Source organism: Hydra vulgaris, chromosome 10 (genome assembly GCF_038396675.1).
Source record: "Hydra vulgaris chromosome 10, alternate assembly HydraT2T_AEP".
NCBI lineage: Eukaryota > Metazoa > Cnidaria > Hydrozoa > Anthoathecata > Hydridae > Hydra > Hydra vulgaris.
In genome coordinates, this window is record NC_088929.1 from 37,758,127 (window position 1) to 37,882,500 (window position 124,374).

At 28.7% G+C, this 124,374-nt stretch overlaps 2 protein-coding genes and 3 long non-coding RNA genes across 6 annotated transcripts; 2 read left to right on the forward strand and 3 right to left on the reverse strand.

Annotated features, from left to right (window-relative positions):
* Nucleotides 1-24,697: 24,697 nt before the first annotated feature.
* LOC136085941 (uncharacterized) lies at nucleotides 24,698-30,984 on the reverse strand. Of its 2 annotated transcripts, XR_010641278.1 has the most exons (3): nucleotides 30,887-30,984; nucleotides 25,159-28,653; nucleotides 24,698-24,880 (listed from the first exon to the last, which is right to left on the reverse strand). It is a non-coding gene; the product is annotated as an uncharacterized LOC136085941 (long non-coding RNA). The 2 variants fall into 2 exon arrangements; XR_010641277.1 differs by lacking the exon at nucleotides 30,887-30,984 and having other exon boundaries at nucleotides 25,159-29,653.
* Nucleotides 30,985-37,210: 6,226 nt separating this feature from the next.
* LOC136086586 (uncharacterized) lies at nucleotides 37,211-38,363 on the forward strand. Its single transcript, XM_065808823.1, has one exon. It carries the CDS (start codon nucleotides 37,233-37,235, stop codon nucleotides 38,334-38,336), a length of 1,104 nt encoding a protein of 367 aa, XP_065664895.1. The 5' UTR covers nucleotides 37,211-37,232; the 3' UTR covers nucleotides 38,337-38,363.
* An 8,738-nt stretch (nucleotides 38,364-47,101) lies between these two features.
* Nucleotides 47,102-95,346, reverse strand: LOC100201718 (uncharacterized). Its single transcript, XM_065807936.1, has 13 exons — nucleotides 95,097-95,346; nucleotides 86,043-86,139; nucleotides 78,313-78,825; nucleotides 76,861-78,222; nucleotides 75,404-75,784; nucleotides 73,292-75,055; nucleotides 73,008-73,175; nucleotides 72,578-72,838; nucleotides 65,249-65,482; nucleotides 63,879-64,355; nucleotides 61,743-61,931; nucleotides 61,471-61,592; nucleotides 47,102-47,624 (listed from the first exon to the last, which is right to left on the reverse strand). The coding sequence occupies exons 2-13, from the start codon at nucleotides 86,128-86,130 to the stop codon at nucleotides 47,595-47,597; spliced, it is 5,589 nt and encodes a 1,862-aa protein (XP_065664008.1). The 5' UTR covers nucleotides 86,131-86,139; nucleotides 95,097-95,346; the 3' UTR covers nucleotides 47,102-47,594.
* Nucleotides 95,347-95,368: 22 nt separating this feature from the next.
* On the forward strand, nucleotides 95,369-115,443 carry LOC124816416 (uncharacterized). Its single transcript, XR_010641280.1, has 3 exons — nucleotides 95,369-95,507; nucleotides 115,162-115,207; nucleotides 115,385-115,443. It is a non-coding gene; the product is annotated as an uncharacterized LOC124816416 (long non-coding RNA).
* Nucleotides 115,444-118,183: 2,740 nt separating this feature from the next.
* Nucleotides 118,184-118,530, reverse strand: LOC100208865 (uncharacterized). The gene is made up of 2 exons (XR_010641279.1): nucleotides 118,391-118,530; nucleotides 118,184-118,308 (listed from the first exon to the last, which is right to left on the reverse strand). It is a non-coding gene; the product is annotated as an uncharacterized LOC100208865 (long non-coding RNA).
* Nucleotides 118,531-124,374: the final 5,844 nt, after the last annotated feature.

A 124,374-nucleotide genomic window follows, 5' to 3' on the forward strand; every position in this document is an offset into this window, starting at 1 on the left:
CATCAATTGTTGCATTCATAATTTAACATCCAGCGCAGTAATATATGTGCTGAAAGAGCAGTAAAAGTGATTCGAGACTTACCTCAATGTTTTAAGTCTGAGAAACTTAATTTAGAATATATTTTGTCTAATACTAAACTGAAAAAAAAAAAAGTTTAACTGCGAATGCAAACACAACAAGGTTTTAATGATTAATAACAATTTTATTTTTTATTAGTAGGTAATCTTTTTGAAAAATTAATGTAAATTATTATGATTTTATGTTATTATTGATAATCATTCATTAGAAAACAATATAGGACATGTATGTTGTAAAAAAGCAATCAGCCTAACGAAACATAACAAGAAAAAAAATTTCTTTTTTTTAATGTTACAATGACGTTCAAGATATAAAAATAATCCTTGTGAAAGTTCGGCTTTAATGCTGTATAAAAAAAGTAAAAACTGTTTGTAAAAAAGTTTTCAATAAAAGCGTGGGAAAACAGCTCTTTTGTAAAGGGAACAAAATTAATGAGTTTTTTCCATTATGTATTGCTCTGAATGTCTCGTTTGGACGGTAAAAGTGGTAGCCCAAATATTCGCTCTGCCCAATAATTCTCACTCTCCCCTATGGTAAAAAATTAAAAAACAGTATTATTGTCGTCAAATTCTTAAAATGTAAAAGTAAATACTTTCGAGTGAGAAAGTATATTTAAAGATAAATCTCTGGACTAAATTTCTCCAGAGCTTTAGAGCCGATAACATATACAGTCTGAGACAGTATATGCATTACTGTAGATTATGGCAAAAGAACAACAAAACTAATAAAGAAGTTGTTTATGAAAAATAGTGGTTTAAAATAAGCTAAATATTTTTTAAAAGTAAGAATTTGTTTATTTTTAGTTACCTATTAAAATGGGTTCAGATCTAAATAATTTTAAATTGACATCTTATTGATAAGAGATCTGATTCAGATCAAAACTATTTTAGCAGGTGCTTTATTTAGCTATTGCTCATAATTTTATGCTAATAAAATAAAAGAATTCTGATGTGACCATTTCAGTTTTTTTTAATATTTCTTATTTCATTTCATCTTCTAAGGCAATGAAGGCCGCTTCAGTCGAAGAGGCTACTTTAGTTATGGTTACAAATCTCTTTCAACACTTTAACTCCGAAACACGAACCTTGATGAACAAGGCCGCTGCAAGGAGAAACAAGTTGAGCACGGTACTACTACAGGTTTGGTGGGGATTGAACTCAAAACTTCTTGCTTATGAGACAAACACTCTAGCACTACACTACCACCGCAGTTACTTGCACATTAATACCCGAACCTCAAAAAATAATATCTGAAAGGTTTTGTATAACTTTTTCTCTAAAAATTTTTAACTTAACTTGTGAAATAAAAATATGGTACTATTCTGATGAAGAGAATTATAATTAGATTAAGTTTATTGTATAAATAATTTAAATTTTGTTTAAAAATCTCAACAATGAAGCTAAAAACAAGAGTCACGTGGAAGTACTTTAATGAAGTTGATGCTTTCAACTTATAGGAAATTTTTAGAGTAATGTAATAGAAAATTATCTAATTATCTAACATAAAAAACTGCGCATCTTAAATTTCTTTCGTAAACAATTGGATGGTTTTATATTATATTATTCATATATGAATATCGTACATTCATAAATATTTATTCGCCTGATTTTAAAATAATATCATTTGGGCGTGAGCGAATAAGCAATATGATGGTGTATTTATTTATATATAAGTGCGAAGATTAACTTGATAAGCCGATTTTTTGGAGAAGATGAAAACGAAGCTTTGGTAAGAAAAGACAACTGCGACAAGTGTGTCGCAGTTGTGTCTGTGGAAAATATTATAAAAGTATACAAAAAAAAATATATACAAAAAAAAAAAAAAAATAAAGAAAATATTTTAGGAATTACAAATGAAATTTTTTACGAGTATTGAAATAAATATTTTTGATGACGATAAAGAGATTTTAACAACTAATATCGTAACAAAAAATTTTTTTTTAGGTCATTGCTATCGTTCAGCTACTGGCATTAGGAGTCGTCCGTAAGGTACATACTCTTTTATTTCGACCTCACCACACCCTCCGTATTTTTCTATACGTTTTTTTGAGTACCCTCCACCTTAATAAATGTACCTCCGCTTTTAACCTACCTACCCAACATATTATGATATTTTTCCTAATTTAGTGTCTCCTTACTTTTATAATTGACCTATTGCCCTCCATCTCATATATGCCATTTGCAGACCCCCTCTTCCCATCCGAGCGAACGATATGGACGATCCCTTAGTGAATGTTTTAACACGCATTTAAAACAATTTGTAAAAAACAAATAAATTTATACAATTGTGGATTTATAGAACAAAAATTTTTCTAATATTTATTCAAAAATGGAGCTTTTCTTTTAATAAAGAAGCCAATTAGAATTTGTAATATTAAAACAAACGATGGTTTAAAAAAATTTTGCATAAAAAGAAATTATTAAAAGTGGCATCTTCAATCATTTACCTACCTATTTTTTCTCAATAAATAATGAACCATAAGTAATATTAAGTGAAAAACAAACTTTTTTAAAACCCATCTGTGGCAAGGCAAAACTTTGATTGTTTCGGGAGCTTGGAAAAGGAAAGGGAATTGGAAAGATATAAACTGACTCTAACTTAGTTAACAATTTTTAGCTTTTTAACTTATAGATGCAAATTTTTTGAATGCGTCACGGCTGTTTAGTTAGTTAGCTTTATTGAATACATTATATTTGATCCTTAACTGCAAAAGAAATTTTCTCGGGAGTAAGCGTAAGTAATACTGTTTTCATTTTCAAAATTTCAAAATAATTTGTCTAACCATAGAAAAAGTATACAACGATATGCTGATGATGCTAAGATTTTATAATTATAAATGCTGAATTCCTTTTTTTATCAAGGCAGCAGGACTTGATAAAAAAATTTAAAAAATTTGTTTTTAAAAGTGATTTTTTTTTTTGCCTCTTGAATAGGAGTTGAATTCGAGGTTTGGTCTTTTTTTATTTCTATGTTAATTAATTCTTCGTCTTCAGTAATATACAAAGAATTTAATTTTTTTATTTTTTTATTCTGATTCACTTCTAACAAGGCTGCAAGTAATTAATATTAAGTTAAGAATTACTAGAAATAAAGAATAGAGTTATAGAGCAAGGAAACGCTTGACAGAAGACTTAAGAAGTTGAAGGTTGTGTAAGTCAGGAAAACATGAAGTTGGGAGAGAATTCCAAAGGGTTGAAGTGCAGGGAAAAAAGCTGGACAAATAAAAATTTTTGGAGTATGCAGAGACAGATACAGTAAAAGAATGAGACTTTGATGAATGACAAGTCAAGTGAGAATGAGGTTTGGTTGATGGAACTAGAGATAAAAGCACCTTTGAGCAGCGGCCAGGATAGTATTTGTAGAAAGGGGAAAGAGATGCAACTTTACGACAATGGGAAAGAGGCTCAAGCTAAGCAGATTGACCGGGTCCAACTACATTTACAATCCGTTTTTGGACATTGTCTACACGAGAAAGAGCATTATTAGAAGAACCAGCCTAAATATGTCAACAGTATTCCATACAGTCACGAATAAGAGATTTGTAGAGGTAGAGAATGGAATCAGAAGAGAGAAAATAGTAAGCACGATAAAGAGAAGCAACCTTAGCAGATGCTAATTTAGCAATAGATGGTGTATATGGTTTCCATGAAAGGTCAGTAGTATATGATAATCCAAAAAGACGTAACCCAGGAAAAAAAGTTCTATAGAATTTCTATAAACTTTTTGAAGATATGGTCTATAGAAATTCTATAGAATTCTATAAAATTTCTATAGAATGTCTATTAATTTCTATAGAAATTGCTATAAAATTTTATTTTCTATAAAATAAAAAGTAGAAAAAAAAAGTTCTGTTGGAATTTCAATAGAAATTAACAGAAATTTTATAGAATTCTATAGAATTTTTATAAACCATATGTTCCAAAAGTTTATAGAAATTCTATAAAACTTTTTTTCCTGGGAATGAAGAGGTCTCAGTGAGAGAGTTGCCATTCATCAATATAGGAATATCGACAGTACTGCAATAGTTGTTTGCAGTAAATAACTGAGCTTTGATGGAGTTAAAATTTATAATCCACTGTGAGCCCCAATCAAAAAGAGAAGATTTTTTGTCAGGATAAAGATGAGTCACCAACAAAAAGAGCAACTTTAGATGTAAGGTTGTTGGGAAGATCATTTATGTAAATAAGAAACAAAATAGGACCAAGGATAGAACCTTGAGGTACCCCAGAAGTTACTGGAAATAAAGAAGAGTGTTGACCTTCAAAAATGACTTTAATAAAGCGGTGAGAAAGAAACAATTTGATAATCTCAAAAACTTTCCCAGATACTCTATATGAAACAAGCTTTTGGAGAAGACCAACATATGTTGGAATATTCAAAACTTTGTCAAGAGCAATAGCCCGAACCTCTCCGCCTCCATCTAATGCACAATAAAATCTTTTAGTCACATCAGTTAGCAAGTCAGCCATAAAACGAGAGAATCTAAAACCGCATTGATTGTCTGACAGCAAGCTATTTAACTCAAGATGGGATGTGAAAAATTAGTTTATCAAAGGCTCAAAGACCTTACTAATAACAGAAAAAAGACTGATCGGACGATAACTGGAGCGGTCAGAATGTTCGCCGGAGTTTTTGAAAATTGTAACAGATGCCATTTTCCAGCAGAGATGAAAATAAGACTCATTCAAGCACTTATCAAATAGTTTAGAGAAAATTGAAGAAAGTTCTGAGAACAATTTACCCGGAAACCCGTTGAACGAACGGGCGGGTAGCCGATAGAAAAAAACATTTTTTTAAATGTTGCACATGTAAAAATTCAATAAGACCTTTCATCCAATCATTTCATTTAAGTAGAGTTGTTCTTTTTCACTTAAAACTGAATTTTATGTTACATTAAGTGTACAGATTAAAAAAGTCTTAATTACGGTTTAGAACTACTTGCATGTCCACTGTTTTTTTTAATGTATTGTACTTTATAAGTTATTACATATATAAAAATAGTTTTGTATATGAACTTTGAAATGACAAGACAAACTAAGTAATATCTAAGAACGCAATTATTAACAAGTTTTATTTAAATATAGTTTTATTGATGATTTTCTTGAGAAAGCTCTATCGATGATTTTCTTGAGAAATTTCTATCGATGTATTTTTTGAGAAAGTTCATCAATTAGAGAACCTATAGCGCAATAAGTTTAAGTAATTCCGCATTACTTAATAATTGTCAATAATAATTTTTCAAAGTTTCTTGGTTTATAGTTGACCATAGGCGAATTATTAGGAATCCATAAAGTACGTACGTGGGAAAACCACTGATTTAGGATCCTCTCCCCCTTGTACCCATCTGTATGCTTTTAACGATGTCTCATTCTTTGCTTCTGGACGCATTATTTATTACAAAATATCATTATTCCTCCCTTCCCCAACGCAGATATTTTTCAAACCATTAAAACCAAAAAAATTTTATCATTCAAATGATACTTTAATTAAAATGATTCAATGCCGTTTGAGCATTTTTGTTTGAGGATTTGTTAAAGGATTTTGAGTAAAATTTAAACTAAATGCTGTGAGTGTTAGGGTGTAGACTTTTTAGTAAGCTTTTAGTAGAGTTACTGAAAACTTTTTGTTTTTATTTACTTTTTAAAAAAAGTCAGCCACCATGACAATTGATTATACACTGGGTCCCTTATATTTGTGAACTTTTTTTTCTTCGAATGTATAAAAACCTTTAAAAAGAAGGTTTAAAAAGAAGTGAAAATCATTTCAAATTGCTCGTCAACACTCACACTATCTGCCCAAGGTTTTTAAAGTAAACATGCAAGAACTCAAAGCAAAGTTGATGCTGCGCCATCTATTGTAATAGTAACAGACAAGGACAATGACTTCCAAGATCGCTTCTGTTTGCTTTATTTGTTTTTCTGATTGAAGTATATGATGCTACTTTACAGATAGAAGAAAATATAGCTGATCTTGTATTTCTAGAGATAATAATAGATAATAATAAGATATGATAGAGATAAGATAAGAGTAAGATAGCTGATCTTGTATTTCTAGAGCACGTTAATGACACTGTCTCACCTAAGGAACTGTAGAGTTAAGTTCAATGAAGTCAGCTCATTTGTTACAGATAATGCCAGCAACATGACAGCAGATTATGTTAATCTTAAAGACTTACTCCCAAATTGTGTTCACATGACATGTAACGTGCACATCCTTGTGGTTGAATGTTTTTTTTGAAAGTCAATTTTTTATAACTATACTTCAAGAAACTTTAATAAAAAGAGTATCTGGCTGACAAACTTGATATTTCTGCCGACAGCTTTCCATTTCCTCCAGTTCCTGCAATAACGAGATGGAACAGCTGGGTTTATACTGTGGTACATCATGCTAAATATATTGCACATTATACTGGGTTCATTGACGCAGAGATTGATGGCAATAACTTTTAATTGCTTTTATGATGAATTACTGGGAATTAATAGCTGTCTCATCGCTGATGAGTTTGTTTTCTAAAAGCAGGTTTTTAAGAAGATTAATTTGCCGTGAATTTTCACTAACCTTAATAATGTGCTAATAAATATACTTCAACTATTCAAAGAAGCAAGAAAATATGGATAAAGAATTTTGCACGATTTTATGAGTCACATAAAAAACGAAGAACTGTTGCACTAGAAGAACAATCACAGGAAGATAACAGCAGGGTACCACTCAAAATTTATGTTGTTGGTCGCGATATGTTCATGGGAGAATCCATCAAAGGCAGACAAGAATGCATAAAGCAATTTGAAAAAGAAGTAACAAGTTTATGGCAGAAAAAAATTTTTTTTCATCTCTATCAATTTGTAAAAGATAAACTTGATCAAGTGCTGAAGACGTACAATAAATGTGTAAAACAAAGAAAATACGATCTATTAAATGAGGTTTTTGAAATCACAAAAAAATAATTAGTGAATGACTCTACAGTGAGGAAAAAAGATTGTGCCATCTTCAGATTGGAAGCAAAGAACAGGTGTACAACTTGGAAGGATGGTAGTTCAAAAACTATCCATACATTTAAAAGAAGAAAAACGTCTTTGAAGTCTACTTCAACAACAGTAATAGCAACAGCAACAACATCAACTTTAGAATCTAAATCTAAGGCAGAATATTAAGAGTCTGAAGATTTAGAAGAAAAGATATCAGAAAGAACTACAGCAAAATAAAGACTTCAATCAAATTAGTAACATCTTCAAAGTTATCAACCAGAAAATCAGCAACCATTTTTCGACAGTTATCTCAAGATGAGATTACATTATTATTGCATCAACTGCATTTTATTCCAAAAGTTCTGAATGAAAATCTTCTGAATCATGTAATTCAACTTTTTTGAAAGAATCTTAAGTGTCTGATCATAGATTTAGAAGTTTTCTTGTTTGATTTTTCAATGGATTTAGAACTAACAAATTGATTTTCCAATTGATTTGGAACTAACAAATTTTGAGCACCTTTTAGATCCTTTACCAGAGGCGTAAAAAGAATTTTTTGGTGATTGAGATAGGTAACTTCCAGACATGGAGCAAATTCCAAACATTTATTTGTTTATACTTATGTCAAATAATGAGGGTTTGCAAAAAATTGCAATGATTGGAGGCTAGGAACAAAAAAGCTCCAAAATTTTCGCCCCCCCCCCTGCCTCAAACGTGAGAGCAACAAGTTGATGAAGTATTTTTTGTACTATTCTTAACTAGACTTATATTCATCGATAAATTTTAAGTTTCATAGTATTATCTATTAGCGTTTAAAAATTATTACCATATAAAATTTGCAGCCCCGTCAAATTGAGGGGGGTTTAAACTTAATAAGATCATAATTTTTGAACGCTAAAATATTTTAAAATGAAATCTAAAATTTATCGATGAATACAAGTCTAGTTAAGAATAGTACAAAAAATACTTCATCAACTTGTTGCTCTCACGTTTGGGGCAGGGGGGGCTAAAATTTTAAGGCTTTTTTGTTCCCAGCCTCCAATCATCGCAATTTTTTGCAAACCCTCATTATTTGACATAAGTATAAACATATAAATGTTTGGAGCTTGCTCCATGTCTGGAATTTACTTATCTCGAACACCAAAAAATTCTTTCTACGCCTCTGTCCTTTACATATTTTATTTGTTCTTTTTTGAAGTTTGCTTCACATTTTGATCTAATTAGCTCTTTCAATCTTTGCTACGTATTAATTAATACGTATCAATGTGTCCTAATGTATTATAAAAAAAAAAAAAAAATTTGGTTAAATCACAAAATGTTTATTAAAATAAAAACTTTTAGCAAATTCAGTTTGTATTGATCACTAAATTTTTTGCAACTATATCTTCAGTTCAGTTTTTGCAACTATATCTTTAGTGTTCAGCTTGTATTGACAACTGAACCTTTTGCAACTATATCAGTTTGCATTGACCACTGAACTTTTTTCAATTATATCCACTGGTTCCTACTAATACCTACTGTTTCCTGTGTGAATTACTCATCCATTGCGTGTGTTAATTGTGTAACACCTACTATATCAATGTGCCCTTACTCCCCTTATACATAAAAGTATATGCAAACAAAGCATAAATATTTACTATTTTTTTCAAATTCAAGAAACTTGTTAGATTTTTATATATTCAAAAATACTAAAAAAAAAATTCTTCTGAAACTCAAAAGTACAATAATATAAAGTTGTAATTGTATCCCAGAAACCTTTGCGTTTTTAAATTTTCTACTGAAATATTGCACCTCACCCCATGTCCAATTTCCCCCCGCTCTCTCCTATATCAAAAAATGAATAATTTCGGGATATCGCTTCTTTTTTTATTCTACTAAGAAATAAGTTCGTTTTATAAAAAACAAAAAATTTCTTAAAAAATGTGTGTGTGTGTGTGTGTATAATTTAATCAATGTATTATACTTTTGTAAAATAATCTTATTTATACATAAGTAGAGATGTAATCAAGGTAGTAAAGGCCAAGGCCAAGACTTTGACCAAGACATATGGGCTCAATAACAAGACATCAAAAAATCAACCAAAGACAAGTCTAAGACCAAGATTTTAAAAGTATACAAAAGACCAAGATCAAGACTTAGATTCTTAGAAGCTTTAGAAAAAAAGACAAAAACGCTCACACATTTATGTGCAATATTAGACGTTTAGTATATGTACTATTTTACCGTTTATACACATTACTCTACAATAAAACGTAATTGCAACTGTTTCGTATAATTATGTTAATTTATATTGTGAAGTGCACTGTCGCAGCTTCAAAAACATATCTTTGATAATAATAGAAAACAAACATGTTTCTTGTATTGTTAAAAACAAATTTAATTTTCTACATGCAAATCATTTAATATATCTTCATCATTACTACAAAAATATGTCTTGATTCTCATTTACTCTCATATTTGCCTGTAAGTCACTAAGTACATCAAAAAGATTTTTTGATGTACTTAGTGACTTACAGGCAAATATGAGAGTTTTTTTAATGTACTTTTGATGTACTTAATGACTTACAGCCCTGACTAGAATCTGAAAGTCCTAAAATATCTTAGAAATGGAAGACCTTTTCTTTTTTTTTTAGGAGACGCAAATCTGATACAAAATACAAAAAAAAAAATCAACATCTTTCCCCACCTCCTCCACCACCAAACATTCCCAGATCTATCACTGCAAAGATCTTATTTAATTCATCTACAATTACCGAGGCTGCAATCTGTAAAGTAGTGCCCCGTAAAAGCAAGGTATCAAGGCATCCATTAACGAGTCTTTATGTCAACAATGATGGCTATATAGTCAATGGACTGGGCTGAAATAAGTTCTCCTCTGGTAATAATTGAAATGTTAGATGGCTTAGTGATGGTAGTACGCCCTTTGCTTTCCATGTTATTGATAAATTTCCGAAAATTTGAATTCTCGACAAAAGGTAGTAATAGCGAGCAACCAACAATAAAGTTTGTAACTGAGGTATCCGAACTATTAATTTATTAAGGGTGTTGCAATCTATACGAATTCTGTTTTGCGAAGAATGTATCAAAAAAAATTTTTGTTTGCAATCCGAATTAAAATGTTTTAGAGCCTCTGCGTGTTTTTCAGGATAGACGTTACTATAATGTCTAAGATAAATAAATAAAAATAAGTCAAAAGGTATAAATACGCAGAGTATAAAATAAACACATAAAATACTTTTTGTTTTCTAAAAACACCAAAATAGGTAATATCCAACCCTATTTAAAGAATTCTTTTCTTTTTTTTCTTTTATTAATTACGCCTCTAATAAAAAACAGAAGAACAAACTTTTTTTTTAAATAAAGAAAGTATGGATCTTTATCAAAAAATAGAAATAATTAGCATTTAAATGGAATTCTTTAAAAGCCAAAAACACTTCTCCTTTTTTTACATTTAAAAAAGAAAAGTTTATTGGTTAGATTAAGTATGTGATGACTTATGCACTTTTTTACGAAATATTTCATTTCGTAAAAAAGCTTGCTTATAACATTAAGGGAAAGAAAGAAAAAAATGTTCTCTTAAAATAAAAAACTTGCTCATTCAAAATTAAACAACATCCCTAACGGTTTTAGTATCGACTGGCGAGAACAACTTTTAAGATAGTTCTTGAAAATATATGATAAAAGATTACGTAATACGATAGCGATTGTTTTTATGATTTGATGGTAACTACGATAAAAGATTATGGTAATAAGATGGCGATTATTTTTATGATTTTATGGTAACTATGGCTAGCAAAAAAAAAAAAAAAAAAAACGACCTAAAAAAAGGAAGAGAGAATCTCGACACAACTCTCATGTAAAAAAAAGTCGCTATTTAGTTTTATTTAATTAGTGCCAAATTTTATTTTATATAGAAATTATTTATTTTATATAGAAATATTTTATTTTATATAGAAAATTCGTGCCGAATTTTATTTTATATAGTTGAATAAAACTAAATAGCAACTATATTTTTTAGCATGAACTGCATCGAGATTTTCTCTTACTTATTCTTGTTTTTGTTATTGATACAAATAATACACTAAGCATTACTTTTAAATTTAATTTCCGCTTTAAAAATTTTCTAGCTTTGTGGGTGTCTATAAACAACGTCACGCTAAGTTTCTTTTTAAATTAGAAGAAAGAGATTATTTTTTCTCTTGAGATTTTTGATTTAATAAAGCGTTTTATGTTTAATGAAAATCTCTGGGCAAAAAATAATGATTTTCTTTTTCTATCTAAAAGTTAAGTTTGGCGTGACGTCCCTATGGGTGGTCCTATTTCCGATAATCATATTAGTCAAATTTAATACTTCGAGAATTTTATCAGCTATATAACTTATGAATGAACGAAATATTATCAGTTTGGTAACTTATGAATGAACGAAAAATATATTTTTTAATGAAGTTCAGATGCATAAATTTTCATTCAATTGAGTTGATATGAAATTTGTTAAATAATATAAAAATTGGATGTCTTTTAATATATTTTTTTTTAAGTTATAACAATTTAATATTATAATTTGACATTACATTTATAGCAGGAGTTAAACCACAAAAAATAAATATTTTTTGATAAAATTATGCAATTTGATTGAAAATGACTGCTTTTTAAATGTAAAACGAAATGTAAAATTTAAAAACTACAAACAGAGGTATTTTCTAAATTGAAAAAAGTTGTCCTATGGTGGGTTCGGCGGCATCAAAGTCTAGATTGGTTTAAAAGAAGAAAGAAAAAAAAAAAGTCGCAATTATTCAGATTCGTACAGAATTTTACAGAAATTAATAAAAATCACACTCAAATATGCTATTATCTCCTAAAATCACTTTCAAGTATGCTATTATCTCCTAATCTGGAAAGTTATTTTTCTCTGCATTTAAGACAACAATGTAATCTTATAGAATATTTTACATTAAACTCTCAAAGCTTCATTAATATCCTCTCGGTTGATATTTAAGGAAGTTTGGCTTGAAGCTGAAAGTTTATAACTTTAAAAAAAAACTTTAAGAAATAAAGTTAAAAATCGTGAGTGAAAAATCAGTGAGTTCCAATGTTTTATTTTATGTATGGAATGATTAAAACAATTGCCTTTTCACTATAATCTTTATATAATTATAACTTTGAACAGCTGCAGAGAAGGGTCAGGTGGTTTAAAAAAAAAAAATCCTTTTAACATATTAAAATAGTCTGTTTTCAGCAGCCTTTATTGATATTAAAAAATTGATATAAAAAAAATTTATATATATAATTTTGTCAAGTTTGGAAATAATGTCACTTTTTTATTATTTTCATTCACTATGCAGTGAGTTCGTTTTATTTTGTTTATAGAATAGTTCAAATTTAGCATTAGTATATTCTAAGATTTGAAAAAATTATTTTTTTTTTCAGAGAAAATTTTTAATGCCAACTTATTTTTAAGCACACAATTGGAACTACATGGTACTTTTTGCTTCAAGTAAAGATATAAGGAATCAGTGTGGGTGTTATGCCATTCAGTGTGGGTGTTATGCCATTCAGTGTGGGTGTTATGCCATTCAGTGTGGGTGTTATGCAAGGGATCTTATTTTTGTTATTATTCAGAAATTTAACAATTGCGCCTTAGTGAAAATATATGCTGTTAATATATTTTTCTTATTGCCCCCTAACTCTAACCCTAAACACCTCTTCCGACTTTTTATTATTTTAATGATTTTCTTTTTAATTTTTTACCAGCTTAGCATTAGAACAAAACACCCTGTGTTTGCCACTTTTTTGGACCTAGTCTAATATAAATGTTCATTTCTCACTCGTTTTTTTACGATGTCTTGAAGTTTCAAAATTATACAATATTTTACTGCAAAAATATCGAAGGGTACTCGTTATCCTGACCAGTATATCGAAACTTTTATTAAAAATGTATTGTTCAAAAATAGATATGAGCATCAAATTTGACTAGAAGAGGTTTTCCTGCCTTTATTTTTTTTATTAAAAAATTAGTGTGAATGATTACCCTTTCACTCCCGCAAGCCGGTGACAGAGGCTTTTGATTTTTCTAAGTTTTGACCGCAAGTCGTCGGTAGCGGCTTTCGAGTATGCTTTACAATTTATCTTGTTTTGTATATAAATTTTCATTCTAGGCACATATAATGTGTTTGTTCTAAAGGTTTAATTAATTCTCTGCATAATCAAGAACAAACAAGAGCCATATTGTGTAATTATAAAAACCTATTGCTTGACAAAATTAAAAAATCTTGAGTAATCCTTGATACAAAAAACTTTAGTTACAAAAGTTTATTTTGTTACAAAGTAAAGCAGCGTTAACACTGTAAAATTTAACTTGTAGAAGTGTATAAGTATTTAGCTAAGTAATTACAAAAGTCATTTGAACAAAAACATTATTTTTATAGGTTGAATTAGTTTTGTTTTGGACATAATGTTTGCGTTACTATTTATAAGGCAATGGTTTTAAGCACATTGCATCTCTTTTGTTCGATGATGCGTGTTAAAAGCTCATTTAATTAGAACGTTTATTTGTTTAACTTTCTATTGATAGTTTGTTAGGCTTTTAAAGTGTTGTTCGAATTTTAATTTGTTGTCAACGATAACATCGACAACTAATTAAATTCCAAATATTATTCAATAAAATGTGCGGACAAGATTTTTGTTAAAACGGCTGGTAGGGAAAGCGTTAAATCAATTGTTTGTTAGGTTGTGTAAAATTAACTTTGAAATAATTTTAAAGGTTATGTTTATTATTTGAAATAATTTTTATATCAGTTAACAATTTATCAGTTAAAAAAACATAAGTCCCTTTAGGGAGTTTTTTTGAGAGACACGTCTAAAAAAGACTTTGCACAATGTAAATTGTGCCCAACACAAATCAGCACAAAACAGGGTAGTACAACTGGTTTGAATGTTCACATTCGAGGTTGTCATAATACAAGTTTTCATGACATCATGAAAAAATATTTAAAACAAGCACCAGAAACAACAACTGAGCAACTTGCCCAAGAACCGGTTTAAGAATCTTCAAAAAAAAAAGTAAGGATGGATATTTCATCATATTGCAAGGTTGTCACAAGATTTGGATATTATGAAATATATGTGTGCAGAAAATCTAGCTTTCCAGTATGTTTCAACCCCTGCATTAAAAGACTTGTTATTAGCACTCCGTTCAGAAATTATTATAAAAGCACCATCAACATATTCAAGAAACAAACTTCCAGTTCTTTATTCAAATATTTTCGAGGCTGTTCAAAGTGTTCTTCGAAGCGACTTAAAAGATGTTGAAGCAGTTGGTTTTGCGTCTTTGGTCAAGCAAAAACAAAGAGTGTTTTGACTCTTCATTATATTTCAAAGGCTTTTGAGTTAAAAACATTTTTGCTTGGATGTATTGCTTTTCCTGACGACACACCGCAGACAATAATGCAAACAAAACAGATGCATTAATTTCTGCCCTTCCTTTTAATATTGGATGTGAAATGACTTCAGTCACTGATAATGGAGCAAATATGCTTTCTGGAATGAAAAAATCTGTTGAAGTTGATGAAAGCTTCTCATGCATCGCTCATTTACTTCAACTTGTCATTGTGGATACTGTCAAAGAAGTTAAAGATGTTGAGAAAGTCTTTAAGGTAAAAAAATCTATTTAAAATTAAGCATATTGTCATTTTCATGCATTTTTAAAACTTTTAAATTTATATTGATTTATTAAGTTGTGTTTAAAGCTTGGCTACACACAGCAATTTTTGTTGATAAAAATTAGGTTTTGATTTAAACAAAATAAATTTCTGTTTACTAAAACAAAACTTGTCAACAAAAATCACTGTTTGTAGACAAGCCATACTTAGACGTAAAAAAGTGCAATTTTAATTTGTCCTAGATTTCGAAATACAAAATTGTCTTGTCGCGGTGGTCGAGCGGTCTAAAATGCTGATATTTGACTTATAATGTGGACCATTATCAGTGGTTCGTGGGTTCAAATCCCACTTTTGGCAAGACTAGACCCTTCAAAAAAGTTCATATGAGAACTAATGGGTCAGAACTTCCAATAAAAAATAGTACTTTTGACTGTATGAAATTGTCGATTATATGACTAATTTTATCTTGTTTTTTTGCCAATGTAAAAAATGTACACATAAAATAGTAAAATGGTTTAAAAAATCAAAAAAAGAATAATTTCAAATAAATTTTTCACTTTTAAGTGTGTAAGACACTATCAGCTCGAACTCATAAATCTACAATTAATCAACGGAGAATTGTTGAGGCCTGCAAAGATGTCCTTCCAAATAAAATAAAATTTCACAAAATTATTTCTCCTTGTAAGACACGTTGGAACAGTGGATTCATGTGCATGGATTGAATTTTACATTTGCGGTCAGCTCTAGAAATAATTGCATGTAGTAATCTCAAAACTGATGATTTTTTGAGAACTTTAATTCCATCAACAGATCAGTTTGAGGTTATTGAGAAAATTGTGCCAATCTTGCAACTTTTCAATGAGTTTAAAGAAGTTGTTTCATCAGAAAAAACCCAACATGACATATTGTAATTTCAGGGCTGTTTGATATCCAAGAGAAAATTAAAAAATTGACACGGCCAAACTTACAGCAGATTTTGTTTCTAGACTTCACTCAAACCTTAATAAACGATTTATGGACTGCGGCTCAGGAAGAAAGATCAATGCGCTAGCCCACCTACTTGATTCCAATTTTAAGGGTCCTGTTGACTAGGTTTGGCAAAGATAATGCTACATTAAGAGATTTGAAAGAATCTTCTATAGGGAAATACGTATCCAATTTAAATGAAACTAAAATGCCATCAACAAAGCTATCACACGAACAAGATTTGTCTCTAACTGAACAGCTCCTCTTTGAAATGATGATTCTAACGCAGCTACACTTTACAGATCATCAAAAGAGTCACCATTTAAAGCTGAGTTTGATGATTACAGGAGACTTGGATTTCCAGCTAAGAATTACAATATTTTGGAATGGTGAAAAATTCATTCAGCTTCCAATTTTGTCTAGCGCTGCAAAAAAAAAATACTGTGTGTACCAGCATCATCAACTTCTTCAGAACGTGTGTTTTCACAAGCTGGAAACATTGTTTCGTGTAAAAGAACTTTATTTAAGCCAGATAAAATTGAAAAACTTGTGTATGTTAAAGTAAACATTCATAAGATTACCGTAAAAAAATGGCTACTTGAGGAAAAAAATTTGTCATCATCTGATGAGATGGGTTGATTTTTGTTTTGTAATAAAAAGTTAATTGGAAAAATAAATCAAATCTTAACTGAATGATGAATTTTTTTTAAGCGTAATAAAGAAATATTGAGCAGCCGTGGCGCAGTAGTTAGCGCACTTGTTTCAGATGCGCGAGATGCGTGAGATGCGTTTTCAGATGCGTGAGATGCGTGAGATACGTGGTTCAACCGACATCTCTGGATAAGTTTTGCAACATCGTTTAGGAAGGAGGCGTGAACTTCCTGTTAAATGCTCTTCCTCGGTGCTCTGTGATAAGACCGTTAGGACTTCTTAGAGCGCCTAAAATAAAGAAAAAATAATAATAATGTTTTTTGATTAAATCTTGTTGAATATCGTACAATATCAAATAATATCGTACAATATCGAAGTTAATATCGAGTTTATTGAAACTTTTGAGAAAAATGTATAATTTCAATATCGAAATTTGATACTAGGTTGCTTTAATATCGTAATATCGACAATATCAACTTTTCTAAATATCGCTTTTTAGTTTGGACTACTGTTTTCCGCCTGCACGGATACAACTTGATCCGACGTCACAACAGATGCCGAGTGAAGCTCTTACGTAACAGTGCAAACTTTAGCTAAGAAAAGTATAAAATATTACAACAATTACTGTTGTGATACGTAGAATTTTATTATAATATTTTAATTTAAAAAAGATATTTTAATATTAAGTTCAACATAATATAGAATTCATAGTGAAATATAATTAAAAAATGCCCATGACCAACCTACAACTTTTTTGGGCAAAGGAAATCACTGATGTTTGATCATGGTAGGACTAAAAGTGGACTTTTTGTTTAAAAGCTATTGCAACCAAATGAGACATCATGTTTATTGTTAAATTATAAGAAGCAGAATAACGGCAATCAGGAACAATCCAAGTTCTCTTAAGAGTCAGGGTTGGCCCTTGGGAGAACTTGGATTTGTGGATGTGGTATTTGTGTCTCCAATCGCCTCTTTTGGTTCAAACACAAAATCAAACCAGCTACTTTGATTACATTTTTTAAGCTGAATCTCAAAAAATCCGGCGCAAAGCCGTTGCAGGTTTTTAACATTTTGTATAAATATTTTAAATACTACGTTTAGCAGAGGCTATAAATGCCCCGAAAATAAATTGCAGAACATATACCAGTATAATGTTTAAGACTTAACTACGTATTTAATGTGTCCCGATCCTATATTATGTTTACAAAATGTATTTATTATTTACAGGTTTATGAATGGCCCAGTTTACTGTGCTTCAGGGAAGCCTACTTGTAGAGATACTCTAGTAACTCTACAAGTACTCAGACTAAGCCAAGTGAGTAGTTTCTCACTTGGCTTAGTCTGAGTACTTGTATTCACATATTATAACTGTTTACTTGTGTTCAAAGTTCAATCAAGCGATTGATTGACTCCCTCAAAAAAACGCTCATTCCTATTTGTTTTTTAAGGTTAACTTTGTGCAATTTATAGCCTAAGGGTTGTATAACCTGCATTTCTTGAAGACACTTTTAATTTTCACCTCTGTCATTGTTTTTAAAAACATCTGAAATGTTTTCAAAAATAATGAACGTTTGCGAATGTTTTTTTTGTAACATAGAAGTTGTGCTTTGTTTTGTAATCTTCTGCCACCTTTAGTTATACAGTCTTTATACAGCCTTTAAAGGTTTTAGAGGGGATCAGCTTCATCATGGTGTTGAGATCGGATTTTTGACAAAGTAAATTGAATGCTAAATTCTTGTTTATATGACCACGCAATTATTGGATTTTTAACTATTTGGTGTCAATCACTGGTGGAAAGGTGTCAACCACTGGTCGAAAGCGTAACAAAGGTGCTTATGCTTCACTAGGTAGTTAATAAAACCGCTTTTAAATTTTTGTAATGGCTGCCAGCGTAGAAATTAAAGATGCATAAAAATTTATTGGAAAACAGTCATTAGGATGTTTTATAAGCAGTAGTAGCAATGATTCATCTGCATTCACATTTGCTGTAAAGAAAAGTGCAAAGATAAATGTGAAGGAAAGTTATCTAGTTAAGTCTTGTGAAGTTTATTTGTTATAAAAGCGTTACAGAAACACCAATTATTCATTAGCAAAAATTTGAATGCTGTATAAGATTTGCAGAATTACCCTTCTAGATTTTTACGGGTAATTCTGTTATTTAGAATACATAAAATATTTAAATTGCGATTTAAATAAAGTGTACTTGAAATATCGTAATTGAAAGTTGATTAAGATAGGAGTAGAATACTTTAATTGAATTTTTAGTTATGTAAGCATGAACTACTATAATTGGGTGTTTGAAAGAGTGAATAAGAAATAATTTAAAGAGTGAATATGAAAATAATTTAATAAAAATGGTATTGCGGTATTTCAATTTTCATTTAACGAATTATAAGTATGTGAAAAAGTCAGTAAATTTACGAACCTTTATTACAACCTTCAAAAGTTATCATTAAGAACGCATAAACAAAAATTATTGGTTAACTACAAACTTACCAATTAAACCCTAAACTACTTGACTTCATGCAATATTCTTGTATTTTCCTAAAGAAATTTACAGTATATGAAAAACAGGAAGTAAATAAAAAAATTTCTTTGTTGAAAAACATAATAACTGTTTCTATAAGCTGAAAACTTAAAACATATTTAATGATGTAATTTAAACAAATTATAGTTATTTTCTGATATACTTTAGGAATTATTGTGAAAAAGACAAAAAGGTATAGTATAATAACTTATAAACAATTAAAATATCAGTTATCTAAAGTGGCAACTACTAGAAAGTGAGCGTGGCGGAAAAAATAGAAACGTGTCTGAACGTGAAAAAATTTAACTGAATGTTGCATGGCTATTTTTAGTTAAAACTAGGCAGTACCCATACTTATGTATGTGTTAGAGCCGTACCCATACTGACGCGTGTCTGAGTTCATATTTAAGGAGAAAATAAATAAGTATATACTTTTAATTTTTTGGTGGTCATTACTTGAAAGGGATTTAATTGCTTTAAGTGTTCGTGACCATAACCCTTCCCCCCCCCCTCATCCTCGCCTGTATATCTTTGGTTATCTTATATATATGTAAATGTATTTTTTTATATTGTGGATAAGTTCAGTGTTTTCTTTTTAAAGAGTAAATCAATTTTTTCATTCTTACATAACCAATAAATTGATTTTAGTATGGCAATTTCGGATTGTTTATACTTGGATTTTATTCCATAGTTTTCTTAACCATCTTAAGTGCAACAAATCCCAGCGAATTTCCTACAACCCAGTTTAAGTCTTTCAGGCCAACTGTATTAAATTAAGTATAGATTTGGAATTATGACTGAGTTATGCAAGCTGGTAGACTTTTTTATCTTATATATCATTATAAAAATTTACGGGTTTAGTAATAACACTTTATATAGTAGAAATGTGGCAAAAAAAAAATCAAAATTGTGTTTTTCACAGAAAGTGAGTTTTTTAAAGCACAAAATTTTTAATAAAGAAAGTTGAATGTTGATATCGCAATTTGTAATTATCAATTTAAATTAATCATAACTTCCGTGAAAATGATCAAATTTACCAAAAATTGGTATCAATTGAAAGCTGAAAAAAGTAAGAAACGTTTCTTAAGTAGCAGGGGTAATTACAAAATACCCAGGGTGGGTGGCGGTGCCTCTGCCACTGTCACCCACCCAGAGTGGATGAGTTTTTTTGTAATTATCAACATAAATTAATGAGATTTAAAATTTGTTAGTTGATAAATTAGTGATCAATAGAATGATAAAAAAAGCGTAATTGCTTCTGGGTAACAAGGATAAATGGGCATATTTAGGTGTTTTATATAGGGTAGGGTAGGGGAAAGAGGAGGGGGGGAAGGTTGGTGGTGTAAGTGAATAATTTTCAAAATTTATGTTTTTAGGTTAAATAAAATACACATGCAGTAAAAGAAAAAGAAAAGTTTCAACACAAAAGTTTCAAACTACTTGTCATATTCAATCATTTCTTAAAAGTTAAAACTTCAAAGCCGCATAATGTTTTTAAAAAGATATGTGACTATAAAAATAGCCTTTTTTTAAATATTAACCAACAATTAGTTTTCAGGATAACATAAGGTTTCCATAGGCTATATCTGCAACAAGCTCTTATTTTGAAATATCTTAATCCACTGCATCATTTTCATAAGACATTATCTTTCAGTATGCTACAACATAAACTTGCTTACTATTTTTTACCTTCATTTTTTCATATTTACAAAAATAAAGAACTTCTTCTTGCATTTTTTAAAATTAAACCATAAATGAAAAATACGTTTCTACCAATTACTGTATTTGATAGCAATGGTTTAAGTCAAACAAACTGTCTTTAAACATCAATAAAACTAAATACACTTTGTTCCATCGTCTTCATAAAAAAGCATATATTCCTGTAAAACTACCGGATCTGTTTATTGATAATAAACTAATAAAAAGAGGACAATCAATAAAGTTTTTAGGCGTGTTATTAGATGAAAATGTAATCTGGAAAGACCACATAGGACTAATTGAAAATAAAATATCAAAAAATTTGAGTATTTTGTACAGACCCAAACAGTTTTTAAATCTATCTTGTTTGAAAAACCTATACTTTTCTTTAATTCACTGCTACTTAAATTACGCAAACATTGCATGGTGCAGCACTAACTCAACGAAAGTAAAAAAATTGCTGAGTAAACAAAAACATGCTATAAGGATAATCTCAAACGTAGATCGTTTCACTCACGCTCGAACAATATTTAATGAACTCAATATTCTAAATGCATATAAATTAAACCTCTATCATGTTCTTATCTTCGTGTTTAAACTTGATAAAAAAATATCCCCAATTTTATTTGATTCAATTTTTAAAAAAATAAGACACATATACCCTACCAGATTTTCAAAAAACAATTATATTCAATCCAAAATATATTATTCAGTTACTAAATTCTCAATTGCAAACCGAGGTCCTAAACTGTGGGATACTCACTGATCTCAAAATACAACTGGATAGCTGGTTCTATTGTTTTTTCCGAAAAAAGTTGAAGCTAAAATTGGCCTCCCAAGATGGCGGCGATTTTAGTTCCTAGCGGTGAAACCGATATACAGTTTAAATGGCTATATCAAATTACAAAAACAAATAATTAAATAAGCTTATAAATTTGTTAAAAATAAAAGAAAACAAATAAATTTTATAAATATTAGAGAAAAAAAGAAATTTTTTTTTTGTATAATTGAATTTATTATTAAATGGCATTTACAAATTTAGTTAAGTCTTATGTATAAGTATTGGGAACTAAAAACTATAAGTCTTATAGTTTTTAGTTCCCAACGCTGTATGCTAAAAGGTTAATAACATAACAGTATGATAAACGGCAATCATTTCTACCCTCTATATTCTCTACTACTATATTCTCTATTTTTTGTAGCAAGATGCCATTTTGTACAAATTCTACATGAATTGTTAACTGAGTGCTGTGAGTATACAAAAACTTAGGGGTTCCTTCTAGAATAATATTATACTTGAATTCTATTATTGCATAAACTATTTGAATAAAATATTATTAAGTGTCACTTATACTGGTAAAAAAAAAACCAGGTCTGAATTATAGTTATTTATAACAACTTTAAAAACAAATAAAAAGTAAATAATAGTTTCTTATAGTTTAAAGGATAATCACTCAATACAATTGAAGAAACAAATGTATATAAAAATACATTTGTTTGAAAAAAATTTATTTATATCTTTATATAGAAATGTTCAAAACATTTCCTTCTCTTTGAAATATCTCCTTAACTTTAATTAAATATCCTGCTTACCTGCTTTTAAGTATTATGGTTATATATTACAGCTTGCTGACTTTTTTATATTAATGAACTGTAAATAGCTGTTAAATAATTTTATAAATATGTTGTTGAGTTTATTTGCATAATAGATTGATTATATGACATTAAATTCAAGAAAATGATTTGCTAAAGAATATCATTAGTCATAAAGAGATTACTGCTACACAAATGATCTTGTATAATCGAAAAACTGATTTCATTGGATATTTGGCAGCAATTAAATCTGCTCAAGGTATTTCTTGACTGGGTTGAAAAAGAAGGTTCACCATTAAATTATTTATTATCATATAAGCTCAGTCAAAACCATCTAGAGCTCTTTTTTGGTGCTGTGAGATCTGCAGAAATGTTTAACAGCAATATCAATTGCCAACAATTCACATATAAATAACTTTTTATGCAAAGTACCGTTCAATTTTCAAATGAAAACTGCAGCATCAGAGATAAAACTCATATATATGTTTTAGACGATTCTTTTGGTGATTTTAGTACTAAAATATCTTTTACTGAAATTGAATTAATAAGAAAATATGATTTGTTGGAGAGAGAACCAACAGTTAGTGATCACGATAATGCAGATATTCCAAACTGCAACAATCTATTTGAATACAAAAAAACTTTGATCCCATATATTGCTGGATACGTAGATAAAATGACTTCAAAAAAAAATATCCTCATTAAATGTCAGAATGCACTAGTACTCCCTTTTCATTTAAAACAAAATAGCTTTTTAAAATTCAAAGACATAGGAGGTTTGATTAAACCAACCACAAGTGTTATATGCAAAGAAACAGAAAGGTGTTTCCAAATTAATTGGTTGTTTTAATAGATTGCCTCTTTCCAAATGAAATTGGATTTCAAAATGCATTAGCAAGTGCTGCTTTGAGATCAGTCGATTTCTTGAAAATAATAATTGATCTAGCTCCTCATGTTTGACTCAACTATAAGTGATAACAATATATTTTCTATGTTTTAGCTCATTTGGCAGTTTGGCTGCCAAATTAACTAGAAAAATAAATATATATATGAATATATAAAAAATTTTCATCTTATTTAATAACATTTATTTATGTTTAAAAAAGCAAGATATTATACAAACTTATTGTTTAGAATATATTTTGTTAAACAATAGAGAAATTTACGTAAATATGTAATAATGCCTTTTTTTTTTAAATTATTGTTAAGTAAAACCAAAAATTATATTTGAGGCATGTACATTTCATAATATTTATATATGTAAATGACATATGAGTTCGTAACAAAAATTTCTTCATTTGTAATCAAACGAAACCGTCGCCATCTTGAGAGGCCAAAACTGGCTTCAAAAAATTTGCCGCATACGCTATCCAGTTATATTTTGAGATCAGTGGGAATACTATATTAAATAACAAGGTGAAAATAAATTAATCTCTAAGCCAATTCAAAACAAAACTTAAGCAATTGCTGGTGCCAATTGAAAATGAATTAAATTTCTTCTAAAATTTTCAATTTTTCACTATATTTTACTATATTTATATATATTTTTTACTATATTATTTACGAACAATACTAACAATTAATTAACTTGTAATTAAATGTTATTGCAGTTTTTCAAACTTTAGATTGTATTTGTTATTATTGTAATTTTTTTATCTTTTGTTGTGTTTATTAATCTTATAGTTCCACGTATAACTGCTTTTTAACTCTTATTAAAACAACATCAACATAAAGAACTGAGATTAACTCAAATATAATTATTTGTAAATTGACCCAGCTAAAATTATATTTTTTAGTTTTATAATTTCTTACTTTACTAACCAGTTCTTAAATTTAACTCTTTAAATTACTAAATATTTTGAAAGTTTAAAAGCTAAATATTGTAAAACATTTTATATTTTATTTATTTTTTGCATTTTCTTTGAAAATGTTATTTTATAATTATGTATTTTTCGGGGCTTAATGATAAGACTAATTTTTTCTTCTACTACCCAGTGAAAAAGCGCACATGGGATACGCGTGGATTTTTTCCATATGTAACCCATGTGGGGATTATTATTTTGTCCCATGTGGGTTTCATATGGTAAATCCCACATGGATTCCATATGGTAAATCCCATATGGGATACGCGTGGGTTTTTACCATATGGGGATTATTATTTTGTCCCATGTGGGTTTCATATGGTAAATCCCACATGGGTTTTATGTGGTAAATCCTACATGGGATATAGGTGGAAAATACTACATGTTATAGATCTTAAATGCCACATATTTTAATCCAAATGGTATAAAAGTAGTCAATACTAGACAAATGAAAGTCAGAATGCTTCAATGATAATTTTTAAAATTCTTTTAATTTAAAAATTACTTAAATAGTAATTTAAAATTAATCATCGAAGCTTTCAGAGAGGCTTAACTTAATCTGGTATTTGGTACTTTATCCCATTTGGTATTCAAAATGTGAAGCATTTTTGATCTTTTACATGTGATGTTTTCCACCTATAACCCATGTGGGATTTACCTTAAACTATTATGACGAAATTTTATAAAATTAAAAAACGTGTTGCAAAATGAATTTATTTTAAAATAAATGCTATTAATCAATACATCCAAAATGAATATTAAAAATATTTTTTTTTTTTTTGCGATTTACACGCCGTTTTTTGTCGATTGAATTAATTAAATCACTTCGGCTTGCATAATACCAAGGTTTTTAGTATCTTCTAACTTTCTTCAAACATTTTCTAAAAAAAAAAATATAAATACAAATATATATAAATATAAATATATATATATACATTTTTATATAAATATATATATATATATATATATATATATAAAGAGAGAGAGAGAGAGAGAGAGAGAGAGAGAGAGAGAGAGAGAGAGAGAGAGAGAGAGAGAGAGAGAGAGAGCAATTTTAATAAGAAACCTTATTAGTCGAGCAATTTTAATTATTAGCCAGGTTGAAGTCATTAATGACTACAATATTTCACAAATAATTATTTCCTAATTTATTACTTACAATGACTAACGTATTATGGGTAATTGAATACATATTATGCGTAATGACCTTGAACCCATGAGGAGAATCCTGAAAAAAAGTGATCAATTAGGATAAGTAGTTAAACAAAAAAACAAAAACAAAAATGTAAAAACCTACTTTTTCAATGATGTAGACGTTGGGTGCAATAGCCACTGGATGCAAAAGTATCTTTACTTTTTCGTCACACACACGGCCTTCTATAATAACAGGCCTTGACATCGCGCATAATGCCGTAAAAACTAAAGGCCGATTAAACTTTCACTTTTACTTATATTGATATATTTTTATATTAGGTAGGGTGTAATGGCAGTCTATGTTTTCTAATAATAATCTCTAGTAAAGACGGAAATATAAAAAGAAAACCAAAAAATTGTTAAAAGATAATCATATTTTTCGTATTTCAAATTTCATTAAGAATATTTATGTAATATTAAATAGTATCAATAACAAGCAGAACCATATCAAAGTATATATCTATATATTAGAAAGATAACTGTATTTTTAATTTTTTTTTCTAAAAATGGTAACAATAAAAATCACCAACAATAAAAAACACCAACAAAAGTTGATTCAAGCGAAAAAAAAGTTTTATCAATATATCTCAACAGGGTAAATATTTACAAATCCAAACATATTGAGAGACATATAGGCTAATGAGAAAATAAAAAACATTACAAGTAAATAGCATAATAAATTACAAAACTAATTTTCACATAAATTATGATAGCTTTAGTATTTTGGGAGTGGTAATTAGTGAGTAAATCTTTAGCAGATATTAGAATATACTCTGCATTGATTTTTTGTGATTTTAAATTTATTTAGCAGCAATGAACTGAAACTGAGTAACACAAAATGTTCTGCATAAAGGGTCAGTAGCACCTTGAAAAAAAGCAAAATATTGACCATTAGAAAAGAGTATCAGAAGGAATTTCAAGTCCGCCTCTGTTTAGGCTATACAGATAACTTCCATATTTATAATAATAATTGGTAGAATTATCATAAATTTTTATTTCGCTTTTTTGCACATAGCCAGCTATGTAAACTATAGCCACTAATGTAGATTTATTAACTGAGCTTTCAAGATCATGTATATTATCCAGAAGTTCTTTTTCATCAGTAGAAATATCTCTAAAACATATGTCACAAGTATGACCATCGATACCATCAACAGGAATGTCAAGTTGTAATATCAATTTAGTATGTTGAATATTAATTTTTTCAATTACAGATTTAGCGTTTATAAAGTAAGTACCTCCAGATCCCTGCTGAAGCTTAGAAAAACCTTTTTTCAAGTGGATCTGTTGAAAACCAACCTAATAAGACATACTTTGCTCCTTTTCTCAACAAAGTTTCTACGAGATCAATAAAGCCATAACATGAATGCGCTATTGCCTGTAGGTTTTATAAAACTTGACAGTTCAGCAATATCTCGTAGCAGTTGTAACCGTTGATCACCAACTGAGTCGATTTCTCCGCATAATTCATTTCTAAACCGAATGCCAGCACCAGGTGCTTTGACATTAACAACATTCGAAAAAAAATTATTTTTTCAATAAATACAGCAGTACCTTCAAATGCTTTATTTTCAATCTCTGGATGCGTTCTTAATGCAGCTACTGTTTCTTTGCAAAAAACAGACAAACAAAACTTTACAGATTGTCTCTCTATTGGTTTTGGATAAACTGATTTAGCTGTAAATTTAGAGAGTTTAAAAAGACTATTGCACTCAGTTTTATATAAAGTTTCTAAATCACTCCACTTAGCCAAAGCCAGTTCTTTATTGTTCAAAAATTGAAGTTCCCCAGTCTTTTTTGTCAACCAATTGTTTCGTATAGATTTTAAGAGATGCACATAATCATACAATAAATATATACCTGATGTTGATAACCATGGTTTACTATCAACTGTTTTAAAAGTTCCAAAAAATCTTTGATTTACACGGTTACCATCAGTAATTATTACCAGTGTCTTACTACTTTCAATATTATTTATCGTATCAACAATTTGTTGACATTGAGCAAACTGAAATTCAGAGGAAAGACTTGAAACAGGTTGAGCTCTACATATAAATTCTGGACCTCCAAAAAGACATTTAATCATAAATGATAAAATTGTTTTAGCTAACTTTTCAGGGTAGTTTACTACTTGACCAAACAAAGCACCTCTTTGGTAAAGTAATGAAGCTTTGACATAGACCTAATCAATCATTAGTATGAAAGTTCTTTTCAATGGATTTAAATTCATAAAAATACTATTTATGAAACTTAGGTCCTCCATTGAGCTTATTTTTGAACTCAATCGTGTTAAAATCCTTATACTTGGTAACTTGTAGTCAATACACAAACAATCATATAAACTTTGTTGCATAGCAAAATACTCATATGCTCTACATATAATATCTGAAGTATATAAAACTTCACCAACATTAACTTTTCTCATAGCATTAAGGTGTTCGAATAGAATATTTGACTGAAGTGAACTTTCTTTATTTTTTAAAAATCTAACTGCTTCAAATAAAGCTGATTTTGTTTTTATTAACTTTAATTTGTTTATAGCTAAAGATGAAATATTACAAGTTGTGCGATTATGGTTAGCTACAAATGAATAATCATTGAAAATTACTAAAATAAATAATGGAACACCAAGTTTGTACATTTTTGATTGTATGTGTAAACTTTTTTTATTAAGCTGGAAAACAATAACATCATTATTATCACTTAACAAAGATTGAATATCGTCAAATATAAGTTCATCCTCTTTTAGAAAATCATTTAACTCATCTGGTAAAATGCTTCGAAAACCGCTTGAAGTTACAGTTTTTCTAACTTTACTTGCTCGTGTGGCTAAACAACTAGGCGGAATATTTTTTTAAAAACAGATGGTGGGTTTAAAGGTCATTGCTTCCCATATTTGCTTTCAAAAGGTGCTTCATTTGGCCAATGCAGTTGACATACTGCTGTATAGTCTGTAACAATAAAACCAGTTCTTGGGATAGCTTCACTACATCTTTTTCTCTCCTCTAGATTCTTCGGGAATTTATAAATTGATATTTTTGTTGTAGCTGAGTATTGATATTTTTGTTGTAGTTGCAATTGATATTGTAGTTGTAGTTGTATAAATTGATATTTTTGTTGTAGTTGAAATAGTTCGACTTGCAAAGAGTTACACAGCATTTTAAAGGCATTTTAATTATTAAAAAAACTTATCGTTAGCTTGACAATATTATTACCTTACAATGTTAACCCCTTGAACCTTACAACGTTATCGTCTTGAAGTTGCGCTATCTAATTTATAAACCAATCAAATTTTAAAGATTTATTAAAAAAGCGTGAACACAAACTTTCGTCTAATGTTAAAAGATGAAAATGTAAACACAGTATTAGGAATTGGCCTTCAGTTTAAAAACTTTGTTGCGCGATGTCAAGGTCTGTTATTATAGAAGGTCGCGGTCACACATAATATAATATTCTGAAACTAATAAACAAACATCTAAATTTCTATAAGTAAATTTATTCTTTGATCATTACCTTCATATCCTATCTTCATATCCTTATAATCATATCATAATCTATTATGGTATTATTTATATAACATATCACAACAATATTATTAAATTTGTGATGTTCAAATATCATATGAACATTCTCTAACATGTTCATATGATATTTGAATATAGTTCTTGAGTATATTATCTGCAAACAATTGACTGATGCAAGTTCAAATGTTGTCAAAAACCAAGCATGCATGCATGGGACACTGCAGTGTCCCACAAAGAAATGCTGGTTTGAAAGTCAAATTTTCTTTATTAAAAAAAAAAATTAAAATAGGGGGGAGATAGGGAGGTTTCTGTAACTTTTTTTAGGCTCCAAAACTTTTAACTTTATATATAATAAGGTTCGTAAAACTTACTGGACTTACGAAGTACATTGAGAAACAAAAACAGGATATTTACATAAACTTTTCAATTTTTAATCTGGAGTACCACAGTGTAATTGGGAAAAAAGCAGGGATGCGGAGTCCCAAAAGGACTCCGGCTTTATATCTTTACATTTTCCAAGTCTGTAGTGTCCAGAAGCTCTAAACATGTTTGTTGACTTATTATCTACTATTATAAAAAAAATCATGAGATTTAATGACTTGAAACTTATTGTTTTTAAGCCCGGAGTCCTGGAGTCCCGGAGTCCTTGCCGCCATTATGCCTAAGGACTCCGGGCTCAAAAAAAAATTGTTCCTCTAACCTAAAAGTCTTAATTTTTTTTCCTAATAGTAGTCCATAGACTTATTTATATTTTTAGAGCTCCTGGATACCAAAAACTAGGATAAAGTAATCTTTTTGTGACTTTCAAATCCGGAGTCTTTTTTGGGACTCCGCATCCCTGGAAAAAAGTCTCTGGGTCCAATATTCAAAGTAATACGATCTAAAGTAATATATAAATTGAAAAAAATGCTTTAAAATGCATGCAGTTATACATATAACTCCTGATAGTTAATTATATGTATAACTAGTTATACATATAATTTGTTATAAAAACTTATTTTTTAAGGTTATGCTTGAACAAATTAGTACCAATTAATTCAAATTCAAGATTTAGTTCAAGTTAAAGTTCTTATTTTTTCATTGTTTTTTCACTATTTTATATTTATTTGTTCAAATTTGTTAACTAGTACTAATTCTTACTACAGTAAGAATATTTATCATTGTTGAACGTGATTTTATTAGTAACTTAATTTTATTTTCAACATATTTTGACAACACCCTTTATATTTTAAATGATGACAGCTTTACTTTTCTATTGATGTTAAATTTATTACGTTTCAATAACTCAGATTGAATCTTAACTGAATTATTGTAAGCTTTGTAGGGTTTGTTGTATATCAAATGGTGTTGTAAATAAAGTAAAAATTATATATATATATATATATATATATATATATATATATATATATATATATATATATATATATATATATATTAGTATATATATATAAGAATTAGTACTAGTTAACAAATTTGAACAAATAAATATAAAATAGTGAAAAAACAATGAAAAAATAAGAACTTTAACTTGAACTAAATCTTGAATTTGAATTAATTGGTACTAATTTGTTCAAGCATAACCTTAAAAAATAAATTTATATAATAAATTTTATGTATAACTAGTTATACTTATAGTTAACTATCAGGAGTTATATGTATAACTGCATGCATTTTAAAGCATTTTTTTTAATTTATATATTACTTTAGATCATATTACTTTGAAAACTGGACCCTGAGGCTTTATTCTCAATAACACTGTGGTACTCCAGATTAAAAAATTGAAAAGTTTCTGTAAATATCCTGTTTTTGTTCCTAAATGTAGTTCGTAAGTCCCTTAAGTCTTAAGGACCTTATTATATCTAAAGTTAAAAGTTTTGGAGCATAAAAAAAGTTACAGAAACCCATCTCCAACCTATTTTTTTCTTTTTTTAATAAAGAAAATTGGAAATTCTTCGACTTTCAAACCTGCATTTCTTTGTGGGACACTGCAGTGTCCCATGCATGCAAGATTGGTTTTTGACAACATTTCAACTTGCATCAGTTGTTTGCAAATAATTTACTCAAGATCTATATTCAAATAACTATTATATTATCCTAATAATAAGTCTATTTGCACAAATTTTAATCTTATTTCTATAAAGAAAGATAAACATTATTCGTGGTACTTACATACTCGCTTGCCATTCTCTATATTAATATAAAATATTTTCACACAATATAAACGTAACGCAATGCAATGTCGATTTAAAAATTTTTTTTTTAGTTTTTAAAAAAAAAAATTTTTTTTTAGTTTCCAGCTTTCAAATTAATTCCCATGCAAATCCCACATGAAACCCACGTGGGATTTCCCATGTGTGTAAATACCATATGGTTCCCACATGTAACCCATGTGGGATTACCCACATGGGTTTAAGGTGACAAATTTTCATACGGATACCACATGGGAAAAACCGTCCCACGTAAATCCCATCAATCCCACACGGAACCCACGCGTAACCCATGTGGGACGCGGTTTTATTTTTCACTGGGTAGCCCCAGTCATGTAAATTTTTCTTTTATTAATTACGATTGTAAAATTTTTTTACTAACTGGCAAATACATAACAATATTATCATATCGGAGAGGGCTAACAATTGCTTAGACTCAAGTTGTTGAAATTCTGTTTAAATATCTGACAAACTATGGTTTTGAATTTGTTTTTCTGCTTTTATCCTCTTTTTTTTGCTTCTTCAACATATAATGACCGATTAGTTTAAGCTTTATTTCGTAAATTTTTTTTTTATTAATTTAATTTACTCTTTTTTCTGCCTTTGTTTATTGCCCAGTAAACAACTTTCATTTTTCATCTAATTTGTGATAACGACGATTTTCATTCTTAATACGGCTAAGCTTATGTGAATATTTTTAATTTAGTTGTTATTTGGGTTAAAACTATTTTTGAAGGTTCATTTATAGTTCACTGACGGACGAACATTGTACATACAATGGCCATACTTGTGCCCGCTAGAGAGACTTATTCCATTAACTGATAATTACTATTCAGATGGTGCATAAGTATTTTGGCCGTTTTTCTTTTCTGTTTTACCCTATACTTTAATGGAGTGATGTGTCTTTGAATCCAATCTTGTTTTTCAATTGTCACCCGTTATATCAATAAAACTGCTCTGCTTTTTAATGAAATGATAAAATATCTTCTCTGTTCTTTCAACCAGTCAATCAAGTCTATAATACATTTATATTTTTACTTTTTTTAACCATCTTGCTATTTTACTTTGAGTTTCACAATTTTACTGACCCTCTTGTTCAATTTTACTGACCGTCTTGCTCTACATGTTAGTGATTCGTATTTTATATGAATCATTTTTAATATTTTTTTAAAATGCAATTGAGTTGAATTCAAAAAAAAAAAAAAGATATTGAATTTGTTTTCCTGATGACCAAATTTTCACTTAACTTTTGATTCAACTTTTAAATAATAACTACGCATCTTCTTTGTTCTTAGTATCCGAAGCTGATGCTTTTAAATGTGGTGGCAGCATGCCAGTAACAATATTTAACAAAGTCTCTCTTTGTGTTGAAAAAAACTCCTTATTTACTTTTCTTTTGCATTTTTAAGCACCAGACTCGAAAGAACTTTTAAAAAAAGTTTAAACATTTTCAAAAAGTTTTATAAAAAGTTTAAAAAAAATTTTAACATTTTCGAAAAGTTTTATAAAAAGTTTAAACATTTTCAAAAAGTTTAAAAAGAATTTAAACATTTTCATTAAAAGTGAGCAACGCGGGTTATTTCCACGTTTATTAAATTAATTCAGCTTTTTATTTTAGCTCTTCTTTAACAGAAAATGATTTGGGATAGATAATTTGAGGATATTTATAATTATAAGATCGAAGGTAATAACGAGAATTTATTTTAATGGTAAAAAAATTAAAGACAGAGCAAAAGTGGTTTACTTGTTTATGATTCCAGAAAAATAGACAATTTAATAGATGAACAAAATCACATAAATGCATATTTTAAAGAGAAAGTAAAAGATGTTAACGGGTGATGCGGAAGTTATCGGACAAATCCTAATTTCATTATTTGAGCATAATAATTAGTTTTTATGGTTTTATGCGTAGGCATAAGCGTTCTATAAAATATAAACTTTGTTATTTGAAACACAATTATTTAAAATGAGGTTAAATGCAGCTGAACAAGAATCTTTTCAAAAGCGACTAAAAATGTTTTTTGTAAATAAACCTAATATAAAAAAAAAATAATTGTAAATCATTTTGAAAAGGAAGGACTTGCTCGAAGTACAATATATCATAACCTAAAAAGACTTGAAACTGTTCAATCGTTTTCTGATAGACAGCACCCTGGTCGTCCGACATCCTGGACTAGAGAAAAGAAAGCCGAATTAACGAGACTTGTCAACAATCGAAAAGGGGTCAGTCAGAGAAAAATAGGTATTAAAATCGGTGTAAATCAATCGACAATTGGTCGTCAGTTAAAAAAAATGAATATTAAATATAGAAAACGTGAAAAGACTGCAAAATAAACTATAGAACAACAAATAAAGGCAAAGAAAAGAAGCAGGAAACTAGTTAACCAACTCTATAACACAAAATCGCTTCTAGTCATCGATGACTAAAAATACTTTTGTTTTGCAGGGGACAACATGCCTGGAAAGTCTGGATACTACACAAACAACGAAAATACATGCCCAGAAAGTGTTCGTCTTATAGGAAAAGAGAAATTTCCAAAAAAATTATTAATATGGATAGCCATATCTGACCGTGGTATATCCGAGCCATTGTTTCGCACTTCCAAGGCTGTAGCGATCAATTCATCAATCTATATTAATGAATGTTTAGAAAAACGACTTCTTCCATTTATTCACAAGTATCATGGAGACTTTAACTATTTATTTTGGCCAGATTTAGCAAGTTCTCATTATTCTAAAGATTCTCTAAATTAGATGGACCAATATGTCTAATACGTTGATAAAGAATCCAATCCCCCAAATGTGCCTCAAGCACAACCAATTGAAAATTTTGGGGGACATTTGGCACAGAAGGTTTACGAGGGAGATTGGCAAGCTTCAACAGAGCAAGTTTTGATTGATCGCATTAAACTAAAATTGCAAGAAATTGATTTAAACTTTTTACAGTCGCATATGAAAGGCGTGAGAGCAAAATTGAGATCAATTGCAGATGGTGATGTTTTTTCATATAATAAATAATATTTTTTTTTTATTAAAAGATAAATGCTTTATTTAAAAAAAATATAATTGTAGTTCGTTTTTTTATTTATAAATAAGTTATTGACGTTTTTATTTTGTCCGATAACTTCCGCATCACCCGTTAGAATTAAAATAATGTTGTTAAAAGTAAATTGTTTTCAAAATCTATGAACTAAAATAGCATGTGACTGGTTTTGTCCCCAAACCTCCAAAAAACTTGGATGGTATATATTGAGCAGAGAGTCATAATTGAAGTAATATCGAATTTTGACCAGCACACCAATTAATCTACGCAGTTTCACTGCTGAGTCTTTAAGATGAAAGGAAACAGATAGATTTGTATCGACTTTGATTCCAAGATATTTTAAAAAGCTACAGTAAACATTTTTGGCCACTTAGTTGGAAGTTTAGGTTTTTATAGATTTTAGATTAACTTAATTAGAAAGTTGTGAGTTCAGTTTTAGTATTGAAAATTGGTTTGTTAGAGTGCAGCCATAGAAATAGATTGGATAAATCATGATTAGTATTTTTTTTATTTTTTTTAATGCTTTGTTCATTATGATTAAGTTAATTCATATTAAGATCATTTATAAAAATAAGGAAAGGCAATTTTGTCCTAGAAGGTAATGGTCCTAATACAGAATCTTGGGGTAAACCCATAGAGTATTTATTGGCAAAGATTTGGCATCATTAATGGAGACAAATTGCAGTTTATTAAAAAAGTATGATAAATCTCATTTTAGATTAATACCTTGAATACCATGGTGTTCTAATCTACTTTGAAGCATGAAGTGATTAACTAAATTAAATGCCTTCTCTAAGTCAAGAAATACACCACTTGCAAAAAGTTTATTTTTTAGAGCATTTCTAAAAGTGTCAGTTATTTTAATAAGTGCATGAGTTATGGAGTGTTTGTTACAAAAACCATATTGAAACTTATAGAGACATTAATTTTTCTCAAGAAACATATAAAGTTTGTTGTGTATGGTTTTTTCAAATATTTTACTTGTATTAGTTGGAAGCGAAACTGTTTGATAGTTTTTGTGGTCTATTAGGGTCTATTAGATAACACCTTTTCTGAAGAGAAATGACTTAAGCGATATTAATGACATTTGGAAAAAGCCTTCTTTTAAAAAATTTATTCAATGGAGTGCAGAAAAGCTTTGATATAGTGTAAATAATAAATTTATGAAAATGTGTGGAGACATTATTTGGTCCTAAACTTTTATCATTTTGCAGAGTATATTTTTAACAAATACACATCTCATTTTTAGTCACTGGATTAAGAACGTAAGAATTAGAATATGTTAGCAACAACCGTACTGTTTAAAAAAGTTTTACTGATAGATTTGAGAATGCAAGATTTAATGGTGAGGAAAGTTTGATGTTGATAATCTTTTTTTATTTGTAACTTTTTGATTATTTTTTTTTTGTTGATTATCTTTTTAAAGAAGAAGATGTATTTATGACTTTTTAGAAGTTCTTAATAAGTTGCTTATTTTATTCTTGTAAAATTTAAATTTATTAAATAGTTGACTTTTTGCGTCGAAATTCCATACACTATCAGAAGAATGGTAAGTAAACTTATTCTGCGAAGATAAAAATGTACCTTCATCCGAATTAATGTTCAGATGAAGGTACAATTTAGAATTCGATTTGATAGTTTTATTAAGATCAATATTATCATAATATTTGAAGTTAATTATCGAGTAAATGATTTTATTTACTAAAACAAATGTTTGAAGCTTATTGGACTTTCCAATGAATTTAATAAATTAGTTATTAAAGTCTGACATGATAAAGTTAAAAGAACTTCTTAGCCTGAAAGTGTGCTGAATAGCATATTCTTAATTATGCAGTCGCTACAGCAAAAGTAAGTCTGTGACAAAACGAGAATATGAAGATTGTTGATTAGATTGGATTTAGCATGTACCCAATAAGACCACAAAAAAACTTGCAATAGTATTTAATTGCTAGGTAAAGATTGTCTAGATAACGGCTATAAAATTAGAAGCCACAATAGTAAACTGAGAAGGCAATATACAGAAAATATAAAACGACATTTTTTTCACCTATAGAGTGGTAAACGACTGACACAATCTTAAACAAGAAACAGTAGACACAGTCAGTATCAACCAATTCAAAAACAAATTGAATAAATATTTTAAATACTAACTTTTATATTATATAATACATATTAGTAATAAAAGCAGGTAGTAATAAATAAACCATGCAGTAGTTAATAAAAAGACAATATTACCTAGCTACAAATTTTAAAAAGATAGTTTAATGATAAACAATATAATAGTATATCTGTATCATAAATAAATAATAACAAAAGATACAACGACTAAAAAATTATTTAACGGAAAATTAATAACTTAACTCTGACTAATATTAAAAATAAGTAACAATAAATATTTAAAATAATACTAAAAAGTAATAATAATAAATTTAGTAAAACTAAAACATAATAAAAATTACAAAAAAGAAAAACTTTTTAAAATATGTTCAAAAACAACAAATCTTATGATAAACTTTAAAAACCCCCTCCCTTCCGCCCCTTATTTGATAAGTACTTACACCATTATTCAGCTAATTGGGACCTTTTTAAACCATAACACTGCCCGAATCCAAACCCTCAGTCAATGTAGCATCACTCCCTTGCATGTTCTATTTGTCAGTCGGTGCATGTACTCTTCACTTTTCCTAAAAATTGCTAATTGGAACAGTTTATTTTTTTAAAGAAACGAATACTCTAAAATTACATACAAACATATATATATATATATATATATATATATATATATATATATATATATATATATATATATATATATATATATATATATATATATATATATATATATATATATATATATATATAAATTAGTAAAAAACACTTATCTAACTTTTATCTTCGACTTAAAGTTGATGACCATTGCTGGATCATCAGGAAGAGTTCTCTTCCTGATGATCCAGCAATGGTGAAACTTCAAGTCGAAGATAAAAGTTAGATAGTGTTTTTTACGAATTTATTATTGCTCTGTTCTTTAAGAACATTATATATATATATATATATATATATATATATATATATATATATATATATATATATATATATATATATATATATATATATATATATATATATATATATATATATATATATATATATATATATATATATATGTATGTATATATATATATATATATATATATATATATATATATATATATATATATATATATATATATCTTTAGATTTAATCCAACATAATTTAATCCGAATGAACCATACTGTAATATCAAACCATTCTAGTTATGAGAAATATACAATAATATGCAGTGGAGCCATACATGTCATTCCATTGTGCAATGAATGCAAGGTTTTTATCTACGTTGCAACATTATTAATTATTCTTTTAATTATACCAACAGTTTTTTTAAACTTGGTTGTGTTTGCTGTTATTGTTAAAACAAAAAAGCTGTATACATCATCAAATGTATTATTAGCAAGTACAGCGGTATGTGATTTTCTAAGTGCTCTTATAAGTATGCCTTTATGGATTGTAACTTTGATGCTAGGTCTTCAAAAAAACCATTACTGCGTTGTATACTTATCTGCTGTATTTACTTCTCATGTTTTGCAATATTTGTCGTTTCTGCTAGTGACTATTATTTCACTCGATCGATATTTGGCTCTGTTTAAACCATTTTTCTACAAACACCAAGTTAGTGGAAATCCTTTACATTATGTTCCTTCAATAGTAGTGTTATCCGTTGTGGTACTAATTTTAAACGTAGCAAGTCTCTTAACGCCTGAAAAACAATTAATTAAAAATATTATTTTATTATCTTTGCCACCTTTCATGTTTATGAGCATTTATTCTCACTTTAAAATTTTATACAAAGTGAAAAACATAACAAGAACAAACACAAACAGGAAACAAAGAATAAGTGACTGTTTTTCGACAACTTCCTCAAAGAATGGAAATAAAAGTAACTTTGCTCCATCAACAATTTCTTTTTCAACTAAATCAAATGCAATAATATGTTCTGCGTTTATTAAAAAACAAAGTTCTCATTTTGAGTTACCATGTGAAATTAAAAACAATGAGGAAAAATTAAAGCAAATTAACATTAGCTACTTAACTTTTTTTTTATTAGTATCTCTTTACCTTTGTTTTACTCCTTATGTAATGGTTACAGCTACGTGGATGATTAAACCTTGTACTAAAAACGTTCAATGGATACATGCAGCTTATACGTGGTCATACGCATTTGTATGTATAAAATCGCTAGTTAATCCTATTTTATATTGCTATCGAGTCAGATTAATTAAGGAACAGGTAAAAAGACAAATTTTAAAAATGAAAATGTTTAATAATTAAAGCAAATATAACTTTCGTATAAAATATATATATATATATATATATATATATATATATATATATATATATATATATATATATATATATATATATATATATATATGAAGATTCACGAAGTCGCAGATGCCGAGAATTCTGTGATTTTCGGCAAAAGTTGTAAATCCTGCTATTTTTGCCAAATGCCATGCCTTACCATGAGTTCCGAGATATTTCTTTAACAATTAATCACGCAATGCAAACTTTTCACGATAATAAGTACATCAATTCACTAATCAAAAGTCAACAACGTAATTTCTATTTTAAGTTTATTAATAAATCAATCATACATTTACTCTATGCTTATATCATATGATAAAACTGCTGCCTACAAATAGGTTGTTAAGGAGATTGATACCGGCGTGCAACTACTTACATTCTGGTTCTCCAGCAAAGAACGTTTTCCTCAACTGTTTAAGTATGTAGGACGATATCTATCAGTATCTACCAACTCAGAGAAGTGTAAGTCACTCTACACTGATAAAGCACCTCAGCGGCAGTCCTTTACAGATGATAATTTACCTTTGCATGTGATGATGACATTCAACGCTAGGAATATTGACCAAGCAATTGTTTATCAGATTTAATATTTGATAGTTGAGTATGTTTGATGACCATGATTTTAGTGTGAATACGTACAATTTGTAGCCATTTAGTTTTTCGAAATAACTATTACTGTTGGCTTACCTTTTTTGCCAAAAAATTTTTAAGCATGCCGTGATTTCTACCATTTTTTTGCCGTCAATTTTCACTTACTCTATTAATTATGTTTTAAACAAATGTAAATAAGTAAATATGTTTTCGTTACATCTGTAATAAAAATTTTAAAACTTTGTAAATTGTAGCAACGCAGTGGGTACTAGACGTATTTAAGATGTATAAAACACGTTTTAAAACGTAGAAACACGTATTTAAAAACATCTAAAACTTGTTTGTGTTCCCACTGTGAAGTGTGTGAAAACTTAGCAAAAATAGTCGCTGCGTATGACTAAAATATTTTACGAAAACCCAGGGTTTTCAAAACATTTGCCATATTGCCATACATTTTTCCCTGTCACAACTACTATCGTTGTTTCCATAATTAAAGAGAAGTATTCTAATTTTAAAACCTCTTTTAAAAAAACTTAAAAAGAGTTTTAAATTCATTTAATAAACTAAAAATCTTGATCTTATAAACGATTTTTTGTAAAGAAAATTTCTTTTAAAATTTTTAGGAAAGAATAAAAAATAAGCTAAAAACTTTTAGGCTGTCAGCTCACACCATTACTCTTAGTCGATGTATGTATACCATATTTCATACCATTTTACTTTGTCTATAACTAACGGTCGGTTAATATATGTTCATTTTGCTTCGTCTTCCCTAACAATTTTAATTGTACATTATTTCTAAGACAATTGAAGTAGTTCTTGAACTAGTATTATTAATAAAAAATTAATAAAACAATCATTTAAATTTCTGATGAAGTTTTCTGAAAGTCAATTTTATTATTATATTAGGAATACAATAATAACTTGACGCAACGTTTTATTTAGAAATTATAAAAACTAGATTGCATAATAAATAAAAAAAGAGCTCACAAAAAGTTTGCTTTTATCTAGGGGAAAGTCGTTTGTGATACTTAATACTTAACTTTGAAGCTTCATTATTCTGTATCCTGAAGATTAATAATAAAAGTTTTGATATGGATACATTCCTTATTACATGTAGAATAATAATAACCCTCGGAGTTTTCATCAGTTTTATTTTTGTATGTTATTCTGATTTTTAAAAAAAACACAAGTATGCCATCATAGGCAACCACTGCTCCTATGATGACATAGGGGAGGATGGGGCTGGTTAGGATTAAGGGTAAATTGATGATTTCATTTAACCTTAGAGTCTTCCTTAAAAAAAGCCAGTAATGACTTGGAAGCATCCTAAATTACCATTTCATGCTACACAGCAACATTGTAAAGTTTTGCGCATGTGCATAGGATATATTGAGTTTTATGTATTTTTTGGACCAAGAAAAAAATTTTTGGAGCATCGCTTTACTTTTTACTTTACTTAAAAATAAGTTTTTCTTATCAAATAAAAAAATATTTTCCTAACTCATCAATATTGCAGCACACACAACTCGTCAGTAAGCCATCATGGGAAGAAGTCATCATTTTCAATCAAACAAGCTGCGTTTGCCTTGTTCAAAAGATAAAATTAAAGTAAGTATTCCACTAAATGCGCAAAACTTGGATATAAAATGCATAAAAGTTCCCTTATAGTTAATAATAAAATCACAACCGTAAATATATAAAGGGAATAAAATTACAACAGCACATCCCAAAATCGATTTTTGTTGATTATAAAAACAACATTTGTGCACAAATGTATTTTTACTAAAAAAACAAAAAATTAAAAAAAATTAGTTTTAGTAAAAATACAAATGTATTTTCACTAAAACTAATGTAAAATCAGTATAGTTATGTAGGTCTAATCACTTTTTCACCGAAACCAATATTTATGGAAATATGACCGGTATGCCATCATAGGCACTATGCGATCATAGGCGCCTTTCCTCTAACGTTTCTCTACCAATCAAACTTTATTGCAAAAAGTAAAATAAAAACATTATTTAGAGCACTTTCACTTTTTTCTCAAAATTTTTTCTACGAAAAATATTTAAAAAAACTGTAGTGATCGAAGCCTAGAAAACAAAGGAATAATGTTAAACATTTTTTAAACTCTTGAAAATCAAATAGAAATTAAGGTTTAGGAGAAAAAAAGAACAAAAGATTTAGTCAGATCGAGTATGTACTTGCTGCCTTTAACAACCATTTTCCCCTTATACACATTCGTACGTTTTCGAGTAGCCTTATTACCTTATATCTTGCCTTTAACACCCATTTTCCCCTTATACACATTCGTACGTTCTCGCGTAACCTTATTACCTTATACCTGCATACATACTTTATGGAAGACCCCTTAAATAACTTTTAATGAGTTAAAAAACTTCCTTCTCTGATAATAATTATTATATAATATTCGTTATAATAAAACATAAAATTATTCTAAAAAGTGTCTGATAAGTTGAAAATGCAATTCCCATGTTTTTTTGTTAGATCTGCTTGTTTATAAATAAATGCTGTACAACTGACAAAGAATCAGTTGTAAAGCATTTATTTATAAAGTTTGCCTTTTATGAATTTGAACAACTTCATCAAACGAGGACATATCAAAATTTCTTGAAATTGTTGAACAATTTCTTCAACATTTTTCTTTAAAAAGCTAGAAAACAACAGGGTATTTACGATTTTGACAACTGTTTGCTCCCATGCAATCCCAAAATGTAATGCAATACATTCACTTTTTTTTTCCGATCATTTGTTGATAATGGCAATTTTTTTATCATACAACTCATTTTGGAAATTTAGTCTTAACAATATCTTTTAAATCTATAACTAATACTGTTACTTTGCTAGCCTTGTCATTTACTTTTGCTAACTTTGTCTTTCATTGGTTATCTTTGCGTTCGCAGTCGTTGTTTTAATATTATTGAAATCTTATTCATTTTTGTATTCTAAGAACATTTTAGCAACCTTTTTTTTATATTCTAAAAAGATTTCTTGTAGCATTTTCTAAGTTGCAACGAACATAACGATCAGCCATATTTATCAAACTTTCTAACTGCGCTGTATCTTTTGTGTGTGTGTGTGTTTGTGTGTACGTATATATGTATATATATATATATATATATATATATATATATATATATATATATATATATATATATATATATATATATATATATATATATATATATATATATATATATATATATATATTTATATATATATGTATATATATATATATATATATTATATATATATATATATATATATATATATATATATATATGTATATATATATATATATATGTATATATATATATATGTATATATATATATATATATATATATATATATATATATATATATATATATATATATATATATATATATATATATATATATATATATATATATATATATATATATATATATATATATATATTAGGGTGCATCAAACGCCCTATGTTTTTGTAAACAATAAAAATTTTGACAGTACCTAAATTAATTTTTTTCCAAATATTGTTTTAAGCTTTTATGTTAAATTTCAGTTTTCTAAGTCAATGTTTAACGGGTCCTTCATTGATGCAAAGTTTTGTATATAGATTAACATAGCGAGTAATGTATTACGCGACAATTATAACAAGAAAAACAGCTGGAAAACATTATATTATTAATTTTTATTAAGTTATTTAGTGCTTACTTATTGTCAGTAAAGTTAAAAATACGGTAGTAATAGTTTACAGTGCATAGTTAGTTGCTTATATCAACTTTAGCTTGATTTTCTTAAATCTGGTTGCCTTTGACGATCCTTTTCGATCACTTGCAATTTGTTTTGGTACACTACTTTATTCTTGACAGCTATTAAAACGTCGCTGGTAAGCTTAATCTCTCTTTCTGCACAGTCATCAATGACATTTATTGCTTGAATATTAGTGATTGAAGCTTGATGACGTTTCTCAGCTCATGGTGTAAAATGGCTAAATAGAGCCAGAGGCACCATTTCTGCAGTTAGATACCACAAATGGCGCGGAAATGCACGTATGGCACTCTTTGCAATATTAGCATTTACTGCTTCATATTTCAAAAGTTTGCGGAGGGGCTAAAGATCATTCCAAGGAGCATCTGCAGCTGATGAGCACGTCATTCACCATGTGTTGTAGACATGTATTATAAATACAACAAAATCATATATTTTTTGCACTTGGTGGGCGGTTGTAATACTCCCTCGAGGAAGTTCGTTAATAAGTTGTTGCAACAGACATATTTTGATATAATAGATTAGTTTGGCCATCCATCTTGCCTTGTGTAATGCACCCGGTCTGTTAAAGGTGATAACACTGTCTGCTGTATCCTCTGTGTCTAAGAAGAGTGTGCATAGATAAATAAACTTCTTGTAATCATCACGTCTTAGTTTAAGCTTAGCTTGAGTAGCCCTCAGGACTTCAGAGCTGCATGAGGAAAGAAACGTTTTGGCTTCTTGACTGTAAGACTTCGTCGAGTCAAAGCGTGTTAGAGACGATTTCTTAAATATTTTGCCTATAAGACTAAAGTTCTTTCGGAATTTTGAAATAAGAACTATATCAGGTGATCTGGAAGTATCAATTTTAAGATCTTCAAATACATGTGAAAGCACAACTTCCCCAATATGATGGCGACAGCCAGACCATAGCAAGACTTTACCAAGTCTTTGTTGGTTTGTCACACATGCTACAGAAACGTGGCCTGTGTTTGAGGCAGTTATGTCAAATGTCATGTTGACAATTGACTCTGTACAATGTCAGGAATTTAATAGATCAAGTGTTAGATTAGCTACTTTGTTGCCTGAGTTTTCTTCGCCAAATTGATATATTGGAACGCCAAGTAGCTTCAAATTTTCTGCATTTTCAACCACTACACAAAGCCGTTCTTCAGACGCGTTCTTATCAGTTAAAGAAGTCATCAATTTTGAGTCCCAATGAAGAGTTACCAAGTCTGATGCAACCAATTGTTCTTTATAGTCTTGTGCCAATTGCTGAACAATATTTCTCCGGGATCTGCCTTCAGTAGCATAAGAAGTAGACAAATTAGAGCTGTTGCCTTATGACTCTTCAATTAAAGCTGTTGTAAATGTTGCTTGTTAAGCTGCAGACATATTCAAGCGTGTTGCTAAAGCAACAAGTTTGGGACGTTTCAATATATCATGAGGAATAAATGCAGATGTCTTAGTGTGTGAGGAACGGTGATGGCATTTTTTACTTGTCTTTGGAGTCTCAAAATTCATGTCACATTCACCTTCATCGCTATTATCTGTATCTAATAGGCTTCGAGTTGCTGTTTCTTCTCCTTCTTCATCTGCTCTTTGCTTCTCTTTAACAGCTCTTCTCTGTACCAATTGCTTTCGCACATTACTTCGTTGAATCTTATTATCTAATACGCTATCTTTTGATCCAAAAGTTGCAGCTCTGCTAGTTTTCAAGGAATGGAGAAATGCCATATTTTCAGCATTCGTAATAAGCTTTTCTACAACAGTTGGCCAGAGTGGAAAAGTTTTACATAGTGAAGCTTCCATAGCATTTATCCTGCTTACAAGTGATGCATTTAACTTGCGTTCCTTTGGTATTGCCCTGAGTTTAGCATTTTCCTTTAGCAGTTGTATGATGCGTTCACAAGCTTTGAGTTCTGAAATCATTGGAATATTTGCTTTGCCATAAAATACCACTAGTTGGTTCAATACTAGTCTTGCTGCTTCCCATTGAGAACGGTGTACATTAGTGATTTTATTTGGAACGGTTTACATTAGTGATTTTATTTAAATTAGTAAATATGTAAAAATTTTATTATACAATTAAAAAAGATAGTTGCTTACCAACTGATATATTCAAAATAACAGGAAAAAATTCCAAATTTTTCTCTCATAAGGAAGTCCAAAAATATTTAATTCAGTCAGTTGCAGACAGCAAGGATATAATAACACTGATAAACAAATAAAATTTTATTGTGCAAATCTTGTTAACTAGGTGGTTTTTTAAAACAAATTAAATATGCTGATTTCAAATATGCAAACCATTTTTCACCATCACGTCAAGTTTTAAAAATATTTGGGTTCAAATCTTTAGTATTAGGTAAAGTCCCTAATATTGTCGAAAAAAAAGTTATTCAAAAGTATGTTAACCGTTCCAAATAAAATCACCATTTTTAAAATCTCTATGAAAGTACGCTTCTTTTGAGACCCAGGTTGACATACTTTTGAATAACTTTTTTTTCGACAATATTAGGGACTTTACCTTAAATACTAAAGAACCCAAATATCTTTACAACTTGACGTGATGGTGAAAAATGGTTTGCATATTTGAAATCAGCATATTTAATTTGTTTAAAAAACCACCTAGTTAACAAGATTTGCACAATAAAATTTTATTTGTTTATCAGTGTGATCAAAGATATAGTATTATTAAACTAAATTAACATTATTTATTTCAAACTTAATCATGAAAAACCGTTAAAGAAATTAATAACAGTTTATAGTCTATGATAGGTAATGTGAATTTTTTAAATGACTGGAGGTCCCCCTAAATATTAGTATAAGTAAGAAATATTTTATATTATCCCATTTTGGCCCAAAAGGAAACTTTTTAAAATGGGTACAAGGATATTTAAAAACCTTGGGGCATTTAATGCACCCTAATATATATATATATATATATTATATATATATATATATATATATATATATATATATATATATATATATATATATACACATATATATATATACATATACACACACATATATATATATATATATATATATATATATATATATATATATATATATATATATACATATATATATATATATACATATATTATGTAATTGTTATAAAAATCTATTAAAGAATTAAACTTTTTTCACCTGAAAAAAACACTTTCTCTTACTTCCGTGTGCATTGATCAAAAATACTATGCCTTTCAAATTTTATACAGACTTTGAACGCTATGAATTCTTTAATATTGTGTTTGAATATCTTCAACCACAGCTATTTCTTTAATATGTTTGACTTCAATCACTGATAACAAAACTGAATAGGAAATTATTGATATTCAGGGTTGCCACAAAAATATTTCATAAGAAAAAAAGCATTTTTTACGAGATTTTGCATCTAATTTGCATCAAAATTTTGTAAATTTGCGGAATTTTTCCGCAAATTTACAAAATTTTGAACAAAAATAGAGGATTTTATGAATTTTTTTTATTTGAATAGGTTTAACGTTCATGTTTCTACACTTATGGGGTTTGGACAGAGGGTTATTAATGTCATCTTTTATGTTAAATGGAATGGATTTGCTAAAGCAATTTTTTACAATCCGATGCACTTTAAATATATATAAACATTTTAAAGAAAACAAAAACAATTTTTTTAAAGAGATATTTTGAAAAACAATATATGTACAACTTTATATAAAATATAATTAATTTAAAAAACAATGATAGTTTAAAAAAGCATTACGAAAAACACTAGTTTAAATTTCTACTTGAATACAATCGCATTCGGGATTAACACGTAACGTGCGTTTAATGCTATTCTAATTTGAATTGCAATATTACTAATCCGTAACATTTTCAAAAACTTCTAACTTTTTTTAACTTTAATTAAAAAATTATTCTTTTTTAACTTTAGAAAAAATTATAGAAATATCGTATAAAAATGGCATGGAGACGCCCATAAACTAAATAAATAAAAAAAGAGCGAAGGTGGAAGCGGAAAAAAAAAAAAGACTTACTGACACTAATATTAAATAAATTGACATCAAGTTGACGTCAATTTATTTTTCAATTTAAATTGACGTCAATTTATTTTTCAATTTAAATTGACGTCAATTTATTTTTCAATTTAAATTGACGTCAATTTATTTTTCAATATAAATTGACGTCAATTTATTTTTCAATATAAATTGACGTCAATTTATTTTTCAATATAAATTGACGTCAATTTATTTTTCAATTTAAATTGACGTCAATTTATTTTTGCACATTTAAGTTTTGTTATTTAAAAAACTGATGGATGTTAATGAAGGGTAGAGGGGTGATAAATTGTTTATGAAGGGTAGAGGGGTGACAAATAATGCCTATGGACGTCCCAATAAGAAAGAGAAATTTGATAGTATACAAAATAGTTCAGAGTTACATATTAAAAAGTCCATTAGAACCTGATATAGTTCAAAATAATTTTATCTAATGAAATAGAACTGAGAATTTCAATCATGATTAACATGAAAATGTTGTCAAATCAGTATGCTGAAGCAATACTCTACAATATTGATAACCAGTGTTCATACAGCGTACAAAGTGTTAATATGCTTTTATATCATTCTAATAATTTTCTGTGAAACAACTAAATATTTTCTTTGGCGTTACTACATGGTAACCCTAAAAAAGCCGCAGCTGAAAATCCAAAATGTTCTCCAATATAGATTTTTAGAAATTCAATAATGTGATACTTCTGTCATATTTTTTCTCTTCAAAAACCCGTGATCCTTCTTGTAGCCAATGTTTTATTTGCTCCAAGCAATTTCCTGATACTTCTTGTGATCGATGCTTAAGGTGCCAAAAAAGCTGTTTTTGGATAATTCTTATGGTCAATGTTTTAGCTGCTCGAATGCTGTTTCCTAACAAATAAAAATAACAAATAAAATCAAATATAGATGCAAAATTGATGTTTCCTAACAAATAAAATCAAATATAGATGCAAAATTGATGTTTCCTAACAAATAAAATCAAATATAGATGCAAAATTGATGTTTGAAAAAGTTCTTTGTATACTTTATGCAAAAATACAATTGAACACAAGGCGCAGTTACACATTGTACAGTTGAATATGAGACATAATTAAACAAAGCAGTTATTACATCAAATTTATTTTGAAAATCTAATTTAAAACAAAAGTTAAACACCTTAAAACAAAAGCGACACATCTTTTAACAAAAAACGCATCTTTAATTAAGCTTTAATTTTTTTTTTTTAAAAAAGCAACGTTTTATGTGTATTTAAACAATTTATAAGTATATATATATATATATATATATATATATATATATATATATATATATATATATATATATATATATATATATAAATATATATATATATATATATATATCAATATGTTTAGATAAAAGATCTTACAATCGAGGTCATTCACAAACAATTAAAAACTAATCTTAAGTTTATACCTTGAAATAGTATTAATAATACAAATTATAATGATAATAATGATAATAAATTAACAATTATAAGAATAAAAAGAAAATTATACAACAATAAAGCAATATCAATTTTAAAACAACAATAAACATAATATAGAGTTATATACGGACACAATGTAACAACCTAATATGTAACTAAAACTAAAATAACAGTAAATAAACAAACAAAAAATTTTTAAATAACACTCACAAATAAAAACGTGTCACACTCACACAAACATTTAGTCACGAAAAGTATAGAGATTTCATAATAAATAAAAATATTCAAATTAAAAAGGAAATCATATCATAATATCCAGCAAACACATATTAACCACATATCAATAAAATGTTCTATTAAGAAACCTTTAAGTTGCAAAGAGATTTTTACAACTGAAAGGAAGGCAAAATGATTTTAACAAAGACAAATACAAAATTTAAGCTCAAGACGATGTGGGACAAGGCTTCAATTCCAAACTTGCAGATTCAATCTGGGGTAAAACGTGTTGATGTCATAAATACTACTCAAAACAAATACTGCTCAAAATCCAGTTCTAAACATAAATAAATAAAACGCTAAATGAGAACGCCTCTACCAAATCTAGCCAAGGAAGCAGATAGATATGATAAATCAGATCAAGCTGCAGCATTCCTGGCAACTTCAGTCCTTACTGATGTTGACATGATTACTAAGGATGATCAGAGTTTGGTGGTTGACAAGAGCAAAGTTTGGCGTGAAAGACTTTAATTAAAGAAGACTTTGAATTAAAGAAGAATATGAAGAAAAAAAGTAAAGGCATCACAGGCATTTACTTTGATGGCAGAAAAAATACAATTTTAACAAAAGTTATCAGAGAAAATATGCAGCAGCATTATCTCAGTCATTTCTGAATATGGCACAAATCATACTGTTTGTGCCAGGTGTTCTAAATTACTCAAACAGGTTGACACTGGCCAACAGAGTGTGGTATTTGTATATTGCCACTCACAACCATATGGACAATCTTCATGTGATCACACACTTTATAGTCAGCAACTAAGACCAACACTGATTTGCCAATAAGGGAATCCTCCCTGTGTACCTATTGTGCAAAGCATATTTTCCTAGCAACTCAGCTTCTGAAGGATCTTTATATTAATACTGTTGCTCACATGAAAATACAGTAATACTGTCGCTTAAGTCAAAGTGCATACTTTGCTCATTAGGGTGACAATTTTTTTGCAAAATAAAACAAACACTTTATCTAATTCTTTTCTAAACCCCTCAGTGATATTAGAACTGTTTTTTTTTTTTAAGGACTAGTATTAGTGCTAGATGTAGATTTCACAATTGAATATTATTTTGAAAATGTTTTTAATCATCGTTAATATTTTTTTACTTCATTAAAATGTATCATTTTGAAAATAATAATGTAGTTTAATGTTTAATTTTTCATTAAATGAATAGTTACATAGTATCATAGTTACATAGTATAATAACACTGTATTGCAAAAAGTTTTACAGCAGTTTTGAACATATTTAAACTGTTAACAAAATTACTTAATAAAAAATCGCATATATATAAAAAAGACATAATAAACATAGTTTTGGATAAGGTTTATTTAAGGTATTATTTAGGATATTATTTAGTAATGATATCAATTAAATTGAATGATTTGTTTTTTAATTAAATTCAACTAAAAAATAAACATTAAACATTAATCATGTAATTGCCAACATTAGATACAAAGATCCAATCATGTATTGAAAAGAATATGAAACATGTTAGACATCTGATTGTCAGTTGTTGAAGAGCCCATTATCTTCTTAAACCTCTTTTTTTTACCTCAGAATTCTAACTAATGGGTTACTTCTAAGAAATTATCAATATTTTTTTACCTCAGAATATTTAGCTTCTAACTAATGGGTTACTTCTAAGAAATTATCAATACTTAATTAGCAGTAGATCAAAACGATTCAAAAGTATTTATGATTATGAGTTTTCTTGTCTTATGGAAATTTTAACATGAAATGCAAAAGAAAAACAATGTGTTATCAGGAAAACGGAGATTTGTGTCTTATTAGAAAAATAGTGAACATCTGTGAGTCCTGTGGTTTTAAAAACTATATTATTGGTGAGAATAAAACATTATCAACATTTGTGGAAATTCACAAAAAATAGGTACCGATGACCAAAGTTGCTAGTTTGGAAAAAGGCTACTATAGAAAAGTTAGTTAAAGAGTTTCAATTAATCTCGGAGACTCATTTTGACATTGGAAAATCCAACATTAAAGAGCTTATTCAACTCAATCAAGATATGCCAAGAAAAAAAGAAAATAAAGAGGAAAGTTTAGCATTTTTGGAAGATCAGAAAATATCATAATAATAATATCATAATGATGAGAACTAAAATTACTTAGATGTAAAAGATTTAGAAGCCTCAATTAAAAATCCTGATGGAAACTATTTATGAGATAATTTAATTAATAATTTAAATATTCATATGAGATAAAGTCTATATCTGAATCAGGTAATTTTTAACATGAAAAAAATTGCATATTGTGACACACATGTTGAATATTTCTTTATATAATAAACTTTGAATGTACTTCATTTTCAGTTTTTGTTAATATTGTCCCAGTGGGCAGGTGCGTCAGACATGAGACACCAATTTTCTCATGAGACGATTACAGGCACTGTGTTGAATACTTACCTTTCTATCTTACAATTTAGTCTGACAAAAACTTTAGGATTCGTCAACCTGTTGCCTGTCATGAAGTTAGATTCATGGTTGGTGTACTAAATTACAGAACTTTGGAATTAACATCGCCAGTTATAAACTACTTAAATCAAAACTTTTGAGTTAGTCAAATGATTTGTTATATTTTATGGGTTTTTAAAATCAAGTCTTGCTGAACATTCAGTATTTAATTCATTCAAAGTTGCAAAAATCTCAAAAGCGGAAGAAATTTGAGTAGGAATGGGATATTGATCTTTTGCCTTAAGCAGTAATCATGGACTTGCTAATTCTGACCTTAAAAGTCAAGTAATTTCTGGCGTTTTGATGGTCTTAGTAGATGAAAATAATAAAATTTGTTAACCTGTTACCTGTGAAAACTGGTTTCATTTTGTCGTTTTGGACTTGGTAAAGGAAATAAAGATTTGGTTGAGAGCATTCCAATATAAAGAAGGTTTGGACTCGATAGCCTCTACAAGAAATTTGTGCTTTTTATTAAACACCTCAGTGTCACTAATAATTGTGCTGAAAAAAACATTGGATTTATATAAAAGTTTGTGAACTCTTCACACTCTGAGGATCAGAAACAAAACATTTTGCTGGTTATTCAAGAAAACTGAAAACAGATTTTAAAGAACGTTTATCAAATCTTGCTAATAGAAACAAATATTGTTATTTGAAATGCAAACATGCATCATTTGTTAATGTTTGACTCGAAAAAGAAATATGCTGACAACTTTGAATATAATGATTTTATTTAATAAATATTGTATAATTATTTTCTAATACTTGTTTCATTGTGCAACAAGTATGGTCTGTTTAATTAAGGTAAAATACAAACAATACTTTCAATATTAACGCAATTAACTGCAACTTTCAGTATTAATGACTTTGAAGCAATAATGGAAATACTTCAAGATAAAAAATGGGGCGATTCCCCATGTCTCAATGTCAATGACTACTTCTATTACTTTTTATTCATTTTTAGGTAGATGCAACGAAATATTTAGTATTGAACCAAATTTTTATTTTCAACCCACCCTAATATATATGTGTGTGTATATATATATATATATATATATATATATATATATATATATATATATATATATATATATATATATATATATATATAAAGAATAATTTAGTATTTTTTAGTATTATTTTATTTTATATTAAAGTGTAATTTGTTTCTCATCTTGTACAGGAACTTTTGCTGTTTTTGCTGTTTATATTTTTGTACGGGAACTTTTTCCGCACCCTGTATATATATATACATGTATATACATACATATATATATATATATATATATATATATATATATATATATATATATATATATATATATATATGTATATATATATATATATATATATATATATGTATGTATATATATATATATATATATATATATATATATATATATATATATATATATATATATATATATATATATATATATATACACATAGGGGAAAGCGGGGCAAGATAGAGAATGGGGCAAGTTGAATTTTCATATAAAATTTAGACAAAAAATGTAAAAATGGGTAAAAACTAAGCTGCATTTATATCATATTTTAAAACTCATATTGGTTTTTTAAAATAATATTAACACAATTTTTTACACATAAGTTAACTTTTGCCCTTAAAAAAAAATACCTCAGTTTTGGTTGTTTATAATGAATAGTATCCTTCGGGGGAACATTTTAAGGAATATATTTTTGCGATGCGTGTTTATTTTGTGTTACTTTAGTTAGATTATTTGATAGTTTTGTAAATTTTATAAAATTGGAGGCAGAAAATGCATAAATCATCCTGCCCTGGTCAAGTGATCAGATGGTAAATTTATGAACTTTTTATTTTAATTAGTATTTCAAATTTTTCTACTTGCAAATTGAAAGCTCATACTAGCAATAAATTATTATGATAACATAAACATACAGAAAAAGTATTATTGCTTCATGACTGATAGTTTTGCAATAACTCAAGACTTTCAAAACATTCTCCATCTTGCCCTGTCTTCCCCTATATATATACATATATATATATATATATATATATATATATATATATATATATATATATATATATATATATATATATATATATATATATATATATATATATATATATCATCATCATCATCTTGTTTATACCCACACACAAATATATATTTATATATATATATATATATATATATATATATATATATATATATATAAATATATATATATATATATATATATATATATATCATCATCATCATCTTGTTTATACCCACACACAAATATATATACATATATATATATATATATATATATATATATATATATATATATATATATATATATATATATATATATATATATATACATACATATATATAAACAAGATGAAGGAAGCGAATTCCAAAGGATGTTCAAAGAAAGAAATTAGAATGAATTTTAGTAGATGGCTAGATGGCACAAGAAACAAAACGTCGTTATGATCAAGATTATCATAATTACCATGATCATGATCATGATCATCATCATCATTAGGTTTTAGCCTCTCTTATTTATGCGGTTTCTCTAATATAAACAATCTAGAGCATTTTCTTTTCTTAACAAAAGCTCATTCATACAATATGTAAGGCACTCTCTTTAAGTTTTCTTACTTTTATCTTTACCATTTAATCCTGAGACAGGATCTTGAATCTGATCTTACTTCTGTAGATGATGTTAATCATCTACAGAAGTAAGATCAGATTCAAGATCCTGTTGTAAGTGATCAAAAAGAGAAGACTTTTTGTCAAGGAGTATAAAGTTGAGTCATCAGCAAAAAGAGCTACTTTAGATGTAAGGTTGTTGGGAAGATCATTAATGTAGATAAGAAACAAAACAGGACCAAGGATAGAACCTTGAGGTACCCCAGAAATTACTGGAAATAATGAAGAGTGTTGGCCTTGGAGGATTACTTTAAAAAAGCGGTAGAAAGAAACAATTTGATAATCTCAAAAACTTTTCCAGATACACCATATGAAACAAGGTTATGGAGAAGACCAACATGCCAAACTTTGTCGAAAGCCTTAGATAGGTCAAGAACAATAGCCCAAGCCTTTCTGCCTCCATCTAATGCACGATAAAATCTTTCAGTCACAGCAGTTAGCCATAGAGCGAGAGAATCAAAAACCGTATTGATTGTCTGGCAGCAAGTTATTTGACTCAAGATGGGATGTGAAAAATTTTTTATCAAAGACCTTATAACAGAAAGAAGACTGATTGCACAATAATTGCAGGGGTCAGAATGTTCACCAGTTTTTGAAAATTGGAACAACAGATGCCATTTTCCAGCAGGCAGGAAAACAAGATTCAGTCAAGCACTTGTTAAATAGTTTAGAGAAAATTGAAGAGAGTTTTGGAGAACAATTTTGTTAGACTGTGACAAGAATATTGTCTGGACCACAAGCCTTAGAAGAGTTTAATTGAGATATGAATTTAGCAACAGAAGCTGCTAAATCTTCTTTAACTAACAATCTGCTGCTGATCTTCTCTAACAAACATTGTTTGATTCAACATTTTTTTCTAATCTGTATTTATAACTCTTACCCACGGTCATGTTTTTCTTTTATATACAAGCTACAACTTTTTAGGTTTTCAGTTATCCATTTCCTAGCTTTTTAACCCTATTCTCTATTTTTGAGTTACTCATATTTAATTATCTTACTTAATATTTACTCATACTTAAAATTGGTTACTTGCAACGTTGTTGGATGTAAATAAGAGTTTAAAAATATATAAATACATGCCAGTATTTAATAAATAGTAAATGCAAATATAAAATTGTAATATATAAAGTATTATAATTTTTTTTTTAACCCAGGCTATCAATCCCTGCTAAATCTTATGATTTTGCAAAGGCCGGGGCCGAGTTTGCACAAAGTTTCATTTTTAGCCAGGGCTAGGGCCCCAGTCACTTCCGAGAGCAGGTCCAACTATGTATACAATTTGTTTTTGCACCCTGTCTAAAAAAGTAAGGGCATCATTTGAAGATTTGTATTCTCATCGAGTACATTACCATTCATAAACATTGGAAGATCTAGATTATTGCGATAACAATGAGATAAAAAAAATTTATAAGGAAAAAAAATTCAAATATGAGTTTTATCTGAGTTAAAATTCACCAGCCACTGAGAACCTCATGCTGTAGGAGAAGTGAGATTCTTTTCAATCTCAAATGCCCCCTTCAAGCAATGAGAGAGTGTTGGCTTCTTATCAAAACAAAGTTAAATGGTAGTATCATCAACGAACAATGCCACCTTAGATGTGAGAATATCTGGGAGATTATTAGTGCAAATTTAAAAAAGTATAGGACCAAGGATAGAACTTAACCTCTCCACATCTATCTAATGCATGATAAGTTCTATCAGTTATCACTATTGACAAATCAGCAGTAGAACAAGAAGATCAAAATCCATATTGATGATCAGAAAGTTATTAGATTCAAGATGAGAGATTAAGTGTTTGTTAATTAAAGACTCAATAACCTTCCGTATGATAGGAAGCAGACTAATGGGACAATAGTTAGTTGAGTCAAATTGCTCTCCAAAATTTTTGAAAATAGGGATAATAGATGTCCCTTTCCAGCAGGCTGTTAATTATAGACGACAGCTCCGGAGAACACTTCTGCAAGACTATAACAGGTATGTTGGCTGGACCAAAAGCTGTAGAAGAGTCGAAGTAAAAAATCACACCAAAAGTACAAGCAGAGACACCTTTAATGAACAACATGGCACTATTAGTAATCTGATAATTTACAACTGTTGGTGGAACCAGTCTCGTTGAGAGATACTACAGAGTTCAGGAAACCTGACAACCAGCCGGCCTCAGAACCATAAAACTGAGTTTTAAAGCTGTACCCTCATTAGGAGATAACAGAATGAGTTGCCTAGTCATAAAAACAGAGACACAAGCAGAAACTTTGTATTGAGTCAAGTAGATCTAGCATTCAACATCCTAAACTGGAAACAATGTATTATAAATAAATCTATCCCAGCCTAATATAAATGATAATGATGAAGAAGGGGTGCAAAGCTGGTCAACAGATGTAATCTGTTTACCCTTTAAGTCTTTGCATAGGAGGCCTTCTACAAGATAGTAGCTGGATTCATTTAATGCCTGTCCAAGATTAAGACATTATCTCCAGCCTTTACTCAACCAAGGCAAGAGGTGTGTTAAGTCAGAGTTAGCTTTTCCTAGCCTTAGCCTTAAAAAGCGTATCCTACTAGGCAGCAAGACGTGAAGCAGGTTGTATTGGGTTACATGTTACCAGGAACAGGATAACCTGACCTGATATTAAAACTATTGGCAATGAATTGAGATAAATTATACCAAAAATGTAATCTTGGACACGCAAACTATGCATACAGCACAAATACAAAATTGTGGGTGTTATACCCCCAAAAAAGGTGTTTTTTAAGTTATAGTTGGTTTTTTAAGAAATATAATCAGTTAGTTGGGCATTTGATATATTTTAGTAAGGTAACTTTCAATTTTGAGGACCTTATTTTTTTTTAGTCTGTAGTTGGTGCTTTTTACAGATTTGCTCCCCTAGTTTTATTCATAGAATTGCCCCCCTGATCTCTCAATGTTTTGGTCTTGAGTTGACTTTTTGAAGTCTTGGTCTTGGAATCTAAAGTCTTAGTCTTGGGCTTTATTGTCTTGACTACATCTCTGATATAAAGTGTCCCCTTAAACTGGTTTCAAAGTTTATTACTAAATAGACTAATTCACTTCCAACAAGGGTGTAAACAACCACAAGTTATGAGTTAATAAAAAACAAAGAAGAGAGTTTGCATGAGTCAGGAAAATATGAAGATGGATGAGAATTCCAAGGCATTGAAGTGCAGGGAAAAAACTAGATGAATAAAAATCTCTGTTATATAAAATAATATCTTTTAGTTAATTAGACATATCTCTGTTATATAAAATAATATTCTTTAGTTAATTGGACATATCTCTGTTAAAACTTTTTAAACTTGTGAAACTAAATGCTTTTTTTTTTAAAAAAAGTTTTATGGAGAGATACAGAACAGAGGATAGCCAAACTGCGTCCATACTCTCTGTTTTAACCCCTACCCTCCCTCCCTTGAATGCATTCATATTTTTTGCGTAATTCCCCCTCCCCTTATATCTGTGTATGTACTTTAAGGGAAGACCCCTAAAATATAAATTCAGCTTTATAAAAAGATTTCTTCCAAAATAAGACAAATAAATATGACACAAAAAGAAAAAAAAAACGTATGTGCTATTTAAAAAAAAAATTATATTTCAAATTGTTGTCCTTTCCTATACAACAAAGGAGTACCCAAAAATGATAAATTACAAAATGAAATAACTTGACTTCTCTAAAAATATTATTAAATTTATAAACTTTTGTTGATGCAAAAATAACCTTAAAGCATAAAATCAAAATCAACGAAATAAAAACTTCAAATATTATTTACATATCATTAAAAATATAACTTGCATTAGATTAAAAATAAAATTTAAGTATAATGTATAAATATAATTTAAAAAAAAGAAAAAGGAGGAAAAAGTAATATACTATTAATAAATATTAAGTTTGTTTACATGTACATAAGTAACAACATTTTCAATATAAAAAATCAAATATCAAAATATTTAAGTATATTCAAATACAATGTTTATTTAACATTAGAAGTTTTCTTGAAATTTTGTTATATTTTTATGCTATCTAAACTGAGGACAATAGCCCAATGTAGCCACATAAAAAAATATGATGATGATACCCCAAAAAAGAGTGTATACACATATACTTAAGCGTAAAAAAAGACTTAAGTACATAAATCAACTGAGTTAGGAAATGGGTGTGTAGTATCTGTACATTAAAGTAATTATTATAGGGGAAAATATTTAATTATAAACCAAATTCAACCAAAATTATATTTTATTACTGATACTTTTTCCATTGTTACAATAGAAAAAAAAGAAATAATGTTACCTTTTTTTGTGAACAAAATTCAAGAGGCAACTTTTAGGATTAAAAGAAACAACTTCATACAGTATTGTGAAAAATTTAAGAACCACCAAAAAACAAATCATAATTTATTTTTATTTTTAAATTTTTATTAAATCGAATATATATGGTAAAAAAATAATAATAATAAATTTTAGAAAATAGACAAACAAAATCAAAAATAATAATAATGACAAAAACTTTTAAACAAATAAAAAAAAATGTATTTAAAGTTTTATAGGTAATTTTTATTTAAAAAAAATTGTGAAAAAGTTAAGAACCACAGAACAAAAAACGGTAATCTTTACCTAATACCGCATAATTCTGTCTTGAATTTTTAGGCACTCATTTACATGATTTGGCATTGAGTCTATTAAATTCTCTAAAATATGTTTGGGAAGATTTCCAAATATTGTTGGTAAGATATTACGCAACTCCTCAAGGCTCCTTGGTGCTTTCTTGGCAATCTCTTTATCAAGTCAACTCCAAAGATTTTCAATGCAATTTAGATCTGGGCTATTTAGTCGGCAAGTTAGATACTCAATATTTTTGCTTTTGAGCCATTCAGAGACAATTTTAGCCCTGCAACATGGTGCATTGTCTTGCTGAAAAATAAACAGAACGCTTTGCTCAAGTGCATCAATTGATGGCAACAAGTTGTTATTTAAAATATCCACATAATAAGTAGAGTTGAGTCAACCATCAAATAATTTAAACATACTGAGACCATAACACGTCATGCAGCACCATATTCCAACCAACATGCTACCATGTTTTGTTCTTTAAACGATACAATTGAGATTATATTTTTCTGAAGGCTGTCTGCAAATCATAATTCGGTTTTTTCAATTATCAACCTCGATATTCATTTCATCACTGAACATTACTGTCCTCCATTTTTCTTTAGACAATTCTTTGATGCTTTGGCAAAATTCTTTTCACTTTTTTATATGTTGTTTGGTAAGTTGCAGTTTTAGAACAGCTTTTTTCCATAACATATTGCTAGCTATTAGTTTCCTACGCACAAGTGATGCTGATGCTTGACGCCCATTTGAAAGCTTCTATTCCCTTCTTAATTTAAGCGACAACATGATTCGATTTTTCTTTGCCAACCTGATTAAAAGGCAATCATCATTGGGTGTCGTCAAACACGGTCTTCAAGAACGATAGCAATCAATGTAAGATTTCATCTCTTTGAATCTTTTGATAATTGTTAGCACAGAACTATGTGATCGCTTTAATATTTTTCCAATTTCATGAGCGGTTTTACCTTCCTGGTGAAAATGCACCATTTTTACACGATCTTCATAGGTAATAGATCTTCATAGCTTTTCTGCTCATTTTTTCAAAAGAAAAGAATTTTTTTTTGTTTGAAATTAAATATCTTTTTTTTTAATGCTTTTATTGGTTTTTTGGTAATGACTCAGGTCATTAAATATGTAAATAAAAAAGGCAAAAATAAATTAAAAAAAGATGTTTCCGCCGCATTTAGAACAAAAAATTCTTTGTGGTCCTTAACTTTTTCACACAAAAAATATTTTAAAAAATTAACACATAATATTTAATCTTTACTTTTATAGGTTCTATTAATTAATTTTCAAAAAAAAAAAAAATTTTTTTTTCGCCATGTTCTATTTAACGGGTGATGCGGAAGTTATCGGACAAAATAAAAACGTCAATAACTTATTTATAAATAAAAAACAAACTACAGTTATATTTTTTTTAAATAAAGCATTTATCTTTTAATAAAAATATATTATTTTTTATTTGAAAATACACCACCATCTGCAATTGATCTCAATTTTGCTCTAACGCCTTTCATATGCGACTGTAAAAAGTTTAAATCAATTTCTTGTAGTTTTAGTTTAATGCGATCAATCAAAACTTGCTCTGTTGAATCTTGCCAATCTCCCTCGTAAACCTTCTGTGCCAAATGTCCCAAAAAATTTTCAATTGGTTGTGCTTGAGGTACATTTGGGGGATTGGATTCTTTATCAACGTAATAGACATATTGGTCCATCCAATTTAGAGAATCTTTAGAATAATGAGAACTTGCTAAATCTGGCCAAAATAAATAGTTAAAGTCTCCATGATACTTGTGAATAAATGGAAGAAGTCGTTTTTCTAAACATTCATTAATATAGATTGATGAATTGATCGCTACAGCCTTGGAAGTGCGAAACAATGGCTCGGACATACCATGGTCAGATATGGCTATCCATATTAATAATTTTTTTGGAAATTTCTCTTTTCCTATAAAACAAACACTTTCTGGGCATGTATTTTCGTTGTTTGTGTAGTATCCAGACTTTCCAGGCATGTTGTCCCCTGCAAAACAAAAGTATTTTTTGTCATCGATGACTAGAAGCGATTTTGTGTTATAGAGTTGGTTAACTAGCTTCCTGCTTCTTTTCTTTGCCTTTACTTGTTGTTCTATAGTATATTTTGGAATCTTTTCACGTTTTCTATATTTAATATTCATTTTTTTTAACTGACGACCAATTGTCGATTGATTTACACCGAATTTAATACCTATTTTTCTCTGACTGACCCCTTTTCGATTGTTGACAAGTCTCGTTAATTCGGCTTTCTTTTCTCTAGTCCAGGATGTCGGACGACCAGGGTGCTTTCTATCAGAAAACGATTGAACAGTTTCAAGTCTTTTTAGGTTATCATATATTGTACTTCGAGCAAATCCTTCCTTTTCAAAATGATTTTTTTTTTTTATATTAGGTTTATTTACAAAAAACATTTTCAGTCGCTTTTGAAGAGATTCTTGTTCAGCTGCATTTAACCTCATTTTACCACAAAAACTGATTATTATGCTCAAATAATAATCAGTTTTTGTGATAAAATCAAAGATAAACCCCAAAAACTAATTATTATGCTCAAATAATGAAATTAGGATTTGTCCGATAACTTCCGCATCGCCCGTTAGTATGTTTGATATAAAAAGACTAATTTATTATCTTTAAAATAAAAATTAATTTTATTTGAAAAAAAATATTTTTTTTTTATTTAGTGGTTCTTAACTTTTTCACAATACTGTAAGTCATTTTAATTTTACAGTATTGTGAAAAAATTTTATTGCCCCATTTTTTCTTTACCATAATTTATCAACTAATCTCTTTAGTTAAACCTTATGTAATATATCTATTGATTTTTAAATTTAATTTAACTGTTGGTTATTGTATCTTGCTGTTGACTATTGCTTGATGATGTTTCAAAGTTTATTAAAATCATCAGCTAATAACAGTTGAGATAAAAAAACAAAATGTCTTGGTCTTTGTTCGAAAAGATTGACTTGAATTACAATTTTTTTTTTTTAAATTCATAGTAATATACTTAATATTTTATTGGTAATAATATTTATATTAATTTCATATTACTGATTAATTATATTAGTAAATTATATTATTTATATTAAATTTATAGTACTTAAACTTTTTTTTTCAGTAAAAAATATTCTTCTAAAATTAGAAGTATTATGATGTTTATTCTTTAGTGTGTTTGAAATAAAAACAGCTAACATACCAATTGATCAAATGATTGCTTTTCTCCATCCACAATCACCATTGCCTCTTCGCTTTTAAACGGAACACTTGATTTTTTGGTTCCATACTCAAGTCTCATAACTGGAACAGATTCTTTTTTTTCTATAACATTTCGAAATTCAAATAAAAAAACTAAAAATTCAAATAATCATTAAATGTAATGTTGCGTGTAATATTCATGTATTGTGGAAAATTTATGTTTTATATTTGAATACATTATTATATCTAAAAATTTTTTTTATATAAACTTACCTGGACAGTATGGATTCATACAGATACGAATTTTATGATCAGGCCCACGATGATCACAAGATCTTCCTCCATTCATTGGTATAGGCTGATTGCAATAACGCATATTTGTTTGTAAACCCTCTCCACATGTTTGTGAGCATTCAGACCATCCAGACCATTGTGAATATCCTCCATCTATTTTATGATGATCTGAAAAAATCAATAAAAATATCAGTAAATTAGTATAAAATAAATCATCAATTATAAAGCCAAAAATAAAAAAATGTTGTTATAATGCTAAAACTAATAGTTTTCATGTGCAGATCAACATTACTAAAAGATATATTAACATTACTAAGAGATACACTACTTCAACATTATTCGGAGGTAAAAAAAAACTACTAAAAACTGCTTTAAAAGCTGTTTAAAGCTATTTTGCAGTATTTTATTAAAAAAAAAAATTAAAATAAATTAATGTAGTTAAAAAATAAACAAAAACCTGTTAAGAAACTACATAATATATATAGTTTTGTCATAATTTATGTAGTTATGCCATAATTTATGCTATGATAGTTGTAAGAGAGTAAAACTTTTTAATAACTTTTAAGGACTTTTAGATTAGAAAGCTTTAGATTTAAAATCTTTTGAATTAAGATTTTTAAATTCATTAGTCATTAAAAAAAGTGTTGAAAATATTTTTAGTCATTTTTTATTTATTAAATCTATTTTTTTTATTTTTACTAAAACCAACATTTTAAAATAACTTTAAAAAAATTTTTATTAGCGATATTCATTTGACGCAGTCCACACACTTGTATTAAAGATGTGGCGTAAAAAATGAAAAATGGAAGCTTATTAATTTTACATAACATCAACAAGTATTTTACATCATAATATTATTACTTTTGCTGGCTAGATTTTTAAAATATAAAAAGTTTAAACTAATTTTAAATTGAAAGATTCAAATGGTCTACTTTTCAAACACTATCAATTACCAAGATCAGAAAGCATATAAAAAATCTATAAGTTGTTTAAAAGAAGTGAGATGAATTGAAAAGAGGGACACATATGTGAAGTAAAAAATAGAGAAAACAAATGAAATTATTACACCAGTTGACCAATAATAAAAAAAATGTGAATAACACTCTCTAGCTAAAATAAAACTTGAATTATACAAAAACTCAAGTGGCCTGCTGAAACAAGGATACAAGTGAGAAAATTATAATTATAAAAGCAAAGCTTAATATATGCAAGTTCAAAAATAAAACTTCTCAAAAGATCTGTTATAAGCAATCAAAAAGAGAAGACTTTTTTTATATGACAGGATTTTATTACATTAGATTAAGTCATCAGCAAAAAGAGCTACTTTAGATGTAAGATTGTCAGGAAGATCATTAATGTAGATAAGAAACAAAACACTTTGAGGTACCCCAGAAGTTACTGGAAATGAAGAAGAGTGTAGGCCTTCGAGGATAAATTTAATAAAGCAGTTAGAAGGAAATGATTTGATAATCTAAAAAACTTTCCCAGATACCAGATATATTCGATAATCTCAAAAACTTTCCCAGAACAAAGTTAGTTGTTATTAGCAAAGTCTTTGAGTTGATCAAAGACTCAAAGACTTTGCTAATAACAGAAAGAAGACTGATCGGACAATAGTTAAAGGGGTCAGAATTTTTCCAGAGTTTTTAAAATTGGAAGCACAGATGCTATTCTCCAGCAAGTAGGAAAACAAGATTAAGCAAAGCACTTATTAAATAGTTTAGATTTATATAGATAGAATTGAAGCAAGTTCTGGTTTATACCTAATATTTAATAATTATGTTTTACATTTAACTAAATATAAAAACAAAATTTTTCTTATTATATATAGTTAAATTGTTATTTTATATTTAGTTAAGTTTTTTATTTAATTAAAAAAAAATTATTTAATAAAAAAAAAAATATTTTTTAATTGAACTTTTAAGAAAACAATATTTAGATGATCATTAACATATTTATTAATAAATCGATTACTTGACAGGATTAATAGTATTAAAATATGGTTATTATGGTTGGTTGCTTTATTTATGCTTGCTATATGTTAAAAAATGATTGATGTTTTACTTCAAAAAAGATTGTAACAGAATACAATAAAATAAATTAAAAAAAAGTCACCTAATCTTGAAAATGATCTTCTATCTGCATTATAATCAATTAAAGGATGTTTAACTGCTGCTGATGTTGTCTTTTTTACAGGGATTAGATTAGCTGGAGTTGGCCAAGGATTTAACATTCTTGATTCATAGCTCTTGTGATTCTTTTTTTTCAAAGTTGGTTTTAACCACTCCGGAGGATTATCGGTTTTTGAAGGTTTTACATGAGAAGAATATTGAGGAGGACTGATAAATAATGCTGGCTGTGGTTTATATAAAACTGGATCAGTATGTGGAACAGGTTCCACAGACTGGCTATGAAGAATTGATGGGAGTGTATACTGTGAAGAAGTCATATATTGTGAAGGAGCAATATATTGTGGAGAACTAATGTATTGTGGAGGAGCAACATATTGTGGTGGAGCAATATATTGAGGTGGAGCCAAATATTGTGAAGGAGTATATTGATATACATTAGAGGGTCCTGTTGAATCTTGGTCTATAGGAAATAAAAAAAATTAGTATAAATGATAAATATCTTTATTATAAATATAATATAAATTCTAAATTTTAAATTTAAAAAACTTTAAATAAAAATGAATGAAATCAAATTTTCTTAAATTACATTATCTTTGAAAATTAAATTGTAATACTTCAATAATTTGTTTTAAATAAATTTTTTTTTTGAATGAAAAAAAAATTCTTAAAATGAAATTAAATTTTATATTATTTTATTATAATATTAATGTTTTCATTAATTTAAAAAAAATAACAAAAAAAAGAAAAAAATTAAATGCCCTTTTCACTGTTTAATGAGCAGTTTGACTTCATTTAAATTGTTTAAAAAAGTATTCATGCTTATTTTAAACCATATAATATTTAATTTCAGTCCTAATAAAAAATAAGACACTTATTTAAGTTAGCTTTTCAAAAATATTAGCCTAAAAAGAAAACAATTGTATATATAATCAATTAAAAATCAATTTCAAAAAAAGGGGTAAAAGGTTGTCAATAAGGAAAACATTGTTACTAGGGAAATTATTGCAACAAAGGAAAACATTGTTATTAACATGCCTTAAACACTAACACATGTTTGTTAACACAAGTTTCTTTTAAGACTAAATTTCTTTATAAATATATATAAAACTATGATTTATATTTATTTATATACATTACACATTTACATATAATTTAATAATTTATTCTTATATTTAAAATATAAATAGTTACAGCAAATTAATTATTTTTTATTTGGTGATGTCAAACACTATAAAAATGTGACTCATTAAAGAATAATTCTTTGATTCCACCTTATTTTTGCTTAACAATATAAAATTTAGATTTCAATCTTTTAAAACAAAAACTATAAACTTAAATAACCAAAACATTTACTATTTTTTGCTCCACAAATCATTTCAACATCTTGCTTGTCAGAAAAGGTATTATACAAACTAACTTCTCCAAGAGCCATATGAGTAACTTTGAAATGTGGTCCTTTATTTGGTCGACCAAAGAACATACGTGTTGCTCGATCCGTTTTATGACAACTCTGGCAATTTTCGCAATCACTTGGTGTATGTGAGTTAGATTTATCAAATAAAGCACAGTTTATGTAAAGAAACAAACCTATACAAGAAAATAACTTATCAAATAAGGCACAGCTTATGTAAAGACGCAAACCTAAAGAAACAAAAAACTTATGAACATTTATATAAACTTTTGTATATTTATAAACACAGAGTTTTCTGCAGAATTTCTAATGAAGTAGATATTGTTTTAAAATACTTGAAACAAGGAAAAAAGAAACTTTTGCTAAAAACACATAGCCTTATGTTTCAAAATATGTTTCAAAATATAACTTAAAAAAAAAATAGAAAATGCTATTTACAGCTTTTAATGTCAAGAGAAAAATCTATAATTTGATGTCAAAAAATGCGCCCTACTCTCATCAGCTTTTTAAAACTTTGTTCTAAAAATGTTCTAAAAATTTAGCATTTAGTGTTAATCAGCTGCTAAGCTAGTTTCATTTTTAAGTATTTCACATGATTGTGTAACTAACAATTGAGAGGGTAAAGTTTACTTTTTTTCTTTAATTTTCAAATTTTTTTTTTTTTTAATCCTTATCTATTATTTACTTAAGCAAATTAGTCATTTTAAAGTTTTGTAACTGGCAAAAATTTTGTAAACAATAATTAAAAAGTTATGTTGTGTAGCTGATTAACAACATTAACTTATACTTCAAAAATTGTGTTTATTTTTTTCTTAATTCAACACTATTAGATGTTTTTTTCATACTTGAAGACAAAAAAAATGATTAGAAACTTTATTTATATACATAATAATTAACAAAATACAACATAATTTTTCCAGGAATCAGTTGGTTGTTCATACAATCAAAATAAAAAAGGTTTCGAAACGAAAAGCTCCAAATAAGTAAATATATAAAAAGAAGTAAAAGAAACTGAAAAAGAAATATAAAGTAAAAAAATGTTATTCATAATGGACAAATACGGAAGCAAGATTTTTCAAAAATTAAAACTGAAAGAATAAAAACTACTGAAACAATTAAAGAAAATCAAAATCAAAAGAAAAATTTTCTGAAACCAAATTGTCTTCATTTAAAAAAAGTTCGAGTTAAAGGATTGTAGATTTTAAAACTAAACTATCTTCATTCAAAAAATTAGGCATTCAATATCTTATGTGAACTATTTTTATTATTTCTATATGTAAGATAAAATATTTTTAATGTAAAATATAAATTTACATTTAGTGGATAGTTGTATACTTAACATAATGATTTTCTATAAAAACATATTTTTGACCTGAAGTAAAAAATATGTTTTTATAGAAAATCTTTATTATATTTTATATTATTATTATTATATTTTATATTATTATAATATTTATTTTTTATTATTATACTTTATTATATTTGAAAATTTTTAGCATTAAAATTTGTATGAAACAAATGTTTTTGAAGCAAAAAAGTTGTAAAAAGTACTTCTAGAGGAAAGTTACTTTAAATTTACAATGTACCTATGTGCGTAATTTACAATGTATGTAATTTAAAATGTACATAATGTACATATGTATGTAAATGCAAGTATCAAACCAAAATATTTATTCAAATAAAAAATAAAAAGAATAAAGAAAATGTCATGAATGAGAGCAATTGTGGTAGCCAAATGAAAGCAAAATTTTAAATAACTGATGAGGAATGAACCTATAACAAAAAAAGTACATTAGAAATAAAAACTATGGATGCTGCTTAGCTCTATCAGACAAGCAAGAAAAATTGAATTCAAAAAAGAAGTTTTTCCCATAGATAAAAATATTTTGAAGCTTATTTGAACTTCTAAATTAAGTTTTATGCAAAGTCTCTGAGCAAAAACATTTATTCAAAGTTTAATAAAGTCATTTTTTCCCAAGTGTTTTAGTTCAAAAGTTAGTTCTTTAGTTAATTTCTGTGACATGTTTCTGAAAGCAAAAAAATCTTTGAAAAAGCTGGCTACTATCAAGACATTCTATATGAAGTTTATAAAGCAAGATAGCGAATAACGAATGACTTGAAAGATTGCAATTTATATGAATCAGGAAAACAAGATGAAGGGAGCAAATTCAAAGGACTGATGTTTGAGGAAAAAAAACTAGACAAATAAAAATTTTTGGAGCACTTAGGAACGCTCATAGTAAAAAGATGAGACCAAGTTGAATGATGAGTAACAGGAGAATGAATTTTAATAGATAGCATAGATAGTAGATTGTTAGCTCTTTAGAGAAGCGCGCATCATAGCACTTATAGAAAATAAAAAGAGAAGCAGCATTACAAAAATGTGACAATGGTTGAAAGTTGGTTGCAAGAACAGATTCATTGTAAACTATATTTACAATGCATTTTGCACCTTGTCTAAAAGAGAAAAGACATCATTTCAAGATTGGCTACAGATATGTCTACAGTATTCCACACAAAGACAGATTTGAGATTTATAGAGATATAGGATAAAATCCGGACTAAGAAAGTGGCAAGCACAATAAAAAGAGACAAACTTAGCAGATGCTAATTTTGCAATGGATTTGATATATGGTTAGAAAGAAAGATTGGAAGTAAGAGAAGAAGAAGGGTAGATGACTCATCAAATGCATTACAGTTCATAAATATAGAAAGATCTAGATTATTGCAATAACAATTAGCTAAAAAAAATAGAGTTTCATCTGTTAAAATTCACTACCCACTGAGAGCCCCATGTTGTAGCAGAAGTAAGATTCTTTTCAAGCTCAAATCCTTTCTCCAAGCAATCAAAGAGAGTTGGCTTCTTATTAAGACAAGAATAAATGGTAGTATCATTAGCAAACAATGCCACCTCAGGTATAAGAATTTCAAGGAGATTATCAATGTAAATTTAAAAAAGTTTAGGGCCGAGGATAAAACCTTAAGGAACCCCTTGAAGTTACAGGATATGAAGAAGAATGCTGTCCATCAAGGACAACATTTATACTATGATTAGAAAAGAAGGATTCAATAGTCTTAAAAAAGTTACCTGATACACCGTAAGAAGAGAGTTTACGAAGAAGACCAGCATGCCAAACTTTATCAAAGGCTTTAAAGATGTTGAGAGCAATAGCCCTGGCATCTTCACATCTATCTAATTTACAATAAAACCTAACAGTTATTATTGTTAACAAATCAGCAGTAGAATAAGAAGATCAAAATCCATATTAATGACCAGAAAGCAAATTATTAGATTTAAGATTATAGAAAGAAAATAGGATGCCAACAGATGCCACTTTCCTGCAGACTGGGAAACAAGACTCTGATAAACACTTGTTAAACAGTTTTAAAAGCATTGACTACAGCTCTGGAAAACACTTCTGCAAGATTATAACAGGTATGTTGTCAGGACCACAAGATGTAACAGAGTCTAAGCAGAAAACCACTTTAGATGCAGAAGATGCTGGAGTCATACAAATGTCAAGCAATGGATCAATCTGTTTGTTGGGTATATCAGGATGTGATTAGTGGAATCAAGTAATCAGATTGATGAAAAGTTCTTAGCAAACAATTCAGCTTTGTCTTTAGGTGAGGTAACAAAATCTGAACCAAGCTTTTACGATAGCTGTAAGAGGTATAATGATAGGGGGATTCTAATGATAAAGAAGAATGAGATAATAGTTTTAAAGATATCAAACAGTGATCAGAAGCACCTAAGGGTGAATGTAGAGAAACTGAGCACTGACTAGGATCAGAAACAAGACATAAGTTGAGTAGAGAAGGTAAATAATTTGAATTATCTGGAAAGGAAGTTGGAAAGTTGACTATTTGTGTTTAAGATTAAGAAAGTAAAAAGTTGTGAGTCTTAATACCCGCATCATCACTGACACTAGAACCAAGTGTAATTCGCTCAGTGTAATGGGCATTAAAATCACCAGCAACAACGATATTGGCTTTGTCAATTAAATTAGAAATAACATTGAAAAGAGCGCAGTCTTAAAATGAAGGAGAGCAGTATAGAACAAAGAGAAAGACAACAAAATGAGGTGGTGCTAAGCAAAAGCATATAAAATAATAGTCTGTGGATTCAAACCTAGTTTCCCGACAATTCAGTGAATTCTTATGCATGTAAATGCCCTGGCCGAGCATGTAACTATTGGAGTCTTTACAAATTAAAGGAAGACAACCATCAACACTAAGATCACAAAATGAGACATCTGAACTCAAATTAGTCTCACAAAGAGCAAATAGGTCCGGTGAACTCCGCAAAAGAAAAGATTCAACAGAAGAAAAGTGAATATTAGTGAATGATAGATTTAGAGTACTTGGTGATGAGGATGGTTTTTTGTGTTTTATAATTTTTGATACTTTAGCCATTTATTAAATTGGCTAAAGAACTTGACTCAAAGTACAGGTAGTACTCAGTACATTATTTAATAGTCCAAGCAATCACCTCTTTAACAAGTAACCTAGCTCCTGGCTCAAAAATAAGCCAGGGGCAAATGTGCTATTTATGACTGCTTCTATTAAGTAATAATTTTCAAATAAATAAAAATCTTTTTAAAACTTTTAAACAACATGTTTAATTAATAACAATTGAATCTTTGTTTTTTAAAAAGGCGGATTTGCTCAAAACCCATTTTTTTAGAAAACTAAAAAAAACTTATAATACCTTTTTCTAATAAATATACAGGACTTTTGTAATTTATTTCAAAAATATGCATGCAAGATTAACATCTTAGTGCACTTTGATAATTTATATAACTTTTTGTTAGTTAAAAATTAATGTTTAAAATTTCAAAAAGTTTGCACTTTTAAAAAAAAATTGAAATTTTCAGGAAGGAAAATAAATTAAAACTCTTTTAGAAACACAACTTTAAAACTTAAAAACAATGTTTAATATAAAAAATCAATGTAATACATAAATATAAGGTAACGACTAAAATTGCTGTCAATAAGCATCAAGTTCAAGCTTTTTGTTTTGAGTCTTCCTTAGCACCATCAAGGAAATCTTTACATTTAGTAGTTGACCAGAAGCTTGTTACATAACTCATTAAATTCTTCAGAAATAAATTCTTCTGAAATAAATTCTTTTAATTTAGTAATGTCTTCCACCTTCACCTCTTTTCCACCACTTTTTTTAAGCGTAACCTTCCCACTTGGGTGAGCCAAACTATTTACTTGTGGTACAGTCCCAGTATGTTTAGCCATAAAAAATGTATGTCCAACCAAATCATTTATATTGGTGAATGCCTTGATGAAAGCATTTTTATCATGGTCATATACAAAATGAAATAGGTTACAAATAGAAAAATGAACCTTTCTTTCTTTTGCAGTATTTTTACCTTAAGTTTCTACAGAAACACAAGACTTTTTGTCATGTTTGGTGCTCTAATTCCATTGCACCTACTAATTCTTTCACAGTAAACTTTCTTGAGCTGGGGCAAATACTTAGACTAACATAGTCTAAGGAATTGCTGGCTTATACTTAGGATTAGAGCAGGAATACTAGATATAAGTAAGGTATAAGCTAGGTATAAACTAAAAAAAGTAGGCTCAGGTTTTTTGAATTATGCTATGATATAACATTTTGAAATAATCAACATTCATTTAATGCAAACATTTATTCAAAATGATCTAATGGAGAAAAATAAACTATAAAGATCATACTATAGTTTAGTGGAGTAATGAGAGTATCAAAAAAGAAATTTTATCACAAGGTTTAAAAAAAATTTAAACAAATTATGTAAAGATCTCACTTTTTATTCAGCAATAAAAAAAGAAAAGAAAAGATATATGGTGAAGACCTCACTTTATTCAACAATAAAAAAAGAAAAGAAGAGATATATGGTAAAGACCTCACTTTATTCAACAATAAAAAAAGAAAAATTAAAAAAACAAACAGTTTATTGCATTTAGTTCTTTAAATTGAAGTTTTAAATGATGTATTGAAAAATTGAACTTTGCCTGCAAGTAAACTCAGGGTATATAAACATTTTTTTGGCTACATTAAAATTTTGTTAGTTTTAACAATAGATACTATATTTACATTTTTATAAAATAAGTAATTACCAAAAATTTCACAAACAATTATATAAAGGGTGTGAAGTAATAAAGAAAATATCTTAGGAAATAGAATAAAAGGTAAGATATAATCAAAAAATTATACTGTTAAAGTAATGTTGCATGATTTTAATTGTGTATTAAGTGAAGGTTTTCCTATTTCAATACAGATCCCTCCTTAACTTCAAGCTCATAATAAAGTCAATAATAGAAAAAAAAAGCAAGATTTGTTGATCTTTTAAGATCTATTAAGTCTAATTAAATAAAACTTATAAAGTTATATGAATCAGGGATGCGGAGTCCTAAAAGGACTGCGGCTTTATATCTCTACTTTTTCCGAGTCTGTAGTGTCCGGAAGCTTTAAACATGTTTGTTGACTTATTATCTGCTATAATAAAAAAAATTCATGAGATTTAATGACTTTAAACTTATTGTTTTTAAGCCCGGAGTCCCGGAGTTTTTGCCCCCATTATACCTAAGGACGCTGGGCTTAAAAAACGATTGTTACTCTAACCTAAAAGTCTTAACTTTTTTTCATATTAGTAGTCCATAAACTTATTTATATTTTTAGAGCTCCTGGATACCAAAAGCTAGGATAATGTAATCTTTTTGTGACTTTCAAATCCGGAGTCCTTTTTGGAACTCCGCATCCCTGATATGAATACAAATGAAACATAATTACTTTTATTGTTTCTTTCATAAAAGCAAAATAACTTGCAACAAAGCAAATATCAGAAATAAATTACAAGATCATAAAATATTTTCAAAAGTTCTTTACTATATCAAATACAAGGTGTCTCTTGTAAATCACTCTACTTTGTTAAATAACTGTTTTAAACTTTTAAAGGTTTTTTAATAATTGCTAGTTTTTTTCCTAAAAGCTATATTTACTAAATTTTAGGCAACGTATAAATTTTAAAGCCTAACAAGCTTTATTAAAATCTGAGGTTATCGATTTGGGACTTTAGTCCATTTGTTCTGCTATCAGCCAATAACAAATTAAAATTAATTAATGCAAAAATTATAAACAGAATATTAGACCTTTTGGAAACTTTGAAAAAAAAGTCAATTTATAAAAAAAAAAAAACAGTGAAATAAAGAAAAAGAAAAATAAGATTTCAAAAGAAAACCTCTGTTAACACTCTTTTACTTTATTGAACATTAATTACCTTTATCATTTCTCCATGTAAGTGTCAGAGATATCCATTTTTCAATGTAGGGTTCTAATATTTTTCGAAGACACCAAACAGTATCTCTTGTGGATACCATTGCTTCAATTCTACCATCCTGAACAAATATACTTATTCCTCTTGAATCTGTGCTTGTTGCACCTGAATCCAATAAAAATAGTTTTGTTTTATTAAAAACACTATCTCTGTAAACTTTGACTGTCATTTGGATTGTAAAACCAGTTTCACACACTTCTGGATCTAGAAATAAATTAATCATTCCATTCAACAGAAAAGTGGTTCAATAGAATTCGACAGAATTATTAAAGCTTTAAAAAACACCTACACCAAAAAAGTCAACTTTCTTGTATTTTAATAAACACATTTTAATTATTATATATTTATTCCATCTCCCTAAAAACAAACTTACCACTAAAACATTCTCCTTGATAGTCACCAGCATCAAGGTATCCATGAATGCCATCTAATATTGCGTGACCATTATGTATTGACACTCCTCCGTAAATATGAAGACTAGGACCAAAATCTCCTTCAATTAAATTTTTTGATATTTTTGTTAGACTCCAGTGTGCAAATGCTATTGACAATAAAATAAAATGCTAAACACAATTAAATAAACTAAAACAAACAATCTACAGAAAAAAATGTTTTTTTTTACATAGAAATGAAAATATCATTTAAAATAAATTTAACCTTGCTCCTCTCGTATTCGTGGAATCGTTAACTGTGTTTTTTTTAGAAGTTCTTTTTTTTTTAATTCATCGCTTTTAGAAGTATCAATGGGTTGCACTTTTCTTTTCTCGCTATTTGTTGAACCTTTTTCTAAAATGGCTAACAACTGTTTTACATCATTTATGTTGTTTAAGTTAATTTCTTTTCTTTCTTTGGGATTATCTTTGTTGTACAAAAGTGCTTTTTGGATTAATTTCTTTTTACCTGAAAAAGAAGGGTGATTTGTTTTCTTCACAGCAGTTCTATATGGTTGAGTAGATTTAGACTTTGTCAAATATTCTGTAGGTCTATACGATTGTTTTGGTCTTAATGTTGGAGCTACACTACTGTGTTTCACATGCGTTTCCATTGGTTTCTTTGTTGGAATCGGAACATTCTTTTTTAGCTTTTCAGTGTCTTCTTGATTGTGAACTTCCGGTGGTTTTTTAAAATCTACAACTTCCTTTTTTTCCTCTTTGTGATCATCCAACTGTTTTGATACAACCTCTACACTAAACATATTAGATTTCACTGTAGTTGCAGGATTTGGCAGTGTTGGAGGACTAGAAACTTGAGGAACAATATTGACTGATATTTTTCCACCTTTCACAACGCCTTCGTGAATTTCAACACCCGGACCAATCTCAGCATTATCTTGTACAATAACTCCTTTATCAATGGTCCCACCATTAATTATTCCAGACTTAACAATCCCACCACGCAATATTCCTGATAACATTGTCCCACCTTCTAAAACTCCACTCTCAATAACGCCTCCTTTCATAACCCCACCACTGATGGTACCATTTTTCAGGACACCTCCATCCATTTCTCCTGCAACTAACCTTCCACCAAGTATAGTCCCTCCCTTGAAGATTCCTCCTTCAATAACACCATCAACTAAAGTACCACCATCTATGATACCACCTTTTACAGTTCCACCTTCTATTAGCCCAGACTTGATATCACCACCAAGAATTAAACCACCCTTGATTTTTCCTCCTTCAACAACTCCATTCTTTACAACACCATCTATCATTAACCCATTTTTAAATGTTCCTCCCTCGATTTTTCCTCCCTGAATTTCTCCACCAGAAAAGTCTCCCCCAGAAATCACACCTCCAATAACATTTCCTCCGCGCACATTTCCACCAATAACTTTTCCTCCATTTATTCTAAGTGGTGTTTCTACTCCAGGGGCATTAAACTTTATAGTTGCAGGATTAGTTGGTAAATCAGGAGAAGGATTTACTAATTTAACAGACGGATCATTAAACATTGACTGAGCAGTGTAAGGAGAAGTAGCTTCTTTATGAACACTTTCATGAGAACCAGAATGGAGTTCTGATTTAATTAGTTCTAATAATGGTGATGATATTGGCAATTGCTTTTGATTAGAAAATGTGGTAACACCCTTAGTCATTCTATTTGCATCATCTTGTTTTTCTGAAGATTGAGAATTTTTTAAATTACCTAAATTTATAAACTTACTAATATTTGCAAACTCTGATGGTGAACCGGCATAACTATTCTCTAAAACGTTTAAAAAGTGAGCTTTTTCATTATCACTTTTTCCAATACCATTATGAAGAGCAGTAAAAAGTTTAATTCTTTCATTTCTTTTTAATTCTTCTTCTTTTATAGCATTTTCTCTTAATAAAGCTTCTATTTTTTTTGCTGTAAGCAGCGTCGCATCATCCTCAGAATCAGACTTCAAAGAAGAAGAGCCTTCAGCTTTTTTCTCCCCTATTTATATATAAACATTGTAAATGAATAAATAAAAAAAAACCAGAATGTTAATCAAAAATAATTTTGATTTTATTAATAAAAAAAATTCAAAACTATTTAAGCAAGTCTTTAAAAAATTAAAAGATGTTCTACAGCATTTCTGAAAAAGCAAAAAAAACTAAACGATGTTTTATCCTATTTCAAAAAAAGCATATAAAATTCAAGGATGCTCTACATCATTTCTAGAAAACATATCACAGTGTTTTTAGCTTAAACTAAAAACACTTTTTCTGTGCAAAAACTGATTAGATATGTGTAGGCATTTTTTTTGAAGAAATTCAACATTAAAGAAAATATCTTTTTAACCTTCATCATTTAGATAAGCTTTAGCTTGCTCTGTAAAGATATCTAACGCCTCTTGTGTGTTCCAATCTCCCCCTTTTTCTTTTGAGGCAGATTCAGGAATGTGTAGAATTATTTTTACTTTTTGAGGATCATCATCCATTTTCACATTATCATCTTTGATATCTTGTGACAGATCATTTATGTTTCCTGAAGAAAAATGTGATGAAAGAAGTTTTGCAGAGCTAGGTTGGTTAAAAAAATCCACAGTGGTTTTAGCATCTTGCAGGGCAATTTCATTTTTAATTGCATCAAAGCCTTTCAAGTCAGAATCTTCTACAGCGTGTTTTAACTCCTCATTGTTAAGTTCATCTTGCAAGTCATTGCTTTTTTTAGGAACATTACCTAACAAGAAATGATAAATTTTTTGATTCATTGCAACCAAATAACATTTTTATAAAATATTTATTCAAGAACAATGATGCAGAAGAAACAAAACAAAAAATGAATAAATAATCATAATAAACAACATTAATTAAAAAAATGAAACCAAAAGAGAAATTATATAGGGCATTTCCATTTCTGTGCGTGATTTTTTCCTTTTCACCAGATTTATACTGGTTGGGCTGGGACTTGAAGCAATATCCATACAATTATGATTATCTTAAAGAATAGCTATAACAAAAATATCTTTATCGCGTATTTTGTGCGATTATGTTGCAACAAGTTTGAAAAATATATACTGGTTTTCTAAAAGCCATACTCTGGCTAGAAAAATTTAATGACCGCTACTTCACATAAAAAATATATTATATATGATTTATAATGATATAATCTTTCAAATTAACTGCATGATATATACAAATTTGCAACTTCTGTGCATGACTTACATGCGTGATCTTATGTGAACTGCATTTAAAGGATTGCTATGACTCTATAAACCCTGTATCTTTTGAAAAATCTTTAATAATATATAAAACTTATATTTTTCGACAAATTAAAGTTTATTTATCTAGTAACTAAAATTTGCATTTTTTCTGTTACGTGCATGATTCTATTTCAAACTTAATTTATTCTTTGATAACATCACTAATGTATAACATTCTTGTTAGCAAAGTATTTTTATAAAACAGAATTAAATGAGAGTAAATTGGAGATTTAATCTCATTTAATTATAGTGTTAATAATAATATAATTGCCACTTTTATTATTATGAACACAATAGACATACATATATGAGTTTCTGTGCGTGATCTTTTGGAAATGCCCTATAATGAACGAAATAAATACAAAATGATGTATTTTTAGGACATCATTTTTTATAATCAAATAGATTTTCACAAATTATCCAATTTTTTTTTCCCAAAAAAAATCTTCTCTTTTAAAGAACTAATAAAAAGAGCATCAAACAGTCTAATGATAGTGGCACAAATTCAAGGTTTTCAACATGTTAAATACTGTCAGTCTCTAAATCCAATTACCTATATGATCAGTGATGTCCAATTTTTCACTTGATGCAGTTGTAGGATTGTCTAAAGTAAATGTATGTCGATCAGGCATTGCGTCACTTAAAGCAACATCTTCGATATTATTGTCATAAACAGTAGGTTGAAAGAACTTCTTTTGGCCTTGCATTTCAACAACTTTTTCAGGTGTATTAGTTTTGCTTCGAACAGTTCGCCGCTTTTTTTTTTCATTTTTAATTTTGTTATCAGTTATATACAGATCAATTTGCACTCCAGGTTTTCCCTCCATGTCAACCACATGTGTGGTTTTATAACTTTTCAAATAATTTCCAACATTAGTTTGAGCAGATTTATCCTTCAGAATATTGTATAGACTTTCAGAATCTAAATCTTCCAAACTCAAATATGCAGAGTGCTTTATTTGAGTTGAATTTGTTTTATTTTTGAATAAATGGTTTGTTACTGTTGAATATGTTTTATTTTTGAACATAGAGTCTGGTGTAATTGAGTTTAACTGGACTTCTAAAAAGCTTTGGTTTCCTTTATTATCAAACTTACTTGTGTTACTTGTTACATTCTGGTTGGCCTCTGTTGCATTTTTTACATATTCAGTTATATTCTGGCTAGATTCAGTTACATTTTTTAGATCATCCTTTACATTTTGGTTAGTTCCTTTACTATTTTTTACATCCTCTGTTTTATTTTGACTGGCCACAATAATTTTGACAACTGTAGCATTGACAGTTTTATCAACAAAATCTTCAGTTCTTCTGTTTAAATTAGCAATATCACTATCTTCAGCAATAAAAAAACCTGTATCCAATTGGTTGTCTTGAAGCATTGATTCTGTTTTCTTACCTCTTTTGAGCTCTTCTTTCAAGTCATTTATCTTATTTTCGTATTCTTGGTTCATGTTGTATTGTTTTATTCTAGTGTTATCTTGTTTTAAATTAATGTTGCTACTTTTGTGCTTTTTATAGTGACGATGATAAAGTTTATGCTTGTGTCTTCGTTTTTTTGCATGACTTCGACTACCTCCAACAACAATTTCAGGATTAACATAATTTTCATCATGATGATGATCAGCCTCATCATCATTACCAATTAAAGTTTGATCATCAGATGTTTGCGTTTGATCTTTTTTAAAAAACATACCAGCAGAAGTCAACATTTCCTTTACTTTCTTGGGATCGACAGCATAAGGATCATTTTTTATGAACTCTTTATCTCGATTTTCGACTGCTTTTGTTATAGAAGCAAGACCTTTTTCTAATTGCTCATCTTCTAATTCTTTCCTTTTAGATTCTTCATCCAATATGTTGTTAATTGTTAGTGTAGTATTGTTGTCATGCTGTTTTAAACTTGATTGGAGATCCCCTGAAAATTGTAATTAAAATTAAAAATAAAAAGCCAAACTCATTGATTCCCTTTAAAAATCAAAATAAATAAAAAAACTTGCTTTTTTACCTAATAAATTTAATTCAGGACCAGAGATATTTTCAATATTAGGAGAAAATGTAACTTCATCAGTTTTTTGTGTTGCAAAAAGTTCATCTGAAAGAACGTCTTGACTTTTGCTACTCTTTTCATTTAATAGTTCTCGATCTTCTTTGTTAAGGTGTCCAATGATCGCTGTTAATGACTTTTCTGTATCTGGTAAAGCTTCCTTAATTGTTTTAACATCTCTAACAGAGGATTTTCTTTCATCCCCACGAATAATGTATATATCATCACCAATTCTTTGATAGTCATCAGGATCACCATATGGTTTTCCTATATCAGAAACTTCTAGTTGGTCAAAATGATCTACTAAATTCCGTTTTGTACCATTTTGGCCGTTTACTATTGTTTGTAATTTAATATTGTTCAAGTCTGTTTGTAATTTTTCATGTTTTCTTAAACTATTTTCATTTTTTATAGAATTTGTCTTCTTAAAATTTATAACATTTTCACTGGTTGAATAATTATTCTGAAGCAAACCTAAACAACAAACACATTTAGACAAATTAAAATATAAAAAAAATAGCCGTAGCCTTAATTGAATAAAAATTGACGCATTAAAATATATCAAACATATAAGTAAAAAATATTACTTTTTAAACAAACTTTACTTATGTATGTTTATATATGAATGTTTACATTTGTTTATATATGTATGTATTTATATATATATATATATATATATATATATATATATATATATATATATATATATATATATATATACATATATATATATATATATATATATATATATATATATATATATATATATATATATATATATATATATATATATATATATACATATATATATATATATATATATATATATATATATATATATATATATATATATATATATATATATATATATATATATATATATATATATATATATATATATATATATGTTTATGTATAAATTATTGAAAAACTTTAACTTTTGATGCTTATATCTATTATTAAAAGATGGAGCAATATACTCCTGCCAGATAAGGAGAGTTCATGTACACACAAAAGTTCATTTTTTAGAGTCATTTCAGAAGCTCACCTAATTTACAGGGGCTTAGTATTAGAATTCACATGAGCTCAAGGCACTAACATGACATGCCCAATACTAGGTTTTTTTTTGTTTTTTAAAAGTTGCTTATATCTTATTTGTTAGTCTTGATATATGCATAAATTAAAAATGTATATATACTACTGTGATCAAAAAGTAAGGTGAATTTTTTTATAAAATGAAAAATCTTTATTTATTCTTCCAAATCTGTATCGTCCCCCTCAAAATAATCCCCCCCGGCCCTAATGCACTTTTGCCAACGTTTTTTCCAGTCTTCGAAGCATGCCGAAAAATCCTCGGTAGGGATAGCCTTCAATGCGCGTGCCGATTCACGTTGGATCTCTTCAATGGACTCAAAACGATTTCCCCGGAGTGGTCTCTTGAGCTCTGGGAACAGCCAGAAGTCACACGGTGCTAAGTCGGGCAAATACGGTGGTTGTGGAGCAACATGGGTAGAGTTTTTGGCGAAAAACTCACGAAGATCCAGTGCCGTGTGCGAAGACGCATTATCGTGGTGCAAAATCCAAGAGTTATTGGCCCATAATTCCGGTTTCTTTTTGCGAATAGCTTCACGCAAACGTCGCATAACGCTTAAATAATATTCCTTGTTGACAGTTTGGCCAGTTGGAAGGAATTCGTAGTGCACGACTCCACAATAATCAAAGAAAACAGTCAACATGACCTTGATTTTTGAGCGACTTTGACGTGGTTGCTTCGGTCTCGGCTCGCCTTTTTCACGGTATTCACTCGATTGGTCGGTTGTTTCAGGGTCGTATGCGTAGACCCAAGTCTCATCGCCAGTAATAATTTGTTTGTAGACGTCTTGATAGTCAGAAAGCATTGCTTCACACGTTTTAACGCGACGCTCTTTTTCAAAGAAATTGAGAAATTTCGGCACCAAACGTGATTTGAGTCTTCTGAGGCCCAAATGATCCTTCAAAATCGCTTACACCGACCCAAATGATACTCCAACCATGTCAACAAGGTCTCGAATGGTTAACCGACGATTTGCAAGCACCAATTCTTTGATTTTGTTGATGTGGCGATCATCAATCGAAGTCGATGGTCGTCCGGAGCGTTCCAAGTCATCAACACGTTCTCGGCCTTCTTTGAAGTCTTTGTACCACTTGTAAACATTTTTTTGAGACATAGTCTCTTCACCGAAGGCCTTTTGCAACATTCGATAAGTTTCAGCAGCAGAAATATCATTCCGCAAACAAAATTTAATAGCACTTCTTTGCTCAACAAAATTAGACATCGTGAAAATCGCCGAATGCACTTTTGGTACTTCAGAAACAAGCGTAAGCAAAAAAAAATAATTATGAGTTTGACATGTAATTTGGCGCAAATGTAAATGACATTCCTACCAACTTAAAAATAAAAAAGATTGGACGATTCGAATAAGGCGAGAAGTTTTAATTAAAAATTCACCTTACTTTTTGATCACAGTATATATATGTATGTATATATATATATAAATATATATATATATGTATATATATATATATAAATATATATATATATAAATATATATATATATATATATATATATATATATATATATATATATATATATATATATATATTTATATATATATATATATATATACAGTAATGTAAATAAGTTTTAGACCACTTACATTTTTTCAAAAAATCCCGGAGAATTCTTTTCTAATATTTAAATTAGTAATTCTAAATTATAAACTTATTAAAACACATGTATTTCACACAAAATATGGAACAACTACAAACTTTTTAATGTCAAACTTCATAAAAAACTCAATATTTACTATGTCCTCCTTTTGTCTCAATCTCAGCCAATATTCGCTGGGGTATAGATTCATACAAATTAGTTATAAAATCCGAGGGTATGTTGTGCCATTCTCTTTGAAGTACTTCAAAACATTCTTCAGCATTTCGGGGAGCATGTTTGACTTTCTTTCTGTCCAGGTAATCCCAAATATGCTCAACTATATTCAAAACTGGACTCTGGGGATGCCAGCTCATCAATTCCAGTACTTCTTCCTATGCCATTTCATTTAAATAGTTTTTTGACACTCGGGAACAATGTTTTGGGTCATTGCCCTGCTACAGAATAAAATTATGACCAATTAGTCTCATTCCGGATGATACAGCATGGTGCCTTAGGATATCCACATAATGTTCCCTAGTGAGTCGCCCCCCTCTTTTAAATAAATCAGCTACTCCAGAAAAAGATAAACAGCTCCAAACTTGTAAAGAGCCTCCTCTGTGTTTAACAGTAGGGTTTAAACACTTGGGCTGATAGGCTTCTTTAATTCTTCTTCAAACATATTGGCTTCCTTTCATTCCAAAAATTTCGAATTTGGACACATCGGCGTACAGAACTTGATTAAACATTTCCTGGGCCCAATCTTTGTGTTGTTTTGCACATTTAAGTTGTTTTTCTTTTATTTTTCGAATTACAACACACCCTCTTAATCCAAATTTAAGTAGGTGCCGTCAAATAAAAGAAGAGCTGACATTTTTCCCAGTTGCTGTGTTAATGTCTATTGCCAGCTCGGTTGATGCTTTTTTTGTATTTCTTAATGATAAGGTTTTTTGATATTTATTGTCATCTTTTGTTAGCTTTGGAGGTCTACCACTTTTCTTTCTATCTTCAAGGGAGTCAGTTTCTCTGACTTCTGCAACAGCATTCTTCGAATATCCTGTTTTGGATGTAGTTGTTATGACACATCATTTTAATAAATAAACAAACAAATCCCTCATGTTTCTTCATCAATTTTGTTTATTTATTCAAAATAATATATTCTTTCAACTTTTTTTATAAATTATTAAACTTAAGCACGCTTTAAAAAAATTACATAGGAAAAAAATTGTAAATACGTCTATTTATACAAGTGGTCTAAAACTTATTCACAGAACTGTATGTATATATATATATACATATATATATACATATATATATATATATATATATATATATATATATATATATATATATATATATATATATATATATATATATATATATATATATATATACATATATATATATATATATATATATATACTATAAAATATGTAATATACACAATATCATTTGTATATAAATTTTAATATAGTGAAGCTAAAATATTTAAAAATCAGGAGACAAGGAAAGCAAAACGATTATTTAAAAAGAAGGAAAATGCAGGAAAAACCTATATGCAACTATTTTGAAGCAATTTTAAATAATAATTCTAACTAATAATCAGTTAAAACTTGTATTATACATACCGGAAGACATATTGCTTTAAAAATATGTAAAGCAAAAGGTGATAATAATTCACAATATAAGTAAGAAAAGAAAAATTGAAGATGAGAACAGATTATTTCATGATGATTGGACAGAAAAATACACATTTATTGAAAAAGAAAATCAACCTGTGTGTTTAATTTGCAAAACTTGCTCATAATAAGAGAGGTAAATGATATGAAATTTTTAAATAGCCCTTCAATACAGTGTTTTAAACAATTATACAAAAAGTTATGTTATTTTTAGTAGCAGGTTTCTGATATATAGATATATTGAAGAAACTGTGGTCAAAAGTTAGTTTTCTTTTACCTAAACTGTTATAATTTTTTCAAATCTTATCTTAATGCTAATAACCTGGTATTAAAAAACAGGAGTAATAGTGAGCTACAAATTTACAATAGCTTCTACCCACCAAGCATATCCAGCTAGAGGGAGTGCTAAACCACCATTTTAACCAAATAAAAATGCACATGTTTTCTATAAAAGTGTCTTTTTTGTGAAATTAGTAATTTTTATTTACAAAAAGTTATTGTTATTTGTTTTTAGACCACCGCTAAATATTTTTATGTTAAGGTGGATTGGAGGTGGCTGTTTATTTGCTTAAATATTGTTTATTCGTAAAAATATTTATATATTAATTTAAAAACAAAAGAAATCTATTATCATATAAGGTGCACTCTTTCATTTACTATGAAACAGTAAAAACACTTGATCATAATTTAAATCAGATTATGTTGTTCAAATTATAGATGTTGTTTTTATTTAAAACAAATAAGACATAAAACCTAAACAAAATGTATGCATTTTTCAGAGAAATAACAATTAAATTCATGTCATAGAAAAAAGTCAAATTGCTCAAAACAATATTCAAAAACCAACAAATAAATTTTTCATCTTCCAGCAAAGAATCAAATATCTCAACAGAAGCAAGTTTTATTATAGCTTGGAATATTACAAGAAGTAAACATCATTACACAATGGAGAGTTTGTAAAACAAAATCTTTTATATGTGATCTCAGTTTTTTCAGCAAAATTCGAAGGTTAATTTCAAATATTTTTATTTCCCAACATACAACTAAAAAAAAGAATATCTGAGATTAGTGCCAGAGCCAGCACCGCACGAACCAATAGATAATCAAGATAAATCTCAAATGGCAGGATTTGTTAGATATGTAACATCAGATGTACTTGTGAAAGAAGAGTTGCTAGATTTGGTAAAGCTGAAAGACACTACTCATGTAGTTGATTTAAAGAAAACCCTTGACACTGGTGAAAGTTAATGCCCTTGAGAACAAGATTGTTAGTGTTGCTTCAGACGGTGCTCCAGTTATGATTAGAAAACATGTTGATTGGTTTACTAAAAATTGATTCAACGCATACAGAGTTTATCCCAATTCATTGTGTGATGATTCATGATTCATTTAGAACATTTAGCAGCTAATCAATCAAATGCAAAAAATCAGTTTAAAAACTTTATTAGTGAATTGGATCTCGCTGACAAATGTGACTGGATCTCGCTGACAAAAGTGACTTATCATTTTACTGTGCAGTATGCAGACATTTGAAAATCGTGACAATGTGAATTTTTCACAAGATCTTTCATTTTTAACTAGTGTAATGCAACATTTTCAAAATCTGAATTATTCACTTCAGGGAAAAGAAAACAATATATCTGATCTTGTTCAGACCATATTTAGTTTTCAAAAAAATTGCTCTATTTCAGTAAGATCTGACCTTAAAAACTTTAATTCATTTTCCTCAAAAAAGAAGATGATTCATAATCCTAATCTTACAATTCGGTATGATGATCATAAGATTGAATCATACTAGGAAAAACTACGGAATTTATTTGAAAATATTTGAAAAAGGTTTAAAGATTTGTATGCTTTCAAATCATCATTAGCATTTTTAGCAAATACTTTTTTAATTGATATTATTAGTAATGATTGTCCAATTATAAGAAACATACTTGAAGAAACATCTCAATTTGAGATGGAATTATTAGATCTACATGAAGATCAAAATCTTCAAATGCTTCATAAAACCTTAACTTTATTGGATTTTTAGAAAATAGTTCTTGAAGTTAAGTATCTTTAACTAAAAAGGATTAGTATAAAACTCATTTCAATATTTGGTTCGACATGAATCTTTATTTAATTCAAAAATATTGGTTTATTTTCAACTATAAAATTTGTTAAATCAGAGTATCGTACCAACCTAACTAGTGAACATTTGTAAGAGTTGCCTAAGATCTTAACTACAGGTTTGAAACCAGATTTTAAATATCTTACCTGAAAGGCTCAGAATCTTAGTGCCTAATAAATTTTTAGTAAATATGCAAGTAATTATGCAAGAAGAATTTTTTAATGGTCTTTTACAAAACAATTGATGTTACAAAAATAATTCTTTTTGCTAAGTTTATTTTTTGCTGAATGGTGAATAAGTTATTTTTTAATTGTAAAAATAACACTTGTAACACTTGTTCGTACTCAATAAAGTGTAATTTAATGTAAACTTTCTCAATTTGAAATTCTTGGTTTGTTTATATTAAAGATTTAATTAAGTATTTTAATTAAATCTTTAATATAAATTATATTAAGGATTTAATTATATTATATAATTAAGTTATTTAATGCTCAGTTTTCAAAATTTAAGCTTATGAGTGATGTGCATGTTTGTTGCAAAAGTTCCGTTAACCCATCTTGACGTAAGTCTGTCACTTCAAAAAAAAACATCATTTATTAGATATAATGGGTAAATAACTAAAAGATTGATGAAAACATAGTTTTTGAATGTTTTCACGTTTCCACCTTAACGCGCGCACAACAAACCTAATTTATTATTTTTTTTTGATGCTATATAACTCTAAACAAGAAGCTGAAAATTCTAAACAAGAAGCTGAAATGTTAACTCAGCCTAGAAGTCTATTTGATCATTTGTCGGGGTTTTAAATAGTTTTTTTTAAAAGGGGTTTTATATAGTTTTTTTAGTATTTTGTTCCGGTTTATGTTAAATCAAGTTGATTTTTTCTCCAAATTTTCGACAAATAAAACAAGTAAAACTAGTTTTTAAATTTAGTTTAAAAAGAATTAAAAAAAAACTTCAAACTTAACCATCCAATAGTATTTAAGTCTTCGTTGGGCTAGCAAAAACTCCGGATATAAAATTTTTTTTAATTATGCACCTCTTTTCTGTTGTAAAGTCTTCTCAGGCTATTTTTTAAATACTTTTCTTACTATTTTCTACACCAATCATATATTCAAAACCTGAGAGCTCTCTCAAAAAACCTGTAAGTATGATTAGACATTATAACTTAAAATAAACTTTTTTGTAAAAAAAAATGGAAAGTTGAATTACCTTCACCTGTAGTGTTCTCCGTTGCATTAGATATTGCCAAGTATAATAAGAAAAATAGCAGCAGATACAAAGAAGAATAAATGTTCATTTTAGATATCTAAAAAATAAATATTGCTCAAAACATCTGCTCAGTATCATTTATATAAATATTGATATTGTGTAGTTATTCCTGGAGTAAATTTACCAGTAAGCACAAGACGTGTTTAACACATGTAAAAACTTATTAAAACGTTTTAATAAATTTTTTAGACGTGTTAAACACGTTTTGTGCTTACTGGGAAGGGTCTAACCATTCTATTTATAGAATTAACGTTTTCCAACTCAACAACCCAATAACAACTTATTGTTTTAATTTCCCGTTTTTTTTATTAACAAAAATTGCTTGACTACCTTCTCCTTTATAAAATAAAATAAATTAAAGTGTATTTTAGAAAGGTTTTTAAATTAACTTTTTTTTTTTAACAAACTTCAAGTTTCATTAGTTGTCATAATCGTGTAACCCTAATATATAATTTTGCGAATCATTTCTCTCATCCAAAATTTTTTTTTTTATTAAAATGAAAATTCTAAATATTTACAAATTCGAAATTGACCTGTGTGTCAGATAAAGATTTTCTAACACATAAAAACGTAAAACATTAACGAATCTGTAAATATATTTTTATACTTTGAAACATCATACATTCACACTGATAAATTCACACTGAAATATCGATTTTTTTTTCAAAGTTAAATCTTTCTTTTTTTTTTTTTTTTAGCCTACCCTGCTTTTGGACTTGTTTTGCCAAATCTCTAATTTGATCTTTTAATTTTTAAAATGAACTAAAAATACTTTCTTCGGATATACTACAAGACTAATAGTATGAAAAAAAGAATAGTATGAGAAAAACATTGAACGAATTTTGTATAACATTTTCATTGTTAAAGCTGCATTTAAACGCGATAATAACGAGTTTTGTTCAATGTTTTCCCCAATCACGCGTTTTGTGTCACTACTGTGACCGCAAGGATATGTTAAATTAAAATATCCGGTGTAAAGAATGAATTTTTAATTGTAGTGTAATTTTTACAAAATGTCGATAACCACATATTTTTGAGCTGAAGACAGTTTTGTCACTAACTAGTTGCTTACCAAATTAGGCTACCAATAATTACAGAGTAATTCCATGTCAAAACAACCAGGCCATGCAACCCTATGTCCTTGGATTTTCTTTATATTTTTACCATAGTTAGTACATTATAAAATAAGATAAATCCCAAAATTTCAAGGTCCAACTCCCAACGGTTCGTGAAAAATGGTTGTTTTAATTTTAGCAACTATTATTGATTTGGTCATTTTCCGCCATTTTTAAATTTACATTTCTCCTTATAAAACCAAATCTTTAAACGTGTGAATTCTCAAAATAAGTGACTTAGTTAATCTCTAGGTGAGGAATTTAAATATATAAATAAAAAACTCAATTTATAATTAAAAAGTACATAAATATCAATTATAAATGTTAAAATAATGGACACCTGCCCCTGTAAAATTTTTAGGTGTGCGGTAAACTTTTTATGCTTAAAATTTCAAATTAGATCATTATATGTTTGAAGAACATTGTGTGAAAAAATCATTTATGCCAAATGCATAATTTTGTAAATATTTTACTATTGTACTAAAAATGTGTATATAATTGCAGGGGTGGACCACGATTTTTTGGTGTTTGAGTTAAATAACTTCCAGGTAAATTCTATACTCCAAACCTTTGAATGTTCATACTTATGTCATTTAAAAATGTTTTGCGAAAAATTGCGCTGCAAAGAGCCTGGGAACAAAAATACCCTAAAAAGTAGAAATCATCCGCCCAAACGTGAGGGGAATTGATTTTTTCAAACAGAAAAATTACTTGCTTTAATAAGACTAAAAATTGTACATATTTTTAAAATTTTGTCAAAAAATCATTTGGCATTTAAAATGTATAACCATGTAAAGTTTACAACCTCCTCAAAACGAGGGGGTTGTTCAATTAGGTATAATTTCTAAACAAATCATTATTTTTCAATGAAATTTTATTACCTTAAAGAAATTTCTACCTAGTTTAGGATATTAGAATTCATATTTCAAAAAATAAATTTCCCCACGTTTTAGATTTCTAATTATTAGGGTATTTTTGTTCCCAGGTTCTTTGTAGCGCAAATTTTTGCAAAACATCTTTAAATGACATAAGTATAAACATTCACAGGTTTGGAGTATAGAACTTAACTAGAAGTTATTTAAAATACAACCCGAAATTCTCTGATTTTTTTTTCAATTTTCGCCAAAGTACTTTAGGAAAAAATGATAATTCCTATCTAAATCTTAAGTTTTTAAATCTTAAGGTTTTTCACTTAAGGTTCTCAAGTTATGAAAGTTTTTTTAATATATTTTTTTATTTCCTTTTTGTTCCCTTGGTTCCTTGTCTTTTCCAATTATCAAAGTTTAGTTGCTGAATTCAGATATATTCATCTAATTTAAATGTTGCAATTAATTCTACATAAATAATGTAATTAATACTTGTGCATTTTTAAATTTGCAAGTATAACATTTTTTAATTCATTATCAAAATGATTTCATATGATATTGGTAAAGTTTTGAAGTCAGAATGCCATAAAACCTCATATTCTAAAAATAAAGAGATTTTATTACTTCATGACCTCGACATCTGAGTTGAGGACATCTTGACTCGAGATCTGAGTTGTGTGCTTGTGAAGAACTATTTAGCATTTGTAATCACCATTTTCACTACTTTGAAAAAAGATTTGAAAAAAAAATGGCAATTGTTGTAATGTTGATAAAGTGCATAAAAAAAATAAAAATAAAAGGTAATTTGATTTCAAATATATTTTATGTAATTATATTGAAGAAACACTTCTTTAATTTTCGAATTATATTACTTTTCTGATGTATGTGGAGGACAGTATAAAAATTATAAAAATTTTCTAAATCTATGCCATCGTTCAGAAGATTTTTTATTGGAAGCTGAATGGACATTTTTTGCAACCAGTCATGGCAAATCTTCTCGTGATGCAATAGGTGGTACAGTAAAACGAACAACAGCACGAGAACGTCCGAAGAAAAATCAAATACTAACAATCGATGCAATGTTTGAATTTTGCACTCAAAAAATGCTCACAATAAAGTTCTTTAAAATTGATAAAGGAACTATGGTTAATGTTAGAGCTACATAAAATAAACGATTTGAGAAGGGAAAAACAATACCAGGAAGTCGAGGATTTCACCATTGCATACCAGTTTCGAAAACATCTATGTTATTTAAAAAAACTAGTAACGATATAAATCCAAAATCTATTAATATAACTAAAAAATTAAGTTACCAAAATTTAAGTTTAATAAATTTTGAGCTAATGCAGAAGTACGAATATTACGCATGTACATATGACTCGTTTTGGTGGATTGCAGTCGTCGAAGAAAAATATGAAGAATATAATGATATAAAAATAAAGTTTATGCATCCACACGGTCCATCTGAACAGTTTTTCTGGCTGAAAAGAGATAATTATCGTTGGATACCAATCACCAATGTAATAACATTAGTAAGTGCACCAACAATAATATCAGACAAATACGAACTTTCAAAAAAAGATTTGAACAAAATTAATAAGTATGTATTTGAAAATCACTAATTTTTAATGGATATATTATAAAAAATTGTATATCAATTCAGGTATGCATCATTTTTATTTATTTTGAATACTACGATAAGCGAAATATGCAATATTTGCTTTTTTTTTAATATTTTTTATTTAATTTTTAAACTATGTATTTAGCAGAAATCATTTTTTCACACAATGTTCTTCAAACATATAATGATCTAATTTGAAATTTTAAGCATAAAAAATTTACCGCACACCTAAAAATTTTACAGGGGCAGGTGTCCATTATTTTAACATTTATAATTGATATTTAGGTATTTTTTAGTTATAAAATGGGTTTTTTTTTTAATATATTCAAATTCCTCACCTAGAAATTAACTAAGTCACTTATTTTTAGAACCCACATGTTTATAGACTTGGTTTTATAAGGAGAAATGTAAATTTAAAAATGGCGGAAAATGACCAAAACAATAATAGTGACCAAAATTAAATTAACCATTACTCACGAACCGTTGGGAGTTGGACCTTGAAGTTTTGGGATTTATCTTATTTTATAATGTACTAACTATGGTAAAAATATTAAGAAAATCCAAGGACATAGGGTTGCATTTTAAAAAAAAGTTGGTTGTTTTGACGTGGAATTACTCTACAGAAAATTGTTTTTTTTTGTTATTACTTGTGTCGTTAATAAGTGACTATTTCATTTCCCAATGGTTAGTTCATACTAATTTTAGAAATTTACTATAACTCTTTACCAGGTGGAAAACGATAACACATCAACGTAGCTTAATTGTGGCTTATGAGCATTTTCTCACATTGTTCGATTTTATCTTTTATCTCTTCAAAAATCAATTTTTAGAGTAGGTTAAAAGATTAATTTAATTTTTTAGAAAGTAGTCGGTACCTTTCAAGGATTTACCCCTCACCAAAACCCTAATTTTATTACTAAAATTGCCCGTGCATATAAATTTATGTATAATTTTGACTTTCTATAGCTAGTACAATCCATTTAATGTTTTAAACGAGTTTCAATAAGTATAAATAAACGTTCGTAAAATGTTAATGTTCAACAGCATTTTAATTATTGGATGTTTAAAAATACGTTATCACCTGTGTTTTAACATTGACCCTTTATATTTATATTTTGCTAACTTGTAGCAAGCAATCTTTATTGTTAAATAACTGTCTTTACTGTTGTTTAGGATTTGTTCTTGGCTTGTATAGCTAGCAATCCTCTAGGCTATTAGCTAAACTTTAGAACGCTATAAAAATTGAAGCAAAAAGAATTAAAATAATAACTCAAAATATGTTCATAAAAATGTACGGGATTACACTATGTACCATTGATTCTCAGCAATTGTTTAATTACTGTTCACGAATGATCACACAAGGAAGTAACGCACGGAAGTTGCGAATTTGTCAATTTCATATAGTTATTTTTAGAGTACTTTAATTGAAATATTAATTTTAAAATAAAGATTTTAATGAAAAATAGCAGTCATCAAATATTTCTAGCTAGAGTATGGTGTTTTAAGAACTATTGTATCTTTTTCAAACTATTGTGACATTAACACGCAAAAAAAAAAAAATATAATAAAATTATATATATTTAATTTATTCAGGTAGCCTAAAATATGATAAAAATATTTTTGTTATAATTGTTCTTTTGAAAAATCATAATAGTATGCATATTGCTTTTAGTTCATGCTTTTAATTATTCTAACACGGCCGACGAAACGGGTTTCGAAGTGGAGGGGCACAATCGTTATTTTTTATAAAGTTCCTCTATATCTAGAATTTTCTAAAAAAAAAATTACTTTAAAAAAAAGCACGTCATCCCTGGGTCCTCCTCTCCGGTCATCGGCCCTGTAAAACAAAAAATATGTGTTTTTATATTATATGCTATTGAGGAAACTATTTTGTAAATAAATTACCCTTAACTCAACATCGCTGGAATTGTCGAATTGATTGAATTCCAAATTTACTTGATATTTGCTTTAACAAAAGTTGATGATATCCACGTTAGTTTATATTTGGTTGCCTTCAAAACAATACACTTTTTATACTGTATTGTTATTGAGGGTATTCATTAAATAATGAATTGCTAATTACAGTACTATGATTCTGCTTTGAGTAGTGAGAAACTGTATAAAAAGCTCACGTTTAGCAAGACATAATGAATTAGCTAGAAGAATAACAAAGAAAATAAACACATCGCAAATAACTTTGATTGCTATCGCATTTTCTTTTCCGGATAAATATAGGTAAAAAGTAATTTAGAATTGACTAACATTTGTATCTAACCATCAAATCATTCTTCCATATAGTCTAGCAAATAAACTTTTAATAAACAAGAAAAATCTAAAGAAGCCGTGTCTAACTATAAAAACTATGCAATCTAACTTTCACGAGAGTGGTTGTAGCACATCATTTATTTACCGGATCAAATTTGACACATACATGATAGCCGCTATTCACCATTCTTCGCAGATAACTTTGGTAATGGATAAAAAATCGCTTGCATTAAAAATTAAATTATCTTCACAACCGCATTTGCCGATATCGAGAGACATTCTAATTATATCTGAAGTGACTCTTAAAACCGGGTGTAAACAGTTTCCTATTTTAGATTTTCTTATGCTCAAAGTTCCTTTCTTTAAAAGTATATCATGGAAGATGAACAGACAGGTAAGAAAATGTTTCCAGACTAGGTAGAGTTGTAAGATTTGTAAAGATTTTGATCTTCACCAATATAATACTATGCAGCAGATTAAATATTTGTTTTCATGATAGACCAAAAAGTATAAAAAAAGATCATTAAAAGAACTAGTAAAAACAACAAGCAGCCATTTGACGACAAACAACTGAATAATAAACACAATTATAATAACGATAATTGTAAAAATGTTGAAAATATCGATTAAGATAATGAAAATGAATTTGAAATGATAATACGAAAACAGGCGAATGTTATATTAAAATATATTACAACTTTTTAATTTTTAATTACAAGAAAAATGAAATTTTATGTCAAATTGCACCACCTATTTCAATAAACCAAAAATCATATTTCACTGTAACTGCAGGCGACTTTGATAAAGCTAACGTTACCTTGAATAACATACTTCTTCGTGAAAGCTATCTTGATACTTCTTCGTGAAAGCTATCTTGATACTTCTTCGTAAAAGCTATGTTAATACTTCTTTGTAAAAGAATGATACTTCATCACTTCTTAAAAACTTCTTCGTAGGAAATAGGTAGAATAATTTTTAACCAATTCATTCAGCCATTCACTAGTTTTTATGTTGTAAAATTATTTATTATTTAAGTAAATGTTATGAAAAAAAATCAGATTTTTTTTTTTTTTTTAAATTAATTATTCTAAAGAGTAAGTTTAGATCGCATGTAATTCTTTTTTGTATTTGCCAGTCTACGCTTTTATGAACTTATTTTCAAATATTTTGACTTCAACTTTTATAGAGGTCTAAAGTCGGAACAGATTTTTCGAAAAACATTTTTTTCACGGCTTCTTTTTTTAAATGCCAATTCAACCATACGCAATTTTATTTTTTTAATGGTTATTTTTTTAAAGGTTAGACACAAAGCTATCGTCTGATGTAAAAAAATCGGGTTGGCTACGTTGGTTTTAATAGTTTAATACTTTTCCACAAATATTGTACTTTTGAGCTATGATTTCTAAACAACGAAAAACGTTTTTAATTTTATTTTTTATTTTTCTAGTAAAACTTGTGGCTAGCTGTTATAAATAAGTTAAAAAAACTTATTAAAATAAATAAATTCCGGTTACAGCTTCTTAAAGTATGACATAATAAAAAAATAAGCTAATTGAAAATTCATCCGATGTTCAAAATACCGCCATGGCTGAACGACAAATATTTAGACCAAAATGTTTTGTGCTTGTCATTATATCTATTATACAAAACAGGCATGTAAAAAAGAGCGGAACTGGTGATGTTCAGTTTTTTTTTTTCAAAGTTGTCTGGTTCTTAGAGATAATGGTTCTTCAACCATAACTTTAAAAATGTATGAAAAATGAACTTTTGGTTATATTAAAATTGTTTCCTAATTATTGGGGCAAATTATTTTGAATCGTTTAATTTATCACGTTTAAAAAGATGTGGTTGTATTTTTTTTAAATATCAATTACAAAAATTCTACGGATATATTTGATATTGTTTTAGTATTTTTTCTTTTTGACACAAACAAAAAATAATAATATTCAATAGTCACGTGATAAAAATTACGAACGTGATACGAAGTTTGAATAAAGCTTAACCATAAATATCGTTAACTGTAAGTATATAATTTATAAACTTTTTGATTTATATACTTTAATGAGTCAAGTAAAATTTAAATAAAGTCATTTTAAAGTGCAATAAAACCGATGAGGAGTATTCACTTTTTTTGCAGACCGAAGAAAGTTTCCTTTTTGAAAAGCATTGTCAACTTTGATGTTTTCTAACAGTTTTCATTTATGTTAAAATAGAGATCAGAATTTATACTTATAACACTTATATAACATTTTGTTTTTATTCATTATTACTAATATTATTATTACTAATAACTTGATTCTATTAAATGTATTTTTGATGTTGTTATATGCCTAACTTTTTATACAGGTGTTTGCTTTAATGAAATGTTTTATGCACTCATTTTAACACAGCACCAGCAGCAAAGACTTTTTGTGTTTACTTTTAAAGATTTCCAGTTGTAACTATTCATAGAAACTTTGTGAAAACTTTTTAAGCACTTTTTCTACAAATTAAGGTTTCTATTGATAGAAATTTAATATCATTTTTGACAAGGTTACTTTCAAAGGTTCAGTGCAATATTTTGCAAACAAACACGATAATTATTTGTTGTTATTGATAAAACATTGCTTAGAGAATTAAAAAATTATTAAAACTTTTATAAAAAAATTTTTCCTGCTTATTTCACCAACGCCTCTACACCCATGCCTCTACACGCCTCTACACCCATGCCTCTACACGCCTCTACACTCATGCCTTTACACGCATCTACACCCATGCTACTCGGAAAAACAATTATTTGCTAAGATATTTTGTTATTCATTATAAAAATATTTACGAAATTGAAAAAGTCAATGAACACTTAAAAATAGCCTTTTTGTGTATTTAGTAAAACTTTTACGAAGCGTCACTTATGCAAACACCCAATCGCCTCCACCCCACATTAAAGTAGCTTTTTCTGCAAAACGTTTCTAAATATATACAGAGATGCTTTTGTTTAGTAGTATTTATTACTTTTAGCTACCATATATTTTTATTGCAACCTAAAACCAACTACCAATTAAAAAACAAAGTTATAAATATCTGATAAAATGCAACTATTAGCATTTTACAAATGTTTTAAATATTTTAGAATGAAATTATAAGTTACCTTTCCATATTCTTAAATTTTATATAAGTTTTTTAAATTCTGTTTCGCAAGTTAACGCATTTATCCATACACATTAAACTTTATCTACTTCAAATGTACTTTGATTAATAGGCTTCTTTGCTTAAAAATAGTTTTAAGAGCTAAGATAATATAAAGTAGTTTATTTAGCTAAAGTTCCACCATTTTGGTTTAAAAGTTTTTTTGTATACGACTTTGTGAGCAGTCAAGCGTAGACAAGTTCCAAAAAATCGCCGCATTCTGTTTCAAAAGCGCAACAAACACAGTCGGACAGTAGTATAACTTATAATAGATTTCTTTTTACTTTAAATAAAAATGTTGATAAATTAAAAAATTATTTTTTAGATTTGCTTAGTTTGTTAGCTCGTACTTAGATTGGCCTTTAACTTTTAGGTTAGTAACTTGTTCAGTTTCTTTATTCAAGTATCTATAATATAAAAAGTCATATGTGTTATATAATAAATATGAAAATATGAAAGTTTTTTCATATTTTCATTTTTTTTCTTTAAAATGTTTTAATTTCTCTAAAATGTTTTAATTTCTCTAAAATGTTTTAATTTCTCTAAAATGTTTTAATTTCTCTAAAATGTTTTAATTTCTCTAAATTGTTTTAATTTCTCTAAATTGTTTTAATTTCTCTAAAATGTTTTAATTTCTCTAAAATGTTTTAATTTCTCTAAAACGTTTTATTTTAGCGTATTTTTATACTTATTTTATTTTATACTAATCATATAATTTTTCATTTATTTATTTACAAAACTGAATTTCCAAAAAAAAACGTAAATATTTATTAAAAAATATCTCTAATCATAATCTTGTTCGCACTCCACAGTGTCTCAAAATGGAAGGTAATTTAAACTTTCCGTTCCGAGAAAAGCCTTTTGGGGTATGGCAATACACAAATAGACGATCACGTTTATATAAAAAATTTATTTTTGCTTTTTGATAAAATTTAATTTTTAATTTTTATAACGTGGAGTTTAAAATTTGGTTTTAAAAACTGAATTGTGACTTTATTGAAACATAAAGTGTTGTTTTGTTTTGAATTTGGTTTCAGTTAATTAAACACACAAAATTTGCTGGGAAATAGTAAAAATACAGTTTTAACATTTAATCTTTAACCCTGACTGAAGCAAGAAATCATGATGAATGCAGAAAGTCTGTATGTTTTCTTTGGTTATAAAAAGCAACAGACTGATTTTTTGTTTAAATGTTCACAAAACAGAGTTAACGACACCGGGGGAGTGGTCGGGGGCCCCAAGGCCCCACCCTCAACATTTTTTCTAAAGGAGGCTTTTTTTTTCTTGAAGAAAATTTTAAATATAAAAGCCTTGCAAATAATATTTGCTTATCAAATATCAAATTGATATAAATGATCTTCAAGTGCCAACAGGAATGCGTAAAAAGTGACGAATAGCTTATGGAAGAAAAGATTCAATTGAAAATGCTTCTCTACACCCCTTGCCTAACTATCAAGCAGTGAAGATTCTCCTGTAAAAACACTACTGTGTGCAGTGAAGACACACCTGTGGTTCCAGGTAAGTGGTTCACCACTCTAAAAAGCAAGTGAAGCTCTATAAGTGCAACAAAATCTATAATCAGAGTATTATGTGGCGACATAATACTGGGTTCATGAACAACACTTTGGATGTCCCTTGCTATTACGGCGCTTGTACTGGCTTCATAAGCTTTGTGAATACTTTGAATAGACCCGAAGATTTTAACTTTGCCACTGGTAAAGATTTTTGGGTTCCACATATCACAAAGTGCAAGGATGAGCACTTGAATGAGATTGTAGACCACACATAATGTTAGCGATTTTTAACTCACATAATAAAGAAAAATTCATTCAATTATAACTCAACTTGTCCAGTTTTTGCTTGACATTGTCGTAGTTTTAAGGAAGATTTTCATAAATTGTAATCATTATTTGCCTCTTAACTTCAGAGTCTTTTGCGGAAACTAAAGAATAAAGCTTCTTAGAAGGAGGAGAGTCATTCGGTGTCTCCAAGTTAAGAAATCTAGGGAAAACATTTAAGAAACTATCACTTCCATTCAATTCAACTTTAAGATTATAGTCTAATCCTGTGCCCCTCATCTCAATTATAGTTTTTTTAAGTACATCCAATTCTTTGCAATACACCAAAAGCTTTTTTGAATCTGTAGTGTTGCAATTTGTTGTATCTGATGTTGTATCTGATGTTGATGATTTTGTTGTATCTGATGTTGATGTTGTATCTGACGAATGTCTAAAGTAGCAAACAAATCAGAATGATATTTACACAGTGAACCAATTTAGATCTGGAAGTTTTTTTCCACGATTTTTCGTAGCGTCACTAGTTTTAGGGTTGGTTCAAGATTATTTTCACCACAGTTTGTCAATTCAGTCTGGCTTTGAAAAACAACAACATTTTAGGCAGCTAATGCACCTGCAACTGGAAAAAAAAATCTACATTAAAAACCTCTTGCAAAAATAAAAAATAAAAAAGTTTTAAATTTTGCTTCCTACAACTTTATTTTATTAAATACTGTTTAAACGTTTATAAATTTATAAATTTTATAAATGTTTTTTAATTCAAAAATTGATGAACTTAAAAAAAACATTACCTGGAACCACAGAAATCGGTTTTCTTTCCTCTTGATTCAGTTTAAAGTTCCATGAGGTGACAGAGTCTTGTTAGGAAACGTCAAAGCAGCTACTTTTTCAGATGTTTACTCTTTTGTGGTAGTATTTAACAAGTTCTGTGTAAGTGTTTGTTTAATTCAATTACAAAGAAGACATCTACCAATGATGGAAAAGCATGTTGAGCATCGTTTCTTAACGGCTATTTGTTTATAAGGGTGAACTATTTGGACAGATGGATAAAGCTAATTGGGTCAGAGTTATTAAGTTTTGTTTTTCTAATGCAACAAATCAAGCATTCACATGTTGACTCTCATTTATTTGAAAGAATCTTTTCAGCTTGATAGTCATGCAAGGGGTGTAGAGAAGCATCTTCACCTGAGTGAAAGGGGTGTAGAGAAGCGTCTTTACCATTATCTTATTCTATGAGCTATGCGTCACTTTTCACGAATTCCTGGTGGCACTTGAGGATCATTGATATCAGTTTGATAAGCAAATTTTTTTTGTGAATATTTAAACAAAAAATTAGGGCACCTCTCTGTTACTTTTCTTAAGCACAGAAAATATACAGACTTTCTGCATTAATCATGGTTACTTGGTTTGGCATTTTGAGAAAATAAAGTAAGCCAAGTTAAAAATTAAATGTTAAACCAGTATATTTACTATTTCCCAGCAAATTTTGTGAATTTAATTTTAACTGAAACTAAATTTAAAACAAAAGATTTTTCTCGGGACAGATAGTTCAAACTAACTTGCAATTTGTGACACTGTAAGTGTCTCACAATGAATACTCATCATTGTGCAGAATACTCATCAGTGTCTTTAAAAAATAATGTTTACGGGAAAACATTTATAAATACATAAATATCTTTTGTAAATTTATTTGACTTATATGCATTTGTATGCATACGAGCCAAAATACTTTATCAATGTAATAAATAGCGATGTAAAACAACGCGTTAAAATGCATTGACGCAGTGTTATCCCTTGTTATTTTCATGCATTTTACTACATAAAAATAAAATTTTTTAAGTGTTAAGTAAAGGGGTTATATTATTTTTTTTAGTTATTGATCTTTTTTCTAAGTTGTGTATAGTTATCCATAATACTAAATTTGAGAATGATTGTGAAAGCTATTATTAAAATTTTTTGAGAAACTCAAAACTAGCTTTTTGCTAGTTAAAGTAGCGCATACTGCAGTTTAGATACTAGATTTTTTAATATTCTTTTTATTGTGTTTTTATGTTAATATGTTTGACGGTCTGGTTAATGAAATTTCATATAAATATATAAGAAAAATATATATTGATGACATTTGATATAAATACATCTGAAAAAGCATTAGGCTTGGTTGGTATGCATTCTTTGGTATACTTTAAGAATGTTCAAGTATATTAAAGTTAATTTTAATGTTTTTATTTATTTATTGCATATTTCAAAGGCTATTTTTAGGTATAAAATGTCAAAATCGTAAAATAATATATTTGGACATCTTTGCAGTATTCCAAAGCACATATGCTTACTAAAGCTAATGTTTTTCAAAAATATATACATATCAGAAAGAATTCATTGGTACATCAGTTCGTTAAATCAATATTAGTGATCGACTAAAACAGAAAAAAAGCCGAAACCGAAATTTCTACTCTTGTTAGGTGCCGAAACCGAAACTGATATTTCGGCAAATATTTTACCGAGATCGATACCAACATTTCGGCTAATCAAAATTAATTTCGTTAGAAAAATTTATTTAAAAGTGAAATCTTTTATTTATTGTTTTTTTTATATGTGTATTATGTAAGAATTGATTACACATGAATCACAAACTTAGATTTGATACATAAGTTGGCGATATAAGTTAATAGCGAAAGTTAAAAACTGGCAGATTTTCGCTGCAAAACAAGATTTTTTCGAGGTATTTTGAGAAAAATTCTCAAAAATAACTATTTTTCTAAATTAAATAAAAATTTAAAATCTTACAAGTTTTTCGGTTTTCGGTATGTTTTTCAACCGAAATTTTTGTTTTTACTGAATTTATAAAAAGTACCGAAAGCGAAATTTCGGTACCGGTTCAAATTGAAATTTAGGCCGAAACCGATAACGAAACAGTATTTCGGTTGATCACAAATCAATATAACAATTGCTTCAAGTATTATATCTGTTTATAAAAAAGCAGGTAAACCATCTGTAGTTCTAAAAAAAATTTTTATCAAATTATCTTAATTAATAGGTGGTGCATAGAAACTTTTAAAATATTTTGATAAAAAACCAGCTTCAGCCGCACACAAAAGTTTTAAGCAATCTTTTGCGGAAATTCCGTTATTAGATTCCGTGATTTTTGTATTGATTAAAAATGATTTAGGAGTATGATAATTGGTAATAAAAACAAAAAAGAGAGAGAAAACAAAGAAGTAACAAATATAGTTTTACTGAGAAGAACATCGTTTTATAAATATTATTCGCGTTGTATCTTGACTACCTTTTTCTATGACGTTAGAAAATTTTTAGGCAAAAAAGTTTATTTACTAACAGATCTTTTAAGTGAAGACGACAAAAAGTAACTGTTTAAGGAAAGTACAAAACTGCTACAATCTAAATAATGGAATGCGCAAAAACCAGACAATGATTATGCATATCAAATAAATATGTTAGTTCATTAATTATTGCTTTTCATAAAAAGACATAAAAATAAACTCTTATATCTTAAATAACTTATGGCAAACAAAATTAATTATCTTAAAGCAATATCTTAAAGCAAACAAAATTAAAAAAAAAGGATTTTAGTTGGAAAGAAATGTTGGAACGCATTTGCAAAAAGAGCAGACTGTTACTTGACTAGGATTTGGGTTCATGCATAAATGATGTCAGTGTTTTTTCTCAAATTTTCGACTCCCTTTTGTCAAACTCTGTCAATTTTTGGCCAACCTCCCGTTATATATGATGTCAGTTTTTGTGTACTCCCTCACTAAAAAACAATAAAAATGCTTAAAAAACCATTGATTTTTTTTCTGACTAAATTACACATTTATATAATAGTAGATCTCATCAAATTATATTATATAATAGTCAATATCTCATTAAACAATCAACTAAGCAAATAGTATTATATATCTATGATATAATCTTCCCGTGGGTTGTTGAAGTGCGGTGGCGGATCCAGCAATTTTTGATCTTTGAGATAAGCTAACTTCCAGACATGGAGCTAACTCCGAACATTTATATATTTATACTTATATCAAATAATGAGGGTTTTCAAAAAATTGCGATGATTAGAGGCTGGGAACAAAAAGCCCCAAAATTTTTGCTACACCTGCCCCAAACGTGAGAGCAACAAGTTGATGAAATATTTTTTGCACTCAACTAGACTTATATTCATCGATAATTTTTAAGTTTCATAGTATTATCTCTAAGCGTTCAAAAATTATGACCATATAAAAATTACAACCCCCTCAAATTGAGGGGGGTTTAAACTCAAAGATAAAAAAATGCTGGATCCGCCACTGAAGTAATCATTGATTGAAACAATAGGTAGTGAATGCTCTCCGCGCTCTAAAAGGATATCGTATTCTTGAGGTACAATCAAATTCGTTGCGTCAATTTCATTTTCATCTAACCATTCAGCAGTTTCCGAACTCTTCTGCAAGACTATGACTGCCAAAAATTCTGTTTGACGTTTGGCAGCGATGCGAACAGGTTGGACCCTTTTGATTAGAAGGAATGTTATAGCATAAGAATGGATAGAAGCGAACTTTTTCAACATAGCTTGAGAGGCAAAGTAGATATTGCACTTTTTACAGATTCTATCAGCTAGGCTAGACTGAATTGAAGGACGAAACGCAAAATTGAAATCCTTTGGCAGTACGAGGAAGAATACTTTCAATGTTTGTTGTGATGAGCATAAAGACGGATGATGGAAACAATTCTTTTGCTCCTTCTGAGACATCTACTGCTTTGAGCCCATCCTTCTTTTGGTTGACCGGGACAGGTGGCGGAAAAATCTTGCTCTAATTAGAGTAAGAGCTTCTAATAGTTCGACAACAAGAACGATTTTCACATTTCACAATTTGAGTGAAATATTGACTTGTACGAAGATGATCGGCAATCCAACGTTGATCTTGTAATAAAAGGCTCCTTGACTCTTTAATTCTTTACTTAGAGGTGTCATTCGTCGCTCAGCTCTGTTGAATGCACTGCCGCCTGGAGCGTTCGTCATGATGAAAAGAGCGTCAAGGTTATTCTTCAAGAAAAAGTGAATCCCGATTTCAATTACTTTCTGGTATCTGGGATTTTCTTCGGGTCCTCCATCGACGCTAAACACAACGATAGGCTTAACCATATTAGTTTGAGGATCTCTGGTAATAGAATCGAATTCTTTAATATCCAAGAGCCGCTGAAAGTTTAATCCATGAGCGAAGGCGGTCAAGAATGCGTGTTTTTCTGATTGAACAGCAATGTAGGTAGGTCCAGAATAAGTAACAGCATCTGTTTTTCCGAGAGGATCTTTTTTGGTCGTAATTCCAGCGTATACAGATGGTATAAGCTTGTGTTTAGCGGCCACGACCCAGTCGTGGTCCGGGAGAGTTACCTGGTACTCCAAATGCATCAACAACGGCGCCTGTTTTTTGGCTGCTGTGATTCCAATTGGCACTCTAGCCTTGTTGTCTTGGCTAATGAAACACACTTCATCTGGCCCTAAAATAGAACAAACTTCTTCCACATATTTTATAGTTGAACTGCAAAAGAGTCCGTCAACATGTTTTAAATGAGATTCATTCTGAGGACTGATCAATCTAACAGGGACTGTTTTGACGTGCCTTTTGCCTTCTAATGTTCCGTAACTTCTCGGAAGTAGACAAGTATAGAGTGCGCTCTTGCTGATTGCAAATCCAATTTTGTTCATCTCGGATGTCAATTCGTCGAGAGTTTTAATGCTCTAAATAATAAAGAAATATATTTGAATATAATTAACTTTTTTACAGAAAACGGGAATTATTTCGTAAATTATATTCAAATCAAACCTTGAAATTAGTTGTTAACATTTCAAGGATATTTACAATAGTGCAAGTACTAATTAAGAGTAAAATTCTAACAAATACAATATTAACAAACATAGCTAAGTTATCATTTCCCGAAGAACCTCTGACCGACGTCTTTCACCAGTGGACGAACCATGGAGAGCAATATCCATAATCGCCTTCAAAAGAAGAGGTTGATCTACTTCTAATGATGGTCGACCAGGTTTTTTTCTTATTTTTAGTTTTTCTTTGACTTCTGGATGCTCCAAGCAGATTTCCTCCATTCTAGCTTTTTTCAGTTCTCTAGTTTTCTTCTGTTGAGCTTGATCATACTTTTTTTTGGCCAGTTCTTTACGTAGATGAGCTAGTTTCTTCTTTTTCTTTTTTAAATCACCCTCTTCAGCTTCAGCAATGAATCCACTTAGCCTTTTTTTTATCGGGATGAGCATTTCCATACGAGACCATCAATAAGTTAAGTAATGCGGCTTTATCCATATTTTAATATTGATTTATTAGAATTGTTTACATCACAATCAGAATAATGATTTTGCTTATTGTTAGCGCAAGCTTTTTAAAAGAGTTTCTTCAACCCGCTTGGGAGAAATTAGCGTTTCGAATTCTCAATAAACTTTATGTGTTTGCATTGCATCACGTTTTACAATCAACTAGAGAGTAATTAGAGTTTCGTATTTGAAATAACGACAATTTAATTTCAAAAAATGACAAATTTATGAGTTTACTTTTATGAGTTTACTTTAAACCACATTTTATAATCCGCTAGGGAGCGAACAACGATTGTGAATTTTATATACAAAGAGTTAATATATCTAACATAATTTGATTCGCAGTCAAATGGTAATATATTAATAAAACGATAGTAATTTTTATTTTACGTTAGTAGTTGTTATTTATTTAATGTCTCTGGGAAACTTGTTATATTAATTTATAATATTTTATTATAAATAATTTAATAAAATATAATATCAAATTCCCCGCATTTAATATTAATTTCCCCACAAACAAAACATCATTTATATACCATTTAATAGATGTAAATACCGTTAAAATCTGCTCATTAAAACTAAAAAAATAATTTAAATTGACATCATTTTGGCCTCAACACCTCCTCCTCATTGCTAATTAGTGTCAAACCTTCCAGCACTCCCTCCCCCTCCCCCCATATATTTACTGGCATCATTTATGGATGACCCCTTAAATGAAAAAGCTGATGAAACAAGAGTTGAAAAGTAATTTTATGATACAAAAGTAAAGAAGTTTAAAAAGGATCATTTCCTTATTTTTATTTTTATTATTAAAAGATATATTGATTAGGTTGCATCTGCTCAATCCAGAATCGCAGGAAATATATTCTGTTTGAATGATGCAAACTCTTTTGAATCTCTGCAAATTTTATTTATTGGTTACCGGCAAATAAGCTTTGAGTCGATAAGGGAATTAGTTACTCTATTAGCAAAAAATTTGGTTAACAGAATTATTAAGAATTTGGTTAACAAAGACTAATCACAAATGTATTATTTTTGTTTAATTCTTCAAATGGTATTCAGATTTCATCAGAAAGGTGTAAGATATATAAAATATGCATCATATTTAAATATACCGAATGGCAAATAAAAGTCAATAAAAATTTTTCATTATTTATTTATTATTTTATGTCACAAGGAAATCCGAAAACTAATCTTAGCCCTCTGTTTAATTACATTGTCATAGTTACATTGTCATAGTGTACGCTTTATTTTAGTTTTAAATTAAAAAAAGCAGGTAGGTTTTAATGGTTCACAAAATTTTTTATTTTATGGCCCAATGTGTTTCAATAATCATTGGCAAAAATTATAAAGAGAATGTTATAATAAAAAGAAAGCAGAATTTAAAACCATATCGGTACAAATTTTACAAAAAGAACACCAACATCGGCTGAACTAGACAAAAATCCAAATTTATCATTACTGTACTGTTCTTGAACGAATCAGATCAAACGCTTAGTTATACATTGTTTATAACAAATCACATTTAAGCAAGTAAATTCTCAAGATTAACTGTTTATAACCAATTTCTTTTTAACTGGTAATGGTTAGTATTATCCAAAAGATCAGGCTCGAACACGTGTGCTGGGCGGCCGTGGCGCAGTGGTTAGAACGCTTGCATTATAAGCAGGAGATCCAGGATTCGAAACGAGCTTTGGGCATATTTTCGCGTCACGGTAAGGAAGCAGGCGTGAAAATCATGTTTAAATGCACTTCCGCGGTGCTCTGTGACAACACCGTAAGGTCTTCTTGAGGCACCTAAAAAAAAAAATTAAAAAAAACACTCGACAACACAAGACAAGACCGTAAGGTCTTCTTGGGGCACCTAAAAAAAACTAAAAAAAAAAAAAAAAAAAACTCGAACACTTAATAAAGTAACTATTACAATAATCAAGTATATCAAAAGTTTTTTTTATGAGCAAAATAAGGTTAGATCAAGTTGAATAAGTCAATCAAGATAAAAAATAATATAACCAAACGGTTAGTCTGATTCGTTCAGGATCATTCCAGCAATGGTAAATAGGTACTTTGGTTAAGTTTAGATTAATCATACTGCGCTAAATTAATTTTATTAAATTAATACGTGTACCATAAAATTTTAGTAAGTTTCATGGTACACGTTTGTTAGATTTATTTCATTGGTACCACTGGTACCAATAAAATAATTCTAGCAAACATACCAAATGTTTGCTCTTTTGAGAACATTTGAGCAACTCCTTAACAAAAACTTGACGTTGACGGCTGAAATTGGACATGGACATTTATAAACTAGTGACCAAGGTCAGGTATTGTTTGCGAAAAACGGATTTTAAGGTTACGTGAAAGTTTTAAAAAAAGGCCTTTTAGTTCTGAGCCAGATCTTTAACCACTGCTCCACGAACACTGATGATTTTTTTACTATATTGGTAAATACTTGTAATTTGTTTTCTTCTTAAATATATCAAAATTTATAAAAAAAAGTGTTTTTGCATAAACTTATCTCAATACTACAATAACAACAACAAAAGTAACGCAGAAAAACTACAATCAAAAAGCCAATTTGTGTGTTAAATCACCCGTGACGCAATGTAATAAAACCATTAGGTCTTCTTGTAGCACCTTAATAACTAAAAAGAAAAAAAATGAATATAAAGTTGAATTAGAACAAATGATATCATTGCTAGGAAATATTCTCAAGGCAGCCAATGTAATCCAGATTGTTAACAATACAGACCCTTATTTTATTCTTTGGATTTTAAACCTTATCTTCTCATAAAACAGTTTTATAAAGTTAAAAATGAATAATAAACTGACTTAATTATAAAATGTAAAAAAAAAAAAGAAGTTAATTCGAATTTTTATAGTTGATTTAGGTTCAGAAGAACAAAATAAAAAAGAGGTTGTTCAACATTTTTTATTAGTATATAATAATTTTGATAATATAATTTTTATTAATAGTAATTGTAAAACTATTGGTATTAGAATTAAACTTTTAATTTTAATAATAAAAAATTTTAACTATTAATTATTATTATATTAATAATAAATATTAATTTAATAATTAATAATTTTAATAACAAATATGTTTAATGCTTTGTTTTGATACCATCAAAAATGAGACTAAAAAATGAAAAAAAAACAATGCATTAGAATCATTCAGTAACCTCAATATCTTGTTTTGTTAAGTAACTTTATAAGTCATATTACTCATTTTTAAAGTTTATTTTATCAGCCATTTTTCAGGGTCTTCTACAATAATCATTTTTTAAAGCTAAAGATTAAAATTCACATGGAAAACCGGTTGCAAGATATTTTTATTTTTCATAATGATGGTATCTATTTGCTAATAAGCTGTTTAACTATAAAGCTGTTTTTAGATATTGAGGTTTATCACAGGTTCTGAAGAATGCTACTTTTGAAGAGTTATTAAAACATAGACTTTGAGTAATTAAAATTTTAGGAGGTTAAACATCTTACAAATTTTGCTAAATTATCTCTACCATTTCTGAGAAGTTTTGAACTATGTTTTAAATTCTTGATTATCAAAGGCATAAACATAAATGAAACGTTTAAATACGTCCAAAAAACGTTTAAAACGTCCAAAGAACGTTTAAAAAATGTGCCCACTGGGTATATATATATATATATATATATATATATATATATATATATATATATATATATATATATATATATATATATATACATTTCGTTGACAAATGTCATTTTGCAGCGGACAAAACAAGTGCAACTTTATTGGTTTGCTTCATTTTCTTAAGTCTGGTCCGCCTCAACGTCACGGAAGTTTTTTAATTATTAAAGGAAGTATCCAGAAGTTTCCAGAAGTTTCCAGAAGCATGCAGAAGCTTCCAGAAATTTCCAGAAGAATCATCTGGAAGCATCCAGTAGCATCCAGAAGTATCCAGAAACATTCAGTAGCATCCAGACGCATTTAGAAGCTTCCAGAAGCATCGAAAAGAAGCATCTAGAATCTTCCAGAACAGGTTCACACAGGTTCATTTTACTATATTAGAGACATGTAAATCGACATGTAATTCAGTCAGTATATGGAAGTCAATCAGTCAGTATTATCAAGACAATTTATCGAAGTGAGTTTTATCAAAGTGTTTTATCGAAGAACATCAAGACAAGAAGTGAAATACAAAAAGTGTTTCATTACATCAATACATTCCACATCCAACCAAGACGTTGTGTTCCACAGAGCATTATTGTATCATCACAAGGTAAATGTAACACGGTAAGCCTTGAGAAGCGTGATTATTTATTTTTATTATTTTTATGACTTCAAGTGCAAAAATGGCTCCCAAAAGTCTTGGATTGGAGCTAAGAAAGAAAATTATTGGCGATTACGTAAGTGAAATGTCACAAAAAAGTATTTGTGATAAATATCGCGTGAAAAAATGGACCGTATCAACACTATGTTCCAAATATCATTCTACGGAGAAGTTGGCAGCAGATAACAAAGGTGGAAGACCGCGTTCCACCACTTCTAGAGAGGATTCTATGATCGTCAGATCCGTCAAGAAGGATCCCTGGATATCATCAGTCGAGATACAAAAGCAATTAGAGCTGCCTGTATCGGACCGAACAATCAGACGACGTGCTGTTGAAGCCGGATTGTTTTCTCGACGCCCTGCAAAGAAACCGCTGATTTTACTTAAAAACCAGAAGAAAAGACTCCGTTTGCTACATCTCATATTGAATGGAATGTGCAGAAATGGCGAACTGTCCTGTTCAGTGATGAATCGAAGTTCAACATCATTGGGAGCGATGGCATTTGCCGTGTACGTCGACCGGCCGGAAAACGCCTCAATTAACGTTACTGCCATAAGACCGTGAAGCATGGTGGAGGCAATGTAATGGTCTGGGGGTGTTTTTCTGCTAATGGACCGTTTCATGTATAAAAATATCCTGAAAGATATTATGTTACCTCATGCTGAATGGAATATGCCAATAAAATGGGTTTTTCAGCAAGACAATAATTCGAAACACACTGCAAAAGTAGTCAAGCAGTGGTTTCAAGACAATCACATATCGGTGATGGATTGGCCTCCTCAATCTCTGGATCTCAACCCTATAGAGAACCTGTGGGATATTGTCAACCGCAGAACTAATCGTGAAGGTGTTCGTAATAAGGATCAACTGTTTGAACAAATCCAAAAGGCCTGGGCAGCGATTTTACAAAGTTTCATTAATCACCTGATCGAATCTATGCCTCGAAGATGCAAGGCTGTGATCGACAACAAAGGATTTGCCACGAAATATTGATAGCGAAATACAGCTTGGTCAACATTTTGTCGAGTTGCACTTGTTTTGTCCAGAAGGAAATCAACCTTTTTTAATACTTTTGATTAATTTATTAATTTTCGTGTACAAATAATGAACTTTGTGATGAATAAAACTTGAAGAACTTTGTCTCTAAACAGTTACATAGTTATTTCTCTAAATTGAAAAAATGCAGCATTTTTATATAAAGAAACTAAATTAGCATTATTTGGTTGCACTCGTTTTGTCCAATACTGTATATGCGTATATATATGCATATATATATATATATATATATATATATATATATATATATATATATATATATATATATATATATATATATATGCATATATATATATATATATATATATATATATATATATATATATATATATATATATATATATATATGTATATGTATATATATATATATATATATATATATATATATATATATATATATATATATATATATATGTATATACATATATATATATGTATATATTTTCTCATGAAGAGGTGCTACACCAGGCCCCTCTATGCTGACTAAAATAAAAAAACACAGGAGTCATAGACAAAGCAACAAAGGTGTCTCTAAAAGTTACTTTGTTATGCTGTCTTTGAAAGCACTGATTGATGAAGCATTCACTTTTGTTTGGGCATTCCATGGAACAACAACTCTATTTAAAAAAGGTTGTGTCGTTCGTCACAATATTGTACAAGCTGGCGTTTTAGTTTTTGGTAATGCCCTCTTAAAATACACTTGGCTTTATTGTTTGAAAGTTTTTGTGGGTCAAAAAAACTGACAAGTTTGAATTGACGCGAGATTTTACATTGCTCCGTAAGGTCTGCTCTTTTACGGCGTTCTTCAACTGTTGTTAGATCAAGCTGTTGGAGTCAGTTTTCATATGACAGATTTTTACTAGATGATATTGTGTTTGTTGCTCAATATTGGACTTGCTCGAGAATAGTAATCTCAGGCTTTAAATGCAGCAACCAGGTTTGCGCAGTAAACTCAAGGTGGGGGCGAATGCAAACGATATACAGTTTGCACCATAATTAAGTACTGCGACTGCAAAATGTTTTTTTGAGTTTCCATCTCAAAGCATTCTATTTGCTATTGATGTGGGTGACTATACTTGTGATCTGACGGTTAGGTCATAGAAAACAATCACATGGTCTTGTTTGACTACAGTCTTTTTGAGGCAACAACGCGTGCAGTCGATGTTGGCCAATGAGTATTCGCCCGTCGACTTGTTATAAGCGCGGCCAACATGCATTACTTTGCATTTCTCAATGAAATGCAAAGTAAAATTGAAAAAAAAATTTAAATACATGAGCCATATACTTGACCATGTCACTACTCTGTCAAAGCCAGCTTGGAGAGTGATGCTGTCCGACTCATTTTTAATTACGCCCATAGTTTTGCTGTCATTAGCATATCGTATGATGAGTTATGTTGTCCGCCAGGTCATTAATGAAGATTACGAAGAGCAATGGACCCAAGACCTTAATTCACACCACTAGTGACCGCTTGCCATTCAGATGTAATGTCGTTGAAGGTCCAAAGTTGACATTGGACCCTCGGGCTCCAAAACAAAAACCAAATGGAAACAGTTATTTAACAATGAGCATATATTGCCGGTATTGTTTGTGATGTTGCTGTTAGCTGTTTCTAGCAATCTAATAATAAGCCTGACACTATTTGCTTTGTATATGTAAGAATTTAGGATTGCTTTTGGACTCTCTGGCGAGTTATTCTTCGTAGTTTGCTCGGCTCCAAATAATTTGAGTTCGTAGCGGCAAAGAAGACGAGAGACCTAAAACAACGAGTTGGCTTTCAATGAAGCAGTGTGCCTGGGCCATCGGAGTGTTGCCAAGAGAGTCACTTTACTTGATGAAGATAGCACGGTCTAGCTCATTTGTTATGATGAGATCAAGTGTACAAGTGGGCGCGACGTGTCTACTGCTACGGTAAGTTGGGAATGTGACAAACAGAGTTAGTTGACATTTTAATACACTTTTAATATCACTGAGTTTTAATATCATAACACACTGAGTTTTAATATCATAACACACTGAATTTTAATATCATAACAGACTGAGTTTTAATATCATTTTGATTGATTGCTATTAAAAATTCAATACCAAAAAATCAAAAACGCTTAATACCAAAAATAAACATCAGAAAAACTGAATGGTGTTTACTGTGTTTTTACTATTTAACTTATTCGTTAAACAATTCGTGAATCCGATATCAGTATCATTTTTTCAATACTACCGGTATTTCGGTACTGAATAATTTCAATTCCGGTAATACTGGTATAATATTGGTATTTAAACTTGCTTAATATATAATCATACTTTGATTTTCGTTTTAATATTAATGTTTTGAAGCGGCTTAAGAAAGCCCAATAAATTTCTTTCATGAATAATTAAATATTTTTTTCATTTTGCGCTTTTTTTCTCCTTTGTAAAATATGACCGTACAAAAAAAAGGCATTTAGAGTGTCATCCTCCAGAGATGATTATAATTTTGTCACAATTTTTCCACTAGCCAAAAGTTCATGCTTCAATTCAACACTTGTTGACTTAACAGTTTTCAATTTACTCTAGGGGTTGTGCAAATATTCCATGAGTGTCTCCTTCGAAAACTGCAATCCCATTAGGGAATGTTTTTAATAAATTTTTTAAAATGTTTAATCTTCCTTTATTTTAAAATTTCATATCATTCAAAATTTCCCTGTCAAGCTTTTCTATTAATGGCAAGTTTTCAATGCTGTCAACATCAAATGAAAAACTGGTGGAATCACTATCAAATGAAAAACTGGTGAAAACGATAGAATCGTATGCTCGCGGATTGATCCGTTATTCAGTTAAACTATGATATTTACAGTTGCTAATTTGCTAAGGAGCTCAAAAAAAACGTCGAATTTAAATTTTTGTATTGGTAATGTTCCCTGTACAGATAGTGAAGCTAGCTAGAAAAAGTTTCTCTTTGCTCATTTATCCGTTGCCCCGACAGCTTTCAATTTAACAGCTAAACTCGTGTCTCTAAAGTTAATTATTATGGATAATAGTGTTTTATTGGCTGACAAAAATGTTGCATTATTTTAGAAAATGCTTATAAAGCCAATTTCACTAGCACAAGACATGATATAATAGTTAAAAATGCAACAAACTCCTTATCAGTTATCTCAATTTGGACTCAAAGTCAATTTACAACTTACGAGTGCAATTTTTAATTATATGACATGTTCGAACATTACGCGCAAGCTACTCCAGCAAGATTATCATATTTTTGGAGTGTTAGAAGTGATCGATTGTCGGAGAACAGCGAAACAATATCAATATGGTGCGCAATTTGGGGGGTACAAATCATTACATAGCTCAATAGTGTCATCTGTCTTACTTATCCCAACTTTAAACCCGTTGGAAAAGTCTTATGTGTAATCATTGTCTATGTTTGCTCTTATCTTTGTCATCGTTGCCGTCACTTTCACTCTAATTCTTGTCATTAAAGATTCCCTTCAAACTTTTTTTCAGCAAAAGTTTGAAGGGAATCGAGCCATTAACTCTAGCTAATCAAAAGTTATTCTCGATATAAATGTTTAATTTAAATATCTTTAATTTTTCATTGACATCTTTTCATCAAGTTTCAAACTGAATTGCATCCTTGCAACCAGTGGCGGATTCAGCATAGTGCTGGGGGGTCCATCTTAATAGAGAAATAGATGACATCATGTTTTTCTAACTTATCTATACCCCTAAACCTGTCGCCTCCAACTCATTCCCCCGGTCCACCCACAATGCTAAACCTCAGTCCGCCACTGCTTGCAACCCGTGATAAAAAAACTTAAATATGACCGGTTCTCTGATTATTTTTGTGTATTTGAATACCATTCTTTCAACTGTGGTTGCCGATTTCACAATAATAAACCTACCAGGTTCTAGCAATGTTCACAGTTCAGCTGATGTGACAAATACGCAAACGAACCGTCAAATCCAAAGCAGTCAATTTAGAGAAAACTGCCGACAATGACTTGTCAGTTTGATTTTTTAAGAAATTGGTGATTAGAGGCTTTGGTTTTTTTAACCAATGGCAATGGAGCTGATGAAAACAAAGCCAAAGAATATACTGTATCTTGAGGCAATACTCTATTTAGCAAGTTGGTTACGTGGTTCGTTCTTAGATATATATGGGTTCCATTGATACTGCCAGCGTGTAGTTTTATTTCTTTCTTGTATTTCTATTGTTTTGAAAGTTGATTTTCTTTATCATTAAGAAAATAAAACCACCTACAATTTTCTTTACCTCGCGAGCTTTCAATTTTCTTCAACTCGTGCTTCTCTGGATTTTTTGAATTCTTTTCTTAACTTATAATTTAATTTCAACTAGATTTTTATGTAGCTTTTCCAATCCCACATCACCATTATATCAAATAGCTATCAATTGATTAACATACTAAAATTTAAAGATAGATATTAGTAACTTTAACAATACTGACAATTCTATTGTATGGTTTAGTTCTTAATTCAGTTGATCAACCAATGTAAGTGATTTCAAGATTTTATTTAAACTAAAAAAGAAAAGTTTATACAAGAGAAGTTATTGTTAAACTTAATTAAGTTATTAAAAACAACTCAATTTGCAAAATGAAACGAAGTTAAAATGAAACAAATCCAAATGAACCCAAATATTAAATGAAAAACATTTTAAAAAAGTCAATAAGAAAAATGACAAAAACTCACACACTAAAAAATTAAAAAATAAGTTAATAAAATAAACCCATAAAATTTAAAAAAATTGACATCTTGACAGCCTGCATATGGACATGCATGTTGATTGCAAATCACAAAAAAGAAGACAAAGTTTTGACCTTTTACTAATCCTGGCCCCCTGTGCAATGCAAACTTAGTTTACACATTCTTTTTTGAAAATTTCTACAATATTTACAACGCTAAGCTTTTTTGAGTTAATTTAAATCTCAAAAATAAAACTCTTAAATCAACTCACATTTCAATGGGTTTGTCGAACTTCTGAACTTTTGAACAGGAGCAGCTTTGAAAAGTAGCGTTTATGAAGTGAGCATATATTTAGTTTAAGTAAAGGTAACATTGTCAATACAATATTTGTCCTCGCAGCTGTCACTTGAATTTGTTGACATTTGGGATCAAATGAAAAATCTAGATGATTAGTTTGTTTTTTGAATACAAATTTATAAACTTTACAAATTTATAAACTTTATTGTTTTGTAATATATTATGTAAAACTTTATATTTCGATTCAATAAACTTAAAAAATTTAATATTTCAATACAATACAATACAGTACAACTTTATATTTCGATACAATAAACTTAAAAAACTTAGACGAACTTAAACAAAGCCAAACTAATAAGAAAATAGTTTAAGTTAAGTTGATTTTCATTCCAAGCTGTTCATTTTGAATCTCCGCTTTGTAAGCAATATATGGAGATAATATGTACTTTTGTATTATATGGAAATAAATGTACTTTTGATTTATATGGAGATAATGTGTAACTTTGTATTATATAGAGAAAACACGTACTTTTTTGCACAATACATCAAAGTTGAAGTAGACTCGCTGAATTAATTCTCAAGATATTGACATTTTAGGATATTTAGGTCCTCTCTATGTTATTACTTGTTCATTACCAAGGTCATTAGATTAATTATTTGCATAGTAACAAATTGAGTTGTTTTTAATAACTTAAGTAAGTTTAACAATAACTTCTCTTGTATAAACTTTTCTTTTTTAGTTTAAATAAAATCTTGAAATTATTTACATTGGTTGATCAACTGAATTGAGAACTAAACCATACAATAGAAATGTCATTATTATTAAAGTTACTAATATCTATCTTTAAATTTTAGTATGTTAATGAATGGATAACTCTTTGACATAATCGTGATATGGGATTGGAAAAGCTACATAAAGATTTATTTAAAATCAAATTATGAGTTAAGAAAAGAAATTCTCATAATGCAGTCTTAAAATACAGTTCACTTGGTTTCCAAGCCTTTTTATCAGCCTCTTCAAAACCTAAACATAATTCAGTTTATGATATTAGATTTTCAAAATCAGATTGTTATTTATATCTAGATTTATACAAAAACTAAAAATTTGTTTAATTAGTGTATTCTATAAAAGATAAGAGTTTCAACTTCAGAAGCAGACTATTTAAACTTGTGACTATTTAAAGTGGTGAATAAGGCATTGTTATAATACATTATTTTTTATCTCAAAAAATATTTCGTTATAGTAAAATAATAGATTATAGATAGTATGATAAGTCAGGATTTTAGTATGAGACCCCAAAAAGCTTTATATATTTTTTTAAGATGGTCCTGGACCATTGTTGGAAAAAAACTTATGCGTTAGTATAACATTAAATTAGCTTTTATTGTGATGTTCGATTCTTTTTAATAATTCAGCTGATGGTTCTAATACTAACTAGACAATTTGGAAGTTGTTAAATTTTGAAATTCAGAGTAACGAGTTAAACGGCTTGTTAGCATTTGCAAATTGAAATTTGCAGAAGCACATAATGCATTTCAAAAAGCAATTGTTCTTTTAGGTGAGTACGCCGAGAAGCTCGCATTTAATTTACACCATGGTTTCGGGTGAGGATTTCATTGTAATTTTGTTGTTAAATTGTAGTAAAAAAAACTTTTGTTTTAGCTATGTAATTGTTTTTTTCATTATTTTTCATTCTACAGATATTAGTATTATCAGCTAATAAAAGTTGTTAGTTATATCTTTTTGCTCAATCTTGAAATGTATTCTTTTTACTGTTGTAGAATGCAGTCGGCAAAATAGAGGATTTCAAAAAATTAACAGATTGATTATTTATTGAAGGTAAAACATTATTTCTTCGTACTGTCAATACTAAATGGCTTACTTTTTCTACTGCATTTATAAAGTTTTTTTTTTTTCAAGGAAGTTAAGCGATATAATGAGTTTTGGGAGATAAAACTAGAGATAATAATGAGTTTTGGGAGATAAAACTAGAGATAATAGCTCGTTTGAGCAGCAACCATAGCAACCATGATACTATTTGTAAAAAAGAGAAAGAAATGAAACCTTACAACAATGGGAGAAGCTTGGCAAGATAGAGCAGGTCCAGCTAAATTTACTGTGCGTTTTTGGACCTTGTCTAGAAGACAAAATGCATCATTTAAAGACCCAGCCCAAAATTTGACAACAGTATTTCATCCAAGAACGAATAAGAGATAAGTAATGGTAGAGAATGAAATTAGGAATAAGCTGTTATAAAAAAAGAGCTGTTACAAAAAAGAGATCAGATTTAATATTGTCTGCCTTTTCTAAGTAATCAAAAAGAAAAGATTTTTTCTCAAGGCAGAAGTATTAAGTTGAGTTGTAGACAAATAGAGTCCATTTAGTTGTAAGATTGTGAGGAAGATCATTAGTAAAGATCATTAGGGAGATCATTAATTTAGAAATAACACTGAACTGAGGATAGAACCTTGAGGTACTGTTGAAAAATTTCCAAAAGTCTCAAGAGCCTAACATCTGAGATTAGATACGAGATTTAGTAAACTGGGAATAACGGAGCTTAGGATGAGACAGCAGCTCTGGAGCCGTTCATAAAGTACGTGTGGTTATAAGAGGACGGTGGAGAGGGTACTCAAATAGCGTACAAAAGCGTATGTGGGGAAAGGGTTCAATATAAAAGTATATATGCACTTATTGAAAAAAGAATACTTTGGTAATGTTTGTTTTTCTAATATATCACAATTAACAAGTACTTGTTAATAACTAAATGTTTTTAATAAATAACAACTTTATTTTAAGAAAAATAAAACCACGCCGTCTAATTGTTGTTTATGATTCGCCAGCTGGCCAAGTCTGAAAAAAGATCTTAGCTTGCCAACATAAAAGGATGTATGGTATGGGGGAGAAGTATAGTGTCCTTCTATGCACAAACATGCAAACCCTAATACACTGGATCTGAGTAAGGTGGACGTGTACTTTGAGCGAACTCTTTTTTGACTTGCCAAAAAGCAGGTTTTAGGCTTTGTTATCGATATTCCTAATCTCTCGTAAGACTAGTTTTTTACGGTCTTACAAACAAAGAGAGTTGCGTAAAAAATAATTCCGCCCTAAGTAAAATTAATTTTTATTTAATTATTTATTAAAAGAAATTTTTTTAAATATAAAAAGTAAATTATGATTTGATTGCAATTAAACGGAGCTTTCGCTCGCATTAATGCGGCCGTGGCGCAGTGGTTAGAGCGCTTGCTTTATAAGCAGGAGATCCAGGTTCGAAACGAGCTCTGGACAAATTTTCGCGTCACAGTAAGGAAGGAGGCGTGAACTTCCTGGTTAAATGCATTTCCGCGGTGCTCTGTGACAAGACCGTAAGAACTTCTTGGGGCACCTAAAATAAAAAATTGAAAAAAAAAACTCCCGGCCAGTCAAACTTACGGATATGTATGTAAAATAACTTTATCAAAATAAATATTTTTGAATTATTTATTTGAAGACATATAAAAATCTTCAAAGTTGAAAATCGGTGCTAAAATCAAGGGTTTTGGGGTCTAAGAAGGATAAAGAGGAGGCAGAGGCGCCCTGAGGGGGGGCGCGTAGGGGGGTGACTAGCCCCTACTAAATTTACTAGTAGGGGCTATTATCAGCAAAAAAAATTTTTTTTGGCTAAAGTCGGCAAAAAACAGATACGTCAACCCCCCCTCCTCCTTTCCTCTCATTAAAATTTATACGGGACGGCCCTGGGGGGAGAAGGTATCTACAAAATGGGTTTAATGAAGTAATGGAGGTGGGAGGAGGATAAGAGTAATTTTAAAAATGCGTACAATCTAATTTAAGAAATATTTCTTAATTTGTAGTTTTTAAAACAAAATAAATAAATAAAAAATGGTTTGATTGAATATTGTTGTTAAAATAAAAGTACTTCAACATTTTGCTAAATTATTTTGAAATTTGTTGTTGGAAATTATTTTGAACTTTTTTTGATGTTGAAAATTATTTGAAGTTTAACTCTGACAATTTGTTGTATATTAGTTTAGACATATGCGAAAAACTTTTTGTTGCACATATATATATATATATATACATTTTGTGCCACTCAGTAGCAAAAACGTTATCGACGACCAAAAAATGGTGAACAATAACTTTTTTGTGCCTAACCTAACTTTTAAATATGAAACTAGTTTCAAATAAAAATATATATTTTTACTTATATCAAATAAGAATGATTTGCAATAGAATACAATGATTTTATGTACGCATATATGTGTTTATTTTATGATGCAATTTTAAGTGAATTAGGAACGTTTAAGTGAGTTAGGAACGTATTTAATCAACATAAAAATCTTGTCAAAAATTTACGCTCTTTCATAAAAAATTTATTACAATCAAAATATGAATAACTTTATTTGAATCTAACTTGGAACTGAAATTATTTCAGATTTTGTAAACTTGTAACAACCTCCTAAACACTCTTTTTTGATAGCAGCGCATGACTGAAATTTAACTTTTGCCCCTTTCCATTGGAGTTTGGCGTATTCTTTTCTTTTTCTACACAGATGGTATTCTGTTTTACAGTTATTTACACACCCTTTTATTTGTTTAGACATCATTTGCGATTGCGTTTGTGGCACATCTATTTGACGAAATGATTGAGATAAGTTGCGGTCATTTCCACCACCTAACGGCTGAGTTACATTATGCTCACTTCCCTTGGCTAAATAACGACATAAAATGTAAACAAAAAAAATATAATAAAAGTATTAAAAAAAAGTCTAAAATAAATATTCAAGTCTCACTATTATTATGCTTTGAATCAGTAGATGTTGAGTAAATAAATAAACAGTTAAGAATTAAAATAATTAGCACGAAATTCATCCTTAAACTGCCTCTGAGTATGACTGAAGTTATATAAAATGAGCAATGCGAAAAATGTGCAAATTCTGGGATTCATTCAAGCGTATCAGGTCAACTGACTTTATTTTCGAAGTAAAACTCGTGCGTGTTTCGACTGCTTTCAACTCGTAGAAATATAATGCTTGAAGGAAACGCCTTGTTTTTATATTACTATTTCTGAAATTTAAATGGTAAATACAACATCATGCTCAAAACCATCAAAAAGTATTGGTCTAGAAAAATTAATTTTTGAATTATTGTTGTTTTTTGTATCTCAATAACGTAGATTATAAATTGAAAAGTTGCATAGAGATGATTTACAATAACTAAAAATAGAATTTTATTGTTTTAAAGACATTGGTACTGTAATTAAAGACATTGGTACTGTAATTAAAGACATTGGTACTATAATTAAAGGAAGCCAATACGTTGCGTTCGCCTCCCGTTTAGTGAATAAATTAATATTCAGCTTAAAGAAAGTTTTTGTTTTGTTACAAATCTTGTTTGTAACGTATTCTTATTATACCAATTATAGCAATTATTAGTCATTAAAGTTTTATAATATTAAAAAGTCATTATAATTGTTTTACTATCCAATTTTTTAATAAGTAGTTAACAAATTATAACATATAAGATTTCCATTTTAAAATTCTGGGTAAATAACCAAACTTAAAACTTGTTTAATCGATTGTTATAAAACAATTATTATAATTCATAACTACAAAATTATATATATATAATTTTATAGTTACGAACAAGTGTTTAGATTTTATGGAAATCAGTTAAACATTTTTTGTATTATGATCATTGTTATACTAATATATTCATTTCTGATGCAGACAATATTCTATAAAATCTTAATACTTTACTTACTTATTTAACATAAAAAGAGCTACCAAAGAAATACTTGATTACTACCCCAATTAATTTGGAGCAAAAAACTGCAAAAACTGTTATATTAAATTTTTGTCGAAATATTTATTTTCAGAGCACTTTTATTCTATTTAAAAAGCATTTCCATTATATAATCTATAGTTAAATTTCGATGGATCTATATAACCATTTTGAGCGGTTCACTGTAGTTTTACTCATTGGTTACTTAGTGGACCATTAGGGCAACCACCAAAAAGTGGTGCTGCCAGTAATGTTCAAAAAAAGCCGCTATATTACATGTTGGAAAGTTGTCGGTTGGTCATTTATAGTGAATGCCACTAAAGGACAACTAAGTAATCAATGAGCAAAATTATAATGAACCGTTCAAAATGCTTATATAAGTCCACTGCAAATCTACTACAAAAATGTTGATTGCCCAGCAAATATTGTTTTAGTAGATTTGCAGTGGACCTGTATAAGTATTTTGAGCGGTTCAATGAAGTTTTGCTCATCGGTTACTTAGTAGACCAAACTTAGTGACTCCCGTTGTTAATGGCCAGCTGATAACTTTTCTAAATGTTAATAGTGGCTAGTTATTGGTTAGCTGCGTTTGGTGGCTGCCACTAATTGTCCTAGTGGACAATTAGTGGCATTAGTAACCGATGAGCAAAACTATAGTGGAACGCTCAAAATGTCTAAATAGACCCGCTGAAATTCCGCTATATAATGTTTGCTGTGTAGGTTCTTTATCTTAACATAATTTTTAACATAAGTTGTTAGTAAATTTTTAGAGAGAACAACTTTAAAGTCATTGAAAACTGTTAACTCCATTTGTGAAATTGGCGTTTTTACTAAATATTACAAAAAAATTTACCAGCTCTTTATTATGACATCATAAAGATATCATAAATACATAATCTTAACACAACATTAAGAATATTTACTTGGTCTCCAAACAGACGTCAGAGTAAAAAAAAGTAGTTCAAATTGACATATCTGACTGCTAACATGAATTTTTAAACCCAATCTTTTTTGTTTGATGGCGTGAGTTTTTTCCGCAATGCACTGTGATAAAACCGTTAGATCTTTTTAGAGCACCTAAATAATCCGGGGAAAAAACATATTTAAATATAAAGGAAACTTTATTTACAATGTGATTTAGAAAAATAAATAAATAAATAAATTATAAAAAACTTGCAATTTTTTCTTTAGTTAAGCAATTTTTAAGACAATGATCGGAAATATGTTAATTAAGTATGTTAAGTTAAAAAAAAAAAATTTAAACAACCAAATTAAAAATAAAAAGAAAGAACATTTGAAAATTATATGATATGCAAAAAAAAATTTAAAGTCTTCTTTTAGTGATTGTTTAAGTTATTTTCGTTAACCTTTTCAATTTGATGACTACAACATCACTTGGCAAACGTGCACTTACACAAACTTTAAACGCACAACTGCTGCAAGTTTTAAAATGCATAAAACAACTGTTCATGATATTATTCAATCCAATCCAACAAAACATTCTGCGGAAGAAAAGAATTATCTCTTTAAAAACTGACAACATGATACCCCGTTCATTTGTGAAGGGCATACTAGTTTCACAAATTCTGTAAATGTTAGTAACCACACAGTTCAAAACACCTTTCCAATAACCAAGAACTTTAATCTTTGATAGCACCATGCTACATTAAAATCACGCCTTTCTTAAAAACATATTTGCGATTGACTCAAATTTTGTGAAGAGCACAAGGATTGGACTGTTAAATTGTGGCCATGTCTCATGTTCTCAAACGAAGCGCAAGTTAAGTAGTTTGCAGTACACAAATTCAATGTTCACCACCCATTAAATTCATGCTTCAATATGTTGCACTTTTTGCTATGCAATGTCAATCAAATACGATTTAAAGTTTAATCAATGCCAAAATTTTTACAGTTTACACCTCATGTGTTGGTTTATACCATGCAGCAGCATGGTAGTTAACCATAGTTTACTCATTCGGGTAGTTAATTTTGTTTATTTATTTAGCCAATAACATAATACATACAAGTTCGGTGAACTAAAATATATAAAGGTGGCAAGGACAAGAAGAAGACGCTTTTGTCTTATCACCAAGTCCCTTAGGCAGTTCACCTCATTTATAACCCATAAAATACTTAATAAATTAAAAGCATTAGTTTCTAAAAAGAACTCAACCTCACTAACGATCAGAAAATAATTATATTGATGGCCCGAGTCTCTTTTCGCCTCCACTCTGCGAAGAATAAAGGCTGTTCTAAAAGTTTTAAGAGCCCATACAAAGCACTAAAACATTTTTAATACTGATAGAACGTTTACAGTATTGAATTTTTTCTTGGGTAGAATGTTTAAAGAAATGTTATAGTGTATGCCCTAAAAATTTTCAATTATTGACGTGAAGCTTCATATTAAAAATGGTAATAATGTCAATGAACCTATAAACTTCTTTTTAAAAACATTTAACACAATCCTTGATTGTCATGGTCCGTACAAAAACTGACCACAAACCAAATTAAACTCAAGTTTTAACATTGAATCACTTTTGGAATTCTGAAGTCAGTTACTAATAAAAACAAGCTCTATAAAAATGAAATGTAAATTATGTTAGTGTATTTTACAAATAGAGTGCTCAATGTTCTTAAAGCGCAGGATCATCAGGAAGAGTTACTAAATCTTGAAAAAAAATTCGATTTAGCCGTAATAATAATAAAGAAAAAAATATTTTACAGGAAGTTATAAATTATTATAAAAAAATTTTTAATTACTATATATTTTTTTTTTTTTTGTTAACGGGAAGTTACAGAAAGTAATTATTAAATAATTTTCTTTGGAATGGCGATAGTTTAATTTGGTCATTTGTTTTTATAATTTTTTAAGAGATATTTATTTTCGTGCCTACATTTAGAAATTAATTCAGATTTTTTATTTAATAAATTTTCCTGATTTAAATGAGTAATTATTTCAAATTTTTCTTGCAAACATAGCATACATTTTTTGGAAATGTTATTATAGGCAGGGGCAGATTTTAGAATAGACCATTGTAAATTAAAGTTTTTATTTTTTTCTTTTAAATCACAAATAAATTTTGACAGCATAATCTCTTTTGAATATTTTTTGTGTTTAAACGATTGTTTGTGGTTGGCATAACGTTCTTTCCATTCCCCTCGGTTAAGCCAATATATTGTTTATCAGGGTTATTTTGTGAGGAAACAATGCATTTGTAAATTATATTTTTTGAAAGGCATTTTCCATTTAGAGGGCAATCTATTTTTTGTTTACAATTACAATAATCAGTGTTTTTTTCTTTTATATGTTCATTTTTATTAATTAACGCGTAGTTGTGGCCTTTTATAATTCTTTCTAAATTTTTTGTACAACTATAACTTACTTTAATGGTATTTCTGTTAAAAATCTTATGTAATTTATTAGAGGGAGGAAAACGTTTGTCTACTAATTTTAGAAAAATTTTACCTATATTTGTTGAAACATTTTTGCTGTACCAAATTATGTTTCTATTTCTATTACGTTTTTTTGCAATTTTCTTTTCAAATTTTAGCTCGAAATTTTGAAAGCCACTTTTTTTAAGGGCATCTTCATAAACGCGTTTAGAGGAGTTAAAAATATTTTCATTAGAAGAGTTTTGGTTTAGCCTATTATTAATTGAAATTGGAATTTGTTTTAGAATTTGAGGGGAATGGTTCGAATTCACATTAATATACAATAATTCGTCATTAGGTTTTTTGTAGGGCTTATAGGAACTTTCTGAGAGGTTAAATGTAACATCAAGAAAATTCACTATTTTTAAATTTATATTTATTTCAATTTGGAAGCCAATATTTTTAAAAATTTTTATAATATCTTTTGTAATTTTATCGAGTTGTGGCCCTGATTTTTATGCATTATTATTAAACCGTCGTCGCGATAAAGACCTAATTGATTAATTTAGATTATTTTAGCTAGGGTATTTAAAATATATAAACCTACAAATTCGCAAATTTCTGCTCCGTCGTAACTTCCCATTGTTACATCAAAGCATTCGTGCGTGGTTTTTTTCTTCAACGTTTCCTTATCAAAATAGAATAAATTTTTTCTGCAGTGCTTAATTATACGGATAGTGTCCTCAGTAATTTCTAACTGGGATTTTCCAAATTCTATTGTTTTATCTAAATTTCTGCTGTAATTGAGGGGTAAAAATCAATAATATCAAATTGTATAAATGTGCATTCATTTTTATTGTTAATTTTAGAAAATCAATCTATAACATCAGTCGTATTTTTCCACTGATGTAAACCTAATTTTTTCCGAATAGAGTTTTTAATTTTGTCTAGTTTTATTTTACTAACGTGCCCTAGTTCACTTTTTGAGGGTACTAGTAGACTACAAGGGAGTTTATTTTGAAAATTTGTTTTGTGATCTTTTAGTGAAACAAACGCTTGCGCTGGTGCAACTGATTCAATTCTCGCATCTAAATTAATATTTTTAGCGATGTTTTGAGCTTCTAAATTAATGGCGTTTTCCAAGTTTTTTGGTGCTTTTGTATAATTATTAGAAATATTATCGCGCAGTATTTTTTGATGAGTTTCTGGGGTAATTTGGTAAATGTTGCTTGTTTTGTCAGCAAAACTAAAATATTAGGGTTCAATTTTATATTATTAATGTCTAGTTTTAATTGTTTTTGGAATTCATTATTTATGTTTTGAAATTTTATAGTTTTAATTAAGTGTAATAAATCATTTTCAAAATTTTCCAGGTCACAAATAAATGGTGGGGCGTTTTTTGTTTTTAATTTATAATTTTCATTCTGTTTTTTTTCAATTAAAGGGTTTTTATATATTGAAATAATTACTCATTTTATTTTATATTTTGAAATAATTACTCATTTAAATCAAGAAAATTTATTAAATAAAAAATCTGAATTAATTTCTAAATGTAGGCACGAAAATAAATACCTCTTAAAAAATTATAAAAACAAATGACCAAATTAAACTATCGCCATTC

Coding starts and splice junctions, on each gene's coding strand:
- LOC136086586 (XM_065808823.1), top strand. CDS start 37,233: ATGAACCATACTGTAATATCAAACCATTCTAGTTATGAGAAATATACA.
- LOC100201718 (XM_065807936.1), bottom strand. CDS start 86,130: ATGAACATTTATTCTTCTTTGTATCTGCTGCTATTTTTCTTATTATAC. Junction 65,483..72,577: donor TACATGGAGAAATGATAAAG/GTAATTAATGTT, acceptor TTTCTTGTATAG/GTTTGTTTCTTTACATAAAC. Junction 61,593..61,742: donor TATGAATCCATACTGTCCAG/GTAAGTTTATAT, acceptor GAAATGTTATAG/AAAAAAAAGAATCTGTTCCA.